Genomic DNA, 108451 nt, shown 5'->3' on the forward strand with positions numbered 1-108451 from the left:
AAACATGCTTAAAGAAAGTTTAGATAGAAGTCCGTGATTAAGTCCTGTGAAAAGAATTATAAAATAAAGCAGTCTTGAAGCGTGAATTTATATTAAGTCGTCTTTGTCTTGAATAAAGAAAGAAATTACTAGCATTTGAAAACTTGGAATAATAGTAATTCGTTTTGTATTGTCAAAAAAGACCGAATTGCTTAAACAAATTTTTGTATTAAAGGAATTTAGGTATACGAAAGAAGTATCCAAAATCAAAATGTCCTTCTCTATACGAAGCAACTTCCTCATATCAGAATTTCCCCCTCTGATATTTTAGCCGGATTTTTCATTTACGCAACAAATACTTCAGTTTTTTCCTTAAAGTGCATGAAATAAATACACGAGTATTTTTAAACCATATGCTGGCCGAAAGAATTTACAATTCAATTGCGGCCTTAACCATATGCGGTGTCAAACCGCCGCTGACCAACAGTAGGCGTTCGAAAATTATGCGTTGGTTAACGGCTGGGTGGGCGTGGGCAGCAACATTGAACCGCATCCGCAATCACTAAAAATTAATTTCAATTTTATTGCATAAACGGCTAGGGCAACGCCCAGCAACAGAACGCTTCCAAAATGGAGCATGGGCCATGCACTGCAAACGGCTGTGGCAGGTGGAAAGTGGCAAGCAGCAGGAGGCAAGTGGCAAGCGGCAAGCGGCATGGGGTAGTCCACAGCCACGGCTGTGTATGAAATAAAACTCAAGGCATGGGTCGAGTGCAACAGAGGCTAAATTATGCAGTTGGTTATGCTCAGACAAAATGGTAGCGTAGGGCTTGCGGGTTTGCGGTGTGCGGGAGTCGATTTCAGTGGGTAAAGCCGAAAAATTTATGAAAATGCAAAAGCGTTTTTCAGGTTTACCCCAGGTAAGCTGATGCAACCCGCAGCTGCTGTTGCAACCAGCCACCACCAATTTTAATATGAATAGCAGCAAGCGGCAAAGACCAAAACTGGCAGCAAGCAACCAAACAGAAAAAAAAGACGAACATGAATTGTGGTTTAAACATTGAATTATGAATATTTGCCCCCAGCCTTGCGTATGGTCCAGACGTGGGTGCCAAAACATTTATCATCGTGGCGCTGAGATTTTGATTAAAAGCATAAAATATTATGGTATAATCACGCTCAGCTAAATAGGTAAATAAAGTGTGAATCAAAACAGGGAATAATGTGTGGTAGAGAGAAAGGAATCTCCAACTGGAATACATCCATTTTTACGAAATATTAGTAAGCCATCTTTGACTGTGAGTATGTTTTGTACATATAACATATGTTTTGTACATGTGACAAGATTTTTTAAGGATTGTGGTATGGGTTGGAAAAGTAGATGAATTAAAAAATCTGGAAATTATCACAAAAACAATGCGTATATAAATATATATATATATATATATATATATATATATATATATATATATATATATATATGTGCGCATGCAACATATTGTAGAACTTTATTTACTATAGAACTTAATTTTACATGGTATGCAAATATACAGCTTAATAGACAAATAAGGAACGAATCAAACAGAATCCAATATGGTGCAGGAAGAGTGTGCTTGAACTAGTAGATATCCTCTAAAAGAAACAAAAATTTTAAAAATGTCGGTAAACAGCTTTTACTGCTCTTCGGAAAAGTGTGCTCAAGAGAAGGATATTACACAAAGCATACAAGAAATTACTTGTCAAGAAATCCAACACTCAAAAATATTCCAATAAAAATGGATAAAACGTTCCATAGATATGACTAGTAAGAATCTGAATATAACAAACATTTTTAAATAGCTACCCTTTCACACATTTACAGGTCATACAAAAGCGGAAATTCCCCCCTTCCTCGCCCGTTTTACAATGTAAGCCACAATATTTGCAAAATGCCAAAAATCAAATGAAAATTCTGTCGGCCGACGGCATTTTATGCTGAATGCAAATTATTAAATTTATAAATGCCATTTTCATAGACAAAAAGCCATAGACTACAGCAATTACCGACATGAAAGAAAGTTCATTTCAATAGGCTTCAAAATACACTGAAATGTCTCTGACAATGCCGTAGAACTCCACTCAGCAGCAATGCAGCTGAGTGCTCCCCTAATTGAAGCAGATTTCTTGCACGCAAACATTTTCATTTTGGCGCAATTCATTCACTCACAAATACGCCATAGTTTGTGGCTGGCCCAGATCTGGGCTAACAAAGACCGGATCATAGCAATTAGCTTGGCCAACTGATTGGATAAACTGTGGCAGAGGCAAACCTTCGTATAATATGATTGCACGGGCTGATGGTTACGGTTAATTACTAACCATTTTACTTAGTACGTGTACTAGCTTCCTTAATATATCTTAGCATTCTGTACCTAATCCAAATATATTTATAACATTTTTATACTAAAAACATTCAAGCTCGATTATTTCTAAATTGTAATTCAAAATAGATCGAAAAAGAATATTTTAAAATAGTATTTATTAAATATAAAGCAACAAAATAAATTAAAAATTCATCTCACATTTTAAGAAAGTTTAAACTAAGAAAGAAAATCGAAACAAGTATAACCAAATTATGCTAAAGAAAAGTGTGGGCATATTTTCCAATTACAAAAATGTTTTAATAATATGTAATATCAGAAAACTGGTTAACATTAAATATTGTGAACATTTTTGGTGTACATTCTAAAATGGAAATATGTAAATTTATTGATTTTTGTCTTCTATTTTTTGTAACAAATTCCCTTTGCTGACAAAACTCATTTAAGTCACAAATTAGAACCCGGTCATTAATTCTGTTTATGGCAACGCAATAGCTGAAAATGCCACAAAGTTTTTTTTTTTGTTTTTTGGTTTTTGTTTTGTTGCCTTTGTTTTGGCTTAAATTTTGGTGTGTTTTGTCATTTAATTAAGGAAGCAGACTGGATAATAATTTTAGCAATTTATGCGCGACACTAATTTGCATAATGCAGCACAACAAATCAGAGAGAACAAAATGTTTATTAATGTTTACTCTAATGAAAATCTATAACAAAATATCACACACACACAGCAAAAACAAAGTGCTTCACTGGACTGAAATTGCGGTCATAAATTATGTGCAACAACTCAATCAAAATTCAAAATACATATGCAAATGGCGCTGTCTGGTCAAGAGCGAGACAGCAAATGTAAAAGAGAGAGTGAAAGAGATAGAGAGAGAACGGCGGCACCAACAGGAAACAGCAAAACAAATGAATTAGCCATATCTATGCTCATGAGTGAGTGAACTACGGTGTGATAACGGATTATTATACTATAAAAATCATTAATATTGCCGCTCTAATGCCGCAAATATGTAAATTCCAGCTGTAGTCATGCTTATGACAATACACTGGGTAAAAAAAGTTTAAGAATTTGCCACATAAATCAGTTACAAAGCTCAAAGTTCCTTCGCCTGAGCATGAAATTCTTATGTCAAGTACTTTTGTTTACTTTGTATAGCTAAGTATTTTTCGTTACATTTAATTACGAGATTTGTTTATCTAAGCAAGTTCTTTACTTATTCTTAGTATTTTTTACTTTAATTTAAAGTATTCACATTCTTTTTTCCAAGACTCAATTATAGTATTTCTAAGATACGTGGAACTTCCATGAAAGCACGAAATTCTTAAGGCAGCTACATTTACTTGCGAGATTTGTTTATCTTAGAAAATTCGTTACTTATTCTATGTATATTTTTCCAATTATTTAAAGTAGCACAGTCTTTTTTCCAATACTCAATCGTATCGTACTTCATCTAAGATATATATATATTTCTTGTTATATGTATTTTGAACTAAAATCAAGTGTTTTTCGTTCAATACTTAAGAACTTTAAATCAAACAATATATTCTGCTGAAATAAAAATCAAAAATCATATTTTGAATTGCGCGAACTGCGAATCGTATTCAAGTATAAAACATTTTACCCTAAGCATTTTGTTCTTCAGTCAAGTATGTTTTTCTGTTAAACTTATCAGAAATCAAGCTTGATCTCAAAAATAAATTATATTATTTATATTTTAAAAGAGTGTGTGAGCTTTGGCTCGTAATACAATTAAAGGCGGCATTTTTTCTCTGAGTGTAGGCATATAGACACACTCATCATGCACATACTCACACACAAACTCACGCGTTTGTATGGGCATTAGGCTGAGTGTGTGTCACGCAAACCGCGTATAAAGCGCGAAATTGCGGCATTATACCCAGCTGGCAGCTGGCAAGTTAAGTTTTGAAGGAGTCCTATGACAACGCCTACGATTTGGATGGTTGGAGAGAGGAGGGCGGCACATTACTGAACACTTTTGCGCGCAGCACATTCGCGGGGCAACCGACATGTCTGGCAGGCAGGCAGTCAGGCAGTCAGGCAACAAATTCTATTAGTTTGTCAAGCCTTCACACAGACATTTTCGTAAATTTGATATGCGCAATTTGTTGTGAAACGACGTCAAGCACGATCTATAAATGTGGCCCCGGCAACAGGTTGCCCATCCACGCACAATTCCTGCTGTTTGGCCCTCTGTCATGACAACGCTTGGAAAATGATGGCGCTTCATAAAAGCTAATACCTGAGAGTTCACCTGACAACTGCGTTACCCTTAAGACACTCGCTTATATTATATAATGGGCAGGTAATGCATACCATTCATATTTCAACTAACTAGCGAAATCGCAATGCAAAGGCATATATAGACATATTCACTCATATTAACTTGTACATGCATACACATCTAAAGTTTAAGCAAAAAGGGTTGCCTATCGCAGGGCGTAGGATTTCTTGTGCTATTATAACGACCTGAAACCAATGAAAAAGAATAAAAAAGTTCGTTATTCGTTTAGCAAAGGAATGTGAGGTGCACATGGAAGCAGGACTCAAAGTATATATAGTGAAAACTCTGCTAACGGATACTTCTATGAGGCGGACAGCCTTCTTGGTTAGACATTTTCTGTCAAGCCATTATGAACCCCTTTTTTTAGACTGTTTTCACTGTATAGTTATGAGCAGGTCAGCGAGCTGAGTCGTCTCTCTATAAAAGCTACAGCTCTCTATAAAAGCGACAGATTGTAAATTTTCTTATACCATACGCACAACAAGCTTATAATCTTTTCCGATATCACTCGTTATCAGCCTTTTTTTAATACCTACTTTTTTTAGAGAATGAATTAAACTTTAATTGACAGATGAACTGAGAACTAGGCCCAGATAGGCACAAAATATACCTCTCGCAAAGAATATCGTGCCTGTTCCTGTCACGATGGCCAGCGCCAATTTGCATGTGCTGGTTAGAGTTTGGTGGCATTGACTTCAGCCAAGGAAGCCGAAACTGATAGCGCAACTCGTTGCAGCACACAATCTCGGCGTAAGACAAAAGAACCAACTCAACTTTGAAGCTAAACTTTCTTGGCATTTTCCCGATTTTTCGCCTAAGTTTGTTTTTTTCTGCTGCTTTCTAGACCATTGCACTGGCGCATTAAGCCAACAACAATAGCAAGAACAACAAGAGCCACAGGAGCAATTGAATTTTATAACAAACAATTTTACGCTTTAAGCACGCAACTGCCGCAAGACTTGACTTTTGTTGTGATTGTTGTTGCTGCTGTTGTTGTTGTTGTTACTGCTGTTGTTGTTGCCACTACTGCAGTGAAGTGGCCCAAACATCATTGACTTTGCCTTTGGCCAAGCAATTTTCAGACCAACTTTTTCCTATTTATCGTTATTTACCATTTGCCGACCCGTTCGCCCTGGCCTGCAACGTCCCGACCCGGTAACGACCACGGCGTTAGCTCCGCCATAAGCATTTGAACCCACCAGCGCTGATTTTTTCTTGTTTGGCTACCTTCTGGTCGCATTAAGTGCAACGCTTGAAAGCAGCAAAAAAAAGAGGGTCAAAATCAATTTACCTACCCCAAACAATTGCAATTGAGTTGGTTGCATAAGCCGCAACTTTTCAAGCCGCATAGTTCTTAATTAAGTTGAAAGTTTGGCAAGAGCTTTTCACTTTGAGAGCCATTTGACTAAACTGCTGGATGTTGACTTCAATCATTTTTGTAGCCCATCAAGTCGAGTCACCTCTAGCCAACAATAGTTGTGATTGGTGACTTAATCAACCATTAATTGGCAATCAAAAATCTATGAGCATAATGATAAGACAAGTTTTGATGATCTTGCTAAAATTGATTGATGGATTGGTGATTGATCAATAAATGGCTTAAGGGTTTCTTGCAATTATAAGTTGATCAAAAGATGATGTGTGATTGATGCATCAATGAATTAATAGATTGATGTGTTAGTGTTGGATAGACAGAATGTAAAGCCACTTTTATTATAGATAGAAATATTAATATAAATCTCTTCCATTTCTTACTTCATTTATTCCTGATACACAACCTTTGTAGGACGTTACTCAAACATTTTTAACCAATCTGATAGCACACGCATTACAGGATTAAAAGTTAGATAAAGAGCTATCATATATGAATATGACGTCCAAAGTAGTCCATAAGACCCTCTTATGTCTAACAAAACCTTCAGCAGAGATAATCCTACGCCCGTTTATATTTTATTAATAGTTAAATTATTCTCATACCATACTTGAAACTCATTTGGCCTTGTTCAGTGCAATCTTTTGTGGCAAGTACAAAGTTATTATGCGCCCCAACCCTCCCAAGGGTGTAATTATTCAATCTGTCGCTTATGCATACTCATAAGCCACAACAGTTATGCACTTTCCCAGCATGTACCTTATGAATTCATATGCCGATGCCGGAGCTCATCTCCAACATCGACTGGTTGCTTCATTAGCAACTTTGTGCGTATTCATTAAGCAAGGAATACAGCAAACTCCAGGGGAGCACCAGCTGCGGCTGGTAGATAAAAGATTTATGCCACCGCTGATAACCCGAGAAACGCCCCCTCCATATGCGAACACCACACATAGATACAGATACAACAGCAACATAACAAAAATGCAGAGTATGAAAAGCCCAGAGCCACCATCACGATGAGTTGAGGTTCGAATATGCACCCAAAAAAAAAAAAATTAAAATACAGTAAGGCAAAAAAAATGGCAAGAAAAGACTTTGTGGCCGGGTTTAACTGACTGCGTTATACCCTTTCACAATTCAACAAATGTTTCAAATGGGCTACCAAATTTCTGCTTACATATGGATCTTTACAGGAGCTCCTTTGTAGGTCTTAATCTCTGTGGAAACTGTGGAAGAAATCGATTTTTGCGGTTGGGGGGTCTGCGATGTGCGTACCAAACAAAATTGTGCTTAAATCCTGAGAGGAAGTCCTCGAAGAAAGGAGCCGAGTAAGCTTGGCCTTGTCTGGGTCGGATATTTACAAGTGCATATACCAAGCTTGGAGATCTTGGCCACAAAAAGAGTGGAAAAAAGTTGGGAATCATACACAACCAATATATTCTTTTGACATTCTCTGAACGAGTATAAAAAAAGACGAGGCAGCTGCTTGATTTGGCATTCAGGACAAAAGCAACTCCGACAGCTGCGACTCAAGCAGTGGTGGGTGGTTGGATTTGGTACGGTGTTGTATGTGCGTGTGTGTGTGTGTGTGTGTGTGTGTTACAGGATATGTTTGGCAGCTTGACGTGGCGTCTCCTTAGCCAAACAGTTCATAAATTAAAATGCCGCAAATCAAATTCGCATTCAGCTTTAAAACACTCGCATCCTCTTGGCCAAAAACTTAAGCATTGTCTAAATTGTAGGACCGTATATTCAAATCCAGAGCCAAGCGGCAGCATGTTAAATTATGTTCACACTTTTGGGCCGCAGCCGGACCAGAGCAGAGTGAGCACCACCATGTGTTTGGCCGGTTGGGGTGGAGCACAAGTGTGCGGGTAGTTGCGAGGGCGAAGTAGCGGCGTTTCCATGTGCGGTTTTATGCTGTGGGTAGCACTTAATCTCTTACGGCTTGTGCCGCTGCCGCCTTTCTTCGTTTTTCAGCTTAAATTTATTATATTTTAATCACTCCCCAGGGCGTTATTGTTATTATTGCTGCAGGCAGGCGGGCAGGCAGGCGGGCAGTTAAAGCGTATTTTTAAGATGCGCACCAAAAAATCTGCTTACACACACACACACACCCTGAGCCAATCACACACACACACACATACGCACACTTGTTCACTTTAAATTGTTTTAAGCGACGCAACGGTCATATTTCTTAGCCGGCCGCGTCCAGCATTTTGTGTGTTTATTGCCCTAAGCCGCACCATTCTCTCTCATTCTTATACCCTAGCAAAGGGTAGTATAAATTTGTCATGGAATATAAATCTAATTGAATACATTTTATATACATTTATCTATATATTTATGCATTTCTTTTATTTAATTTTGTTTGTAGATAAGCAGGTAGTTTTCTATTCTGAATGATATATATATATTCTGTACATAGCTCGAAGATGGATCCGACTATTATATCATATATCGATCGAACATAAATCCTTCATCGAAATTGATATTAACGAGCTTTGTTATAATTCTCAACATCTAACTAAAATATGATATGTCATAGAAACTATTTCTCACAAACTTTGTTCATATTTACAAGAGATTCTTCCTAACCTCATTTTCAATATAAATAGGCTATATCTTCTTTACAATAGACCAGTACATCAAATAGCTGTTGGAGGAATTTTACTTTGTACTATATCATAATAACTTAAAAAAATAAAAAATCGTATGCAAAATCCTTGACTTTTTGCTTGCAAGTGTATTAAAGCTTCGGCACTTTGAAAATCCAGCTCTACCTTGTTTTATTTATTTTTATTTTTTGTGCTTTTTTTTGTTGCTTCCTATCATAGGTACTTAATCATTTTGATTGTCGCAAATGGTGTTTTTTTAGTGCGTTTCACTGTTTCAGCTCATTAATTTTGCTAAATATATAATTAAGTCAAAATATTGTTAAGCTCATTTGTTATGCGAGTACATTAAAAAAAAATGTTCAAGCCCAGCTGCTCAAACTTTTTTTTAAGCTACCTTTAAAAATTTTAGCAAAAGTTTGGATAAAGCGAGCAACACTTGACTTTGGCACGTCCAAAAGGCAAGAGCTCGAGTGTCAAGTGTTTGAACATCGATTGACTTGGACATCTATTAGACATAATCATGACTTTCCACACACATGTGTGAGTAAGTGTATGTCTATGTGTGTATGTGTGTGTGAGCTGCATTGCATGCCTAAGCAAGCAGACAGTCTACTTCCGTTAGTCGCCTGCTACCAAAGTCTGGATGGCAAGGCGTAGCTAGGAGAGATGTATTGATTTCGTTGTCCCACCCTGACCACGTCAAGGACGACAATGAAGCGCAGGAGACCAACAAAATCTGAGGCACATGCAAAACGCATTCACTTAAGTTTTTTTGCCCACATCAGTATGCTTTTTCTGTTTTCATTTCTTTTTTAGGTCTTCGCTAACGAGCAAAAGAAATGCGCAAGGGGACAAAAAGAGAAACGGCAGCATTTTCACTTTGCATGGCTTTTCGTCGGCTGTTGACCACAATTGGGCTCCGGCCGAACGCAACGTTTTAAATTATTGCCAAAATATTTTGCGCTGACTCCAATGTGGACCAACCAACGTGCCCATACATCAACGACACTTGTTGGCAACGCGTTTTTCCATTTTCGAATGCCCTGTAAGTTGCAATTGGCTACAGGGTATCATAGCCGTGGCTGCAAGCACACAAATACAAATTTGCGGCGGTTCGGCTCACAATTCCAACCAATGGAGCACTTTGAGGTTGGATTCGTGAACACCGAAACAAATTTTACCAAGTTCACATTCATTTTTGAAGCTTCTAAAGTACATTTTTGTATATATTATGAATTTACTTGTATTTGTTGAAATATGTTTAAAGCAAATTTTCAAATATTAAATAAAAATTGTTTTGAGCCTAGCCATTTTTTTATTAATAAATATGTTTGGGTTCAGCATATGGTTTAGCTTTTGTTTATTAATCCAAAAAACGAAGAAAGTCGAATCGGTTCGATTATTTACCGGTTTACAACCATGATCGTATGAAGAAGCCTTTAAGTGAGTAAAATGTAATTAATTAAATTAATTAAAACTCATAATTTTCAACATATTTTTTCAAAAGCCAAGTCCAATTTAAAAAGATCTAGCCCGAATATGTGGAATAAGCATATTATTTAAAAATATCTTTGAACTCAAAAACATGGTTAACATAACAATAACATAAATATTGATAGTAAGTATCTAAGAATTCGAATCTTAGCCCTATTACAGGGCACTTGCTAGTCTGACTCTTTCAAAGAAAGCACTCTTGTTTTTTGTAAAAGCTTTTTTTCGTTGAGACATGCAAATGTTACCACGGCAAAGCGCAGTCACAAAGCGAAAAATAACATTGCGGCACTTTAGGCGCACGCCACGTGATGCACGTTAACTTTGACGTTGCACGTGGCCACGCCCTCGCACCGCACCGCCTACAATAAGCCCACGCACACACAAACACATTTGCCACATGCCTATGCCACGCCTCCCGCACAGGCCACTCGCACACACGCAGCGCAAAAAACCACACAATTCTATTGATTGACAGTTTGGCAAAACGCATAAAACAGCAGCATGGGGCATGCGGCGCAGGCAGCGCGGCAGTGTCACAGGAAGAGGAACATCAGCAGACAGCAGCTCAGCCGTGTAGAGCTGCAGGCGTTACTGTTGCGGATGTGCGCTTCAGCACAAAAGAAAATAAAAACAGTTTTGTGCAAAGGCAAAAAAAAAGGCACATCTAAAAAATAGCTACCGCAAAGGGCACAGAAAACGTGGCGCAGCGCTAAGCGTAAGAAAAAAATGTTTGCAACGTTCATTTGTAATGCAGAAAGGTGCAAGCGTTGCCTGCGGTGATGACGGCTGGGGCAAGGGCTGTGGCTGGGGATAGACTACGGCATAGCGGCTTGACACCGGGGCATCCGAATCCGATTCCTGAGCAGTTTGGCAGCTGCGGCTGATAGCGTTGCCTCATACCGTCGCATGTTCGAGGCACAAAACTAATTGACTTGATTGGCGCTACGTGATTTTTAAACACTGTCAGCTATCCACAGAAAGTAGAGAAAACTCAGGTAAATTGGTTTATAATATGCAGTTCGCTTGAAAACTGAAACCTTCTGAGATGATTATACAGTAATGCAGCCAGGGACAAGTTTACGAACAGCAAACAAAGAAGAATAGCACGCGTGAGAACCAATGCCATTGAGAGAGAGAGAGAGAGAGAGAGAGAGAGAGAGAGAGGGGGCAAAAAAGAGGGAAGAGAAGAAGAGCGATTTATAGAGAACGAAATAGAATAAAAAAGAAAGAGTTAGAGAAAGAAAATAAAAAAGAAATGCGAAAGCAAAATAGAAACATATATAAAGATAAAGATATAGTATAAGAAAAAAAGAGAGAGAAATCTGTTTTCATTGTGTCAGTAAAACACTTACGAAAACAAACACCAAGAAGAAACAGAAAAATTGAAAAAGGCAGCAGTAAAACAACTACAAATGTGCTACAAGACAGAATTGACCTCAATCACATGGCCAGTGAACTAGCAAACCCTTTGGATAAAACATATGCCTATCATTTCCATATGTGTATTGTCTGCCATACCTACTTGTACATTGTATCAACATTGTCATTGTATCAACTGGCCTTCAATTCATCTCAATTAATCATGGCCAGCCTGACAGCTTATAAGCCACTCAGCATGAGAAATGGCAACCATTAGAATACGATGACTGTATCACAATGCTGAATGTAAGGAAAGCAACTACAAGTACTTACAACTAATTCATTTTTTATTATGTAAATTAATTTCAACAATTTGTAACAAGTGGCAAAAGCAAACACATGTCCTCAAACACACACACAGGCACACAGAGACATGCTTATAAAAGTAGCCGTCCCAATTGGCTGCGGGGGGTTGTGGGTGTAAATGTGCACCACCAAGCACCACAAAATTATCTATGTCGCCCAGTTGTGGCTCTGTGAAAAATAAGTGCGTTTGAACAATAACTTATGTTAGTCAAGCGTAAATTGCTTTATTAAATAAAACGCAGACAAAGTAAGCATGGAATATGTCCCAAAAGGACGCACGGAATGAAGCAGTCCCCAGGCGGGGGGCCAAATAAAAACAAAAAAATATAGAAAATACCAAAATAAAATAATAAAAAAAAAAAAGAAGGCGAATCACAGTCGAAGTAAATTGTACAATGTGTACGATGTCACTATGGTCAGAGGCATTCAGTCCAAATCATTGCGCACACACACATACACATACACACACTCCACTTGGGGGTGCCCGGGCAAACAGAACGGAACTGGGACGAACACACACGAGGAAACAAGGGCTGCCAGCTTTAGTTTAGGGTGCACAGCACACATATGCCGCACACACATTACGCACACAGTGCAAGCTCAAGGACTAAAAGTATTTTTAGCTAATATCAATTTTTCATAGTTCAAAGATTTTTAGCTGGAACACAAAACATACAGCGGCAGACAAAGAAACGTAGAAAGAGCCAGAGAGGAAAAGAGAAATGTGGGGTAATGTGTTGGATTGGGTGTGAGATATACGTATAGCCGTGGCCACTTTTTTTCTTTTTCGTTGGCCAGCCAACTACATGAAATTTTCTGGTTTTCTGATTATAAACGATTGCCTGCAGTGTCCTGGCACACACATATGCTCGCACACACACAACTGTACACACACTGGATGAAATTTATGTTGGCATTTAAAATGTAGCCCCGACAGGCAATGCTCCTTTTGGTTCTTAACCCTTTAGCCTTTGCCTTTACCATTTTATTTGTACACACACACACACATGCATATACATACACATGTTTTTATATACACACATATATGCGCATATTATGTATACGTCGAGTGAGCCGGTGCATTGACAATGCCGAAGATTTCGCAGCCGTTTCGCTGCAATTGTAAGTGAAAATTTATAGTCAATACAAGAAGCCGGCTGCAGGCAGCAGTCGGCAGTTCGCATTCGGTAGCATTTTCCCCTTCCCCTCCCTCCCCCAGTCACATACACGCTGTTGCAATTGGATGAGCTGCAGCCAGGTGCAGGCAACTCCTTGTCAATGTGCGGCAATTTTATTATGTGTGCGCCCATTGTAAATTCTCGTTACTCGTGTTACACTTTGCCAACGGCTTGTATGTCACTCAGTGCTAACTTGGCCAACTGGCAGCTGCATTGTTTATGTTACGCCTCACGAAAATGGCGTCAACATTTTCCAACTCCACTAATGGAAAATATATTTGGCCTCCGACAATCCAGCAAGCACACACAAATTTTGTGTGGAGGCTCAGCTTCGATTAGGGGTTTTGGTTTTCATTTGGGAATTTGCCAACATTTCGTTCAATACAAGGCCCAGTTGCGGCTGCGAGCATATTTTGCATTGTTATTGCATCAGTAAGAAAGAGCTGTTGGCTCTTGGTATGTGTGTCTACCAGGCTCTGGCCAAGATACTCCGAGCACTGAATTCAATTTGACCATTTACCAATTTACCAAATTACCATTTAGCCACTGAACCAATTGAGTCTAAGCTAATAACACTGCTTAACAAGTTTTTCTTGGAATTTTAAGTTTTAGCTTGGAGCTTACAAAAGTCTGTTGTCTTTTTAACATCATTCAGAAAATCTTAAAAATAATTTCTGACTAGAAATAAAGAATGCATTAAATATCCTTTCTTGCTTATGGCATTTTTAAAAAGTTTTCATACCACTTCTGAAATGCATACAAAAATTTAGCTTTTATTAAATATTTAACTGATATATTTCGAGTAGCTTTCTCTGGTGGACCTGTCATTATCTAGAAAGTCTATTGCGGCTTAAAAAGATTATTCCTTTGGATGTGACGGACTTAAAGATAGCCTGAGCCTTGCCGCCTAATAGTAGAGGAGTGGATGTTGCCTGATTCTTAGTGATTCGACAGAAAAAGAACACCCAAAGGTAGGTTCGCCTAGCAAAAGTTCACGGTATTAGAGTTTTTACTGTATATACAAAAGCTCACAACTCTACCTTTGAGAATAAAGTTTTATATATTTTTGGAGCGGAAGATACCCCAAAAGTGAAATATTTGTTATCTGTATATACTATACGAGGACCTACAAAAAAAGCTTGATATTTTTAGCTCATTCTTTAAGTTGTGACTAAAAATAAAGCTTCACGAATTTCGAACCACAATCTTTATTAACTAATCGAACCTTGAACCAAAGCAGTAACCAAAAACAGTTCAGACAGAAACCTTTTTATGGTGTTTATATATTATTTGATTAAGATCTTGCTTGAAATTTGAAAAAAGACAACTACTATTATTGCTACTACTACAATTTATATTACAAAATTTACAGCTAAAGCTAAGACATTACAACAGGCATGGAGCTGCCTGGAGATGGAGCCCGAATTCTTGTTGTTTAGTTTTCTGTGCTGCTCACATGCGGTTAAATAGTCAATAGATGATAACTACACACAATGTTTGTGTGTTGATCAGTGTAATGAAGCTTGCTGCGAAGCCAAAAATACTCACAGTTTTCACATTGACTAACTAACTAAGCAGCTAGAGACTAACTGTCTCTGTCACGCCCAAACTATCTCGCTCTTGAGCACTGCAACACTCTGTTGTTGGCTGCTTTTGTTTTCTGTAATGTGTGTGTGTGAGTGTGTGTGTGTGTTTTTGTGTATGTTTTAAGTGAATGTTGTTGTTGCTGGTTAGCCGCTGCCTTGATACGGTTTTTGGTTTATTAAATTTGTGTGCGCTTCTTGTTTTCTGTATAATTGCGCACAGCCATAACGTATACGCTCTGTGGAGCATTTTGCAGTGCTTACAAATGAAATTGTAAACTGGCTGCGCAAAGAGCCAAAGAACTGAAAAATAAGGGCAACAACAAAATTAATTTTTCTCTTTAGCCGCAAAATTGAAACCGAGCGCCAGGCAGCAAGCGCGGGGCAAATTTACACACCATTAAGTAGTTTACACACACGAACAGAGAGAGGCAGAGGAGGGGTGTAAGAAGAAGGGCGAGCGAGACAGACAAGGTGTGGCGCAGCAAGTGGAGCAATAAAAGTGTGCCAAAAACACACACACGCCCACGCACAACCGACGTAATTTGATATTTCGCTGTTGCAAATGGCAGCATGTGTTGCCTGATGGCGCGCCTAACAATGGCATAAAATGCAAAAGGAAGCTCTAATATAATAATACACAAGTGTGTGTGTGTGTGTGTGTCTGCAAGTGTGTGTGTGTATTGAGCCTGTAAAGGCAAACTATTCAATCCGCTCATTTCATTAAGTTACGCACAGCTCTTGAGGCTGGCGTGCAGCATGGCGTGTGCGCAATGTGTCGCTCGATGCGCAGCATAATGAAGTGACACTCGCGTGGGTGTGCCTGTGCGCGTGTGTGCGTTTCTATGTGTGTGTGTATTTGTATTGATATGCTAATCGAGCAACGTGTTGGCCAGACCATGTCCAACAGCCGTGGCAACACGTGACTTGCCTGTGCTGCTGCTGCTGACTTTTCGCTTAATGGCCAAGACAAAGCACAGCAAATGGCAAAAACGCGCTGGAAATGTTGTTGTCACTGCTATCGTTGTTGTTGTTGGTGTTGTTGTTGAAGGTGGGCTGCACTATTAAGCGCATTATTTAGTTTCGCCCCGAACAACGACAACAGCAACAACAACACGTGAATCGCACAGATAAGCACGTTATACAGTGTAATGGGCCGCCCGAACTGACCAAGGCCTGTCTATGCCAGCGCCTGCCTCTGCCTGGGTGTGTGCAGCTAGTGTGTGTGTGTGTGTGTGTGTTTAGCACACGTCTAAAGTGCCCTTAAGTGCCTGGGGATCTGTGCGGCATTACATGCTGCGGCGTCAGTGGCATTGACAAAGCCACATAAACGCCAACACCTACCAAACACGCAAACAAAAACAGTTCAAGAGACGGGGCGCAGCTGGCATTGTTGTTGACCCCGCTGTTTGTACCCTGTACTCATTGAAAATTGGTTAAAAAGAAAGGGTACATTGGAAATGTGCACATGTTAAATTCCTTATAAGAATCTACGACAACCCTCAGAGTCAGAGACGGCATAAATCGACTTGAGCAAAAATCGATTGCGTCCCACGATTACAACAAAATCAATAAATATCGATTTCCAGTCCCAGATACTTAATCACTTAACGTAGTTTAAGTCAAATTGTAATTTCGCCTATACCATGAAAAGGCTAACCTTTATTACTATTTATCGATAGCTCTCCCCAATTTATTGAATGCCTTTACTGACACTTTAAGTCCCTGATTTAGATTAAATTGATTATCGATATCCATAAAGATTTGCGTCTAAGTGAATATTGGAGCTCAAAAGTGAGGTCAATTTTATTGCAAATTAAAGATAATCTTTCGTTATTTTCATAACATCGATTAGTATCGATTTCTAGCCACAATTTTTTAGCCATATATTAAAGCATACATGGGAGATTGTAAACCCAAGAGACACCGAAACTGAAAGTTTTTAAGCATACACAAGGTACTTACTGCGCCTAACAAGATCGAGAAATATCGTCTGCTGCAAAGGTGACACCAAATTTTCACGCAATGTATATGCAGAATGAGAAAATTTTATTTTATGCATATCTACCCCTGGCTTATAGGTGCAGGGCATGTCCTAGTCGAGCGTGTAATGGTCGCAGTTTTCCTATTTAAATTAAACCGCGTAAGCGATCCTAACAGCTTGCGTTTGTGTAACGACGCTATAGCGATCAGCTTTTGTCTGTCATGGTCAGCTGCGAATGAGTCAGCCGCTGCTATAAACCGCCTGCGTGCACGTTGGCAGCGCAGCTATCTTCCCTCTAATCCGGGAAAGAAAAAAGCTCTGAGACCCTATATAAGCCTGCAGGTCCCGGATATAACCCTTTTTTTTTTCAAAAGTTACTTTACCATCGAAGGTCTGGCTACGGCGGTGCGGACATAGCCCCACCAAAATATTAATCTAAAAGCAACAAGTTCGGGCATCAGTCGTTTAATTCGTTTAATTTAAATTCCAACTAAATTGAACCAAAAACAACAAAAAAAATAAAAAGAAAAACCCTAAAAGTAACCGATTGGCGAAATAAATTTTTTTGTTCATTTGATGATAACCTTTCGCTCCGCCACCCGGCCACCAGCACCTCACCGGCATATATTTCTTTGTGCCAAGATCTGGTCACAGTTTTAACCAGTTCTTGCTTGCCTGCCGAAAGTAATTTTTGGAGGAATAAATCTTGCCGCCGCCGTCTCTGACAGAAAAACCCACTTATTTTGAGGCAGCCGCCACGTGTGCCAATTGGACGGCACTGTAATTTCTTGGGACGGCAATGACATTTCTGCCCCCATTAAATAGACGTCAGCCTCAACGGCGGATCAGCTGCCATACCCTTGCTCATGCCAGCAAGGGCAGGCGCCGTTTCCACAGTTTGGAATCCGGAAGAGGCAGTAGCCTTCTGGGCCCCATTGACGCGCCGCTGATCAGAAGCCCAGATGACATCGCCAATTAAGTTGGCCGGAGCGTGCAGATGCATGAAAATTGCTGTTAAATGTTTTTAGTAAAAAAATTGTTAACTAAATCTTGTGAGAGACTTCCAAAAGTTTGTGAAAAGTGCATTTATTAGGCCCTCAAAAAACCGCGTGCAAGTGCAGTGAAAAAGCAAAATTGACATCTATATACATAGCTTTATATATATAGAAAGGAATACTAGTATAAATCTATCCCCCTTCTTGTAGAGTCCAAAGTCATTTCAGAATTTTTTTTATATTTTTTTTTCCCACTTATTTTCGGAGAGTATCTTCTTAGTACTCACAATTTAAAAACCCTCCTGTGCCATAATAATATAATCAAAACAATTTAAAGCCCCACAGAAGACAAAAGAAAACAAATGAAAAAAAAAATAAATAAAATTTGCTGCAAACTCTCCGCTGGAAGGCCTTTCATCGAGGAATACATGTAAGTTTTTAACCTTTTGTTTTGAGTATATTTTCTTATTTTGGCACAGATAAGCACAGCCAAACTGACATGCGCACCTGCTGAGTTTTTTTACTTTCTGTTTCACATTACGCTTTAGCTCCGATCAATATGTTTATGACCGTGTCAGTCTGGTGAATGCTTATCATCTTTGATTCTACCTACACCCCGCTCAATTACTAGCTGAAACAGAAGCCACCTAAAAGAAAAGATTTTTAACAGAATCAAATATATGTACACAAAGATGTATCATCGTATTCACCGATCAGCTGGTGGCGCTGCGCTCCGATTTGCCCATGCGCTTTGAGCTTAACCTTCTGTTGCCCATATTTTTTTCGACCATACAATTAACCATCAACTACAATTGTATTGACTCTATTATAATAACTTTTTTTTTTTTTGCTTTTGCCGAATACACTTTAGTTCAATTTACGAATGTCATTTTTTTCTTACCTAGCTATATTCTATAATTATTAAAATGCACTTTAGCGAAATTTGGAGAGTTTCTTTTTGATCAATAAGAAAAAAAATATTAACTGAATAGTTTATAAAATGAATTATTTTTGAAGAATCTTTGAGACATTGTAAAAATATTAACGGACTAGTTTTAGTTACTGAATTATTGTTGAATCATTAATGCCACTTGTAATAAGATGCAGATTATCTAACGGAAGGATTCAGTTTCATTGAATAATGCTTTTGTTTATAATAAATATTAATTACGGATTTTGATTATGAATTGCTAAGTTTTCTTTCCTGGTGACATGGTGATATAATGTAGTAGAAGAATGTTTTTTTTGGGATCTTCAAAACCTTAAACGCTGAAGATCATGGTTGGGAGGGTATCGAACGCGAGAGTCAGCTTACATCCAAGACTTCGCCTCTTCGGAATATATATGCCCTAATGAAAGCTATCACCATTGTATTGGCACTTTAAGTGCTCGTTAAGTTATGCCTGTTTGAGATTTTGTTTCTGCGGAGTATCGGTCTCCAATTTAGATTCTGTAGGGATCCTAAAATAAAATTGTGTATGCAGGTCGAGACATGGCAAAAAGAACCCCCCCACCCGAAAGAGCTAGGGAACAAGAGGATCCCGCCCTGCCATGCTAACTCAACCACGAGGGGCCTCGGTGACTACTTCCCGAATTATTTTGTGAAGATTGGCTGCCAACCGCCGTCACCGTTGCTACCCGATATGTATTGCTAGAGTAGCTTCACCACAGTACATGCTACATAAATTTTTGGCGCCCAACGTGGGGCCCGAGGTTGTCTATAAAAAAAAAAAAAAAAAAAAAAAAAAAAAAAAAAAAAAAAAAATGAGTCTTTATATTATTGTCCACGCACGCTGACGTCGATGTGACTGGTTTAGTCTATCTTCCGCATGCGCAGATACTGGTAGTATACAAGATAGTAATTAGGACTACGATGCTTACAATTCAGAGCTTGAATTATGCCGAGAATCTGACCTTACTATATTGTTGAGTGCCTATATATAAACACGACTATAGTTATTAACACCAGCTATACAATCGGTCCCATACATTTGCTCGTTTTCTTTCTTATAATTTTGGAGAAACAACAGATTAGGTTTGCTTAGGTAGAAATACTTTCAAATGCAATTTTAGAATACTGCATATTTTGCTAAGATATCAGTACTGATTGCTACTTGATAGCTTGTTGATGGTTAAGTAAATCTCAGTCTTCGTGGAGCCAAAAGTTATAAAGTTAGATTGAATGGTTTTGTATTAACGATACTATCAAAGATAGTTAGAATGTTGCCCGGAACTTGGCCATATGCTGCTTTGCATATCCTTGCCGAACATTTCTGATTAGATTAAAATGTTGAATATTACAAACCGCTTTCTATAGTAGTTTCAATAAACCAGATAAATTACCTACTTTCATTGAGGCGATTATATTTCGTAATTAAAAAAAAAAAAAAAAAAAAAAAAAAAAAAAAACAAATAACTTCTACTTTATTATATTACCAAACCAATGTCACGAATCAGGAAAATATGAATGAAGCATGTTGCCTTTACGCAGCCCACAAAATGTACAGCCGTCGTCAGAGACCGCTGATAACCACTGTGTTCTATGCCAGTTAGTAATGGACAATACACAGTCTTGCTATTGCACCCCTTGTAGGCATGTTTTCCACAAACTTTGCTTGGAAGGTTGGTTGGTAAACCATGCTAAATGTCCCAGTTGTAGTGCTGTGATTGATCCAGCCTCAATTAAATTAGTTGTTGGAGATTGCTCGCCGAGAGGAAAACAATCTGCCCCACCTCCACCTACTAACATAGGGAGAACGGTAACGCGCAGTCTAGCAAAATCTCTTAATCCTGGTCCGACCCAGAGTGGCGAGAATCCAACAGCAAGGTTATTAGATGTTAGTGATGTACCACAATCAGGACTCGACGCTAGCAATAGCACGAATCCACCTGAAATCGCTCCTGCACGACCAGCTCCTGGTGTAAGAAGAAGAGGAAGACCCACTCAGTCCAATTATACCCGCCAAAATCTGGGAGTGGACTATAGGATAATTCAGGAGATGATCGAACAATCAATTACTCGCGTTATGTCATCACTGCAAATACAAGCACCACCCTTTCCAAGAGTGTTGCCAACCCCGATCCAGGTGTCGCCTAGTAGTTCGTCATTCCGAAATGGGAAAATTGCTGACACCATGCAAAAATGGAATCTTCATTTTGATGGGTCTACCGAAGGATTAGGGGTAGAAGAATTTCTGTATAGAGTCAAAACATTGACTGATGAAACTTTGGACAGCGACTTTATGGGTCTCTGTAAGCACTTACATGTGCTATTTTTAGGCAAAGCCCGTGACTGGTACTGGCGGTACCACAAGCAGGTAGACCACATAGTCTGGACTGAATTTTGTACTGCACTTCGCCATCAGTACAAAGATTATCGGTCCGATTTTATGAGCAAAGAACTGGTAAGAGCTAGAAAGCAAAACCCTGGGGAATCATTTGTGTCGTTCCATGACGCTGTAGCGTCACTGATCGATAAATTTGCAATTAAAATTGACGAGGAGGAGTTAATCGAAATTTTAAAAAATAATTTATTACCCGAAACCCGACATAAACTGCTATACCAGCCAATAAGTTCAGTTGGCCATCTACGTAGATTGGTCCAAATGAACGAGAATTTAGTTCATGAGCTCAGTTGTCGCACTGATGGTATGAATAAATCCAGAACTATTGGCCGTCGCCAAGTATATGGACTAGAAGAGTCTTTTAATGAACCGGAGGTAGAAAATTCAGAAGATACAAACTTTGACATCGCAGCAATTCGTAGATGTCATACCAACTTTAAATGTTGGAACTGCGAAGAGCAAGGGCATCTGTGGGAAAATTGCCTTGCTGACCGCCGTATATTTTGTTACGGATGCGGGGCACCCAACATTTATAAGCCCCAGTGCCAAAACTGTATCCGTAAAGCTTCGGAAAACCAACAGAAGGGTGCATCCAGCAGCAGTCGGATGCCCCCAAAAATCTAATTAATTCCCATACGAACTTTGTAACTGTGGACCGAAGCAAAAGCTTGGTCCCTACACCGACTTTAAAGTCACATTCCAACAATTTAGAAATAGCTAAAACTATTAAATTACGATTTTTACCGTATCATGAACGGTTAGCTAATTATTTGCATGTCCGAAATAAGATTTTTTATGAAGAAAAACCCCGTGTTTCTCAGCGTACGCAGCGCTTGAAAAATTATTATTCAAAAATCAAGCAACATAGCAAGCTTTTAGTTTCGACCGTTTTTTGCAATCCCACCGATATGCGCAGCTATGCCGAAGTGTCGTTTCTAACCTTTACCGAGCTTGGTCTATTGGATACAGGCGCGAATATTAGCTGCATAGGTTCTACGCTTGCGCAACAAGATTTTACCGTAATGCCGGAATTTAAGCCTATTAAATCGCATGTCAGAACAGCAGATGGCCATAGTCAGAAAGTCATCGGAGTGCTTGAAGTTAAAATGCAGTATAAATCGGCTACCAAGTCCTTGAAACTGTATGTGATTCCTTCTATAAACCAAAATCTAATTTTGGGTCATGATTTTTGGAGAGCCTTTGAGCTCGCACCAAGCATTATAAATTCTGTAGAACTAAAATCAATGGAAAAAGAGCAGGAAACAGAGTCGATTGCATACCCTTTAGATAGCCAGCAAACGCAACAGCTGCACGTAGTAAAGCAGTTGTTCCCCAACGCTGTTGATAGATTAGGCCGCACAACATTGATCCAACACCGTATAGATATAGGAGACGCACGTCCAGTGAAACAAAGATTCTATCCTGTAAGTCCGGCCGTAGAAAAGTTGTTATATGCAGAAATTGATCGCATGTTGCAGCTTGGAGTTATTGAGCCGTCGGTAAGCGCCTGGAGCTCGCCTATGCGACTCGTCCTTAAGCCCAACAAGGTTCGCCTTTGTCTGGATGCTCGAAGACTGAATGACGCCACAAAAAAAGATGCTTATCCTTTGCCGAGCATCGATGGCATTTTTTCGCGGCTACCTAAGGCGAATATAATTTCCAAACTAGATTTGAAAGACGCCTATTGGCAAATAGAACTTTCCGAGGATTCAAAGCCTCTCACTGCTTTTACGGTCCCCGGAAGACCGCTATATCAGTTTAAGGTCATGCCCTTTGGCCTTTGTAACGCGCCTTCTACCATGTGTCGGTTAATGGACGAGATAATTCCTTCTGACCTGCGCTATTGCGTGTTTGGATATTTAGATGATCTGTGTATTGTGTCCGAAGATTTCAGTTCACATCTGGCGGTATTGGTTCGCATCGCTGAGCAGTTTAGAAAAGCCAACTTGACTTTAAATATTTCGAAAAGTCAATTCTGTGTAACAAGTATCAATTATCTTGGTTACGTGATTGGTAGCGGAGGTATTTGCACAGATCCGGAAAAAGTAGCTTGTATTGTAAATTGGCCGCCGCCAAAAAACTTGAAGCAATTTCGAGGATTTCTAGGAGTTTGCGGTTGGTATCGTCGGTTTATATGCAACTTTTCCGATCTCACTTGCCCCATAACGGACGTATTATCGACAAAGAAAAAGTTTGAGTGGACCCCTGAAGCACAGACCGCAATGGACAACTTAAAAACAGTGCTAACATCCTCGCCGGTTTTAAAAAATGCTGACTTTAAGAAGAAATTTTTCTTACATTGTGACGCTAGTGATTTTGGCATTGGCGCCGTTTTAGTACAGATGTCTGAAGATAATGAAGAACAACCGATAGCTTTCATGTCAAAAAAATTAAACCGTGCGCAGCGAAACTATAGTGTTACCGAGCGTGAATGCCTAGCAGTCATATTAGCCATCGAAAAGTTCCGATGTTATTTGGAACTCCAGGAATTTGAAGTGGTTACCGACCATTCTAGTTTGCTATGGCTTATGCGCCAGCAAAATATATCGGGTAGACTGGCACGATGGGTTTTTAGACTGCAACAATTTAAATTTTCCGTCTCCCATCGGAAAGGCAAAGACCACATTGTTCCCGACGCTTTGTCTCGGTTGCCTGAGAAGGAAATCGCTCAATTAGACATGGGTCCTGTAATAGATCTTGAGTCCGATACATTTATGGACGCCAGCTATGTACAAATTAAAGACAAATTTTCCCAAAATTTTACTCAGTTTCCGGACATAAAAATAGTTGATAAGTTTTTGTATGTACGCACCGAACATTCGAGGGGAGACTCGTCACAAGAAAGTCCTTCGTGGAAACTATGGGTGCCTGATCGACTTAAAGTCGATGTGCTCAAACAAGCCCATGACAGCATAACGTCGTCTCACGCCGGCATGCAAAAAAACCATTGAGAGAATCCGCAGACATTTGTTCTGGCCAGGATTAGTTAAAGATGTACGTGAATACATACGAAATTGCGAGATATGTAAAGAAACTAAGGCTCCAAATTATACCCTTCGGCCACCTATGGGTGCTCACATCCCAACTTGCAGACCATTTCAAAGGCTTTATATTGACCTGCTTGGGCCATACCCTAGAAGCAAAAGCGGTCATGTGGGATTGTTAATAGTCTTAGATCACTTTAGCAAGTATCATTGGTTGCAGCCCCTGAAGAAATTCACCTCAGCTGTGATACAAAAATTTCTTCTTGAACAAATTTTCCATTGTTTTGGTGTGCCACAAACTATAATAAGTGACAACGGCACCCAGTTCAAAGCTCGTGAGTTCAATGCCTTCTTAGCCGAGCTTGGCATTAAACATCTGTATACAGCTCTATATTCACCGCAGAGCAATGCTGCAGAACGAGTTAACCGCTCAATACTCGCCGCCATTCGCTCGTATTTAAAACAGGATCAGACCCATTGGGATGAACATATTACAGGGATTTCATGCTCCTTAAGGTCTGCTCTGCACCAATCGATTGGGTGTTCTCCATACCGTGCCCTATTCGGGGTGGATATGATCACTCATGGTACCGATTACAAATTATTGAAGGAGTTGTCCTTATTGGAAGAACCGCAGGCCCCCCTGTTGCGGTCTGACCATTTGGCATTGCTAAGGACAGATATTCAGAAAAACATCAGGAAAGCCTATGAGCGCAATGCGGCTCAATATAATTTACGCAGCAAGCCTGTTTCTTTTCGTGAAGGACAGGAGGTGTTCTGTCGAAATTTTGCGCTTAGTAAATTCTCACACAATTTTAATGCTAAACTGGCTCCCCAGTTTATTAAATGCCGTGTCAAAAAGAAACTCGGAAATTGTTTTTATTCCCTTGAAAATCAGCAAGGAAAAGAAATTGGTACTTTTCATGCCAAGGACATTAGAGTCTAATTCCCGCTAATATACCCGTCTAACGGTAGGATATTATCGGGTGGTGTAATGGTCGCAGTTTTCCTATTTAAATTAAACCGCGTAAGCGATCCTAACAGCTTGCGTTTGTGTAACGACGCTATAGCGATCAGCTTTTGTCTGTCATGGTCAGCTGCGAATGAGTCAGCCGCTGCTATAAACCGCCTGCGTGCACGTTGGCAGCGCAGCTATCTTCCCTCTAATCCGGGAAAGAAAAAAGCTCTGAGACCCTATATAAGCCTGCAGGTCCCGGATATAACCCTTTTTTTTTTCAAAAGTTACTTTACCATCGAAGGTCTGGCTACGGCGGTGCGGACATAGCCCCACCAAAATATTAATCTAAAAGCAACAAGTTCGGGCATCAGTCGTTTAATTCGTTTAATTTAAATTCCAACTAAATTGAACCAAAAACAACAAAAAAAATAAAAAGAAAAACCCTAAAAGTAACCGATTGGCGAAATAAATTTTTTTGTTCATTTGATGATAACCTTTCGCTCCGCCACCCGGCCACCAGCACCTCACCGGCATATATTTCTTTGTGCCAAGATCTGGTCACAGTTTTAACCAGTTCTTGCTTGCCTGCCGAAAGTAATTTTTGGAGGAATAAATCTTGCCGCCGCCGTCTCTGACAGAAAAACCCACTTATTTTGAGGCAGCCGCCACGTGTGCCAATTGGACGGCACTGTAATTTCTTGGGACGGCAATGACATTTCTGCCCCCATTAAATAGACGTCAGCCTCAACGGCGGATCAGCTGCCATACCCTTGCTCATGCCAGCAAGGGCAGGCGCCGTTTCCACAGTTTGGAATCCGGAAGAGGCAGTAGCCTTCTGGGCCCCATTGACGCGCCGCTGATCAGAAGCCCAGATGACATCGCCAATTAAGTTGGCCGGAGCGTGCAGATGCATGAAAATTGCTGTTAAATGTTTTTAGTAAAAAAATTGTTAACTAAATCTTGTGAGAGACTTCCAAAAGTTTGTGAAAAGTGCATTTATTAGGCCCTCAAAAAACCGCGTGCAAGTGCAGTGAAAAAGCAAAATTGACATCTATATACATAGCTTTATATATATAGAAAGGAATACTAGTATAAATCTATCCCCCTTCTTGTAGAGTCCAAAGTCATTTCAGAATTTTTTTTATATTTTTTTTTCCCACTTATTTTCGGAGAGTATCTTCTTAGTACTCACAATTTAAAAACCCTCCTGTGCCATAATAATATAATCAAAACAATTTAAAGCCCCACAGAAGACAAAAGAAAACAAATGAAAAAAAAAATAAATAAAATTTGCTGCAAACTCTCCGCTGGAAGGCCTTTCATCGAGGAATACATGTAAGTTTTTAACCTTTTGTTTTGAGTATATTTTCTTATTTTGGCACAGATAAGCACAGCCAAACTGACATGCGCACCTGCTGAGTTTTTTTACTTTCTGTTTCACATTACGCTTTAGCTCCGATCAATATGTTTATGACCGTGTCAGTCTGGTGAATGCTTATCATCTTTGATTCTACCTACACCCCGCTCAATTACTAGCTGAAACAGAAGCCACCTAAAAGAAAAGATTTTTAACAGAATCAAATATATGTACACAAAGATGTATCATCGTATTCACCGATCAGCTGGTGGCGCTGCGCTCCGATTTGCCCATGCGCTTTGAGCTTAACCTTCTGTTGCCCATATTTTTTTCGACCATACAATTAACCATCAACTACAATTGTATTGACTCTATTATAATAACTTTTTTTTTTTTTGCTTTTGCCGAATACACTTTAGTTCAATTTACGAATGTCATTTTTTTCTTACCTAGCTATATTCTATAATTATTAAAATGCACTTTAGCGAAATTTGGAGAGTTTCTTTTTGATCAATAAGAAAAAAAATATTAACTGAATAGTTTATAAAATGAATTATTTTTGAAGAATCTTTGAGACATTGTAAAAATATTAACGGACTAGTTTTAGTTACTGAATTATTGTTGAATCATTAATGCCACTTGTAATAAGATGCAGATTATCTAACGGAAGGATTCAGTTTCATTGAATAATGCTTTTGTTTATAATAAATATTAATTACGGATTTTGATTATGAATTGCTAAGTTTTCTTTCCTGGTGACATGGTGATATAATGTAGTAGAAGAATGTTTTTTTTGGGATCTTCAAAACCTTAAACGCTGAAGATCATGGTTGGGAGGGTATCGAACGCGAGAGTCAGCTTACATCCAAGACTTCGCCTCTTCGGAATATATATGCCCTAATGAAAGCTATCACCATTGTATTGGCACTTTAAGTGCTCGTTAAGTTATGCCTGTTTGAGATTTTGTTTCTGCGGAGTATCGGTCTCCAATTTAGATTCTGTAGGGATCCTAAAATAAAATTGTGTATGCAGGTCGAGACATGGCAAAAAGAACCCCCCCACCCGAAAGAGCTAGGGAACAAGAGGATCCCGCCCTGCCATGCTAACTCAACCACGAGGGGCCTCGGTGACTACTTCCCGAATTATTTTGTGAAGATTGGCTGCCAACCGCCGTCACCGTTGCTACCCGATATGTATTGCTAGAGTAGCTTCACCACAGTACATGCTACAAGCGCCCTCTATTGGAGTCGTCGTACTTTTTGTTGCAGCTGCTGTAGTTACCTGTACGAGCAGGACATTAGCGTGCGCTTTCATTCATTCGATTAAAGGACAAACGTTTGCGCAGTTTAGCCGCAACCCGCAACACCCTTGCGCTAACCATTTTGCTCGTCTATTTTGCGGCTTGTTTGTTAATGCTTCAAACAAGGCACCCAAAACAGAAAACATTTGTTCGCATGCTCGATTGATAACAGGATATCTTTTTATGAATTCAGGCGCATAAAATTGTATGTATATATACACATCTGTTTGTGTATATAGTCTCTGCATATCCTAACATCTAATTAATTTGTGGGCCCGCAGCAAGTTATGGCTTTTAATAAACATAGCTGCTAAGCCGGGTTGGTTAGCGGGGAGACCTTGACGAGGGATGTGGGCATAAAAATAAAAGCAAACGACGAAGCGAATGCAATTTCGTCTTTTCTCTGGCAAGGACACGCGTATTACTCAAAAAGGAATTAACTGCGGTCCAGTCCCTATACCGACAAAAACAAGCTTCAGTCAAATCAAAAAGTAGCCAGGACTTATGGCATTTGTTGTTGTTGTTGTCGTTGCCGCTCGTTATTGGGCCGTGCACGTTAATCCTTAAATCTGCCCAAGTGCTAGCGAGTGCTGCCAATGGGAAAAAAAACAGATTGTTTGCCTGAGACGAGGACAAGGACTCAACGTACCATACGCACACACGCACCCACACACACATAGGCAACACATTGAATGGCATTGCGTATACGCCGCATTGTACGTAGTTGGTACATTGTGCCATGGCGTATACGCAATATGGCTCCACTTTCGTTTTAATATGAATGCTAATAGGCTAAGTCTGGATTTCAGCACAACTTGCCCCGCACCCAACCTCGCCCCCTCGCAGTCCTTAAGCCTAGGCACATAACTCGAAATGTAATTTCCCACAATTTTTCCTCACTTTGCGTACAGCCAGACAAAAGGACCAGTTGGTGCACGAGAGGAGCCTGGCGGGGCACACAGGATGCGACTCTGGACAATATGGCACTGAAGGCTACAACGCACAATGCCCGGGACCATTTTTATCGCTTTTCATGAATGCTGCTGTGACCGGCTTATGTTTTGCAGTTAACCAAAATTTGGAGTCAAGGCAGGCGGCGTGAAGTGCCTGCTGCTCCTCATGGCGCCTCCGCCCAGGATGATGCACGTTTTTCGGCAGCAGGAGTATTCCCATTGCCATTACTTGTATCGCTTGGTCTTCTTGTTGTGTGTTCGCCATTTAATATGGCTTAACTTGCCCACCCTAATATAGAGATGGACAAGTATCGAAATTAGTCGCCATGACACTACACGAACACGCATACAAATTGTGGACACGACACGGCGTTTTTACAGTGTATGGTTTTTGTTTTCAAATTTATACAAATTGAAAATTTACATATTTTATAAATGTAATCGTGATTATTTACAACACATTAAATTATTTTATTTCATGTTTTATCACGTTCTAAGTCGTGTCGTGTCCGTTTAAGTCTAACTAGGTTAAGCTTAGTTTTGTTTAGTCGCGAGTATCGTTAGTAGAACTAAGTCCTAGTTTGTCGTAAGATGATTTCTGAAGTTATCATTAATCTTTGTCTTATGTCCTGCTTTATCGAGTTTGAGGTTGTGAAAACTAAATCTGAATGTGCTAATGCGTGTCGCATTAGGTCTTGGTTAATTTTATTTAGTCTTGTAAAGTTCAGCAACTTAGCTGTGATAAATCATTATAAGCCTTCCTTAATTAAGTCATGTATTCTTAATTTGTCTTAAATTGTGTCATATTGGTTGACTTTTTTAATAGATCAGATGAAAGAGTGGATTGTAAGTCCTAGAACGATACGTGTTAAGCTTCTGTGTGCCTTAGTCACGATTTAACACGGCAGGGCACGCAGACAGCTCCAAGTCTACACAACTCACCTACACAGCATCCACTAGAATGCTTTTGTTACATTATGCAAGCGAGACTGACCCACATATATATAAGTACATACACAAACTGATTGGACGCAGTGTAGCACATTTGAATGCCTGCAGATCTTTGTGTATGAACAATCTTTGGCCGTTAACAAGCTTGCACTCTAATATAACACATTGTTGTTGCAGATATATATATATATATATTTATACAGTGATGTTTATCAGTAAATTTACGCCGTGTCGAATCGACTGCTGTAATTGGCTCTCGCAGTGCGTTTTGAGATTGTTTTGTACCTCAATTTCAATTTGAGATAAGTGACATTTCGTTGCATTTTAATGAGGCTCATTTCATTAATGTTACAGCTGCTAGCTAGCTGGCCTGCCTGGCTTTTGGCCTTGGCCCCGGCTCCGACTTATCGCCGGAGTCGTAATTGAGTGCTAAATTTTGTGCTGTGTCTGCAGGAAAATCCGAGAGCATGGGTAAGACAAAGGACATCAATGTCCCGGCCAAACATTTTTTGTCTAAACAGCGTATTTTACGAATGCATGGAATAATTCGGCAAAAATACGAAAACCTACTTAAATAATTCCGAGCGCTGCCTCGCACAGGTCATCAGCCAAAGGGGCGTAAAACTTTTAGCATTAAAAGCAGCCGCAACAGCAGCAACAACAACAAGAATAACATAGTAAAAGACCGCATAAATGCTACATGGCATTTTTTTTTTTTTTTTTTTGTTATTTATTTATTTCTTTTTTTTTTTTTTGGTTGTTCACAAACAACTTTAAATAAAAATCTCTTTTCAGGGTAATGAAACTGCAAAAGGCAAGCCAGGACAACAGACAGCCCAAACAGGATAGCAGGCGAGCAGGAAGGGGAGAAGGAGGCCAAGCGTGGGCTGGGTGCTGAGCAGGAAAGCAGCCCTGCCACCTGCATGGGCTACACCTGCTGACAAAGACATTTACTCAAAAAGTTTTGTCGGCGCAAAATAGAAGGCAACAGTGGCAACGACAACGAAAACAGCAATAACAACAATGAAAGTTAAGCGCACTCTAGCAAAAACGCTCGACTAGCAGATACCCTCGAAGCAAGGCCTACATATATATATTTATGTTTATTGAATTAATCAATATAACAAAATCAGGAATAATAAGGAATAGAGCATTTAAATTAAGGCATGTTTAAATTAGAATTGTATTTTGTTATCTAAAGCTGTGTATTGCTTTAGTATTTCTAGCAAAGTTCGCTTAGTTCAAAGTAGTGTGAATCTGTAACTCCTTTAACTTCTATTATAAGACAAACCTTGACCCAAGGGTTTAACTAATAAATAAACTAATTTTTATAACAATATCTGGAGTGTGAGCATCAAGTTCACATGCAAAGGTACTTATTTATGCCGTGAGAGAATAAACTAATCTTCGAATGTATACCTATTCTAACTGAAAGTTTGAACCACTAACTTTACCACATACCCAAACTGTAAGCATTTTATTTGGGTTTTTAGTCATGATTTACCTGTTTTTATCAGACATATTAGGAAAGAGAAACATTTTAACCACATGTCGACTATCGCAGCCGTTACATTCACAAGCAAAAGTTTAGAATGGCCTATTAGATAACTTGAAGGCTACAGGGTAGAATAATAATAACAACAACAACGGTTTACGATGGCATGACAAACATTTCTGGCACAACGCCCGCGCGCTTTCTCCATTAAAGGGAGGTGCATAAAAGGACGCGTGTTTTCATTACCATCTTGGGCGACGGAGGGTAGCTCACAGAGTCTTTAAAACGTCAAGTAGGAAAGTAAGGAAAGTCAAGGGTACCGCCAAAAGACGCCTGGTACCACTTTCTTTCACTTTTCATTTCACTTTTTGTTTTTGGTGTTTCTTTTTTTTCCACCTGCTTTTTATGTCTGCTTCATGCCACATAATTTGGTTGCAGGTGGAGCGAAAGTGTTGCCAGTTTTGTTTGTTGGCCTTTGTGGGCCATGTTTTTTGATTTTCTGGTTGCTGCTCAACTATATCATCAAATATTTATTGTCGGCGTGTGTGAACCATGAAATATGTATGCGAAATACTAACTAGTTGCCCATTTAATTTATTGAAATTAATAAAACTCATTTCGAATGCTTTCAATTATTTAACCCAAGCAAATAAACAACTCTGCTGCCAAATAAAATTATAAATACATCTGGCAATCAAATGTGAAAAATGAAACTCAATTTCTTCAATTGCTCAACATAAATGAAATATACTCGAACATAGAGAGCCAAACAGTTTGTTGAATAATTCATGCGCAAATTCCAATAAAATTATTCATGATTTTCTCTCTATGCGGAAAAGTAGAAAACTAATTTTGTATTTAGTTTTCAGTAAAAGCATGTAGCTGTTGTTATTAAATGGATAAGCCTAATTAGCAGATAATATGAGTGAAAATTAAAGATAGATTTTATTGAAAAATTATGCTTAACACCAACGAGTATGCCCCAACCTTGTCAACATTATTGCATCAAATTAAAGTTATCAAATTTTATATAAATATTTATATAGGTATTTATAATGATGGGATATTGACAATGAAGGCGATTAACGAAATGGCCTAATATTGCAGGGTGCTTAGATGATTCGCCTCGATAGGTCACAGTGGTGCAAAATTTAGAGGCGCCTCGCCGTAATGGGGTCAGCCAAGCACCTGGCGACCGTGTTCGTATCGGCGCAGCTGCTGCTGAAGAAGTTCACCTGATCTCCGACTTTTGTTAGGCAGAGATCGCGTTCGATGACATCGAACTTGCATGCTGCCTTGGCTGGGACTGCTCTTATTCGATGCAGTCGGCGCTCAATTTTATCTACAGTAGATATTTGTCTGTCTGTTTTTATGAAATTTCTTCTAGTTGAGCTGCTGTCGACTTGTTTAAATAACGCAGAAATTGATTAATATCGGACTATATAATCATATCATATAGCATACCTATATCATATAGCTCTTGAAGCAACATTTCAATAAAATTATAATTTAATATTTTTTTGCCTATTTATATCTTGATATCTTGACCCAACTAGTCAATTCCTTTTAACACCTAGTTATATTATAAAGCTCTTATTGACACAATGTGTGAAAAACTAAAAATAAAATTTCTTTATTATTTTAATCACAACCTAATAGACAAACAAAAGGAATAGAAATATCCACTTAAATTTACACACACTTTATATTTTGTTTGGACAAATATTTAATGTTTGCAAATATTTGGTTATTTAATTTGTCAGTATACTAAATAAAGGGGGAAGAAACTATTTCGAGGTAATAAAAAATATATTTAAATGAAATATGTCAGTGCACAGAACCAAATAATTCAGCATGTGAATCTTAGAAAAAATATTTGCATATTCACACAGATTTACGCACACCCACACATAGGGACAGCCATACATTTACACACGCGCGTGCGTTTGTGTATGCGCATGTTTATGTGTGTGCGGTCATTAGCCATGGACACCATCGTAATGAGACGAGTGAAATTCTATAACAGGGGCTTACAACTTAAGCTAATTACGTGGTACACGTGAGGCTATGATTTAGCGTTTAGCATTACAATTAAAAGGGCTCTGCATGCGTTGTAGATGCGGGCTGTCTGGGGGGAGGAACAAAAAAAAGGCTTATCATATCAAAAGCGGCACGCAACCATAAAGTGGAGTAAGCCATATTATAATGGCGACGAAAACGGCGACAGCTAAACTAAAAACAAAAGCCAAACACAAGTGCGAGGCAGTGTTAATGGGAGCATGCGCGTCTAAAAGATGCCCTTTAATTAAAGTTAAAAGACCACCTAGGTGTTTAAATAAAATGTTTAATTGAATGTAACATAAAAAATAATTGTACGCAACTTGCGCTTATTTTTCGACTTGTATTAATCAAAATAAGGGGGCAAATTTTTAATAATTTTTTGAACAAAACTTCGCAAATTTTTGAAGCTGGCAGAATGAAGAAGAAGCCGCATTGGCATAAAATGGCAAAAAGAAATTTCAGTAGAAAATTTAATTTCCAAGTTCTTACTTCAGTCAATCAGTCAGTAGAAGTCAATCACCAGCCAGACAATCAATCAGTCAGTCAATTCGTCAATCAGTAAGTCAGTCAATCAGTCAGTCAATCAATCAGTCAGTCAACCAGTATAATCCGTCAGTCAATCAGCCAGTTGCGTCAATCATCAATCAATCCGCCAATCATTAGGTCGATCAGTCAATCAATTATCCAATTAATCAGTCGATCATCAGTCAATCTTTTTCGATAAGCCAGTCAATCGCAAGGTAGATCATTATCAACAACATCTTGGTTATAAACTATTTTTAAGAGACTTCGATAAAAATTGATAAAAAAACAAAAATATAATTCGTTAAGATGAAGAGTCCTGCTGCCTGTTTAGCCACAGTCCCCATTGTTCATTTGCAGGGTATGCAAAGCACAAATGGTTGCACAGCAGAGCTTGCAAGGTTCTTGCGTGCAGGGGCGACATGCGGCAGGCGGCAGGCATGAGGCCATAGTGGGCAGGCTGAAGTTATAACGCCCCGGCCGCAGCCTAACGAGCCGCTGTGAGCTCGTGCTCCAAAAGTGCAACAATTAAATTTAATTACGAGTGTCATAAATATGCCAGACCATACCACAATAACACACACACGCACACATAGAGCGAGAATTACAACGACAAAATAATCAAATAACATGCAGCAAAAGGAGGCAAGGGGCGCGGCATTAAGAGGAGTTTGAGCAGCTGCAGCTGCCGTAGGCCCAATTGCAAGTGAAAGCCTCTCGGCCGAAATTCTAACCAAAAAGCCAGTGAACCAGCGTGTAAATTAGCAGGGCACAAATTAATTATTCAAAATGTGCGCCACTTGAATGACTAAACAGAGAGAGAGGGAGAAATAGCCAGAGAGAGAGAGAGAGAGAGAGAGAGAGGGAGCAAGAGTGCAGCACGTACGCATGCAGAAGGATGAGCTACTTTTGCAGTGGGTGTGCGTGTGCGCGAGTGTGCAGGTGTGTGTGGCTATGTGTGCGTGTGCAACTGCAACTGGTACGCCTAATTAGGCATAATTAAGCGGCTAAGCATAGATTTTGGCCCTGGCAATGTTGGTGGCTGGCCACACACACACACACGTACACACACACACACGTACACATGCACACAAAGCAGATTTGCATTTGCACTTTAGTATTTTACAACTGGGCCTGGTGGACAGCCATAGAATCAATAGACCAAATCGGCGCGAATTTAAGAAAAAGAGCGAGAAAATAGAATTTAAAATATATACACTAAATATTTATCTAAAATAAAGCTATTTACCTAGAACAATAAATGGTGAATGTCGAAACCCTTAAAATAAAAATATAAACAAAACCTTCTTAATAAAGTTTGCCCAGAAAATCAAATATAATTATATCAGACTTTGTCCTTGACAATGCCAACTGCATTCTTCAGTCAAGTCTAGAGGTTAAACACAATTTTATGCGAGTTGATATAGTTTATCATTAAATAAGCTAACACACAAAGGTACCATTGTTCAACAATTACTTCAAAGACGGATCAAAATACATGCCCATTTAAAATTACTATGCATATTCAGCTCATTCATAGAGCGCACACGTAGTTAAGAAAGCCAACGGGGCGCAAATCAAGATTTTCTTTGTTTATTCCTCTTTTTTTTCCTCTATTTTTCCGGCAGAGCCCTGGAGGAGGTTTTCATATTTGCACTACATAAGTATTTTCACGCTCATTATGCGCTAGCCTGCTCTCAATGGCGCTTAGCGCAATTACCTGGCAGTTACGAGAAGGTGGCGCCGGCCGGGTGGGTGGGGTGCGATGGGTTTTATTTGCACTACGATTTGAGAAACATTTATTTTACTTTCTGCTGAGGAGGAGGGTCTACTTTGCTTTTTCAGCTGGCCGCAAACAAAACGTTCGTGGCTCGGCGTCATAATGAGAGCAAATTTATTGGGTCATTTGAAAAATACGAGTAAAAATTTTCTTGAGCTCTGCGATTTTCTTTATATTCTGGCGCTCTCTCTCTCTCCTTCTCTCCATTATTTCTACGCTTTTCGTATGTTTTCCTTTTATATTTTTGTAAAAGAAGTAAACAGTAGCAAAAGAAAAACTGAAGCAGCAGCAGCAGCCGTTGCTTATTATGCCATCTAGCCCCGAGTTCTACTGGTTTTTTAATTAGTCAATAGCCGAAAAGGAAAGCTCCGATAAGAAACTGCCGAGTAGTTAGAAAAAGTCTAGAGGGAGAGGAGGAGAAAGAGAGATGGAGAGGGAGAGAGTGCGAGACTTTGAAATGAAAATGGGCTGTGGAAGTGAAAAGTGCACGCGTCCAAATGAATTGCTATGGCAATGTTTAACAGTTACTTATAAAAGTATTGTACACACACACACACACACGCTCAATTTAATAATGTACATCGATGGAAATGGCTTGAAAACTTTATGGAAAGCGCCAACTGGCCTTTACGCACATTTTCCAAGCGCACATTTCTGATGAATTAGTTATAATTAACGCCGAATTTTAAATTGCAATCAACCATTGCGTCCATTTGCTTTTGTTATGCCAAACGCTTATTAATTGCCTGGCAACGCGCATAATGCACAAATTTTGACAATTGCCAATGGCCAAAATGTTCACAATATTTCTACAAATCGCAGTAAGATTCAAATACCTTAAATACCCTGGAATCAGCTGGCGACAAATGCCAATTAACTGTAATTTTAAATTAAAGAAACCTAATTTAAAAATCGATTCCAGCCGATTTTTCGTAAATGAAAGAATAAACAAATCTGCTACAAGAATATTTTTTATTTTTGGTCCGACATGCTGCAAACTTAACTAAAATCTAAATAAGAAACAAATGCAAAAATAATAAATAAGTTAAAGGTTATAAGTGTAAGAGAGTTCTTACAGTTAACTTTCCCATAGAGCTAACTTTCAGGCCCTAAATAAACAAGATTGAAGCAAGATACAACTTACATGTGCAGCGTATAAGGAACATAAATGTTTTTTTATATGTAAAGTCAATTTTCGACCAAAATATCTCATGGCAGCTATATTTGCTATCTATCTAACATATATATGGACAGCTTCGATCTGCTTATTTTGCCAAATATTTGACATAAGACTGCATGCAAAGTTTAATGAAGATAGCTTAGAAACTGAAAGACTTACTTGCATGGAAAAAGACTTAGACGAATTTGACTATATCAACTGGGCTGTTCATCAAGAATATATTTATATATATATACATTATATATCTATATATATATATTTAAATTAGTATGCCTTAGACACTTGATCAATTTTTATTCTGTTTTTATAAAAGCATTGATTGAAATTTTTCTTAGATTTATTAAAACCTGGTAGCTTTTTTTCCCGCAATGTTATCCAGCTTGCGTTTTGCTCTTTTTCAGTATTTCTATTTAGTTTGTCTTTGGACTAAATACAGTAATATATCAATGGAAAGTATAAAAGGCAAAACTAGTTTGCTGTAAACCAAAATTTAATTAGAGGACAACTATGGGTCGATCATTTGGTTTGGACGTTCTATTGTTGCAGCAGTTATTATCGATTGCAATAAGCAAGGCAAATAGTTGGCTGTTGTGCGTGCGTGTGTGTGTGTGTGTGTATGCTTGCATGTTTGGTTGTGTGTGTCGGCCATTTGGACGTTGGCCGCAGTTGCCAGTTAGCTGCAATTATTTACATTTTGTCATTATTTTGCAGAAAATCATTTGCGGCCATGTTTAATTAGCAAAATTCATGTTTGAATGCTTTAAAACAATTAGCCACAGTCGCGTATACACACACACGCACACACAAACGCACAAACACGCTCACACAGACGGCTTCGAGTTGCATTTTAATAAAGTGAGTGCCATGAGTGCAATATGTGAATACACTCGCACGCATTTGAATGGTCATATTGACTTTAGGCAAACTAATGAAGGCTCTGCATGCTGAGCCCTATTTGACTCAATAAAATATAAATGATTGCAACTGTTATGCCATGTGATTGCTGCATATGCGGCATATGCGTGTGGCAAGTGCATATTATATAGATGCATTTCTCTTAGCCAGCTCTGCCACGCCCCCTTAATCAGCGTTGGGCGCTGCAATGTTTATTTATCGACGTGACTTTCCTTTTGGAAAAGCGGACGACCGCAGCATTTAAGCGCAAATTAAAGGCTGCAATGTGTGTCACCATTTATAATGCAACTGCCACAGCAAAATGCTGTGAGAGAGAGAGAGAGAGAGAGAGAGAGAGAGAGAGAGAGAGAGAGAGACAGCTACAAATAATCATCTGGTCTCGTTGTTTGGACTGCGCATTTGGCTTGATTTATTTTATTTACTCGACCCACAAACAGATTTATTCCCGCCTATTTATAATTTTACGCGCTGATAGCTAACTAATTATAAACTATTAAGACTTCTTTTATATGTTGGCAGGCAATCCGATTTGAGCCAGAAACTTCTTTTTAAGAACATGGCTCAAATTTAAACAGAATCGAATTGTTTCATTTTAGCTTGGGAAAGATGAGGCTTTGTCTCAAAGAAAATCAAAATTTTGCTAATAAATATTTTACCAATTAATAAAAAATGTTCGAGTCAGAGGGACAGGGTTAGATCGACTAGGCTATTGTTAGGTCGGAGATGCTTTCTTCTGCCTGTTGCATACGTTTCCACAAAACCATTTTAGTTCTTTTACCCATTTTTAATTGGTTTAGGGTATAAATAGTTATGATCCAAGGCTTGAGCTGTTGATTCATTTAAGTGGAAAAGCACAAGAATCGAATCGAAAAAAATTTAATTTTAAAAAATAATATTGTTTTTCATTTTAATTGCTTTTCCTGTGTCATTGCCTACATTTTTCACTTAAAATTCGTCTTTTCTACATATTGGGCATGTGCATGATAATACAAGACTAAGTAGGGATTCGAGAATAATTATTGTGTTCTCACACACTGTTAACAGAAAGAAAAATGGAAACAAAGCATTTATATTCAATTGAATTGCATATTTTCCCAAGCAGTAATTGAGTACTTAACAGACTTGACAAGTCGGAGGTTCGACCCATAAGTTTTGCTACTGCGGCACCATTTCAATTAGTGAATTTATCGTGAATGTGCGATTATATGCTTGGGACAGTATTATTGTCGTAAGTGTAGTCAATTATTATAAACAGTTGCTCAAAGTAAATTGGACTCATTAAGAACGCCATAAAAAGATGCCAATTGCAATGTGACTTTCTGTTTGCATTCCGCAAAGTGAATATAAAACCCCACAGCTCGACAAATGTCTTAATAGAATTGAATTAAGTGCAGAAACAAGTTGAGAGAAACTGAGAAGAACCTTTGGAAAAGTCTACAAAATATTTAGTTACAATTCAAGAACGTTTTTAAAACTTCAAATGAGTTAAATGAGTTGCATGAGCTTCATAATTTATAAATAGAAATCAGGAACAGATTTTCTTTAGGGTATATAGCCGTCAAACATGCCAGCTTAGTGTAGAACCCCCTCATAATTTTATATAGGCTTATATGCAAAAGTATGTAACAGGCAGAAGGAAGCACCTCCGACCCCATAAAGTATATACCTATATACTTGATCAGAGATCTAGCCATGTCCGTCTGTCCGTCCGTCCCTCCGTCCGTCCGTCCCTTCGTCCGTACGTCCCTCTGTCCGTCCGTCCCTCCGTCCGTCCGTCCGTCCCTCCGTCCGTCCGTCCCTCCGTCCGTCCCTCCGTCCGTCCGTCCCTCCGTCCGTCCCTTCGTCCGTCCGTCCGTCCGTCTGTCCGTCCGTCCGTCCGTATAATGAACTTGAGACTTGAATTTTTGAAAGTAGTTCCTCCTAGTGCCCGCGCAGTAAGATTTTGCTCCCGAGAATAAATAACTTGAGCTGTGCTCAAGCTGTTGATAAAAATCAATATCGGAGTCCTGTTTATTAAGCAAACCTCTTTGGTTTTATTGCCTAGAATCACCAAATTTGACACCTAGCTAACGTCTCCCGCTACCCCTTCCCGCGGAGCTGCATTTTGTATTGGTAGAAAAAAGTTCAGGGTAACCCCTAGTCGAGCACACCCGACTGGAGCACTCTTGTTGTTCGTGATTGATTGTTAAATAAAAACTAATGAATCATTTACAAAAAAAAAAACATTTCAAATGTAAACTCAAATGAATTTTTAATATTGATATTCTCCTAACATTGAATATTGCGTTGAGGAGGTTTCAAATTTATGAAATCGGCAATTTATTCAAATACAATGTCCTTTCTGAGGAATTCTAGGCTTATAACTTTTTTGTGCTAACATGTATATAACCAGTTTTAAATATATATATACATATATATATAAATATAACAATTTATTCAGAAATAATTTTTGCGCAGCGTCGCTTTTCAATTTACCGGAAAAGCTGCTCGAGCAAAACTTTATTGGCAACAAAAAATAAAATGACAAAATAATGCGGAAAATGCATATCTATTTTTAATTAATTGTTGAGACAAAAAATAAATACAAAAAAAATGTGTATAAAAACAATCCGTAAAACAAGTTAAAGTGATTGTGCAAATCTCAGAGTTTTATTTCATATTAATTATGCAGCTGAATGATTGCAATTCATGCATTTAATGTGCACAAAAAAAAAAAACAATAAAAAACACACACAATAAAAGTGCGAAAAACTTCATGAAATGGCGAAAAACAATCAAGTGTTTAATGCACCGAAAATTGTACACCCTACTTATTATTATTATGATTAATCAAGTGTTGCTAAAAGGGTCAATTTTAAACACAATTTATTTGTTAATATTTAAGCCATATGAATATATAAAACTCAGTCTTAGTTTTTGTTTTATAATATGAGATACACATGGGAAAATATTTCGAATATATGCAGGATATTTATTTTCTAATAAGAGAGTAAAAAATAATGCTTATTAACTCAAAATATTTGTATCATATATATTTTTGAATAGTTAATATATTTATCGATAAGCTTGGTCTTTAATATTTGAAATATTTTTGTTCCAAAAACAAAATCATTTAAGGTAGAATGGAATTTAATCGAACTAAACGACGCGTCTTTAATTTGGTAGTTTACATATGAAAACTTGTTTCGACAAATAATTAAATGTCAGCTCTTAGATTGGATACATTCATTCCTTATATGGGTCACATGAGTTTGAACATTCCATTTAAATTGAGTTCATCTAGAAGCCTGTCAGCCCATTGTCCTGGCAGGAATGTTTGGGCTTGGCATTTTGTATGTTAATTAATTTTATGCGGAAATAATAATTATAACAAATAAGAGGTTCTAGTCGCGAGCTCCCGACTAGGGGATACCCTGAACCCTCTTCTTCCACCATCAAATGCATAAATATATCCTATTTTAGAAGCTATATGTCAAGTTTGGTGACTCTAGCTCTTATTTTTTACCAAAATTGCCCAAAAACAGGATATCGATATCGATTTTTATCGATTGCTTGAAAACGGAATAAGTTATCGATTATCGGAAACAAACTCGATCTGCGCGGGATCTAGGAGCATCTACATCTAAAATTTCAAGTCTCTAACTCTTATAGGTTCTGAGATCCTTGCGTTCATACATACGGACGGACGGACGGACGGACAGACAGACGGACATGGCTAGATCGACTCGGCTATTGATGCTGATCAAGAATATATATGCTTTATGGGGTCGGAGATGCTTTTGGCTTTCGCACAAATACAATATACCCTTATACCCATTTTTAATGGGTTCGTATAATAACTTGACCCCTAAAGAGATTCTATTTTTATTTGTTAGCCAATTTATTTGGGCTTTGAATCATTTTTAAATATTTTTGGCTCAATAAACAAGAAATATTGCAAACTGAACCTGTTTCGAACCGTGAACCGCATTAACTATATACATTTTATGATTTTCCAACACACACACATTTCATAATATCAATTACACAACACTTTCAGCTGTTACAAGCCGCACTGCAAACTCAACGTAACTCAGCGCACGAAAGTGTGGCATTCTTTAAATGTTCACAAATATATATATAAATATATGTATATTCAATGGACAGGCCATCAACAGGTGAGAGACGGGCGCACTTACCTATTGTATAGCATACGCAGGTTGTTGCTATTGTTATTTGCTCGGCGTGTTGCTAGCGTAGCTGTTGTTTTTTGGCCAAGTTTTGAGCTGTTGACAGGGCCCAACTTGTGAGCCGAAATGCAGTTTCAGTTTCTGCTGTTGGCTTTGCCAATATTTATGGAAATTTTCGCTTTGGCGCCGCCACGCACTACAAGTTAGCCAAGTACTAATACGTATATGTATACACACACACACACACACAGCGGCAAGCGCAGCACGCACAAGTACACGCACACACACGCAACGCGGCACACACGCACTCGCACACACACGCGATTACAATTCGCCTTTAAGTTTGGAGTATGTAGCACAGTTTGTTGTGTAAATCTCTTTATTTCAATTTTATTTTTGTTTTATCAATTTCGTGTTATTTGTTAAGAATTGTTTTATTTTTGCGACAATTTGAAGCTGCGTACCAAATCCGCGTCTGGCGCCAACGTTAGTGAACTGTTGTGCCCCAGTGCGTGTGGAGCTTGTGACATGGGCCAAATACAAGTTACACGATTTTCACAAAATTTCTATGTCACTAAAACTGGCCGCAAATTGAGAGCGCGCTGGAGCCGGAGCGGCAACTGGAGCCGAGAGCCGTTGTGAGAGGCGAATTTTGAATCAGCAGCTGCGTTGCCCGAAATCAACGAAACGCATTTGGCACCTCCAAGTGGAGCAAGCGGCTAGGTTTTAATTAATTACAAACTTAATATCTTTGACACACTTTAAAACTAGACACCGTTTAGTTTTGGGCCGCTGCACAAAATCCTCTCTGTACGTTAAATTGTTGCTTGCTTATTCTTCAAAATTAACTGTAAAAGTCCCGTTGCGTACAATTTGAACTGGCGTTGCAGAGTACCGTCTCGTTACGCGTTTGGTTGAAGACTGCGTTGCGTCCTCGTTGCGAACGAATGGGCCAGTGTCTTCGGCAACCACTCGTTGATTCAACAGTTATCACGACAAGCGACAAGCACACGAAGCAGACTGCATTGGCTAGGTTGCTGTGCGTGTGCGGGGGGTAGGTGGGTTGGTTGGTTTGTTAACACGAGCCGCGAACTCTGTGAGACTAACCCAATGTAATTGCCATTACGATGCTGCCATTTCGTTTGCTCTTTTCGTTTGGCATACCGTTAGAAACAAATGCGTACCACAAAGAGAGAATTTCCCACGTGGTAGGGGATGTTTTTGTGTGGATATTGTGGAACCCAAAAGGGGTTATGAACGCAACAGCTGCTAAAGTAAAATTTATGCTAGAAATAATTGAATTATAATATTTTTGTAAGGAAAATTAATTATGATAGTTATAATAATATAAATAAAAATGATGGAGCACCAATGCATGAAACTATTGACCTAGAAACCTATTTTATTTATTAAAATATGATATAAAATATAAAAAATAAACAAAATAATAATAATAATAATAATAATAATAAAAATAATCCTAGCAAATAACTTAAGCAAAATGTATGCTAATAAATTATTAAAAAAGCAACAAAATATCAAAGCGAACAACAAAAATTAATATGAAATCAATATTAAAGCTCCCCTTTCAACAACAACAATATTAATAAAATAAATTATGAAATAATATAATATAATAAAGACCTCTTATTTTAAAAAACCGTTAATAAGAAATAATATTAACCTTTATTTATCCATTAATTCAATAATCCCATCGAATACCTTCTGCAGCATATCCTAAATATTAATTGGTTTATTAATAAGTCTCATATATTAAAACACAACAAAATATATTAATAAGCAAATATAGAACTTAAAAAGGACTTTCTGAAATATATACAAATATTTTAAATATATTTATAATGGTAAAAATGCAGGCCCAACTTACGCTAAGCTAAGTATTAAATGTCCCCTGCATGAAAAGTCCCACTATTGCTTGCTTAAAATTCCCATTTTAAGAGCGACCGCTTGCCCAGTTAAATTTCCCCTCAACTTAAGGGAAATTTACTCAGCGCAGATCATTGAACAACGTGACAGCCGCAGCAACTTCAAGGCCGTTGGACACTTCCGTTTCCGGCCCAACCCAGCTCACACTCAAAATAAATATTTCTATTCTATTTTCATTTTCTTTTCATGTTACGCTTTGTTGGTGTGGTTGTTGCTTTTGTTATTCTTGCGGGCCACTTTATTGTTATTTTGTTTTGCTGGCAACTTCATGTAGAGAGCCATCTGTAAATTAAATTTAGCGACTGTCCACACACACACACACACACACACACACACACACAGAGAGAGGGAAAAATCCACCAGCCTGGCCACAGTCCAATGGTCACAATTGAAGCAATGGAATATTCGCAGCTGCCCTCAAACTATTTGCCTCTCATAATGAATATTTATGAAGATTTAAAAAACATTTTCTTCGCCTCTGTTGTTTTATGATTTGCAAGTGTGCCCTTCTAAATCTCTCACCCCCTCGCAGTTTCTCCACATTTCTCCAGCGCCTTCAATTCAATGGTGTGCAAAGTTTCACTGATGGACAATGTCCTGAAGTGGACGACGCTTTGTCGAGGCAAAGCATTTTAAATATATGTGAGTGTATCTGTGTGTATATGTGTGTGTGTGTTGTTGTTGTTGTTGTTGCCGCTTCTTGTTGGTGTTTTCATTTTGCAAATGATTTCATTATGTGCTGCAGACGCCGCCCGGTCGTGACGGGCGCACGGTTCGTATACTTGATATTGCTTGTTCCCGCCGCCAAACGACAAATTTGCGTCCGTGCGGACAGTTCTTGAGCGGAGGAGTGTTGGTTGGATGGGTGGTGGTGGTCAGGGGAAATTGTTTTTCTACGCTTTCGAAAGTGCTCCACTGTTGTCTTCGTGTAAATTTATTGATAATTTAATTTGACATTTGCGGTTACTGATTGTCATGATTGTTTTCATGTTAATCTTATTGTTCGACTTTTTTCGTTTTGTTTTTATTATTCTTGCCTTTTTTTTTGTTGCTCTGTTTGGTCTCTTTGCGTTGTGTATTTTTTTAATACACTTGCCTTGGGTCTTTTAAATATGCTCCAATTTGTGTAACGTGCGGTAGGTGGAATCCGCAAACAATTATGATTTTCTAGTAATGTTGTAGATCTTAAAATTTTAAGTTAATTACCTTAAATAAAACAATCTCAACTTGAAAACTGATTGCATTTATAAAGTACTTATACTCAATACGATAATTATCAGGACTGAGGGTTATTCTTAAAAAAAAATACCTTTTTTAATTTCTTAAAATGAGAACTTCATTCTCAGCAAAAGAAATGGCAAAGTGACAGAGGTAGATACCAAAACTGTGAGTGAAAGGGAGAGAAATAATAAGGGAGAAATAGAGGAAGATACTTATAATAAAGGAGAGGGAGAGAGGGGGTATGTGAAGGAGATATAGAGAGATATAATGAAAGAGATAGCAAGAGAGATAGAGAGAGGGTGGATATAAAAAGAGAGAGAGAAAGAGAGAGAGAGAGAGCGAACAAAAATACAAGAGATAGGAGAGGTAGACAGAGACATATAACGAGAAAGGGAGAGAGAGATGTTGATTTTAAAGCCGATCGGGTGGTAATTAACTTTTAACTTTTATAGAATCGATTACTGCCAATTTACTATAATCTCTTATGGACATTCTTCAATCGCTTAAACACGTATTTATTAAGTTCGTTTTTAGGGCTTTGAATGCAAGATTGAGGCTGATCGGACAAAACTTAAAGCTCCCCCAAAAAAAATTCTGAGCCGTATTTTCCACCGAGGAAGCTTTGATTTTTCTAGAAATGTGAAAAACTTCTCTAATGATTTTTCGTATAGATCCTTGAAAATTAATTTGCGCACAAAAAGGATTTTTCGCACAGTGGAAAACTCACCTCCAATGAGTTTTTTCTAAATATGGAATTTGTAGGAACTCCGTCTTAACGTGCACCTTCATCAAATAATGTAACTACAGTGAAAATTTCAACTTCCGAGTTCTTACGGCATGGACTGTGCGTTGATCACGAATCAGTCAGATTCAATGAGTCATAGAATCAGGACAAAAAGTTTTATACATAGAGGTATATATAATGAGAGAGAGACAGAGATAGAGAGGATTATACACGTACTCAGATAGAAAGTAGAAAATAAGTTCTTTCACATTAAAACAAAAACTAAATGATAGAAAATATAATAATAATAAAAAACCAAAAGCTTACAAATTATGTGATGTGTTTTGTTGTTAAATCAATTTAAATTTAATACCTATAAACCTAATGAATACATTTTCTGAGGAATTGAACAACTTATGCAGATACTGTCGAAGAGCTTACTATTTATAGTATGGCAGAAACTCAGATGGTGATATTGTCGAAGATCTCACTAGTATATTATATACTATTATATATACTATTATATACTATATTATATACCATATCTATCTGACGTTTATATATTAGAAATTCCAAAGAGTATATTTAAGCTTCTTCTAAGTCAAATGTTATTTCTTGTCTCATATTTGGCATAGCGAACGGCTATTTGCATTTACTTTTTATGTGCTTGTTGTTATATTCTTTTTTTTGTTTTGTTTTGTTTTGTTTTTTTTTTTATTTGGTTAAGGACCGACACTTAACAACATCATCCATGGGGCGTGTTGTGAAATTTGCATGTCTTATATGCCAATGCGGTCCATGTTGTTGTTGTTGGTCTTTTGTGGCGTGGCCTCGATTTAAAGGCTCTTCGCTGGTCGCTCTTTAACTTTTGCTGTTGCTTTTGCCATTTGTGGACTTCATTTCATTTTTTTTAATGCGCGTCTATTGTTTGGCTTTGGCTCAAGCACAAAATTTGCATGGGAAAACAATGAAAATGGTCAGCAACGGCAACCCAATGAAACAACCGTTGTGAATACCTTTACGAAAATGTAATGTTCTTAATGACTATGCTAAGGTATTTTAATTAAACTATTTCCTGGCTGGACGACATGCCATCATGCCAGAACCAGAGCCAGAGTCATGGCCCATGGGCGCTCCTAAGCAGCTTCAAATGTGCACAAATATTGAAGTATTTATGCCGCACACACCCACACACACATACACACACACACACACGCACACGGTTAGACTGCAGATCCGTCTCCGCCTCGTTTCGTAATGCAATTTTAATTTCTTCGGCACAGCAGGCGACAACTGAACAGCAGCCTTTTGCCATCAGCCGGTTGCCTCCAACGCTTCGTTTCCGCCTGCTGCGCCATCATTTCCGCTGCTCATTTTTTGACTGACTCTGCGTGTGCCTGTGTGTGCGTCTAACTGTGTATGTGTGTGTGTGTGTGTGTGTGTGTGTGTGTGTGTGTGTGTGTGCTTGTGTTGTGCTCTCTTTATGTTTATGTGTGTCGCTTTGTTTGCCCATTTGATTGTCGTCTCGAGCATTTCGATTGTCAGCCGCCTTTGAAGTTGATCAGATCCAATCAGCTCTCAGCGGAAATTTCAAGTAGATGCACCTTAAATCCACAGCAGTAGCAGCAGTAGCAGTAGCAGTAGCAGTAGTAGTAGCAGCAGTAGCAGTGACAGCAGCAGCAGAATTTGGAGCTCGTTGTTGGTTTACCCCGTGCCCATTAAGTTAGGCTTCAGGCAGGGGTATTATGTACTTGTGCAGTCATTTGTAAAAGTCATAAATCGAATAAACATATATAAAATTACAAATTTTCTTAATCAGCAACTAGAGTCGATATCCATCCGTTTATTATGCATAGTTGAACTTAATTACAAATTATCGATAACTATCGATTATCAGCTGCGTTTTTTGAGCTTACTTGAAAAATTGTAGAAGCCAGCGAATGTACTTTTTCTTAAAGCATACGCTAATCATGTTTACTTCAAATCGATAAATATCGATTTTAAACTCCGATTGCTCTAGCATATTCGAAATATAGATTAGTTATATGCTAATTTTAACTTTGACATCGATAAATATCGTTTATGAGCTTGCTTTATTTGACATTTTTTTGATAATTATAAGAGCTTGAGAAAAAAATGTATTAGAATTATATTCTTGTTCAGCGCTAGTCAATTTTATTTTAAACTGAAAGCAACTCATGTCTTGTCCTTGATTTCCTTAGTATATTAAAAAGTTTATAGCCAGGCGCCGAATTCTATGCGTAGACTATCGTAAATCGCAAAAATGAATTAATGCCTTATACCGCACAACACATATCTGACTGTCTATTTTGAGTCAAAAATCTTTCGTAGCGTACGCACAATAAACACAAAAGTTATTTTAGAATGGAACATTCACAGTTTGGGACTCCTTTTTATGCTATCAATCAACTGAACTTGGGCGAAATCCTTTTATTGGCATTAAACAAATGTATGTAACAGCCAAAAGGGAACATCTGGGAGCCCATGAGGTACAAATATATTAACCCTATTGAAATTGTGTGAAAAGGGTATAATGGTTGTGTCCAAATGTATGTAACAGTGAGAAGAGTGAGCATCTCCGACCCCATGAAGTATATATATTCTTGATCAGCATCAATAGCCGAGTCGAGCTAATCATGTCCATTTGCATGTACGTATGTATGAAGGATCTCAGAGCCTGTTGCCGACAATAATAATAATCAATAACTTTCACCGTTTCCAAGCAATCGATAAGAATCAATATCGAAATCCTGTTTTTTATTTGACATGTACCTTTTAAAATAGTATATACAGAATAAATATATATGTATATATCTTTCATTTTATGAAAGCTGAACAAAGAAGTTGATATTGAAAGCTTCTTCCAAATTGTGGGACTTTAAGAAGAAGGCCATGCATTCTTTTCTTTATTTATGTATACAAAAAAGATGCTTATCTGCGCCCAGCTCCACGCTGAGCTCGGGGTATTTCCCAGTCGGGCACAACCAACTCTTACTTGTTAACAAAGAAAAAGCACAGCTTGCGGCGTGTGTCTTTTTGAGTGCAACTACGTTGTGTTAACTTACAGGGTAACTGCTAGTTGGGCACTTCCAATTACTTGCTGTTGTTGTTGTTATAGTTGTATTTGCTTGCCACAAGCAACATAAATTGTGGTTAGCTACGTGGAACAACGCCTCAAGTTTTTGCAACTGGCGCAAAACTTTGCATCAATATAGCATGCAGCAGCAGCCCGAACCCAAACCCAAACCCATGGCCAAGCCCAAACCCAAGCCCGAGCCCGAGCCCGACTTAGCCACGGATCGTAGGGAACCCATATATGAAGTTGAAAATGCAGCCATAAGGAAATTTCATTATTACCGCGCTTACACGCTAATGAAGCATGTAAAATGTCAATGTAGTTGTATGTAGCACTTCTCACTCTCTGCATGTGTGGGTGAATATGTGTGTGTGCATGTGTGTGTGGGTGTGTGTATTGAGTCGAGTTGGGCTCCTAGTTTTATTGCAAATGTGTGTAATGAATGTAAATTAGTAAAAACTTTTCATGTAGCTCTCGTTCGCATGTAGAAAGGAAGCGCGGCAGAACCTAACCTGCGGCTGGCAAGGATAGCGCTGTGTGCGCCTTTCTGTGTGTATGTGCGTGTGTGTGTGAGTGTACGGATATGAATAGCGTTCGAATTAGAGTACCAGGTACATGCATACCTGCACACACACACACACACACACACATATACACAGCCTATACCTATGCTGTATTTTGCCTGTATGTGCGGGATAATTATGAACAATCTCGAAAGCTGCTGCTGCCACCGCCAATTCTCTTTGAGCAATGACCGACTAAGAAAATTCTTTAATATGCAAATGAGTCCAAGATATTATGCAAGTTTTAAGTACTACACAATATTGCGCTTTTCCTAACTAATAACATTTAATAGTCAACACAATTCGCCACTTTAGCCAAGTCCAAAAGCAACTTTCAAAAATTTCAACAACTACGGACAGCTCCACTATAATGCCATGTTTTAGAGTAAATCTGGTATACTCTTTCATATATCCATATGACTGACGGGCTGAATTATATATATGTATATAAATATATAATTTACTATCGTGTTGTAAGGATAATCTGGTGTACTTGAATACTTAAAGCTTCATATACATACAAATGTTTTCCCTGACTGACCGACTGATTGAAGCTGAAATTTGACTATATTTAGCTTATGTGAAATAAGTGCAGGTTAAGACATAGTTTTGGTAAATTCCACCCGCAAGTGTGAAATACCCGTGGAAAACGTTTATATGAAACTATTTTAAGTTCGATCAGCATCAAAATCAGTTTCAAAGACCTTTACCAGTTCATTTTTATGGATGTGTCACACTTTGCGTAAAATCTATTAAAATATATTTTTTAATTTTAGTGATGGATAAAAGTTTTTTATCTATACAACATGCCAACCCTCGGATACTAGATAGAGGCTCGCCTCGGTAACTCCCCTTTTCAGTCTTATATTTAAGAGATTAAGAATAGATTGAAACTAGGATCGAGTAAGCTTAGCGGAACTAAAAATTATTGAAAAAGATCTCTCTCGATTAGACGAGACAGGCTTGAGATTAGAGCTTGGTTCGAGAAAGTAAGAACTTGAAATAAGTAAAAATAAAGAACGTTATTAGTTATAAGGGGATTGAGGCTTATATACACTATAAGGTAATTAAACAGTAAGCGAAATACTTATACCCTTAAATCTCTCCTGCTCACGTATCTAACTATCTCTGGGCAGACACAACAACAGCTGCAGCTTGTAAGATACAGTAAACCAAGCGATGTATGCAAAATCCAAAAGCAGCAATGCCCAAGTCGACAGACAGACAGCCAGACAGACGGAAAGACGGAGGGACGGAGCGACAAAGAGCAACTGGACCACATCAGATGCCACGATGCAGCACCGAGAATGGCTGTGTGGATGCCACAGCGTGGAGCCGTGCACCCTTAGCATTAAAATAAGCAAAAGTAAACTAACAAAATTCGTTTATCAACGCCAGCGTAAGGAAAGTTCAGCCAAGGTGCAAAATAATTTGTTGCAATCAGCTTAGCTGAAGGCTGGGGCAACTGTACGGCAAAACTGTTGGACGATAGCTGCTGCCACTGCCAATGCCACAGCCACAGCCACAGCCAGTGGCATAGCCAGTGCAGGTGTGGGACGTTGCACACCCTCAAGCTGACACACAGGCATTGCCGGGGCAAGTTTTCAATTTAGGTTGAATTATTATGACCTTAATTAACACGTCGTTTCATCATCAAATGCTGCACTTCGTCTTATGCTTTTGTTGTACATTTTTGGCATAGAAGATTGCTGCCAGCTACCTTTTGCTTGAAATCTGCTCCATCTTTCCGTAACCCCCTCTCATGCTCCAACCTCTGCACACAAGTTGGCCCTGGCCCAGGCTGAGCGGCTGATTCGATTTTCTGCAGACATGCACATTTCTCCCGTTGCCCAGCTCTAATCCCCAGCCATGTAACTGTTGCTCGGGCTCTGGGTTTTCACTAATTTTCGTTTTAATTAAATTCAAACTATGTTGACGCGCTGACGATGTCATATTACTTATGCACCTGCTAATTGAGTGCCCCGAAAATGTTAATTGAAAATCAGGCCCAAACTGGGGCGCAGCTTTAAAAAGCCAGGCTTTAAGTACATTCTCTCATTGCGACCGGTCATCATCCATTCATGTCAACGTCAACAGCTTTTTATACCCTTCTATAGGGTATTGTAATTTGCCGATAGAGTGCGTTACACAAAGAGACGGACTAGGCCGACGCCGAAGCCATAAAGCTGATAATTATCCTTTAACCAGGTTCGTCTGGCGCTCTCTCTGTATTTATTGGAAACATTAGTCTGTAATAAATAAATACAAATAATATTATTTTGGGTAAGCGCGATCTTATTTTTGGGTAACACTTTTCCTACATTTTAGGTAATCGTAGCCTATTTGCAAGTCGTATATATGTGGGAAATAATGTTCCGAATTTTTAAGTCGACTAATAAAGTCGAATAATAGAAAGCATTTACACGTTAAAGCTCAATTAGAGACATTTTAGGTTTTAATACATTTTCTTGTAGTCTCTCAGTTTAAAAGCTATAATAACCCAAACAGCAAAGAGGGTTTGAACCGCTTTGCTTCTTTTGGTTCCATGAACCGAACCTCAAATAAAACGAGCTTCCCAAAAACAAGAAAGCCTTAAGCGGAAACAAACCGTTTTTTTCAAAAGTGTTTTGTTTCTAAATAAAAGACTCCTTGGATTTATCGGGCCATATTTGATAGATTTGCATTATTCAAAAAAATATTGATCTTACAGCTCTGACAATTAAAAACAATATTATTTCACCATTTTACGATCTTTTGAAATATTTTTTATTTATTAAGATATATTGAGCAAAATCTTATCAACAATGGACTAATGTATTATATGCCTCTATAGGAAGACTCGGTCAAAAAGTATTCTTTTAACCCAAGACAGCCGAGCTCATGATCTCTTTCATTTGAGTTTGCAGCCCCAATAGTAAGAAATTATTACAATATCCCTTAACCACCTTGAGAAGGATCGATCGACAATTAACGTTTGTCTAAAGTTTTTATATATATCAGAATGTCTTCAGCAAGCTCGGGGTTTATTTCTAGCACTGTGCACGTAGGACTTATAGCGTGCGGCTCTCCAGAAAGAATCAGTCGCAAGCCGTTTTGATAGAAAAACTATTTTGTATTTCTAGATTTCCCAACTTACATCATGAGCTTAACCCTTACATATCTGCCAAGCCCAGGGGCCATTTGTCGGCTAGAGTATTTAAGCTTCGGCGTGCCAAAGATAGTCGTGCTTACTTGTTGTATTTGCTTTATGATTTCTTTTTTAATTTCCCCAAGGTATTTAGAAAAAATTTAATAATATCAAATGTGACGAACTCATGACGCTGTCCGCAGTGTCCGCTGGGCTGGTTCCGACCGCGCCCAGGCGCCGGACATGCGTACATGTTATTCCATATGTATTTGTTAGCAAACACACACACACACACACACACACACGGTCAGTGTGTGTGTCTGCCTCGGTTTCCGCTTGGCCAAATTTGTTTACACTTTTTGTGTCCAGTGCGCTGCCCACTCATAATTTCATTTTGAAATGTTTGTATACGCGACGAAGCGGCGGTTCCACAACTTTTCCCTGGCCCTGGCATATGGCGCTAAGCCTGTCACATTATTAAACTTGCCTCATGAGGCAGCTGCCAACTGTGGCAGCTGGCTGCCTTCTACTGTGCGGCTCATTTAACAAACTCGTAAATGGAACCAGCTTTCAGAACCCTTGAACAACACCAGCACGTGATTTGCATACAAGAAAATCCATCCCCCCCTCCCATCGAATGGTCGCCTCCAAAAGCAAGACAAGCCGGGCCGCAGGCAGTTAATTGCATGCCAAATGAAAAGTTTAAAAAACCAAAAATTAAATGTGCGTTAAATTGCCAATAAACATGGCCAGCATTTTAATAGGCGCTAAAATATACGCCGAAAAAAAGGGGAACCTCTGAGTAAGAAACAACAAAAAAAAAGTTTAAGAAATACAGAGCATGGTAAAGGGTTTCTTTAATGCATTCAAGGCGTGCTTAAATACTTTTCATGAACATATACAATGCAAAAACAAATTATAGTGGGAAAACACTTTCAAAGTCCACTTATTCTTGAACTTAAGAATTCTTAAACTAAAGAATATAAGTAAAAAAATATTTATATAGAGAAAATAACAGAATCTTAGATGTTCTAAGATAAAGTGTTCCATGACATTGAAGTGAATCTATATATCAGATATGAAAGCTTTATTACTCTAGTAAGCTATTTAGTCTCGATATATGATTATTGTACTCGATATTATAGGCTAAGTCTGGTATCTCAAGAATTATCTGCGAAATAGGCTGAAAAGGCGGGCACTAATCATCGATACTTATCGATTTTGTTTAAATTCGGCCAGATATCGATAAGTTGAAACGAATTTCAGCATCGTATGTTACACACATGCTGTCTACTTTTGTCTTCTATATATCCATATTTATCGATATCAATTGAAAGTAACGTACATCGATTTAACGTAATCTTCATTTGGTATACCTACATGCCCAGATCTCTTAGTCTCTTGGATTGATGCAGCAATACATATATAAAGATATGGGTGCTCGACTCGACTGTTGATGCTCCCATTTTTTCCGATATCGATATTTATCGATATGGATTTAACGTAATCTACATGTCCAGCATTTACATATATAGCATCTATATAACTAATGAAGTCGGCAGTGCCTATTCTTGAATAATATACATATGTTAAATAGTGCAAATAATAGGCACAGAAATATCATTGTTTTGATTTCAGAAAATGTTAATAATACACCAAAATATAATTTAAGTTGTAAACTAAACGAAACATGTTCAGTGAGCGATGATTTTTGTGTCAACTTGGTTGTCAGAACTTTGAGGACACATTATAAAATCATTTGTGCTACAACAGCTCACAATACATTCCCGTCAGATATAGAATATTGTAAAAATTTTTAATAATAAACGAAAATTCGTGCCAACATTTATTTGATAAACATCTAAACAAATTACTTAGACTAATATGGAACCACTACGCTCCCGTAATACCACCAAGCTAAAGGTCAATGTGCCGCAGCAGATCGTTAAAACTGAAAAGAATGTGAGACAATTTGCAGAGGCTGGCTGATATTCAACTGGGAGCATAACATATGATAATGTTTGGCTATTTTCAGGAATTTACAGAGGATGAAAAGAAAATTATTGGTGAACTAAAGCAGCTATATCTGGATACCATCAATCTGGATGTCAAGATGCAGCGTGAAATTTACAATATGGAAAAAATTTACGAGCAAAAACATAACGAGATATTTGACAAGCGCAAAAAGATACTCGAGTAAGCATTAATCTATACATAGGAAATTCTACGGCTGAAAACCAAAACAAATATTCCGCGTAGCGGTTCGAACCAATATTTAGTCCTACCTAAAGGTTCAGTTTGATCTTTGGTTCATCGCGAGATGGCTAACTATTTTTATTAAATGAATTGGTTCAAGTATAAATTAAATTATTTTGAAATAAATCGGTTCTATTTGGTTTGGTTTTGATCGAACCGGTTCGCCCAAAAGCCATTTTGCTGCCTTGATAATAACTACATTTTTAATTTCTCAGTGAGTTCAAGAAACAAAATCATGGCGATGCCACTTCCAGTGAGAATGTGGCCAACTTTTGGCTAAAGGTGCTTAAAGCCTCCTACACCGAATTCATTGGCAAGGAGGATGAGAAAATATTATCGGTAAGTTTATCAAAATCCAATACACAGACATGGCTCTATTAAAGATTTCTCTACTTCGCAGCACCTGTGCGATATACGAACCAAGCATTATAACGATGACACCGTCAAGTTTGTAATTGAATTTACTTTTGAGAAAAACGATTACTTCAAGAATCGTGTACTCACGAAGACCTATATATTAAACTGTGTGCCCGATACGGAGGATCCTTTGTCCTATGACGGCGCCGAGATTGTGAAATGCGAGGGTTGTCACATCGATTGGAAACAGTCCTTGGAGCGTGAGAAAAATGGTTAGTTTTATTGGTAATATATTTCTAGCTATAATTTCTGACTGAATCGGAATATTAGTATCATATAGCTGCTTTTTCAAAATATCTTGACCATAGTTAATACGAGTTTAATCAACATCGCAATACTAGTTTACCCTATATAGCCCCCTCTCTCTGAAACAGTCAAGATATCTTGATAAAGCTCGGCAATTAAGGCCCTTACTAGCTCCGAAATATATCCATTTGCTATGAGTCTGCAATATAACTATTCCATCTTGTTTTTACTGCAGATCAACCGTCATTCTTTGACTTCTTTACGCCACCCACTCTGCCGGATGATCCCGAAGATCCCAACTTTTGTGACATAAACGTAAGCCGCATTTGCTCTAATTATAAGTTAAGATATGCACTAAGTATTAAATATCATATCGACAGGCTATACTTCAGAACGACTTTGAGCTGGGCTTCTATTTAAAGGAGCGCGTTATACCCAAAGCCGTGATATTCTTTACTGGTGAAATAGCCGATTGCCAGAGCACAGATGCTTCGGACACCGAGACTGAGGATAGCGAGGACGACTCGGATGTTGAGGAGGAGGAGGAGTCTTCCAACAATGAAAACGACAAGTAAACCAACGCCCCCACCCACCAAAAAAAAAAGAGAAATTTTTAAACACTAGTTAACTGAGAATTGAGTTTCCACAAATTTTCCACCGACGTTTTCAAACAAGTTTCCTAATTGCGTTTCAGAAAGCGAAACTGAACAATTGTTTTTTCCACTTTCACGGCTACCAAATAAACATTTCATCAGTTTGTCAATTCCAAAATGGTTTATCGTTTAATTGCTTAACAAGTAGGTTTATACATTCGGTTAAGCGGCCATATATATATAAATATATACGTTCCAAACATAATACTAAATAACTCAGCGCCAGAGCAGCAGGTGCCACAGACACATATAGCTACCCAAATGGCGATGCCGTTGGCTGATCAAGGCGCCATCAAGCATGGAACATTCAAAAAGGATTACAGGAATAAGGGTGGGTCTTTATCATGCATAGATAAAAAAAAATCTAAGACTCGTCGGGTTGGGCGTGTGGTTGGGGCTGATGTTCGGGTTCAAGCTGATTCGGCTGCTGTTCATCATTGTCAATGCTGAGATTCACGTCGGCTGCTCGTTCTTCCGTTTCTGGCTCCGATATAACGACCTCTTCAGTCTCTGTCTGTTCCGGCTGCTCATCCATTGTTAAATGCGTTGCAATCACCTCACAGTTTGGCTTCAGCTTCTTAAAGTTGCGCAAGCCCAGGAGCGTTATGCTCGTGCCACTCACATCGATATAGACCAGATTTGGTGAGCACTGCAGCAGATGCTCCAGCGTATAGTTTGTGATGTGCGGATAATTGCGTAGCTGAATGCGTTCGAGCCGATTGTTTGGCGAACGATTCGAGTTGCGTATCCAAACGACTTCTGGCTGTACGGGATTGGCGGCACGACCAAAACTATAAATGGCCCGATCCGAGACATATCCCTGCGGCGGTAGTGGACTAACCGGTTGGCATCTGCGCTGCCGACGTGCATAGTCCCTGTCCAGCGGATCCAGCATGTTCCAGAACATCGGATGATGCACAACCTGCTCAAAGTTTCCGCGTGGATGCGTGCGATGACGTCGCGATTGCATGACCAGCAATGGCTCGGCCATGGCCTGCGGATTCATATAGATGACCTGATCGCGACGCGGCAAAAAACGACTGTGCGCCGGCTGATTGCCACGAAGTGTATGTATCTGATCCACCATCTGCTGCAAAAAAGAAGCCATTGCTGGTCGCTGGGCATCAGCAGGTGCACCTTCCTGTACATAGATGTAGGCTCGCGGAGTTCCTGCTTCTGTTGCAGCTGCATGCTCGGCCGGCTCAGGATTTTCGGCGTTCTCTGCGGGCGCTGGCGACTGCTCGCGTGCCACACTAGGAAGCGCGATAACCACAAGCGGTGACTGTATACCCCCATTGCCATCCGCATCGGAGCTATGCTCATTGCTGTGCGCTGCCGCACTATCCGATTTATCGGAGGAGGACGCAGATGTCGATGATGTGTCCTCGTCATCGGACCCTGACGAAGCACAGCCGCCACTGCGCTTTGGTGTGCTGTTGGAACGCTTGGCATCGTCCGCTTCCCTTCTAAGGTTGCAATTATCCGAGGTAAATGTATCGCTAGCTGGCTTTGGAGCATCGGTTGTCGACTCTTGACTCTGGGCTATTTTGCAGGCACGTAAATGCTCCATGGCCGCGCGCGATGTCGATGGCTCATCATCGTTTAGCATTTTCAGTGAATCTGGGACTGGAGAATTGGGTTCCTCGCTGCCAGGATTGACATTTCCATTGGTTGCTCTTGCTGGCAAACTTGGCTCCGGTGGCAGAAACGGTGGCGATTCCAGCAGCAGTTCCCTGAGTCCCTCAATGGCGCTAAAGCACTGCAGATCTGAGTTGTTAATAGGCGTCAGACGCAAATCGAGCACCTGTTTAAGGTAATAGGTAAGGTTTTAGGACTTTATATAAACACTATATATAGCTCATAGCAAACCTCCAACTTTTGAAAGCCAAAGCGTGCCGCCATGCTGCCGTAGGGCACAAATTTGCACATCATTTGGCAGCCCTTTAGGCTGAGTCGGCGCAGCGAGGGCAGCTTCGAGAGAGCCATGATGTAGTATGGCTCAAACCAATTGTTATCCTCGATACTCAGGTCCTATTAGATATAAAAAGGCATATTAATAAAGCCTGATTCCAATTGGTCGCCCACAACTACCTCCAAGTCAACCAATTGCTTTTCTATTGTATGAAATATGCTCTTGATATGATCTCCAACTTTTACGCTGCAATCCTTAAGCGTTAAACGCTTCAGTGAGGATGGGAATTCCGATATATGTATCTGTATAAACCACAGGTCAAATATTATATATAATATGAACAATTTACACAGCAACGCACATATTCAAAGTCCAGGCTGACGCCCTGCAGCTCCAGGACCTTCAACTGTGTGGCCACCTTGGGAAACACCGAGGTCAGGGTGCATGTGAACTGCTTAAACTCGCCAGCAACATGCTGCGATGAGGGTGGCCCACAGATTTTAATGGTGTGCGTCTTTTCTGTAGCACGTCCCAGTATCTCCTCCAATATACCCAACGGCAGCGGCGCATTACTGAGATCAATATTGTGCCAGAAGCGATGATCCAAAAGCAAAGTCTCAAAGCGCGGCGAGCAGCTAGCAGAGACAAAGAAAATTAAGTTCAATTGTTGTTGTTTTGTATAAGAGGCACCCCACTTACTGCATCACCGCCATTATGGAGGCCGAGTCCAGATACTTAAATATCTCATAGAGCAGCTCATTGCAGAAGCTCAGCAGATGATTCTTATGTGGCTGCTTCTCCTCCTGCTGCTGCCGCTGCTCCTGCAGCTCTGTTCTGCGCTGCTTCGGCTCCGGTTGCTCCTGCAGCGGTAGGGGCGCGTCCGTTTGCTTTACCTCGCATTCGGACAAGCGTCGCTTTTGCGCCGCAACAAAAGCGTTATGTACACTATTCATATTGCTTAATGCGCGGCAAGCCAAATTTTTTTTCTTGGAAAAAAACTCAACTTTTTGCCGAAATAAAAAAAAAACGGCAGCTAAAAAAAACGCCAAACCTGCCAAAAGTATTTTTCATTTGCTATTCCCAGGGACACACAAACAGCTGTTGTTACGCCGCACGATGGTGGAATTTATCGATAGTTGACAGTGCTGCATAGTGGCGTTGCTGTGACGCTTTACAGTACTGCAAGCAGCGCAAATTATTCGCTCGTTTTGGCCTTGGTTGTTTGCAGGTTTATTTAAATACAAATTTTAATTTTGAGGCAACTACGCAAACTGAATGCCCAGCAAAGAGGCCAGGTCAAAAGCATGCCAGTTTCCAATACGATGCAGACCCCCCCACCGCGGTTCACAGATGACGAAACGCAGCACCTGTTTTTAGTCCATGACCCAACTGCAGCTGGAGATGGTTTTCCGGAAGCGCACCGACCCGGACAACAGTACACAGTCGAAATTCATGACTACAGCACAACTTGCAAGTAGTTTGTTCAGACCATTGAAAAGGCAAAGATATTACTACAAATGCCGCCGGTTGTTCAGATCAAGCAGGACACCGAGCACATTATATCCAAGGAACCGGCGCTGAAGGACTTTGCCAACATCAAATACGTTTTCACAGACATCACCTTTGGTCTGCGCAATTCGAAATGCAAAATTGCTGTGCGAGATGCGAACCGTACTTTTGCATCATTGGACACAGCAACGGAGGCGAATCCAGCAGCAGTTCCCTGAGTCCCTTTATGGCTCTAAGGCACTGCAGATCTGAGTTGTTAATGGGCGTCAGACGCAAATCGAGCACCTGTTCAAGGTAATAGGTGACTGTAGATAAACGCTACTATATATAGCTCAAAGCAAACCTCCAACTTTTGAAAGCCAAAGCGTACCGCCATGCTGCCATAGGGCAATAATTTGCACATCATTTGGCAGCCCTTTAGGCTGAGTCGGCGCAGCGAGGGCAGCTTCGAGAGCGCCATAATGTAGGATGGCTCAAACCAATTGTTATCCTCGATACTCAGGTCCTATTAGATATAAAAAGGCATATTAATAAAGGCTGATTCCAATTGGTCGCCCACAACTACCTCCAACACAACCAATTGCTTTTCTATTGTATGAAATATGCTCTTCTCATGATCTCCAATCTTTACGCTGCAATCCTTGAGCGTTAAACGCTTCAGCGAGGATGGGAATTCCGATATATGTATCTGTATTAGGTAGCAGGTTAAATAATATATGTAATTTGAACAATGCACAGAGCTACGCACACATTCAAAGTCCAGGCTGACGCCCTGCAGCTCCAGGACCTTCAACTGTGTGGCCACCTTGGGAAACACCGAGGTCAGGGTGCATGTGAACTGCTTAAACTCGCCAGCAACATGCTGCGATGAGGGTGGCCCACAGATTTTAATGGTGTGCGTCTTTTCTGTAGCACGTCCCAGTATCTCCTCCAATATACCCAACGGCAGCGGCGCATTACTGAGATCAATATTGTGCCAGAAGCGATGATCCAAAAGCAAAGTCTCAAAGCGCGGCGAGCAGCTAGCAGAGACAAAGAAAATTAAGTTCAATTGTTGTTGTTTTGTATAAGAGGCACCCCACTTACTGCATCACCGCCATTATGGAGGCCGAGTCCAGATACTTAAATATCTCATAGAGCAGCTCATTGCAGAAGCTCAGCAGATGATTCTTATGTGGCTGCTTCTCCTCCTGCTGCTGCCGCTGCTCCTGCAGCTCTGTTCTGCGCTGCTTCGGCTCCGGTTGCTCCTGCAGCGGTAGGGGCGCGTCCGTTTGCTTTACCTCGCATTCGGACAAGCGTCGCTTTTGCGCCGCAGCAAAAGCGTTATGTACACTATTCATATTGCTTAATGCGCGGCAAGCCAAATTTTTCTTGGAAAAAAACTCAACTGCCGAAATAAAAAAATTGCGTTATACTTGCCGAAAGTATTTTCCTTTGCCAATCCCAGGGACACACCAACAGCTGTTGTTACGCCGCACGATAGTTGAACTCGTCGATAGTTGACAGTGCTGCATAGTGGCGTTGCTATGACACTTTACAGCACTGCTAGCAGCGCAGGTTATTTGCTCGTGTGTTTTGGCTTTGATTCTTTGCAGGTTTATTGAAATAAAAATGTTAATTTTGAGGCAACTACGCAAACTGAATGCCCAGCAAAGACTCCAGCTGGGTGTAGAGCAAACGCGACGCTCCTTGGCTGATGCCGCTGAAAAGAATGCCAGCTTCCAATACGATAAAGATCCCCAACCGCTGTTCACAGATGCCGAAACGCAGCGCCTGCTTCAGTCCATGACGCAACTGCAGCTGGAGAAGGTTTTCCGGAAGCGCACCGTCCCGGACAATAGCACAGAGACGAAATTCATGACCACCGCACAACTGGAAAAGGAGTTTTTGCAAACCATTGAAAAGGCAAAGAAATTACTACAAATGCCGCCGGTTGTTCAGATCAAACAGGACACTGAGCACATTATATCCAAGGATCCGGCGCTGAAGGATTTCGCCGACACCAAATACGTTTTCACAGACATCACGTTTGGTCTGCGCAATTTGGAACGCAAAATTGTGGTGCGAGATGTGGACGGAACCTTGGCCTATGCCCCATTGGAAACTCGGAAACGCATGAATCAATTGTATTTTCCATTGGAGGGCCGCCGATCCTATACCCCGCGCATGTTCACCCACGATGAGCTGCTGCAGCGTTGCTTGGATGATCACAAATATGAGTTCGTGCTGGATCGCCTGACAGTGCAATATGAGCCTTATGAGGCAGAGTTCCATAACTTTTCGGCCAAAGTCTTTGCACATCTAAATGAGTCGAAAGAATTCGATTTGCTGCGCTCCACCCGCCACTTTGGACCGATGGCGTTCTTCTACGCCTGGCATCGCTGCATTGACGATCTGCTCTACGACATGATACGCCGGGATTATCTTCACAATGCTGTTGAGCTAATTGCGCTCAGCTACAAGATACATCAAGTGCCCGTGGACTATAAGCCAATTCTCAGCCAGTTGGAGGCACTGAAGCCAACTCCCGCTCAACGGGCGCTTGCCGAGCTGCTCAGCTGCTTGAAAAAGCCAGCGGAAAATGCCATTGAGCACGAAATCCAAACGGCCATTGGCAAAACGGAGCAGGATTTCGCCGCCGATGAGCTCAGCCTGAAGTTCATCGAACAGTATATTGGCAGCAAGCATGCGCTGAAGAAGGTGCAACTGGAGCTGGCCGTGCAGACGCTCAAGGAGGTAAACCTGGAGAAGCTGCAGCTGTATCAGGGCTTAAAGAAGGCGCACGGCGTGCAAGCGTCATAAGAGCGCATATATATACATATATTTTTGATTAATGTTGTTATGCACTAAAAATAAAATACAATTTAGGCAAATTCCTTGGTTAATCATTGCGTTAGGAGCCAGCGTATACGCTTCTGATGCTGCAGGATGCAGCGGCGCTTGTGGAGGACACAGCGAAACGCATTACTGAAACGCTTCAGGCAAATAGTGCAACGATGTATCTGGGCTTTGACATGCGCCTGTCGCGTCCTCTGGCCTAGATATATGTGTTTGGCTCTGCTGCAGGCGGAGACCAGCATGCGATGCACCAGAAATTGTGTGGACGAGCTAAAGCTTTTGCGGCACTGCAGGCAGTAATGGGCTTTAACGTTCAGATGCTTTTTCAGATGCCGCCGCAGCTGTTGCTTTGAGGCGACCGTAAAGCTGCAATGCAGATGCGGGCACTGCATATGGATCGGTGGTCGGCTGCGGGCATGGGGACGCGCCGTGCAACTGTAGCCATGCTGACCGATCAAATGCTGATGTTTGATCAGCTTGCCGCAGCTGAAGCACAGGGCACGCGGTCCATAGTGCATCGCCATGTGCCGCTGATGCTCCAGCAGATAGTTGGCCACCTCGCCGCAGATCAGGCACTCGAGCATGCCATTGGGAAACATGCTGGTGTGTTGACTCACATAAGATAGAAATTTGCTCTCCTGCTCCATGCTTTGTTCATCCGGATCTGTCGACGGCTGCGGCTCAATCCACGCTTCGTCTTCGTCATCGTCTCGCTTGCATTGTATGCCCACATCTGCTGTGGATATCCTCTCCGTTTGTATTTCTCGCATGCGACAGGGCACGCTGTTGTCCTGCTTAACGCTCTCTGTTGTGGGCATGGTTCGTTGCTCTTTCGGTGACGGTTTATAATTATCAAACGTCCACAGGGCCGCAATATTTTTGCTAATTTTTGAAATTCCACTAATATTGTGTTCCTTGGCAAACTGCTGAGTGATGCAGCAGGTTTCAACGCAGACGTACTCGGGCAACTCGTAAACGGGCACAACTATGGGCGTTACCTACGCGATCAATATATACATGCAACAGTAAGCAAATTTTATTTAAAAATCAGTTGTATATGAAAATAAACACCTTTGCTTGGATATGTTGCATCTTGCCGCTGAAATTATTGATAGCTGTCGATAACGAAATCGATAAACGGCATTCAGAGCCTGCTGTAACGATTATTACCCAGCCCTGGTCATAACCAGCAATCGGTACAAAAAAAAAAAACAGAAAAGAGCTAAATGAATTTGGCGCATTTTTAAAAAGTTGTTCAATCAATATGTAATTTTAGTTGTTTATTAAAACGTTACAATTTAATTCTAGTACACTTTTGCTTATAAACGAAAGAAACAAATCATCGTCAATTGGTACAATCATCATCATATTTTATACACCATTATCATAATCCGAACTTCTTATCAAACAACAAACGCAAACACAAAAAATATTACAACTTATAAATTGAGGGTGTACAAGGTAAAAATAAAAAAAGACTGCAAAATATATGCGTGGACAGAATATAATGAATATAAAATCAGTTAATGTCTCTCATTTGGGGCATAAAATCGCCGTATTTTATGTACAAAACGAAATGTCTTATATGTATACGAATAGTTTGTCGTTGAACGTGCGCGAATGTTTATTGGTGGGCCGTAAAGGTAAAGCCTGGATATTGCGGAAGTCCCTTTTGAATTTATCAATAAGTCAAGTTTATTATCTCATATTTTTTTCTGTTTATGTGTTGTTGTGCTGTTCTCCTCCTGTTGTTCCATTTTATGGTAATTCTAACTAAATGTTCTCATTAAGAGTTAATCGCAATAAAAGTCAAGTTTTTGTTTGTTTACTTTTCAGCGAATTTCTAGACGCTCTACCACTTCTTCTTGTGCTCATCCATAGATACACCACCGGGGCCCAAGGATACAATCATGAGCAAGCCACCGATGACCGAAAGTGTCTGTAATACGTATACACATAAACACACAAAAAGTTTGTATCTAATCTAAAGAGACTTACCTGGAAAAAGTCATATTTCAAGAAATCCCTGAGCGGTTTGTACGACGGAATAGTCCACCAGGCATTGTGATACAAATTGAGGGCAGTAAGCAGCGCAACAAGAATTAACGCTGACAGCTTTGTCTTGTAGCCCAGCACAACGAGTACCATCAGGGTGGATCCAATTATATCCTGAATAATATTCCACACGCTTAACTCGAAACGGATGAGCGTGATGAACATGAATGCCAACAGTATGCGGCCGGCCAACTGCATAAAGTTCTTGGGTTTGTTGTCGCCCAAAGATGGCACGCCCGCAAATAAGCTGCGTCCCTCGATCCGGGCCTCGGCAAGCACCAGCAGCAGAGCTCCGATCAGAGCAAAGTTTCGTAGCAAGAACTGAAAGTCCCACAGTATGGAGTAGGCTATTGTCTACAAAAAAAAGAGACAGAGTGTGATCATATACAAGCCACAAATAATATATAATCGATTGCTCTCACCTGTAGCACCACAATGAAAAAGAGCAGACCGACCGCAATGTCCACCTTGAATCTAGCCATTACCATACCACAGCCGCCCAGTTGGCCAAACAGATTGGTGAGCACAAAAACGGTGGCCAGAAACTTGCCGCAGCCCCAGCTCATGTCCATGTATTCACGCTGTTCGTTCCATTGGAAATACATGCGCAGGCCATCCTCGAAGAAAGTGGCAATGAGACATAGCCGTGCAACAGTTGGTAGCACATATTTGCCGCGCTTGATAACCTAGAAGTTGAATACAAATAATACAAACAAAATTAATTGATAACAGATTTTCGAGAGCATAATCTATTTACGTGAGTATCTGTGTGTGTGTGTGTGTGTGTGCTTACGATAGTGCTGTAAAATGAGGTTCGAACAGGAAAATAAATTATGCTGAGCAATAGATTTGCCCATCCATTTTTCGCTGATCAATACACTGAGAAAAATTACGGCATTATTAGCCATAGAAAACGATTTGTTAAAATGCAGTTTAAAAAAACGGTCTAATTTTAAAGAAAAATACACTTCATTCTAATGTAAAAGTTTTTTACAACACTATTATTGAATAAATTCAGACCTTGAATTATTTTTTTTTTAGATATTCAAGAATTTTGCATTTGACATTATAATTTTACGCAAATAAGAATTGACTCGGAGCACCATGTGTTTGTAAACTGGTTTTCTATGAATAAATATTCATTTCTATTTTTTTCTCTTTAACACCCCAAGCACATCTCTACATTTAATCTTTCATGTACAATTATGTATACTTTTCTTTTAGTGTATTTTTCAGAGATGTATAAAATATTTGCGTACGCCGGCAAAAGCATTTGATAAGTGAATGGGAGTGGGAGTTTAAATGTTATTGAAACATCGATAGGGAAGCGTCCACTTAAGTTGATTGTGATAAGGGCCCAGAAATTTACAACATGCTGGAGCGTGGCTTTTTTTGACAAGACACTGTTGATTTGGCAAGACAGTGGCGGGGTATGACGTGTCGCTCAGCTGCTCTTCCGCGTTATATTTTATACGAGGCGCTATCTCTGAATCTCTTTTGGCGTGTAACGGGTTTTTATGCCTAGCTCGAGCGATCGCTCAATGCATAATTTGAATATTGAAGCATGCGCTCACACACACTCACTTATTATATCGTATGTATGTAAGCTTTGAGCGGGTTGCCAGATTTTCTTTTCCTAAACTTATTACGGAACTCGCCTAGTTCGAGATGGACGACGCAACATTTATGCCGCTCACTCTCACCACTTTCACTAGTATGGACTAAGCAGTCACGCACACACACAGAAGCTCGCACACATGCACATCCAGAGCGTAAACGCATATGGCGTATTCTCAGCAATTGCCAATTAGATATGAATTCCTAGCTGCCAGCTGCATTTCACCTATGTAGCTACCGAAATTGATAGTGGACAAACCTCAGCCAGCAGAAACCCATTTTGGAGCACTCTTTGCCAGAAACTGGTGCTGCAATTGAGCTTCGAACTTTGCCGCGTTTGGATGACGTTGGCAGTTTTCTATTGCTTTTACTTTAAGTGACACCGGGCATTTTCCAGTTGGACAGCCAAAAATGTTGATTAGACCAATTGCAAATGGTCTCCAAATGGCTGCAGCAACATAATTTACAACTTTCACAGCTTATGATCCTAAGAGAATTACCTGTTCGGCCACATCTTCCGTTTTTGCAATATATTCGTTGGGTATGCTCATATTGGCGACTGCTGCTGCTCCTGCTGTGCTGTTTATGCGTTATTCCAGGACGACCTCGAAGCTTGCAGCATTCACGTTTAGTTTAAAGACACTCGTAACGTTAATCGTCACTTCGTTCACGGAATTAAAATTAACAAAAACCAGAAAAATCAAAAAACACACAACACGGGCACACAAGGCTGGCAGAGAGAGCCAGATGGGGAAATCGTTATCGATAACAATATGTTTGCGATTACCTGAGACTGGCGATTAATTGACATTGTTATCGTGCAGTACAGCACAGCGTGCCAGATTTTTTTTTTTGTTTCAGAAAAAACAAAATAAATGAAGATATACAGTATAAATAAATATTCAGTTTATTAAAGATTAAGTTAAGCACACTGACAAATGGCTACAGCAGTTAAACGACAAAAGGTAGAAGATGAAATACCCAGCACCTCAAAACAATGTCGCATAAAAATGAGTAAACCGAAAAAAAACGCGCAAAGCGCAGAATTTTCAACCGACTGGGATGTGGAATCTTATAGAACGGAGTACGAGAGCGAGGAGCACTGGGAGTTGCGCCGTGACTTTATGCTTGCGCACAAAGATCGCTTTGATGAGGATCGACTGGTGTGTCTGGCACAAACGTTCATCAACATGGAATTCATGGGCTGTAAATATCCAGCGGAAACCATGCAGTTAGTGGCGGAGCTGTCCAGAGATATTGCGGAGGAGTTTCGCAAAAATCGTGCGCAACGCCTGAAGCGCACATTTGTCTCCGCATCGGATGCAGCCGAACAGCGGGCCAAAGGTAGAAGGAACAATAAATAATAGCATTAAATATGTACAGTACAATTAAGGACGGATGAAAATGTGTTATATTACTCGTAAATATATATGAGCCTGAAACCACAAGAGCTGATTACATATTCCAAACAACTAGGGCGTGCCGCTGCCAACAGACCACCGCATTCACTGCAGGAGCGCCAATTCCAAACATCCAGCGCCAGCCAAAATCGCCTGTGCTTCGGCGGCGGCGAGCCCCTGAATCTTTTTGAAGGCCTGCGCTTTGGAAATCTTATTATATATCTGGCCGGCGGACGCAGTTGTTTGCGCAACGCGTGCAACATAGCCAAAATGAAATACGATGAGCGCCTAAGCGAAACCCAAACGGACGATATGTCCAAGACAGCAGATATACTAATAAACGACGAGATCATAGCCAGCGGCAGGGGCGAAAATCCAAAGGCGGCCAAACTGGCTGCATATAAGCAGGCAGTGCTGCTGCTGCAAACGCACTGCTATAGCATAAAGGTAGGCAATGCCCGAAGGATTAGCGTGTCGTAGCTTAACAGTTTACAATTTTTCTCAGTTGAATGCAGCGCGCGAGACCATCAAGGTCGAGAAAAGCAAAAATGGCGTGAATATAAATGTCACCAAGGAGTCTGCTGACAATCTGTGCGACGCCAAGCTGGATGCAAGCAATAAGGGCTATCATATGATGCGATTAATGGGCTGGACTGGCGGTGGCTTGGGGCGCCAAAAGCAGGGACGCGAGGAGCCCGTGGGGTAGATGTTGCCTGCCTTAACCTAGCTGTCTTCATTTAAACATCTGAATCATTTTTAGTTACCTGTTAAAAAACAATCGCATGGGCTTGGGCTCCGACGATCCACGTGGCAATCTAGCCGATTATCGCAAGCTTATAGAGAACTATGTCAATTCGGAGGATATGCGCGACATGCAATTTGAGCCCACCTTCTCCAAGGAGGAACGCGCAACGTTTCATCAGTAAGCGAAATCCTTAAACTTCTTGCAACTGGAAGCTTATTATATTTTGTATGTTTAGGATTGCCGGCAAATTTGGACTGCGCTCCAACAGCTACGGTACTGGTGAATCTCGACGCTTGCTTATAACTAAGAAAATCAGCTATAATATAATACTCAGCGAAGTGCTCACCCGACGCAACCCCAAGTTCTGCGAACGTTATTTTGTACAGGTGCCCATGCAGAAGGCGCATCTGTTTCCAGGCAATGTGGCCGCGCTGGATTTGGAAAATATAATGGAATAGTTTGACAATTTGTGTTCAGTTCGGTTTCAAGTTCATGTATATTGGTATATAAAGCATTTTCAGCCCATAGTATTTAAGTTGAAAAAGAGAAAAATACATTTTAAGTATTTTATAACATTGAATTCCAAATGAGTTCCATTTAGTTGTTTACGTGTCGCAGTGAATACAAGTGCGGCGTAGCTGTTTGAATGGCAACAAAGAAGAAGCATAATGCAACAAGAGGTGCATTTGTGAAAGCGCATCTTTGTTTTATTTCTATTAAAGATACACTTTGCTTGTTAGCTGAGAGAATGAGCAAGTGTCCTCGCTGCAACTGCGTAGCATCTGGACAGAATCGTCTGGTCACTGACAGCTGCGGCCACAGCAAATGCCGTTTGTGTTTGCTGGCAGATGTATCCGATTGTTCCGAGTGCAAAATAACAAGGGATATACCAGAGCCAGATGCAGATCCTCCGGAGCAGCCAGTGACCGTAGTGAAAGCGATAGCACACACCACAGCTAACCATATAACCAGCACTACACAGGGCTATCATTGCACCGTATGCAACAAGTACTTTCGCAGTCGCACCCAACAATATTATCATCGTGCCTGCGGCAATGAGCAGCTCAAGAAGTTCCACTGTACGCAATGTCCACGCGTAAGTTGCAGATCTTAAAAGCTATTTAATCTCTGATAATATTTTCTGTAACTACAGCGCTTTGCCACACGTTCGCATCTAAAGTACCACCAGAACAGCCATGGCAACAATTTCAGCTACAGCTGCTCCATTTGCAACAAATCCTTTAAGCAGCAGCTTCTTTTGCAGCGCCACATGCGCGCCCACAATTTACCTGCGTTTAGCTGCCAAAACTGCCCCAGATTATTCCGCAGCCAAAGTGCGCTGACGGTGCACGCAGCGCTGCACAGTGGGGACAGCTTGCCCCACAAATGTGTTACCTGCTGTAAGCAGTATCTAACCAAGGCCAACCTAAAGCAGCACCAGCTAAAACATGATCAGAACAGCGCACGGCACAGCTGTAGCGTGTGTAATAAATCTTTCCTGCGCTCGTCCACGCTCCGACTGCATCAGAAACGCCACAGCAAGCGTCCACGCCATGCCTGCTCCCAGTGCAACAAGACTTTCAATGATGCGGATGCATTGACGCGGCATATCAAACAGCATACGGCCATGCAGCATTACCGTTGCATGCAATGCGAGGTCACAGTCAATCGGCGGGACAATATGCTGCGGCATTTGCGCTCCATGCATCCGGGCGTACAGTTTGAGGCAGGTGTTCACGTTATAGAGGCTGAGCCAAGCAATCCGGCCACGCCAACTCCAGCAGAGACATCTGTGCAAAATCAGCGCTACAATAGCGTCATCAAGAGTGTGGGAAATGTGGAACCAGTTATGGTGCCCATAGCTCAGCCCGAGCTGGAGCCTGAAAAGCCACCGCCTGCAGCAGCGCCGATGCCAGACAAAACGCAAAAAGAGAATGTGAAACTTTATCGCAAAATCATATTAGATTTGGACAACGAGGAGTACTCCAATGAGCTGGACATGGACGAGCCGGAGACAGTGGCTAATGCGCAGCAAGTCACGCTTCACACCAAGCCGCAACATCAACGTGTGCCTGGCCAGGGCAGCTCCAACTTTAGGCATTGGCGCAAGAATTTTAAGTACTCGTACGAAAACGAGCATACCAATTAAATAGTATTAGTAAACAGTTTAAGGCCCATTTAGACCCCAAACAAGATGTCAAATGCCCCATTGACATAAAGCATGCGAAAAGCATTTTACAACGAGATCGGCTCGACACACTTATTTATATTTAGCTAAATGAAACGCTGGCCGCTTGCCATATGATGCCCTATCGAAGGGTATTATAAATTTGTAACAAAATGTTTAGCGCATAAGCACCATATAGTCAAGTTCGTTGGTCTAGTTTCTATGTTATATTTGTGAAATTTTAAAAAGGGTCGTTCTTTTGTTGTAGGCACCATATAAGACAGCTTTCAAAGGAACAGTGGGACAATAAGTGAGTTCTTTTATGACAAACACTTCAAGACACCATTATCAAGCCTATAAAATTCCATCGAAATGAGACTAATATACCATGTAGCTCCTATCAGAACAAAATGTTTGCCAGAGTATTCAATCGTCGGTACTACAGAGTTAAGTGTTCGGACTACGTCAATGCCAAGGGTCTGCGCGCCCCATGATGAGCAAAAAATATAACATTATCCAAGCAGTATTCAATATGTGGAACGATCAAACGGAACTCGAGGCGCTGCGTGCGATCTATTGCCTAACCAAAGCAGCTGCAGCCAAGCCCAACTGGCGCAAATTACTTGATCTGGGAAACACCCTGGAACGGGAGCTAAAGCGTAAGCTACTCTGGATATGGCCCACGGCACTGGACCTCAAGAACTTCAATCAAATACTAAAGAAACTAGCCATACGCAATGTGCTGAGCATAGGCTGCGGCAGTGGGTTGCTCGAGTGGCTGGTAGGCGCTGTTGCCGAGCAAGGATTACGCATTTATGGACTTGAAAGGGATCCAAACTGGTGGCGCAGCAAGTATGCGGTGCGCAGCTTTATTCCACTCAACTACATTGAGGAGGCGTGCTCCAAATTGACTACCCATTTCTTAAGCGAATGTTGCTCGGGCGTTGCGCCTTGTGCTCTGCTCTTCTGTTACTTTAACAATCGCAGCGCATTTTTAGAGTACCTTAGTGTGTTTGAGGGCAAGTGGCTAATATTAATAGGCCCACAGCCCGCAGTGGGCATACACACAGAGCCTAATCCTCTGCAGCCGCAACTACCCGACGATCAGTGGGCGCTACATCAGGTTATCAACTGGACTGAAAAGAATTTGGTGGCTGTCTACGAGAAACTGTCATAATTAAGCTGAACATATGGATTTTGTTTATAAATGTATATATATATTTATTTATAATGCTATGAATAATATATCTAACTTCTATTGACCTCTATATGAAACCTGCAGGCGGGTATTGTCTGCACCTCCGCGGTAACAGTGCTATTGATGCCCAGATTGCTGAGCGCACCGCGCACCAATCCACAGGTGAAGGCCACAAATTTGGGCGCCTGCTCCAGCTGCTTGGCCCCCGGTGAGATGCGTGTAAGAAAACGGAATGCCTTGTCTTGCACCACGTACATGCCGTGGTTATTGGTGCGTAAATTGTCCACTTGCTTCTTGTAAATCAGTGTCCAAAAGTCGGTGCAAATAAATTTCATGGTCTCCAGTTCGTCCTTAAAGCGCGTGACGTCGCGTGTGAGTCGCTCAATCAGGCGATAGCCGGTTGTGAAGCCAATATACTCCAAGGTGGCCAGATCGTGTTGATCCTGCAAAACGACAATGTTTAATAAGAAGGCAATAAAATTGTTATTGAATTTAAGCCCACCTTACTGTTATTTAGGCAGTAGTTGACTATTTCTGCATGCAGGCAATCAAAAACTATTTCCTCCGACATAATGCACACAAAGTTGTTTATTTTCAATGAATCTAGTCGCACTCAACAGCTGACTGCGACGTTGACATGTGAATGGCAAGTTGCGCTTTGCTTGCCGCTGTCAGTGGGTACACACCCCCACTCGAAAAAATTAAATAAAGAACAAATATACTCCAAGGTGGCCAGATCGTGCTGCTTCTGCAGAAGGGCAATGTTTAACAATGATGCAAGAGAGGCGAATTGTATTAAAGTACACCTTACTGTTATTTAGGAGTAGTTGACTATTTCTGCATGCAGGCAATCAAAACCTATTTCCTCCGACATAATGCACACAAAGTTGTTTATTTTCAATGAAATCTAGTCGCACTCAACAGCTGACTGCGACGTTGACATGTGAATGGCAAAGTTGCGCTTTACTTGCCGCTAACAGTGGGTAGACACTCTCGCTTTACAAATTGATGTACACAAACTGTATGGCTATTAGAAAAAAATTTAATTAATTAAGAGAAAACGAGGCGTGCGGTGCATTAGTTTGTAACATGGTTAGCCTGGATCTGCGGCAAAGCTCAACACTGCACAGCTTGGTGTGCCAAGCGATTCTAGTGCTGTTGTGCCTAATCTGTTACGGCTACGGCGGCCTTAGCGGCGCTAAGTTTGTGTTTGATGACACTGTGGCCATAGTTAAAAACAAAAATGTCAACACGCTGCCCACCAATTGGACGGCCATCTTTAGCCACGACTTTTGGGGTGCGCCGCTGTTAAGCGCCGATTCGCACAAATCCTTTCGGCCGCTAACAACGCTGATGTTTCATTACGAATACGCCTTGCTGGGCTTAAATGCTGCTCACATGAAGTTTTTGAACCTGCTGCTGCACTGCGTGAACACGTTGCTCATATGGCGCTTGGTGCGGTCACTGTATGTGGAGGATATAGACATCGAACGCTGGGCTACCATTTCAGCGGCACTGTTTGCCGTACATCCAGTGCACACGGAGGCAGTATCCGGCGTGGTGGGCAGAGCGGAGCTCATGTTCGGCCTGATACACCTGCTCTGTCTGCTCCTGACAGTGGCCAGCGCGGACAAGCAACAGGGCGTGAGCAGCGTTAGCCTCATCCTGCTGCTCACGGCTATGGGCATGCTTTTCAAGGAGACGGCAGTGACTATACCGATATCCTGCGTCATGTTGGATTACTTTCAGAATGGCACCTACGTGCTGCCGCTGAAGCTACAGCAGCGGGTTATCACCAGTCGATTGCGCTACGTGTGTTACCTCTGTGGCACGCTGCTACTGCTGTTGTTGCGTCTCTGGTGGCAAAACTTTGAGACGCCCGAGTTTAAAGCCGTCGACAATCCCATTGCACATAACGAGCAGCTACTCACGCGCGGTCTGTCCCAGCAGTACTTGTATGTGGTCAACTTTTGGCTGATGTTATGCCCACAATGGCTGTGCTTCGACTGGGCGCTGGGCTGCGTTAATCTGGTTACCAGCATTTGGGATATGCGTCTACAGGCAGTTATTGCATTCTACTCCTTTATAATCGTCTCCTTGATGAACTTTCGACGCTTGGCAGGACTTATGCTGGGCCTGGCGCTGATGATCATTCCCTTTTTGCCCGCCTCGGGCATTATACGCGTTGGATTTGTGATCGCCGAACGTACACTGTATGTGCCTTCGATGGGCTTCTGCTTGATGTCCGTATACGGCTTCCTCTACTGTTACCAGAACTATGCAAACAACAGCTATTGGCGCGCGGCGCTTCAGGCGCTTCTCATGCTGCTCTTTACCGTGTTTATGCTGCGGACGCGGCAGCGCGCTGCACAGTGGCTAAACGAGGAGCAGCTGTTCAGCTCGGCGCTGCAGGTGTGCCCCAACAATGCCAAGGTGCATTATAACATAGCACGCCTAGCCACGGACACAGGCAACATCAGCAGGGCCTTCCACCATTACCACAAGGCTGTCGAGCTATATCCGGAGTACGAATCGGCGCTCATGAATCTTGGCAATCTGTACCGCGAGAATGGACAGCTGCAGACAGCTGAGAAGTATATACGCGCCGCATTGACCGCTTATCCAGCATTTCCGGTGGCCTGGATGAATCTGGGCATAGTGCAATCGGCGCAAAAGAAGTACGACCAGGCGCTGGACAGCTATAGGCAGGCCTTAAAATATCGCTCCGACTATGCCGTCTGCTACTATAACATGGGCAATCTGTTTCTGGAGCAGCACCAATATGCCGAGGCACTGCATCATTGGCAGCATGCGGTCGCCGTGAACCCACGGCAGCCCAAGGCCTGGGCTAATATTCTAACCATGCTCGATAATCGCGCCATGTACGAGGATGCTTTGCGCATTTCGGAGCAGGCTCTTGCCCAGTTACCCAACGAACCGAGTATCATGTTTATACGCGCCAATGTCCTGGGCAAGATGAGGCACTACCTAGAGGCGGAGACGCTCTACAAGCTCGTCATTGAGCTCGATCCAAAGAATATGCTGTATCACACGAATCTCGGTGTGCTCTACCATCGCTGGGACAAAGTGCAGGAAGCCATCGAATGCTATCAGACTGCCATTAGCATCAATTCCTTGCGTGCGACAACGGCGCGGGATAATCTTGGTAAGCTCTTAAAGCGCTTAAACCGCGAAGCATACAAGGAGTCACAGTAAGCAAGGCTTTGGTGCCTTTTAAAGTTGCCTAATCTAAGTGTAGACATCTGGTCATAGGCGTAAGTTTCATCCAAATTCAAAACATTCCTCTAAGACCAAAGTGAAAAAAAAGTATAAAAAGAAAACGTAAAGGAAAGTGCAAGCGTGATATAATATCCTAACTTTCGCTTTAACTCGAATAATGTCCCTAATATTACAGGCAATCGCTGATAATTATATTCTATGTTTTTGCTTCTCAAAGTTTACGAATGCCGTGAAAAAAGAATACCCACCTCTCTTTCAAAAAAAGACACAAACAATAACTGAGCATACCGAAAATCTTTTTGTAATTGTCAGCAAAGCGTTTACGAATGCGTCATAAAATAGAACAATTAAATACTCTATCAAGCCAGTCAAGCCGGAAATGTTTTTATAAACCTATCAATCATATATTTCGAATTGTTTGTATGACATCAGGCTGCCTTATCAACAAGCCACAACTTGGGCATAAAACGATTCTTTGCTCTTTAAACTAAACAAAAAAATGGTTTAAAGTTTCTATTAATGTTTGCGATTGTTTGGCGTCCGTCCATACATGTTCTCCATATCATATCTCATAGATAATACCGATCTCTCTGACGACTTCGATCAATAGATCAATACTGTCCTATGAATCTTAACTCTTTGATATTTAATTAGAATTAATTGGAAGTAGCTAAGTAAAATTTGTATCTAAATATTAAGCTATGTATTTATTATTTGATTTTGTATTTAAGGGTATTTACAATTAATATTAAAACTAAATAATGATCGAACAACTAGATGAAAAACATAATTTAATTACAATCTAAGACATAAGGACTACACATAAATACTTTCGAGAGCAGGCAAAAAAGTTGCTGAATCAATTCCATTCGCATTACAAAATAATAATACCGAGAATTACATAAACTATTTATAGGAATAATGTTGACAAACACACACAATCAGAGCGAAACAGAGACAAACTGTAGGCACCAAATAAAAATGATTTAAAATCGAATGAAATCAATTTGAACAAAGGTCGCAAATTGTAAGCTAATCACATTGCATAAAAAAATATGCATGTGTATGTGTGTTTGTAACTGTATAATAACAAAGTCTTTGTTGTTGAGATGCACGTCTGATGTTTAGTTTTAGGCGAGCTGGCCAGCGAGCAACGGCGAGACAACTTACTTAGCAATTAGCACAAATTATAATAATTACAAATAATCATAAAGAAATGAAAATAATATAACACAGTTTGCACAGTAACCAAGGCTGTGAATGAGGGGTATATGTTAGAGAGGGCATTGAGTTGTTGGGCAATCAAGACTTGTAGCTATATATACATAACATATATATAGTATATGCAGGCCACTTTAGAGCAGCACAAACTCCTCGCTTTCGCTATCATCCGGATCATTCTCATAACTATGCAGCTGCGCTGAAGCAGCGCCATCCTCCAGCTCCTGGGTCAATGCCGCCACCTGTCTGATGAGTGGCTTGTATAGCGAATCGCTCATTTCATCGCGCGCATGATCCAAGCAGCGACCACGCGAAAATGTAAACAGCGGATAATTCATCTCAATTTGCTCCGTTTGTGGCAGTTGCTGCTGCTGGGATTGTGAAGCTGTTTTGTCCAAGGTAGCGCCAGAGGCGCAGCGCATTGGATGCAAATACTGTGGCAGAAATGACTTATATTATAATTGCCCTAGTCTTTGGATAAATCTTGCTCCACTCACCAATTGCACGCTTTCCACAAAGCTATCGAAATCCGTTTTGGTGGCACAATAGAAACCAATGCAGCAGCTGGGATCCATTTTGCTGGATTTCAATTTGCGTGGTGATTTGCAGTGAAATGAATGCATAGAGAATGTCTCCTGATTAACATCAACCATCTCCTGGCAGTAATGCGGATCCAGGTGTATCAGCTTGTCCTCCTGAAAACCCACAAAGTATAGCGAATGCTTGGGCTTGCCACCAATAATGCCCAGGCAGTGCTCTGTGCTGAGCAGCAGCTTTAGGCAGTGCGCATAAACAGGATTTAACTTGTCTGTGCCTAGACGCAACGGTATTAACACAATCAATGATTTCCAATGCTGCTGTGGCTGATCAAGTTTCGGCGCATCGCTAGCCGATCTCTTGGTCGTCATCTGCCAAGGCACGTGCGGCTTAGGAGCCGGCTCGGGTATGCTGCACTGCTCCTCAATATCTTGCATGTAAACTGTAAAGGCAGGAGTGAAAGTGCGTGTAGGGTATATACAAAATCAAATATAGCTCACTGGTGCAATCCTTGGCCACGTATACGCTTATATTGTCAAAATCGGCATTTTCTTGAGCGGCATGCTCTAAGGCGTGTCTGTGGACAAGAGGTACTTAATGAGTGAAACACATCACAGCATAAAACTGGCACTCACTTTAATAAATAGGAGACCGAAGCGGGGCCATACCAGTCGCCTGGCTTCTTGCCTAGTTGCTCGCCCAGGCGTACCAGCGCGTGTATGGAAAAGGGGCTATTTTTAGAGGAACTATCGCCAAACCACTTGATTATCTTCTTATGCATATTATCTTCATAGGTGGAGTGGAGTTGTGATTCCGCATCATATCGCCAGCCTGGATGAAAAAAATCTGCATGAGGAGGGGATCAATGGCCAGTTGGGAGTCTACTTACTGCGACCCAGAAAGTGACAGATTAGGCCCTGCGCAAGCAGCATTTGGCCGCTGCGCAGCATGCAGCCCCAGCCGCAATCCGAGGTATAGTTGGAGCCATTCATAATGGGAAATTCACGGCGATAGGTCATCCAGATGCGGCTGTAAAAGTCACGACGAAAACCCTCAATGCCCTCTTCCCAAGGACTTTCGGCCATTTGATTCTCAGCCGCATCCATGCCCAGCTCTTGGGGCACCACAATCTCATCAATTTGCTGCGGATTTAATGTGGGATATATGGAGGAGGATGTGGCCATCGTTGGTATGCTATCAAACGCCGAAGTGGCATTATCTGGCGTGGTGTCAGCACCGCTGAGCAGCTCCGTGGTGGAGTTTTCCATGCTGACGGGCGGCGTATACCGTCGATGATAGCAGCGTCCCAGCAGCCAGACGGGCTGCTCCTTTGAGAAGCTGGTCTGGCGCATCTTGCCCGTCCAACCATACTTGACATTGTGCCACATAGCCACCAGCTTTGACTCCATGCCCTTGGTAGGTGTGCGATTCGCCGCCAGCTCCGGATCATCGTTATGCAGCTCCGGGTGACCGCCACCGTAGTTGTTGCTATTGCTGTTGCCATTGCTATTGCTATTGCTGTTACCGCCATAAAGCTGACTAAAGGCATTCATGAAACGTGATGACGTCGATATTTTGCGCTGTGGTGTCGCTGTCGCAGCATTTTCCAATTTCGGGTTTAGGTTTGCACTTGTCGCAGGTGCTGAAGTTGCTGACGCAGCAGCAACGGCAGTGGCTGCAGTAGCGGCAGCTACGGCTGTATGGGGTATTGTTTGTATTGGGGCTGCCTGCTCCTCCTCGATGGCGCCATCCTCAACGTCGCCCTCGACCAGGGCGGCGGCACCTTGATCACTGGTCTCGTAGATTACCAGCTTTTCATCGGTCAACTTGGAGAGCAGTCCATCATAGTTCATCTGTTTGGATTTGAAAGCCGATGAGCGACGGCGCTTTGTACGTATTTTAGATAATTTAAAAAACAAGGGCATGGCACAGACAATTCAGTGTGAGCCACTTGCTGGCTCTGATACCACTGAATCATAAGCATTCTGCTGCCGTGTGGTGCTGATTACCGATATTTACTCACCATTTATTTGTTTAAATATGAGAATGATAAAGTTAAGCTTTAGTTTTCTGCGTGTTGGTACTCGTATTCATACGTTTATGCGCACCACAAGCACGATAAGTAGTTACACGTAAACAGTTACGTTTATGTTATGCACACGAAATCACGACCAGTGAAAAGTTAACTGATTGCGTTTATTAGTTTTTCGATTTAATTAGTTGGTGGTATTTTGATATTTCATCTTAACCAATATTAATATAATAATAGACATCAGACTATAATGCTTAAAAAAACCCATAACAAACAAATATATATTCGCAGAAGACATTGTAATAAGATTTATCCCAAGCTGTATCATGGCATAAACTTTTTATATGCGTTTTGCATTGTTCTATACAGGTGCAGAGTTGCCACCTGGCGCATATTAGATGCAACTCTATACTAATCTGTTTATCCACATGATGCGTTCTATTTAATGCTGCAACTGGTATAAATACAGCGCATTTGTAATTACTCTGCGTTTGCATAACTACGAAATACAATTTGCTTTAAATAAAATTTTAAAAAAGAACTCCATTTTTCCTGTACTTTATTCGCTGCGTACGGCAACACTGTATAAATCGACTGTTTTGTTATTGCGCAACTCGCTGTGCGGAGGGGTAAAAATAAAATAAAAAGGAAATTCAAAATGGTAAATAATGCAAATGAACACATAATTAAATTTCCAATTAGATGCTAACTTAACGCGCAACAGCAAAATCCAATTCAAAGGTTAGCCTACACGTTCGGTCAGCGTGCCTATTCCCAATTGCCACTGCTCTGCGCTGCCGGTGCAAGAACAACAGAAATAACAATTAAAATGCCGATGGCAAATTCCACGCGCCTCTCCTCATCCTCCGTGCTGGCCACGGAATCATCCAACAAGGGCATGATCATTATAAACAGGCCACAGGCCTTGAATGCCATCAATCTTGAGATGGTGCGCAAGATATACAAGCATCTGAAAAAATGTGAAAAGTCGAAATCGCTGATGATTATAAAAGGTACTGGTGATAAAGCCTTCTGTGCGGGCGGCGATGTGCGTGCGCTGGTTGATGCCGGCCCCACGGATGAGTCAAAGAGCTTCTTCCGAGAGGAGTATACAGCCAATGCATTGATAGGCAACTACAAGATACCCTACATTGCCCTTATCGATGGCATTACCATGGGCGGCGGCGTTGGACTCAGCGTCCATGGAAAATATCGTGTGGCTACCGATCGTACGTTGTTCGCCATGCCCGAGACGGCCATTGGACTATTTCCGGATGTGGGCGGTTCATACTTCTTGCCACGCCTACAGGGAAAACTTGGCTTGTATTTGGGCCTGACAGGTCATCGATTGCGTGGCGCCGATGTCTATTATGCGGGCATTGCCACACATTACTGTGAGAGCAGCAAAATAGCCGAACTGGAACAAGCACTGCTCAACTGCCCGGACGCCGATGATGTGCCTGACATACTGAAAAAGTTCCACTGCCAGCCGGAGAAACCATTCTCCTTACAGCCCGTGCTGGAGCAGATTAACAAGCACTTTTCGGCCAGCTCCGTAGAGGGAATACTTGAGAGTCTGCAGAACGATGACAGCGATTGGGCGAAGAAACAGTTGGAGGTCAGTATTCAGCTCATAAATAGGTGATAAGCGGCGGGCGGTTCAACTGCTAATTGGCTGCGGCAATCAAAATACCACGCGCTCAAAGCGCAAAAGCGCATAAATATTTAAACAGTATTATATAAAGAGTATAAATCTTTGTTAATTAGCGCCTCGTTGTTAAAGCCACGTTTTCACACAACAAGCACATAAATTAGCAGCCGCGGCTAAAATACCACTTTTATTTATTTACATACCATGTGTAGATCCTTTGCAAAGTGTCGCCCACATCCCTGAAGGTAACCTTTCGCCAGCTGGAGCTTGGCGCACAGATGTCGCTGGCCCAATGCTTGATCATGGAATATCGCCTAGCTGTGCGCCATTTGGAACCGCGCGCTGACTTCAAGGAGGGTGTTCGCGCACTGCTCATCGACAAGGATCAGCAGCCCAAATGGCAACCAGCCACGCTGGCCGAGGTCACCGAGGAGCATTTGCAATGGTTCTTCAACAAACTGCCCGACACCGAGGAGCTCAAATTGTAATGTAGCTGCAGCTTGCGTAGTTTATAGCCCGCAAATTCGTTTCTGCTTCAGTTATCCTTCGTCTTCCTGTTATCCTGCACCATTCTACAAAGCCAATGCTTAAACATTTCCAATTTTTATCACCATTCAGTTGAGCATGCATTTTTTATCTGCCTGATATCTTTTGCAAGATGTTTACAGCGAATCCTGCTAAAACTCTGAAATCTCTTTTATCTTTATTCCAAACAGCGACTAAATCATGGCCAACATGTATTTACCCTTCTAACGAGCGTGAAATTTGATGCATTTATATTTTATATATATATATATATATTTTATATACAGCTTATGTAAACTTTTAAATAACAAACACTTTTTGTGCCTAAAGAATCAGTAGCAATCGATTAACAGTAAATAAATTGTAGAATGTATATATATTTAGAAATACATTTTGTTTAACTGTATGCCGCCTACGATGCGCCCTCTTTTGGTTTTATGCTGTCCTCCACCATGCTGGACAGGTCAAGCAGCTTGTCAATTTGTGTGGGCTTAAAGTTAAGTTTACTTAGCTCCAGCGTCCAGGCGGCAACATCAACGCGCAGCTGCAGGCGTATCTTATCATCATCCGATACGGAAGCTGTGCTGCCACTGGCAGGCGCATTAGACGAGGCGCCGCTTTTAAGATTGCGCAGACGACGCAAAGATTCCTCGGTTTTCTGCACGGAGGTAAGCACATCGCTGACCACATTAAAGTAGCTGTTAGGAAAGAGAGCCAAATGAATAATAGCTACTTTTCAATCTTGCGTACGTTACTTACGCCTTGGTTATGTTGCTGCACACCTCTGCCAGTATCTGCTCCACTACCAGCGTGCCAAGCTGGGCCTCGTGCTGTGCTGCAAACGCCTTCAGCGGCCGCAGCATTTGTTCCACGTAGCTGGAGCAACGCGTGGGCACGTCGCGATTGGTCTTGCGGTACAGACGTGGCAAATCGTTGACCTGACGCACATTCTCCGTGCCGCATTCCGTGATTAACAGTTGCTTTAAGGTCTCCTGTATGCTGATCAAATGCATGCCCAGTGTATCGGCCAAGTCAGCTATGGACTTGCCCAAAACATTCTTGAATAGAGACATATTCTTCGTTTTGGGCGCCGCATGCGTGATAAGCTGCTGCAGCTCCGGCAAGTAGGCTTCCAGCTTACGCGTGTCGGCATGCAAAGCAATTAGCAATTGATTCCTGGTGTAAGCTTTTGTGAAGCTGCTGCTCTTGGCGGCATTAATGGCATCCGTGGTCCAGCGCGAGAGGCGTAAAATAATTTGCACGTTAAGCTTGTAGAATTTCGGAAACACCTCAGGCAAATAGACGCCCTCGGCCCAGCAGCGTGTTAGGGCCTGTTTGGCGGCGTTAAACGGCTTCAATTGATACGCATCCAACTCCGGCTGGGGCTGCAACGTGTCATCGTTAAGCAAGGGCTCCAATTGCGACTCAAGGCGACCGGCAATTTCCTGTAATTAAAAAATAGAAAATTAACTCATTTATGGCTAAGCCTTCGCAACTTACCTGAAAGCATATTTGAAAGTAAACGGGCAGATTCCAGCGCGCCTCAAAGCTCTTGGTTTGCTTGTGCTGGCGATAGGAGGCAACAGCCTGTTCGCCGCTGCTCGTAAGCAACTCCTCAATCTTGGCCAGGAAGTCGCGTGTACATTTGTATTTGACATAGAACACCTCCGAATTGCCTGGCGCGAATATCGAATTCATGTGTAGCTCCAGACGCATCTCAACGTCTGCCCAGAAGCTGTTGACCACAAAATTAAAGCCGCACAGTTTGTCCGAGTAAAGCGTTAGCCGCAGCAAATCTGCCATGTGCAGTGATATGAAGTTTAATATCTTGCTATAAATGCCAGCTAGACCCTGTGGTGAATTCTGCAGCTGCTGCTCGCCAATGATGCTGCTCATATAGGGCGCAACAACATCTTCGCGGAAGGCACGCTCCGCACGGCTGCATGCATCCAGCGTGATGTAGATGCGCAGACAGCGCTCCAAGTGCTCTGGGGCCGCGTTGCGCGCCTGCTGCAGTGAATCGTTAAAGAAACGACGTAATTGCTGATGCACTTGCTCCTCAACCTGCTGGATTGTGGACATCTGCTCATTGCCCAGCTGAGCGCCGCAGTGCTTTTCGTGAAACTTCAACTGTATCAAGTCGAGGGCGGCACGCTCCAAGTCTACAACCTGGGTGGGTTCTTCACCGCTCAGCTTGTTGGAAATCAACTCCTGCAGCTTTGCAATGATCTCATACACCTTTTTTAGGCTCTGCAAACTGCGATGAAATTCACGCAGTTGGCGCTTCTCCTCCAGCTGCGCGCGCAGCTCAACCACATTATCCTCGATCAGGCTGTGTATGCCAGCAATTTCACTGCGGACTTGCTCCAGCGGGCGTTGTATGGTATTAATGGAGTTATCCAAACCCACCAGATTGGCACTCAAATTTACAAAATCTGCATAGTCCTCATTGATCAGATCAATCATGGCAGCGCGCAGTCCTTTCAAATAGAGGCCCAGGTTATCGCGCAGCTGCTCCAAGCTAGGTGCATTTCGATTCTTGTGCAAAAACTCGTCCACGGAGAAATTTTCCTACAAAAAATAAGCTAAAGCAAACATTTTTGCCAGCCATTTTATTTTACCGCATACCTTCATAAACTCATTTTTGTCAAAGCAAAGCTTTTCGGCAGTGCTTGTGCCGCCGGATACGGACGGCCTCCTTGCAGGCTCATGCATTGCGTGCTCCACCTTTATGAATAGTTTAAGACAATTTTAAAATAATTGCCACGAACGAACAACAGCAGGCAGCTTCATCAGGCATGACAATCGATAGTCGATAAACAAAAAACCGATTTAGTTTAACAGCTGTTGTGCTTACTGCTGCCAACTGTGTACTCTTGTACCCAAATCTGTACTAGGAAACGGACTATTTTATTATTTTTTTTTAATTTCAATTTTAACTTAAGACATTATTTACTTTTAATACAATGCGTTACCGTTAAACCTTAAAATGGTAAATTTTTGTGTGGCAACCGTGGCAGTAGTCAATTACAAACAGGTGGCAACTCTGCATTACAAATTGGCTTGTCATAAACTCTTGCCGGTTTTATTTACAAACAAGTTGAAAAATGCCGAAAAATCCAGGCTATCGCAACAAAAATAATGCGCCACGCAAACGCCAGGTGCAGCTGGACGAACAGAATCCAGTTGTGCTGGCATTCCGCAGCTATGCCAGCGAATTGGACAGCAAACACGATCGTCATGAGCGCATATTGAAGTTGAGCCGCGACATTACAATCGAATCAAAGCGCATTATATTTTTTTTGCATTCCATTGATGCGCGCAAGGAGAATAAGGCCAAAGTACTGGAGGAAGCTCAGCAGCGTTTGACCAAACTTATCGAGGTTAACTTTCGCGCCATTGCTTTGGAGCTGAGGGATCAGGATGTCTATCAATTTCGGGCAGCCTACTCGCCCGGACTGCAGGAGTTCATAGAGGCATACACCTATATGGAGTACTTGTGCAACGAGGACAACGCCGAGCACTCTAAGCCGGTGTCCGACTGGTCTGCCCTGCAGTCGGTTATGCAGTATGAAATTGAGGCTAACAAAGAGCCCGTGAAGGAGGAAAGTATGCCCATATCCGGGGATCAAACGGAAGTCAAGGCCATACAAAAGTTTCAGTTTTTTGTTGATCCGACAGAGTATATTTTAGGCGTTTCGGATTTAACGGGCGAACTGATGCGCCGCTGCATCAACTCGTTGGGCAGCGGTGACACGGACACCTGCATGGAGACTTGCAAGGCATTGCAGCAATTTTACACAGGGTATGTCGACTGCGTGTCAAGTTGCTTGTGAATATTCTTATATATTTTTGTCTCCACTTGCAGCTACATCAGTCTGAACTGTCAACGTGCCCGGGAATTGTGGCGCAAAATTACCACCATGCGGCAGAGTATGCTGAAGGCGGAGAATGTGTGCTACAATGTAAAGGTGCGCGGTGGCGAGGCGGCAAAATGCGCTAATTTTGATCAGAAGCCGGCTGACGATACTGATGAGGGATTTTATTAAAATACTGTATCCGCATATAATCAGCAAAAATATGTAATAATTCATTAATATATAGAGAAAAAAAAAAAATATAAATGCATTTATAATATGTAAAAGTGCATGCTCTTTTAAAAGAAATGGCTTACATTTGCATATGTATAAATATGTCCACTATATTGATGTCTTGTATCAGATTTGTAGATTTAAAAGGTGTGGCAACTGTGACTCTGCCGTTAAGTACTCGGCTAAAGTAACGAGTACGCGACTTTTGCCGATCTCCAGTGAAATGCGTTAGGTCTGGCAACTCCAGTAATGTTGATTGCGCTTCCAATTGGGATTTTACCAGTGCAACAAGTTATTCTACTAAAATAATTTCACTTGCCGCCCAACTACATATGCATATGTATGTAAGTGTCGTCAAGACTTGCATGAATCAGCAAAGTCTTTGCCAAATACGGCCGTTGTTGCAAGATGAACGTGGCAGCAGAAGACAGGGCTAGCGACAGTCCTTCAAGATCGGGTCGCGAAGACAACTCCACGCCCATAAGACTATTGCCAGAGACTGTGCGGCAGCACCTGTGCGAGCACTTGGACTCACTGGACGTGTGGCAGCAGTTGGCGGCGTTTGTGAAACTCTATCCCAACGATGTGCAGCACATACAAAACTTGAGTACACGCGGACGTTCCCCTTCGAATGAATTCCTGAACATCTGGGGAGGCCAATATAATCACACGGTCTACAGCCTGTTTGCGCTTTTCCACAAGTGAGTTACTGCTGCAACATTTAGTGGCAGGTTTTCTCTAATCTCTCTTACGCATTGCAGAATGAAGCTGCACAATGCTATGCGGATTATTAAAGATTACGTTGACGAAAAATTCCACAAGTATATTCCGCGAAGTACGCCCAATATTAGCGAGCTGCGTGCGCCGGCCAATAGCAGCTCTAAAATAAATAATGGACCACCGTATGCCTCCTCATCGGGTATTACGGAAGATAGCAATAGCAATAGTCTGGAATCTCCGGGTGATATACGAGTGAGTAGCGTACAACGCGCCGCCCAATCCCTGCTAGAAATCGACTACGAGGAACTGGTGATTGCTACACAAAACTGGCGCCCAGAGAACAAATTAGGCAACGGTGGCTTTGGTGAAGTCTTTAAAGGCGAATGGAAGCAGCTTGCCGTGGCCATTAAGGCAATGAATTATATTCACAAACACAACGACAAGACTCAAGTGCATCTGCAGCAAAGCTACAATGAGTTGAAGTACTTGAATACCATAAGACATGACAATATTCTGGCGCTCTATGGCTACAGCATCAACGGGGAGAAACCTTGCCTGGTGTATCAGTTGATGAAAGGCGGCTCGCTGGACTCCAGACTCAGAGCGCACAAATCAAAGCAGCCGCTGCCGCCGTTGACCTGGCAGGAGCGCCTCTGCATAGCCCTGGGCACAGCCAAGTAGGTAGAAACTTTACCATTGACATATTTCTATAATCTCATATATAAATTACTCCACAGGGGCATCTACTTTCTGCACACGGCGCGCAGCAAGCCACTTATACACGGCGACATCAAGCCCGCCAATATACTGCTGGACCAGTGCCTGCAGCCCAAGATCGGTGACTTTGGTTTGGCGCGTGAGGGTCCCAAATCAATAGATGCAGTTATGGAAGTGAGACAAGTCTTTGGCACCAGAATTTATCTGCCGCCAGAGTTTCTCAGCTCCAAGAAGCTCAGCACTGGCGTGGACATCTATAGCTTTGGCGTTGTGCTGCTCGAGGTGTTCACAGGCCGCCTAATGGCAGAATGCACGCTCCAAAATGATCAACAAAATCTGCTTAAGTATGTTAAAGCCAACTGCCTGCAATCGCATCAGAATCGCTTGGAGATCTTTGACAAGCATCTGGTCACGCCCATGGGCGATGAGCTAGATAAATGCTTATGTGCCATAGAAGTGGGTCTCAAGTGTGCGGCTTCAAATCCACAGGACAGACCCTCTATGGATGAGGTTGTCAAAAGGTTCAAGACATTCAGCAGCGACTCTTAATATATGGTTGGCGCAAAAAGCATTCCAATATATTTTATTTTTTATACGTATGACGTGACTTTTGTTATTGTAATATTATATACCTACACTCCAAATAATATATAAAACCAAAACCTTTAAATACCCTATACATCTGGACTATATATATCAAACACAGATTCCTGTTCCCAAAAACGACTAACTCCGATTTCCATGTGTCGGAAATTATAACAGATACAGACAAGAATCAAAAGTTTTCCACTTTTTAGATACATCCTCTCGATACAGCCTTCGATGATATATTTATTCGCTGATCGGAGTAAATTTAACATTTTCGTTACAAAAAAATAAAAATTCCTCCAAATATAACATGCCGTGCCTGCCTTATAAGTCAAGTGGTTCCTGCAGCCCCATTCGAAATCCCACTCGGAAATGTGACGAAACGTTTTGAATCTAGCGTCAATCCAGTTACTTGTGCTTGCGTCAGAATAAGAAAAACAGATGTACATATTTTGTTAATAATTTTCGTTTTAAGTAGAACACAGGATAGCTCAATTTGTTTTTCCGACTGATAAACAATGAATTTAAAAAATTCCAAGTTTTACAAAAGAATTCAGGAGCTGCGAAACTTCTCAAAAGAGAAACTACGTAAAGATCGAGAGCAACGGGGCTTACGCACTCCAGTCATACGTGGCGTGGAAATGGCCCTATCCGAGTCCAAATGCAGCAATCGAGTTGTCGAACTGGAATGGTCCCAGCTGGCATCACCAGCCAAAGAGTTGTCTTCACCGCGCCGCCGAAAATTGGCCAGTAAGAACAAGCCAGGCAAGAAGAGGACACTCATGGCGGGAGATGGACGCTCAAAAGGCGGACATGGCTTCCGGCCCGTCAAGACCGTGGGCTCGGATATCGAGGCACCGGTTACAGAAGGTTTCATAGAACTAAATAATTTGCGCTATCGCGTGGCCTGTTCGGGACGTCCAGGGAGCTCTCCGCGACACGACGAAAGACCAAAAATTAGGTGAGTTTATGGCACAGTTTTAGCCGTGCTTAACCACACCCAATCCCCAGCGATTCCAAGAGCGCAATTTGCGTGTCCAATTCGCGCTACGCTATGATTGGCCGTATATCCAAGTCGTTGGGTTTTAAGCTGGTCAAAGAGTGTAAAATGTGGAACATACTGTGGTCCGACTCGTTTCCCGGTGTGGAGCTCTTTAAGAATATGAAACGCTTTCAGCAGATAAATCATTTTCCCGGCATGATCGAAATTTGCCGCAAGGACCTGCTCTCACGTAATTTAAATCGTATGCTCAAATTGTATCCCCACGATTACAAAATCTTTCCCAAAACCTGGATGCTACCAGCTGAGTAAGTCATATGTCTTTAAACGCAAGGCTGCAAACCGGTTTTGAATCCAAACGACTCGAACCTTTAACCAAACCAAACAAAGAAACCCGGAACGGAACTGAACCATTTTTGGTAGATGTTCATTTTGGATAAAGGTTAAGTTTGGCTTGCAGTATTTTAAGTAGAACGGGTCATAATAAATTAAAATTGCAATCGCTTAAAAACTGTAAAAAGCAAGGCTTGAACCAAAAACCTGTATTTTAGTGTCGACAACGAGGTACCTAAATTTTTGTTGCGTTTGCAGTCCCGGTTAAATGCTTTGTTGACCTTCCAGATATTGAAGATCTATCTATTCCTTAGTTATGGCGATGCTATGCACTATGCTCAGAACCATAAGCGCACATTCATCTTAAAGCCGGACTCGGGCGCTCAGGGGCGTGGCATTTGGCTGACAAACGATCTGAAGACTATTGGACCCAACGAACGTCTCATCTGTCAGACTTATATCCATAGAGTAAGGGATTTGTACTTTAATTTCCACCAATATTCCGCTTGTTACATTCTCTCGTTTTTTGTCCAGCCGCTTCTCATAGACGGCTATAAATTTGATTTACGGGTTTATACATTGATAACCTCCGTGGATCCGCTGCGGCTGTATGTTTATAATGAGGGCCTTGCCCGTTTCGCCACAAACAAGTATGTGGAGCCCACTCCGGGCAATGCCCACGATCTTTACATGCATCTCACCAACTATTCGGTGAACAAACGTAATTCCCAGTACGATCTGTGCGACAACGATGACTGCGGCAGCAAACGGAAGCTGAGCGCCATCAACAATTGGATGACCAGGCATAACTATGATGTTAGTGAGTTCTGGTCCAATGTGGATGATGTCATCATTAAAACCGTGCTGAGCGCGTGGCCAGTGCTGAAGCATAATTATAATGCCTGCTTTCCGGGTCATGATACGATACAGGCCTGCTTTGAGATACTGGGCTTTGACATACTGGTGGACTGGAAGCTAAAGCCTTATATATTGGAAGTGAATCATTCGCCCAGCTTTCATACCAACGAGCAGGTGGATCGTGAGGTCAAGCGGCCGCTCATCAGGGATACCCTGACTCTGGTCAGCACCGTCTTGGCGGATAAGAAGCAAATCCTGCGCGAGGATCGGAAACGTGTCAAGCAGCGTCTGCTCAAATCCAAGGGTGACACGTGAGTAATCTATCCGTGAAAAAAAAACTCAAGCAATCAGCTTCGCAATTGCAGTGTACAACGCTCACGTGTCGTAGCTGGCGTCTCAAAGTTAACGCCCAAAAAGGAAGGCAGTCCGACAAACAAGGAGCAATCACCGGAGCCGGAGATCGGTTCGCTGGCGCAGCAAATCGCCTGGGAGGAAAGCCATATGGGCAATTTTAGACGCATTATGCCGCCACCAGATGCCAGCCGCATCAACTACTATTGCAAGTTCTTCGGGCAGACCAATCAGGTGTCCATTTTTCAGGAGACGGCTGCCAGCAAGAAACGCGAGGATCTGGCGCGAAAGATGCGCCTACAGATCGAGGAAAAGAAGGCCAAACAGGAGCAAATGCTGCTCTCTCGCAGCAAGCGCAAACGTTTGATCCAGCCACGTTTGGCGCGCGAGAAGCATCGTCTGAACCTCTTTCGACTCAAGGAGAACTGGGCGCCCGGTTTCGTATCGGAGGCGGAGGAGCGCTTGCGTAATACCTGGCAGCAGATGCGTACAGAGGCCATTAGGAATCTAAAAATCACAGAGAACGTAAGAGTGGCTCTTCATCTATATTTATTTCCTTGCCGAGGGTATTCGCGTGCTTAACCATAAAGTATATATATTCCTGATCAGTGTTATGGCCAACAACCAACAGATATATTGTGGTTCCGTGTTTTGTTGTAGGCATTATATATGTATTATATAAGAAAACAGCCAACGAGCTTAACCCTCCTTAATATAAGTTTATAGTTTTATTAGAATCGGACTGCTTTATGCTTTAACATATATAGGAACAATCAGGTCAATTGTTTTTTTTAGTATGAAATAGTGTTTTGAATCACATAGCTAATCCTAATCGGTCTATTATCCCTCTAACATCTTACATACTCCGAAAGGAAAAATCGGTGGAAAAAAATCATTTTATTATAAGAGGTATTTTAACCCAACTAAGAAGTTAGAACCTCATCAACATGGAACCTTCATGTCATATAGATCGCAGCCTAGGATATATCTATGACATTATATTATAATCTGCGGCACTCCGAGCATAGCTGTTAAATAATTGCAACAAATTCCATATTTTATCTTCCATAGATCTATGCACTTCTGTTCGAGCATGGCCATTTGAGCAACACAGATATCACGGCCTTCCCAAACTTGTATCACTATCTGCAATGTGGCTATGATATAAAGGGCGCCACATGAGCTCGTGGGCCGAGGAGAGGGTTGGCTGAATTGTTAGGATGTAAGCGATCACAGGTGATAGGTGATATATCGAATGGAAAACAAGAGAAAATAAAAATATAGAGAAGATGGAAATGTGATCGATCCCAATTTCGTAATTGCGGAAGGTGGCACTGGTCTGAAACATTAAACAGTTGTCCAACAAAATATTTATGTATGTATGTATATATATATATATGTATTTGTATATGTATATGTATGTATACGTACGTAAAGTATTTGGTTATGAATTTGTTATATTTTATAAATTTTAATTAACTGCATCGAGACAAGAGCCAAACAACGAGAAATATATGTATGCAGTAATTAGTATGAATCTTGAAAAGTACGTTCGATTTAAAAAAAAAAAAAAAAAAAAACAAATTATTATTAAAAAACTAATGCTTTATGTGGTACTGTCTGTGAATACTACTTGCGATCCCAATACTTTGATCAAGTGAAAAATCCTACCTCAAAAAACTTTGTTGTTCGTCGAACATTTAAAACGAAATTTGTAGATCTTAAAGATGGGCTTAAGGCATTCGTAAAAATATAAATTCTGGACAATATCTTAAACAAAAATTTAAAAAGCGAGCAACTTATTCGAAAGTCAAGTTCTGGAATAGCTTTTGCTAGGCAAGAATCTATATGCTTAATTTTGTTTTTCCTGCTGCAAATCGATATTTATCGATTTTGGGAAGATGGGCCAAAGTCCTAACGAAATTACAAAGTTAAAGCGCTTCCCCAGATTTGAACAGATTTTAACAAAATATTTTAGGGTATAAAATGCCGCCTATCGGTTGTCCTTATATAACATGATTAGCCATAATTAAATTTTTAATTTAGAAAAATGTATTTATGTAATAAATTGATATAAAATTTAGAGCGAATTAATTTCAATCAAATAAGTCAAATTAAAATTGATAATAAATTAATTTTAAATATAAACTCTACAAATTTTCCGCACAAGCATTAACCCAACTGCGCATAAAATAAATAAACTGTATTTCTATATAGTCGGCTATATACTTGGGTTCTTTCGCTTGGCAATATGCCATCGGATCCATTCAACAAACAAACGAAGAAACATCATAAACATTTGCATTTTGGCGCGTGTTTCTATTGCTGCTGCGGCCACATATATGTCCGCGAGTAAATGGAAAATATTGAGTATTTCTCAAGAGCATTTTCGAGTGTGTATTGAAGAATACGAGAGACAGACAGAGAGAAAGGGGGAGAGCAGAGCAGCAGAGCAGCAGAGCCTCAGTCTGGTCAAGGAACAGGCACGGCATAGACATCGCCACGTCACATACCGCTCGTAAATCCAAAATAGTTTTCCGAGCGCACAAAAATTTACAGAAATTATTTAAAAATCCATTTAGACGATTAGTCCAGGTCGCCAACTTGTAAATCGCTTCGAGTGCTTGGCGGCATGTTTAAAGTGTCGCAGGAGATTCGCTTGAATACGAGCGCCGCGGGCGCACTGGGGCAGGGGCAGGGGCTGGGCGATGCCAGCGACGGCAGCAGTCCGGAGAGCGTTTGTGTTTTTGGGCGATACCAGCGCACGCCCGATGCGGGTGAGTGTTGCCTATGCGGAAGTAAACATTTGATGAGTCTATTTATAAATCCTCCGCAGATGCGTATCCCACAGAGCCGCCGCGGGTCTACATAGCGCCCGAGCTGACCGATGCGAGCAAGGTGCAGCTGCTGCATTTGCCCAGCGGCGCGGTGCGCATCAATTCCACGGTGAGCTTCATCATCAAGCGCAATGGGGTGAAGGGCAATTTTGATGTGCGTCTCGAGAGTCCCAGTGGGCAGCATGGAGCGCCATTGCAGCTGACCCAATTGGACCCGGAACGCTTTCAGGTGCAATGTCAGCTGCCGCAGGCGGGTCTCTATAAGGTGCACATCAAATGCAATTCCGTGCCGTTGCCCAAGTCGCCCTACATTATAGTCACCATAGCAGGCGTGCCTCCAACTGAGGATGGCACTGATCCAGCCACATGCAGTCCGTCAAGTGAGTAGCTAATGAATGTTTGTATTCTTCCAGTTTTTCAAGCATTTCACTTATGTATAGCAGTGCCCGTTTTCGAGTCGGATGCCAGCAAGGTCCATAGTCGTGGCCTGGGGCTAACCCATGTCAATCTTCTCGAGCGGAACGAGTTCACTGTGGATGGCAGCGCTGCCGGCAGTAATATGCTCTTTGTGGGCATACTGGGAGCCCAAGGACCTTGCGATGAGGTGCTGGTTAAGCACTTGGGTCGCCACGTTTACCGTGTCATGTACCAGGTTCGAGAGCCGGGCGAGTACATTCTGGTGGCCAAGTGGGGTGAGCAACACATTCCAGGATCACCTTTTAGCCTCACCGCCGACTAGTCGTCGGTTTGGAGCCCAGAACTACAAATTTTTAAGTCAAAGCAATTTCGTAAAAAAAAGGCGGGGGCAGCCCCATGTTTATTTATAAAATTCTTTCGGTTCGAGAAACTTGGTATATTTTCTAAATAAAAAAAATGTATGTATATCAAGGTTAAATCGGCGCTTAGTTTATATTAAAAGAAGTAGAGCCTGACTTTAGAGACAGTCTTATTAAAAGTTTTGTAGAAGATATACTTTTCCCCAATTAAATATGTAATAAAAAAAAGTATTATTTATTAAAAAAGAACAAATCATTTTATGTGCCAATTTTCGAACCTCACTCTGAGGTTTATTGAACCCGAAAAAAAAAACGGTTTCACGAGACGAACCTACTGTTTCGAATCTTAAGCCGCATCCCTAGGCAACTACCAGTTGCCTGTTGCGGGAGGCGTAGTCTAGAGCAAAGTTCATTCTATGTGCAATCTAATGATGATTACCAACACTGATGACGACGACAACAACAAACGAAACAGCAACATTATCATTTTTTGTTATTTAGCCGACGCTAATGACGTTCGCATTTAGGTTATGTGCTAGGGTGCAGCGGGGAGGAGGTATTGCTCCAACCTAATGATGATGACCACCGTACGCCGCATGAGAATGTGTGTGTGTGTGTGAGCGCAACAACAAAAGCAGTTGCGCATCATTGTGTTGGTGCCGGTGAGGGAGGGGGAGCACACAAAAGGTTGCCACAGTCGCAGTTGATGATGATGATAATGCGTTTACGTTGCTTGCTTTAACGAGCTGCTGGTGCCGACTGGCGCGCTTAAGATAAATTACATGGTCATGCTCATGACTGAAATCAAGCTAGACGCATCGCTAAAACCATTACTCATTTAAGCTTGCAGTGGGCGTGGTCGCGCCATATGTTTGATAAAAGCATACAAGTCTGATTGGCATATTGTGTCAGTCTTGAACAGAAACTTGACGCATTTTAGCATGTGCACAAATGTTATTTTAAATTTGGTGCACAATGTACAACCAGATTGGCAGCACCGAAAACACGAAACACACTGGTTGCACCTCTCACACCATGTTGCGCGCGCTGTTGCTGTCTCGCTTGTACAACATCATTATGGCCGTGCCGTGTTCTGCCATCATTAGTGTTGGTAAATATCTCGGGCTGAGCTGCTAACTACGTTTTTCGTGTGTGTGCTTAAACATAATTAAAATTTAATTATTTAACTTATTATTAAGTTTTGCGTTCGCTTGTGTTGAGCTTGTTATTGTAACTGTGTTTGCGCGCCCGCTATTGCTCATGCTCGCCTCATGAGCATCGAAATTGCGTTTGCCACAATCGAAGGAAAAGTATGTACCTGTGCATGTGTGTATGTGTGTGTGTATCTTCATTTCTCGCAAAGGGAAAAAATATTGTTGTAGTTGTACGCGTGTGTGTATTCAAGAAAAGTTACCATCTCTTGTCCCCACGGGCAACAACAAAATGTAGTTGCTGTTGTTGTTTTTGCTGCTGGCCCCATCAACTGCGGACCAGCAAGTGCCAATGTTGCGGCGACGTCGACGCCAGTTTAGCTGTCGACGTCGTCGTCGTCGTCGTCGTTCTTGTTGTTGTAGCATCTTCATTTGCCCTGGCCGCAGCTTTTGTATACTTGAAATACCGCTTCAGTACAACTTGAGTCGTCGTCGCGTTAGTTTCTTCGTGTTTGTTGTCTCGTGCCCGCTGCGCGTGCAATTTACACCTTGCATTTTGTCTTTTGTTTACCAGCATTGAACATAGCATGTGAGTGTGTTTATGTACCGGTGTATTTACAGCTTAATGATAATCTAAAACTGTTAATTACGTGCATGTTTACCGTGAGCATATATGCGTGTGTGTGTGTGTGCAAATTCAGAGCGCTGCCAGATTATTTGTGTTCTAATGTGCAACATTTCCAGATGAAAATATGTATATAAAAACATCATTTGAATCATTATTAATCAAACAGGTGCTGCGAGTTATTCCCTATAAATCAAATGAATCCATCGGCTAGCTTCATGGTTACATTAACATGTAAAATACTTGAAACCTTTCTTTATAATTTATGTGGAAAAGTGAAGGGGGGGGGGGGGGGGGGTGTGTGTGTTTGGACTCCGCCAGGTGTGCGCGCTTAAAGTAAGCATATGTTACCATAAGAAAGTGCGCAATTGCTTCAAACTGACAGTTTGCCCATAAAGAACCAAATGAAATAATACCCTATACCTTAAATATCCTCGCATTGTGATTTCCACAGTGAAATAAATTTTGGAAACCCTATTTCCTAATTTATGACAATTTTTAGGGATATTAATTGTTTCCCTCAAGTGTATGGAGACTCGAGTGTTTTGTTGTGGTATACCCCTTACCTATCTAACCTTTAATATAGGGTATATAGCATAATTTTCCTAACTAGAATTCATCATATCGGATAATTATTAGTTGTGAACATAAATGTATATTGCAACTAGATCACATCCTCCAAACACCATAGCCCATAATATCTTAAGATTGCGATGTGCGATTTTGGTATTCTTTTGAATATTGTGGGGATTGAAGGAAGGTAAACGAAGGTATTTGTATCTGAAGCTTAATATAGTTATATTTCTCTTGGGTTCCCGAATCTTTATATTACTATCTCTACTGAATATGAACCTTATTTAGATATACTTTAGATACATTTTCACAGCCCATATATATTCACGAATCGCTTCTGTATGCCTCTTTATCGATGGCTTCGGTCTGTAAATAAAAGTTTAATTATTAATCGATCTTAATATTTTAGGTGCGGCTCTGAGGTGCAATTATGTTTCCATATTAATTAGCGCGCTCCATGTCTAGCTCCAATTGTCAGCCGAATTTTGTTGGGCAACTGTTTGTGGCGAGTGAGACCCATGTGAAATGCCTGTAAGTATGCAGCGCGAATCAGTTCATATAAGCAATATTTCTAATCCCGACATTCCCCTGCCCCATGGACAGTATGAAAAATTCAACAAAAAGCGCCGACAATGGGAGGATAGTGGAGTATTAGAGCTAATTAAACTATGGAAAGTTTGCGCCTATGAATTGCGCACAATCAAACGAAATGGACACCTTTATGTGGCTATGGCAAAACAAGTAAGTTTACATACATATATTTAAGATACCTTTAAAGGAACATCATTATAGCATTATATTCTTAAAACATGCAATTATCAATTGTTTTTCTTTGATATACTCTGGAAATGGCCGTATCTACTATTAGATCAAGTTGAAAAGTTTCTTTGATAATCCCTAATTATTCGTTTTGTTTTTTAGTTGACGGGTCTTGGCGTACCCGTTACCGCGCTGGAAGTACACTTTAAGGTAAATAATCTAACACAGCGTTATAGACAAGAGCAAAAGACATTCGAGACAACGGGCATCATTAGCACGTGGAAATTCTACAGCCAGGTGGATGATGTGTTTAAGAGTTTGGCTGCACACACGGGTTACAAGTGAGTACCGCAAACTATAACAGCCTAAATATCCCAGCCTAATTCGAATTTATACACAGAGATAAACGCATGACGAGCACCTCGAATGCCAGCAGCTTACCATCTACATCCGAGTCACCAGTTTGGAAAAATCCAATGTCTCAACAAGAGTTTAACAGCAACAACACGGAGGGGTTCTACAAGTACAAATTATAATTATGGTTTACACAAATGCTTGCAAAGATTAATCGGCTATCCTTGCAGATCGGAGTACGGCATGCATCGCCACTTTATGGACCACTCCCAGCCGCCACCCAATGCCGGCAATGTGGACAATTTTATGGCCTCATCGGCGGCAGTGGCGGCTGTTGCGGCTGCTGCGTCGGCTCGCCTCGCCGACAGCAACATGGAGCAACAAATGCAGAATGCGGCTGGCGCCAGTGGTGCCGGTCCCGGCGGCAATACCAATGGCGGTGTGCCCAACTACAATAAAATCAAAAAATCCCACGAAGATTATGACAAATTTGTGGACATTGTGAAAAACATTGTTGACACACACAAAAGCACGCCCGACAAGGTGGACGCGTTCGCTGACTTTATTAAATCCTATATGAGACGCTGGCCGGAGCGGCTACAGGACGAGGCCATCAATCACATGACAAACTATGTTGTTGTCAAGAATATGGAGCACAGCATGGGCAGTGTACCCAGCGGTAGCCTGCACAATCCCGATGGCGTCAATAATCGGCAATAACAATACAAGCAGGAGCCCAACAACTAAACGCAGGCCGCTTAGAAATGGAGCGCAGCCGGCGGGAGTTGTTGGACGGCCGCCGTGGCGGTCGTAGTTGGCAGCTCCACGATACCAAGACCAGGGCGGGGGCGACGCAATCAAAACGGCGGCCAGAATTTACTTAAACAAATGTGGCGCGCAGTTACTTAAAACAAAATAAAACAGGAATTATATATCTGCAAACTGAGAGATCGGTCAGTTTTGCTTAGATCATATTGTAAACGATTTCATGCAGTATTTTTTGTATAGTTAAAATATACAATAAAGTTTTTAGTTTTATGTCAGAGTATTTCGGTACGTTTCGAATTGAGTTCGATATGGTGAAATACATAGACACCCACACATGATTTGTAGAGTATAGAGAGTACAATACGATTATATGTAATACGTTTAGAAATCATTTCCTACTTTTAGCTGTAAACGACAAAAACCTAAATGAATAAACGCTTTAAAAAAACAACAAATACAAAATAGGCAGAGTACGATATATTTGATGATCTTTGCCACACTTTATGTGGCATAAAATGTATCTTTCTATTAGCTGTAATCGTAGTACAAATTTGATCTTTTTTCCGAAAAACCTACAAGCCATATGATATAGTAGTTCAATGTTCAGATTTTACTGTGTGCTATATGATATAGTGATTCGACAAAGTACTACGACGGACCACAATTTCATCTTACAATCTGAGGCACATAATCCTGGACTTGTATATATACATATATATATATATGAATCAAAATTGGTTCGTTTATTAACTTAAATACGTTGAACTTGACAGACGACACTATTAAACATGTTGGGCTTTGACGAGGTTGTGGGCGCTGTGGGCGTGACCAGAAAGCGTGCAAAGGTGCCGCCTTTGTTGTCCGACAAGCGACCCGGATTGATAACCAGACAATCGTTGACCAGGCGTATAAAGTGCCGCTGATCGCTGGGCAGGATGAGCACATTGGGCAGCTGTTTGAGCTGTGCATATTTCTGGGCCAGCTGCGAGTCGTAGGACATGTTCTCATCCGCCGGCGGACACATCGGATAGAAGGAGCCCTGATTGAATAGATGATTGATGGCGCGATGCATGCGCTCGCCCGCGTTTGCCGCAAATTCATGGCTCAGCAAATGGTCCAGCACATCCGTTGAAGTGACGCCCAGCGTGACTCCATCCAGATCAACCAGCGAGGGATCCGGCAGCATATGCAGATTTGGATATGTTTTCCGCAGTGCTAGAGATGGCGTGGGATAAACCGCTGGGGCCATTGCATCCTTTTGACAGCTGACCAGCAGCACTGTGGTGCTGCTGCCCACCACGTCCATGATGCCAGAAATCATCTTTTCGAAGAAGGAATCAAAGGTCTCGGCCAGATCTCCGACAAGCTTGTGCTCGGCGTCGACAAAAGGACCTGTCAGCAGCAGCACATCGGGTCTGTGCTCCTTAAGGTATTTGAGCAGTTCGTGTAGTGGATCATAGAAAAGATCTGTATTGTGGGTGTACGGTCCAGCTGCGACCACAAACTGCACATCGCGATCAACTTTCAGTGGCGGCGGCAGCGTCAGCTTGCGATCTGTGTAAATCTCCTCCACCACAAAAGTGTCTCCACGGGGTATGAAACCTTTAGCCAGCACAACCTGACCCGGAAATATGCTGGCCGACTTGATCTGCGAGAAGTTTAGCGCCAGGCACTTTTCGTCAGTATTTAGCACTGCCAGCAGCGCGGAGTGAGCATCCAGTGGGCCGTCATCATCGGAATGTATCATGCCCACGGCATGCAGTACGTGCAGTGCGTCCAGCGTGTGTCTATCCTGTGGATACCAGCTGCATTCAGCGGCACCCTTAGCGCCCAGCTTCTTGTCTACAAGAGCCTGGCCAATATCTACTATGCGATCATGCAAGTCATCACATCTGTCATAGAGCAAGTCGTTCATGTACCTTAGATTGGCGACTGTCAAAGGTGCATCATTGTGGAGCAACTTCTGGACTACGGGCAAGGGTTGCTCCACCTGGGATTGCCATGTGCAGCCAGCTAACAGCTTGGGATGACCAAATGTGTCGACTATGTCACCGGGCTTACCAGTAGTGGTTGTTGTAGTCGCAGCCGGAGTCCTCCTTGCCGACTGTGGCGTGTAGCTGGCGGGACTGAAGACCATGCCACTCTTCATTATTGAAGTTCGAGCACGTTCATTGCGGGCTTTGGGCGTGTGCGGCTGTGTGGACGTAGAGTCGCCTACATAATCATCCATCATAGGATCATCTTCAATCAGGCCGTAAGTAGCCAGAGAACTCGTTTCTAATGCAGACGGTTGGGATTTGGTGTGATGTGTTAACTTTGTTGTACCAACTTTTTCACGCTTCACTTGTAGCACCTTGCGCTCGAATTCGCCAAGGTTTGCGGCCGTTGGATCCTCACCGTGCAGATGCGACAAACTGAAAGCCATCCATTGCTCCACAAATTCGGTGGCATCGTGAATGCTGTATGTGAGAGCCAGTTCTATGCATTTCTCCAAAACGTCATCGCTGGGCTCCACGCCCATCTCATCAAATTGGTGTTTTAGTTCAGAATCCATTTTGTTAGCCCGTGTATAAGTTATAAACTATTATTTTTTAGTTGCGTTTAGTAAACAACTTTTCGCTTAAAGATTATTGGCGGGAATCCGATAATCTGCTTCTTCTAGCCATTGCAATTGCCATTCACAACTACTTCGATAATAAACGGCGCAAAACTAGGTGGCATCACTAAGCCCTGTGGTTTTTAGTGCGCTTTACAACACATATAAATAGTCAATGCAACAGAACAGACCTTTTCTCGGGCGTAAAACTAAATTAGCAATTATTAAATTTGTAGTAATATATTTAAAATCGAAATGTGTGCAATATGTTAATTAAGCTGATTGTTGCGCTTACGCAGCACCAGAGGATGATTCACAACAGTAACTAACAGCCGCAGAAGCAACAACAACACTTACCAGTAGCTCTGCAGCAACAATACAAAAACAACACTAAAAACATAATTTGGTCAATTTGCATATTCGTAAAATAAACGAAACGGAAAGCGCGTTAGGTAATTCACGCACAGCAAACACAAAATGAGCAAACTGGAAACGGACTCGGACAGTTCTGAGGAATTTTTCGACGCCGAAGACACAACACCCAATCGCGCCGCAACGCTTTGGTAGGTGGTGCCGAGCAGCCCCCGACCGCCCTCCCCCCGACCTAACACAGTGACTCACCCTAATGACACGCACATTGTTTTCTTTTGCAGTCGTAAATTGCCGCCGGAATGCGCACAGGAATTCATCTTTCCGGAGCCAGCGGTGCATGTAAATGCGGCAGCATCCTCGGACAGCGATGCAACACCCATTGGCGCCAACACGCCCGCCACCCGCAGTCCCACAAACAGTCTAGGCGCGCGCCTTAAGCAACAGGATGCGGCTGCTGCCGCTGCTGCTGCAGCCGCGGGCATTTTCGTGGAGCCCAAGCCATTAAAGGGCGTGGTAAGAAGGCGTGGCTCTGTGTGTGTGTGCGCGAGTGTGTGCGTTAAAGTTTTAGCTTTGATTTGACTGCATGCCTTAAAATACAAATGTTTTGTTGTGTTTTTTTCAGTTAACATACGAATTCCTCTCAAGAGTTGCTCCCATTGCATTGCCAGCAATCCGAAATTCTTAGCACGTTTCGCGTTTTCCCTTTTCTGCTCGGGTTGCCCACTGTGCGCAAAAATAAAAAATCAATGCAAATTTCAATGCGCCGATTTCACTGCGATTCCCCAAAAACACAAAAATAAAATCCAAGCTAAACAGCAAATTAATTTGCCTTTCCGTCTGCTCAGCCCCCCGCCTGTCACCCATATGGTCTGCCTGGTCATATGGTTTTCTCTATTACTCAAGCACCGCATTTGGTTTTATTTGTTTTTATAATTCATGTATGCACCCCACTGAAGCGCGTCGCTTTGTTTAAGGTTTGCCGCAGAATGTCATCAGCGGTCGGTCAGGTATATATAGATAAAGCGAGGGCTGCTCGAAAAGTTTGCCATTTATAATATAATGATTTGACCTATGTCATAATCAGCAAAACTTGTATCAGTTAAGGTAAACATGGAAAACTCTGGATAGTTCAGTGCCAGTATTTATGCTACTTAGGAATCCGTTCGGATGTTCCAAACCATTATTTTTCCACTCATGCAAGTGGATTTTCACAAAATATCCGCTGTCAACTCTTATGCTTTGGGCCATTCATCAATCAGTTAGCACAAATAGTTTTATACACATATACATAGCTATTTTTGTAGCTTACCTCGTTTCTATATACATAAACATAAAACATTTATTAAGGCATTTTGTTGATTTCACAAATATTTTCATTTCAACTTGTTGACTTCCTGCTTTGTCTACCAATTTGTATTATTACCCGCCTAACAACATGTAAATGAATTTAATTTATGCCCTGACAATCGTAAAGTACTTATATAATAATTATAATTAAATAGCTTGCATTATTCATTTTATTGAATAATTTTTATTGTTGCCCAGCGCTGTTAAGCGCCATAATTATCAAAGGTTTGCCGTCGCCATCGCAATAATTGCTGATAATAACTGTTGCTTTGGCCTTTTATCAGGCTTACTATTTGTTTATTAATTTTTTATTATAGATATTTCTTTCTCTGATAATTGACTTGACCCATAAAATATCTGTAACGCGCGGCAGCACGTTTTCATTCATATTTCATTTAATTGTCACGGCTAGAGGATAAGGGGGCAGAATACTATCTCTTATCTGACAGCGTCGAGTGCTCTGCAAATGTTTATAATAAATACACGTAATTTGTGGCCCATTTGTAGCTGCATTATGCGGCTAGCCTAAATAAGGCACCTTGCCTAGCTGAGCTCGCTCAAAAATAAAACAATATTTATTTATTTACATATTTGTTAATTTCTCGTAAACATATTTGCTCTTTAATTTCATATTTTGTGCGCATTTCGTATATAAACAACATAACAAAAACATTTATATATATATAATTGTTAAATACACATGGAATATATGAACACAAACTTGAATTCAAATATGTATACATTTACAATGTATATATAAATAAAAATCAATTAAATATATGTATATCGTGCCGTATAGTCTGGTAGACAACGCTTTCAAGAACTACGTAAATGCATGAACCATGATGAAGATGATAATCCAGGAAATACCCTCACACCTGATTCTCAGGTACTAAAACTCTTTATCACATTTAGTTGTAGCATTATTATCTATATTATCAATGGGAAAAGCGCAGCTTAAGCGAGTTTTCTGTGGTTTTTGTTGTGTCTCCCAATTACATTTTGGCTAATTTAAATATTGTTTATCTGAACACAGAACAGCTCCATGGACGGCGTTTTTACCAATCGACCCACGCATCCGTTTAAGGTCATTGAGAGCGATACAATGAGTATACAGAGCATGACATCATTGGGCCGCGTGGGTCGCATCTTGGCGGGGAGTATTGATCCGTCAGGTGAGTTTCAAAACGCACTTAGCAAGCATTCTGAATACACTCACTTCACAACATTTATTCGTAATCACACAGCGATCAGCGTTGATCGTGAATCGCTGGCCTCAATGAACGCGCAGCAGCAGCAGCTGCAACAGCAGCAACAACAACAGCAACAACAACATCAGCAGCAGCAGCAGCAGCAGCAGCAGCTACAGCAACAACAACAACAGCGCCAGACGCCGCCACCCGTAACCACGACCATGGCCATGTCCACAGCCACAACAGTTGCCGCGGCAATAACAGCAACAGCAGCAAAGCAGAGCACGGCCATTGCCGTTGCCACCGCAACAGCAACTCCTCAGATTCTGCAGGAGCCGGATGTAATAGCCAGTACAAAGTTGGCGCACTCCAAAACCACAGACTCAATTACATCCAGCGGGCCGATAGCTCCGCCACGACGCAAGAAAAAATCACGCAAATTCTCCAGCAGCAGCTCGGAGCAGTTCAACATGAACGAGGGTATGCGACTGCCAGCAGCCGACACGGAGGATACAGACAGTGATACACGCTCCGTGCAGAGCGTGCGGGATGTGCAGCAGCAGCTGCGCGACGACATTGTCAAACAGTTCGAGAGCTCGCTAAACGATGTCAGCGCCCGGGCGTCTAATAATACGCTGACCTGCTCCTCAACCAATACAATTGTGTCCGCTTCGGCGTCAACGGCGACCACGACCCCCTCATCGTTGGCGCAAATAGCCGCCACGAGTCATGCGTGTCATGTGCGACCCGTGTCCACTGCGAGCATTATGATGAAGCCTTCGCATTCGTTGGGCAACAGCGTCACGTCAGTCTACTCGAAACCCAGTCCGTCGAACTCGGCCAAGAGCAACTCTGCGCCGGGTCGCGTCAGGTAAGGTGCCACAACTTATTTAGATAGTTTTTGGGCTAATGCTCTTTTTTCTTGCAGTTCAATTGATCCCAATCAGGGTCTCAATCTGTTCAAGGCCATACAAGGCGGCTATGTGGTTAAGCCGCGCGATGAGGCGAGCAATAAAGCGCAAGGACCATCGCAGGATGAAATTGAGCGCATCGAGAAAATGCTCATGGAGAGTGCTAGTCGACCCAAGCTGGCGGGCAGCGGCTCTAATAGCTTGGGCAGTGCCACACGGTACGTAAGGTTGTATATATGAATATGTGTATTAAGTGAGGGAATGGGCGAGAATTGGTTTATGTAAGACTCTGAAAATTTAGCGAAGATAATGGAGGAATTTGTAAATGCATCGAAATTACTTTTTATTAATAACTTTTTGGAATATGTTTAGAAATTGTAAATTGTATACATATATATCTACCACCAGATAAATAGAGTAGACATTACAGAAAAAGAAAATTATATTAAACTAAAGGACAAATATTCAGAATATTATTTTTAAAGAACAAACTCAATATATTAGGTACATTAGATATTAGATAATATAATAGACAACAAGATTTTAAGCTCGCCCATTCCTTAGCAGTAGCAAGGCGTTGAAAATGAACTTTAGTCTAAGTTAAGTGAAAGCTATTAAATATATTTAAAAATTTTTTCGCAGCAATCCTTATGATCTGTTCATAATGTACAAGACTTCGAGAATGTGCCTAAAGTTAGTTAAATATTTTCCTTTTTTATATTATAAATTATTGCTAGTCACTTATCGCTAAAGTTCATTCAGACAGCTGCCTAAAACGTTTTGTTAAGAGCCTCTACTTATGTCTATGTCTCAACCCACAGCTATACGGCCTTATATAGGGGCACCAATGAGAAGGAGCGCCGTAAGTCCGCTGGGGATGAGGATGTCCTGAGGCAGATGAACATTTATGTGCGCACACGCACCAATTCGGGCAAGCAGCTGACTGACTTCGAGATACTCGAGCAAGTTCCTGTCAAGAATTTGGATACGGGCGAGAATATGCCGTTATCCGAAGTGCGTTCACCGCCAGTGCCTGAGGGCTGGAATCCGCTCTCGCTGCATATACTGAAGTTAACTTCGCATCTGGAGGTTATACAAAAGGAGTCGGATGAGGAGAGTGTGATTGGCATACCACCTAGTATTGAGGGCCAGCAGCCGGATGAGGAGGAGCTCGAAACGGAGGATGGCAGTCGCCTGAAAAAGAAAACGGCACGCATTAAACGGTTCTTTGGTAGCACCATGCGCAAAACGGTGGACAAGGCGAAGTCCATTGCGTCTGAGGTGTCGCATGCGCGCCATAAGGAAGACGTGGCTGATATTGTGGATGCCATGAATCCCGAGCAGAATATTAAAATCAAGGCATCTTCCTCCAACAAGGGCCCCTATGAGTTCACCAAACTGCAACATGTACAGGATCTGAGCGGCGAGGACACTAGCGCCGTGTGGTGCATGAAATTCAGCTCCTGTGGACGCTTGTTGGCCACCGCAGGACAGGACAAGGTGTTGCGGATTTGGGTGCTAAAAGATGCCTATCCCTACTTTCAGGTAAGTCGAAGCACATATTCAAATCGCATACTTCGGGCTACTATCTGAGTAATTCCTTTTGCAGGACATGCGCAACAAATACAATGCGGATCAAAAGTCCTCGCCAACGCCATCGCAGGAGTCGCTGGTGTCGCAGCATTCCGCTGAGGAGGCCATTGCCATGGCCACCGCCGCCGAGAAGTGCACGGGTCCATTTATGCCGAAGCCCTTTTGCACATATAATGGCCACACCTCTGATCTGCTCGATGTCAGCTGGTCGAAGAACTATTTCATTTTATCCAGCAGCATGGATAAGACCGTGCGCCTCTGGCATATCTCACGAAAGGAATGCCTTTGCTGCTTCCAGCATATTGATTTCGTCACTGCAATTGCGTTTCATCCGCGCGATGATCGCTACTTTTTGAGCGGCAGCTTGGACGGAAAGCTGCGTCTGTGGAATATACCCGACAAGAAGGTGGCGCTCTGGAACGAGGTCGATGGCCAGACAAAGCTCATCACAGCGGCCAATTTCTGTCAGAACGGACAATTCGCTGTGGTGGGCAGCTACGATGGACGCTGCATCTTCTACAACACGGATCAGCTGAAGTATCACACGCAAATCCATGTGCGCTCTACGCGCGGCAAGAATCGCATTGGTCGCAAGATTAGCGGCATTGAGCCCATGCCGGGTGAGGATAAAATTCTGGTCACCTCTAACGATAGTCGTGTGCGCCTGTACGATCTACGCGATCTGAACTTGTCGTGCAAGTATAAGGGCTACCTAAACGTATCCTCGCAGATAAAGGGCTCGTTCAGCCATGATGGCAAATACATTATAGCCGGTTCTGAGAACCAATGCATCTATATTTGGAAAACAAATCACGACTACTCCAAGCTGAGCTCGGTAAGCTAAGCATGTGCTTGGTGTTCTATTGGATTTGCTATAACTAGTTCTCTTTTGTTTCTTTAACTAGGTTCGTCGTGATCGCAGCGATTTTTGGGAGGGCATCAAAGCGCATAATGCCACTGTCACCTGTGCCATATTTGCGCCCCATCCGGAGGCCATTATCAAACCGGATCCGGATGAAATTTCGAATGATAAGGTAAATATTGGAAAATCAGCGATATTCATTGTACGTATGTGCTTTAGAGTACTTTTAGATATGGATCTATCCTTTTGCTTGGTTTACAATGTAAACTGTTTTTATACCCCAACTGCTTATGTCCTTATCAGAATAATTGGCTATGATCTTAGCTAATCTTTTTTTATGAAATCCTGCAATTGTTAACAAATATGGCATAAATCTTTTTATAATAGCTAATTATTCAGTTCGTATATAATAATTTAAAAATGCCAGAAGAATCTGTTAATTTGTTCATTATATAAGTTCTTATAAGAACGAATAATTCCTGCCCAATAGAGCAAATACCTAAGGCATATATGCTTTAATGATTAGACAAAACTTTATATATAATTATATTTGAGCAGAAAGATATTTACCTTAGTCCATTATTGTAAAATATATAACGAATAATTCCTGCCCAATAGAGCAAATACCTAAGGCATATATGCTTTAATGATTAGACAAAACTTTATATATAATTATATTTGAGCAGAAAGATATTTACCTTAGTCCATTATTGTAAAATATATTCCGAAAGATTCAATGCAGCTAGCCCACCCAGTATCGATTCCTTATCCTCGCTCCGGGCTTGAAGCACCCTGTAGAAAACTATTATGCAGGTTGACTTTTCCTATTGTGATTGCCTAATCACTCGTCTCGTTTTCTCTTTCCTTTGCACAGATGGCTAACAATCAGCCGGATCCGTTGGTGGAGCAGCATAAGAAGGGCTGTGGCTATGTGCTGGTCAGTGCCGATTTCAATGGCGCCATCAAGGTGTTTATCAATAAAACGAAGCCCAAGCACAGCAGTTTGCCCTACACGGCCATTGCGGATTAATGGAATGTCGTCGATATGTCAATTAGTCGATTGGGGCAAATGGTTGGGGGTGTACGGAAAACGTTAACGGGTTCGGGTCGGCCGGGGTAAGGGGTAAATGCAAAAAGGCGAAAAGCGTTGAAAACTCTTGTTTTATTTTGTGTACTTGTTTTATTCTGCTTGTATTGTACTGTATTTATGACAAATGTGTATGTATTTTGTACCGATTAATTGAATAGCATTAACGCTTATTTATGTATATTTAAACTAAAACGCTAACTAAGAACGTCAGATCGTCATGTCTTATATATACCTATATATACTATATAATTACTATGATTAGTGAATTGTTAATGGATATATGAGCAGTGTGTGTGTTTTAAAAATCTTATGCAAAACAAATGTGTTTTCTAATGTTAATTATTTTCTAATGCCAATTCTGTGTGAACTGTATGTGCGTGTGCCTGTGTGTGCGTGTGTATACAGGTGTGTGTAGCTGTGTGTAAACTAGTTGATATTTTATAGCTTGTTAGATTTAAAGAAAAAAACCAACTTAAAGCCAATTGTATATTTTTCTTATTATTATGCAGTGTTTATTTTAAAAGCCACACGCACACACACATACGCGCACACCTGCACACACACACACACACACGCTGATATGACTAATAATGATAATTAGCTTGTGGTAATTATTTAATATAATATTTTGTGTAAAGTAAAGAAATGTGCAACCCCTTGGGGTGTGCCAATGTGCACTTTAATCTATATTCTCGCTTGAATTTTTGTTATGGCCTCGCAAAGGGTATTTGTAATTCTAAGTGTGTAACGCATTGAAGAAATCGTCGTAGAACCCATTATTCATATACATTCTTGATCAGTAGGAATAGCCTAAACGATATAGCCAAGGTCTGTCGGTCTGCCTATTTCATAGGAACAAAGGAAGGATTGCTCGAAATACCAGTTACTTTTAAAAAACTTGATTTATTATCAAGATATCTTAACCTAGGGTATTTAAGCTTCGGCCTTACTGAGAAAAGTGAGCTTTCTTCTTGTTATTGATTTTGCACGTTCCCCAGCATGCGGTATTAGAAGCGGTTGTTGAAGTGCTTCGCCAGCCTAAAGGAGAAGGATTAGAAGTGGCTGTTGGGAGTGTGGCTGGCGACGACAGCTATTTAGCGTAAGTTTAACCTTCATTGTTGGGGCTTCCTAATGGCCGAAGGGTGCGTTCGAAAGCATTCAAGTGTGTGCGTGTGTGTGTGTGTGTGTAAGGGATAATCCTTTGTGTGTGATTTAAAAAATGAAATGTTTTTAGTCAATTGTGTTATGCATGCTTGGTAACTGTAATTGCAGCTGGTGCTTTGCCAATTCCCGACTGCGACAAATACTCCAGACTAGCCCGAACAATGCTGACAATATAAACATACATATATATAGATATGTACATATATATATATATATATATATATATATATATATGAATTTATATGCGCTGCGCCAAATGAGCGAAACAAAAAGAAAATCGACAAAAAGTGTCGGCAAACGAGCAAATGAAAATGGGAAGGCCTCGGGTTCCCTACATTTCGATTTTCATTTTTTT

The 108451-nt window shown here is 41.4% G+C and overlaps 21 protein-coding genes across 26 annotated transcripts; 13 read left to right on the forward strand and 8 right to left on the reverse strand.

The window, feature by feature from the left end:
- The first annotated feature begins 54014 nt into the window (after positions 1 to 54014).
- LOC115765057 (nucleosome assembly protein 1-like 1) lies at positions 54015 to 55908 on the forward strand. The gene is made up of 6 exons (XM_030708430.1): positions 54015 to 54210; positions 54284 to 54444; positions 54720 to 54843; positions 54905 to 55133; positions 55403 to 55482; positions 55548 to 55908. The coding sequence occupies exons 1-6, from the start codon at positions 54133 to 54135 to the stop codon at positions 55740 to 55742; spliced, it is 867 nt and encodes a 288-aa protein (XP_030564290.1). The 5' UTR covers positions 54015 to 54132; the 3' UTR covers positions 55743 to 55908.
- Positions 55909 to 55997: 89 nt separating this feature from the next.
- On the reverse strand, positions 55998 to 58765 carry LOC115765052. Its single transcript, XM_030708426.1, has 5 exons — positions 58432 to 58765; positions 58094 to 58367; positions 57912 to 58034; positions 57690 to 57851; positions 55998 to 57624 (listed from the first exon to the last, which is right to left on the reverse strand). Exons 1-5 carry the CDS (start codon positions 58683 to 58685, stop codon positions 56185 to 56187), a joined length of 2253 nt encoding a protein of 750 aa, XP_030564286.1. The 5' UTR covers positions 58686 to 58765; the 3' UTR covers positions 55998 to 56184.
- A 179-nt stretch (positions 58766 to 58944) lies between these two features.
- LOC115765054 (F-box/LRR-repeat protein 12-like) lies at positions 58945 to 60699 on the reverse strand. Its single transcript, XM_030708428.1, has 5 exons — positions 60328 to 60699; positions 59990 to 60263; positions 59807 to 59929; positions 59585 to 59746; positions 58945 to 59526 (listed from the first exon to the last, which is right to left on the reverse strand). Exons 1-5 carry the CDS (start codon positions 60579 to 60581, stop codon positions 59350 to 59352), a joined length of 990 nt encoding a protein of 329 aa, XP_030564288.1. The 5' UTR covers positions 60582 to 60699; the 3' UTR covers positions 58945 to 59349.
- An 84-nt stretch (positions 60700 to 60783) lies between these two features.
- Positions 60784 to 62103, forward strand: LOC115765053 (28S ribosomal protein S22, mitochondrial). Its single transcript, XM_030708427.1, has one exon. The coding sequence runs from the start codon at positions 60853 to 60855 to the stop codon at positions 62041 to 62043; it is 1191 nt and encodes a 396-aa protein (XP_030564287.1). The 5' UTR covers positions 60784 to 60852; the 3' UTR covers positions 62044 to 62103.
- Positions 62059 to 63215, reverse strand: LOC115765056 (zinc finger protein 3 homolog). Its single transcript, XM_030708429.1, has 2 exons — positions 63151 to 63215; positions 62059 to 63077 (listed from the first exon to the last, which is right to left on the reverse strand). The coding sequence occupies exons 1-2, from the start codon at positions 63169 to 63171 to the stop codon at positions 62127 to 62129; spliced, it is 972 nt and encodes a 323-aa protein (XP_030564289.1). The 5' UTR covers positions 63172 to 63215; the 3' UTR covers positions 62059 to 62126.
- A 534-nt stretch (positions 63216 to 63749) lies between these two features.
- LOC115765045 (surfeit locus protein 4 homolog) lies at positions 63750 to 66302 on the reverse strand. The gene is made up of 5 exons (XM_030708418.1): positions 66252 to 66302; positions 64557 to 64820; positions 64078 to 64488; positions 63909 to 64018; positions 63750 to 63852 (listed from the first exon to the last, which is right to left on the reverse strand). The coding sequence occupies exons 1-4, from the start codon at positions 66300 to 66302 to the stop codon at positions 63932 to 63934; spliced, it is 813 nt and encodes a 270-aa protein (XP_030564278.1). The 3' UTR covers positions 63750 to 63852; positions 63909 to 63931.
- Positions 66299 to 68431, forward strand: LOC115765048 (NF-kappa-B-repressing factor). The gene is made up of 5 exons (XM_030708422.1): positions 66299 to 67095; positions 67228 to 67598; positions 67657 to 67853; positions 67912 to 68073; positions 68132 to 68431. The coding sequence occupies exons 1-5, from the start codon at positions 66690 to 66692 to the stop codon at positions 68352 to 68354; spliced, it is 1359 nt and encodes a 452-aa protein (XP_030564282.1). The 5' UTR covers positions 66299 to 66689; the 3' UTR covers positions 68355 to 68431.
- Positions 68432 to 68483: 52 nt separating this feature from the next.
- On the forward strand, positions 68484 to 70064 carry LOC115765043 (zinc finger protein 25). 2 transcript variants are annotated; one of them, XM_030708417.1, is made up of 3 exons: positions 68484 to 68576; positions 68637 to 68992; positions 69050 to 70064. In XM_030708417.1, the coding sequence occupies exons 1-3, from the start codon at positions 68543 to 68545 to the stop codon at positions 70043 to 70045; spliced, it is 1386 nt and encodes a 461-aa protein (XP_030564277.1). In that variant the 5' UTR covers positions 68484 to 68542; the 3' UTR covers positions 70046 to 70064. The 2 variants fall into 2 exon arrangements, with proteins under 2 accessions (XP_030564277.1, XP_030564276.1); XM_030708416.1 differs by having other exon boundaries at positions 68484 to 68992.
- Positions 70065 to 70539: 475 nt separating this feature from the next.
- On the forward strand, positions 70540 to 71310 carry LOC115765046. The gene has a single exon (XM_030708419.1). It carries the CDS (start codon positions 70554 to 70556, stop codon positions 71238 to 71240), a length of 687 nt encoding a protein of 228 aa, XP_030564279.1. The 5' UTR covers positions 70540 to 70553; the 3' UTR covers positions 71241 to 71310.
- LOC115765047 (trafficking protein particle complex subunit 6b) lies at positions 71275 to 71973 on the reverse strand. Its single transcript, XM_030708420.1, has 2 exons — positions 71764 to 71973; positions 71275 to 71704 (listed from the first exon to the last, which is right to left on the reverse strand). Exons 1-2 carry the CDS (start codon positions 71830 to 71832, stop codon positions 71312 to 71314), a joined length of 462 nt encoding a protein of 153 aa, XP_030564280.1. The 5' UTR covers positions 71833 to 71973; the 3' UTR covers positions 71275 to 71311.
- Positions 71974 to 72289: 316 nt separating this feature from the next.
- On the forward strand, positions 72290 to 74484 carry LOC115764959 (protein O-mannosyl-transferase TMTC4). The gene has a single exon (XM_030708281.1). It carries the CDS (start codon positions 72351 to 72353, stop codon positions 74475 to 74477), a length of 2127 nt encoding a protein of 708 aa, XP_030564141.1. The 5' UTR covers positions 72290 to 72350; the 3' UTR covers positions 74478 to 74484.
- A 4-nt stretch (positions 74485 to 74488) lies between these two features.
- Positions 74489 to 78357, reverse strand: LOC115764960 (cysteine protease ATG4D). Of its 2 annotated transcripts, XM_030708283.1 has the most exons (6): positions 78283 to 78357; positions 77149 to 78112; positions 76895 to 77090; positions 76760 to 76836; positions 76220 to 76701; positions 74490 to 76156 (listed from the first exon to the last, which is right to left on the reverse strand). In XM_030708283.1, exons 1-6 carry the CDS (start codon positions 78283 to 78285, stop codon positions 75857 to 75859), a joined length of 2022 nt encoding a protein of 673 aa, XP_030564143.1. In that variant the 5' UTR covers positions 78286 to 78357; the 3' UTR covers positions 74490 to 75856. The 2 variants fall into 2 exon arrangements, with proteins under 2 accessions (XP_030564142.1, XP_030564143.1); XM_030708282.1 differs by lacking the exon at positions 78283 to 78357 and having other exon boundaries at positions 74489 to 76156; positions 77149 to 78165.
- A 446-nt stretch (positions 78358 to 78803) lies between these two features.
- Positions 78804 to 80847, forward strand: LOC115765021 (3-hydroxyisobutyryl-CoA hydrolase, mitochondrial). 2 transcript variants are annotated; one of them, XM_030708375.1, is made up of 4 exons: positions 78804 to 78952; positions 79016 to 79909; positions 80155 to 80426; positions 80659 to 80847. In XM_030708375.1, exons 1-4 carry the CDS (start codon positions 78950 to 78952, stop codon positions 80663 to 80665), a joined length of 1176 nt encoding a protein of 391 aa, XP_030564235.1. In that variant the 5' UTR covers positions 78804 to 78949; the 3' UTR covers positions 80666 to 80847. The 2 variants fall into 2 exon arrangements, with proteins under 2 accessions (XP_030564235.1, XP_030564236.1); XM_030708376.1 differs by having other exon boundaries at positions 78805 to 78952; positions 80155 to 80847.
- Positions 80848 to 80861: 14 nt separating this feature from the next.
- Positions 80862 to 83275, reverse strand: LOC115765019 (conserved oligomeric Golgi complex subunit 2). The gene is made up of 4 exons (XM_030708372.1): positions 83096 to 83275; positions 81968 to 83038; positions 81227 to 81912; positions 80862 to 81165 (listed from the first exon to the last, which is right to left on the reverse strand). Exons 1-4 carry the CDS (start codon positions 83180 to 83182, stop codon positions 80880 to 80882), a joined length of 2130 nt encoding a protein of 709 aa, XP_030564232.1. The 5' UTR covers positions 83183 to 83275; the 3' UTR covers positions 80862 to 80879.
- A 210-nt stretch (positions 83276 to 83485) lies between these two features.
- Positions 83486 to 84579, forward strand: LOC115765022 (translin-associated protein X). Its single transcript, XM_030708377.1, has 2 exons — positions 83486 to 84272; positions 84336 to 84579. Exons 1-2 carry the CDS (start codon positions 83575 to 83577, stop codon positions 84514 to 84516), a joined length of 879 nt encoding a protein of 292 aa, XP_030564237.1. The 5' UTR covers positions 83486 to 83574; the 3' UTR covers positions 84517 to 84579.
- Positions 84580 to 84755: 176 nt separating this feature from the next.
- Positions 84756 to 86640, forward strand: LOC115765020 (serine/threonine-protein kinase pelle). The gene is made up of 3 exons (XM_030708373.1): positions 84756 to 85259; positions 85320 to 85955; positions 86016 to 86640. The coding sequence occupies exons 1-3, from the start codon at positions 84967 to 84969 to the stop codon at positions 86542 to 86544; spliced, it is 1458 nt and encodes a 485-aa protein (XP_030564233.1). The 5' UTR covers positions 84756 to 84966; the 3' UTR covers positions 86545 to 86640.
- A 360-nt stretch (positions 86641 to 87000) lies between these two features.
- On the forward strand, positions 87001 to 90671 carry LOC115765018 (tubulin polyglutamylase TTLL13P). Its single transcript, XM_030708371.1, has 6 exons — positions 87001 to 87544; positions 87595 to 87891; positions 88231 to 88384; positions 88451 to 89085; positions 89140 to 89650; positions 90197 to 90671. The coding sequence occupies exons 1-6, from the start codon at positions 87102 to 87104 to the stop codon at positions 90305 to 90307; spliced, it is 2151 nt and encodes a 716-aa protein (XP_030564231.1). The 5' UTR covers positions 87001 to 87101; the 3' UTR covers positions 90308 to 90671.
- Positions 90672 to 91607: 936 nt separating this feature from the next.
- LOC115764934 (filamin-A) lies at positions 91608 to 92949 on the forward strand. Of its 2 annotated transcripts, none has more exons than XM_030708244.1 (3): positions 91608 to 91902; positions 91962 to 92342; positions 92403 to 92949. In XM_030708244.1, exons 1-3 carry the CDS (start codon positions 91758 to 91760, stop codon positions 92699 to 92701), a joined length of 825 nt encoding a protein of 274 aa, XP_030564104.1. In that variant the 5' UTR covers positions 91608 to 91757; the 3' UTR covers positions 92702 to 92949. The 2 variants fall into 2 exon arrangements, with proteins under 2 accessions (XP_030564104.1, XP_030564105.1); XM_030708245.1 differs by having other exon boundaries at positions 92406 to 92947.
- Positions 92950 to 93856: 907 nt separating this feature from the next.
- Positions 93857 to 97411, forward strand: LOC115764892. The gene is made up of 6 exons (XM_030708179.1): positions 93857 to 94048; positions 95497 to 95618; positions 95691 to 95828; positions 96009 to 96187; positions 96247 to 96369; positions 96431 to 97411. Exons 2-6 carry the CDS (start codon positions 95613 to 95615, stop codon positions 96918 to 96920), a joined length of 936 nt encoding a protein of 311 aa, XP_030564039.1. The 5' UTR covers positions 93857 to 94048; positions 95497 to 95612; the 3' UTR covers positions 96921 to 97411.
- A 197-nt stretch (positions 97412 to 97608) lies between these two features.
- LOC115764956 (DNA polymerase alpha subunit B) lies at positions 97609 to 99534 on the reverse strand. The gene has a single exon (XM_030708278.1). It carries the CDS (start codon positions 99520 to 99522, stop codon positions 97720 to 97722), a length of 1803 nt encoding a protein of 600 aa, XP_030564138.1. The 5' UTR covers positions 99523 to 99534; the 3' UTR covers positions 97609 to 97719.
- Positions 99535 to 99750: 216 nt separating this feature from the next.
- Positions 99751 to 107450, forward strand: LOC115764893 (WD repeat-containing protein 44). Of its 2 annotated transcripts, none has more exons than XM_030708180.1 (10): positions 99751 to 100127; positions 100218 to 100449; positions 102083 to 102172; positions 102320 to 102458; positions 102531 to 103347; positions 103405 to 103614; positions 104209 to 104932; positions 104997 to 105815; positions 105886 to 106014; positions 106717 to 107450. In XM_030708180.1, the coding sequence occupies exons 1-10, from the start codon at positions 100042 to 100044 to the stop codon at positions 106870 to 106872; spliced, it is 3402 nt and encodes a 1133-aa protein (XP_030564040.1). In that variant the 5' UTR covers positions 99751 to 100041; the 3' UTR covers positions 106873 to 107450. The 2 variants fall into 2 exon arrangements, with proteins under 2 accessions (XP_030564040.1, XP_030564041.1); XM_030708181.1 differs by having other exon boundaries at positions 103405 to 103605.
- The last annotated feature ends 1001 nt before the right edge of the window (positions 107451 to 108451 follow it).

This window comes from Drosophila novamexicana, unplaced genomic scaffold (genome assembly GCF_003285875.2).
Source record: "Drosophila novamexicana strain 15010-1031.04,08,12 unplaced genomic scaffold, DnovRS2.1 tig00000877-arrow-arrow-pilon, whole genome shotgun sequence".
NCBI classification, from domain to species: domain Eukaryota; kingdom Metazoa; phylum Arthropoda; class Insecta; order Diptera; family Drosophilidae; genus Drosophila; species Drosophila novamexicana.

What these genes read in the sequence shown, in the direction of transcription:
- LOC115765022 (XM_030708377.1), top strand. Translation starts at nt 83,575, where the DNA reads ATGCCGAAAAATCCAGGCTATCGCAACAAAAATAATGCGCCACGCAAA. An exon ending in TTGCAGCAATTTTACACAGG is followed by an intron (nt 84,273 to 84,335) that starts GTATGTCGACTG and finishes CTCCACTTGCAG; the next exon opens with CTACATCAGTCTGAACTGTC.
- LOC115765019 (XM_030708372.1), bottom strand. Translation starts at nt 83,182, where the DNA reads ATGCATGAGCCTGCAAGGAGGCCGTCCGTATCCGGCGGCACAAGCACT. An exon ending in ACAAAAATGAGTTTATGAAG is followed by an intron (nt 83,039 to 83,095) that starts GTATGCGGTAAA and finishes TATTTTTTGTAG; the next exon opens with GAAAATTTCTCCGTGGACGA. An exon ending in ACTTTCAAATATGCTTTCAG is followed by an intron (nt 81,913 to 81,967) that starts GTAAGTTGCGAA and finishes TTTTAATTACAG; the next exon opens with GAAATTGCCGGTCGCCTTGA.
- LOC115764934 (XM_030708244.1), top strand. Translation starts at nt 91,758, where the DNA reads ATGTTTAAAGTGTCGCAGGAGATTCGCTTGAATACGAGCGCCGCGGGC. An exon ending in CCAGCGCACGCCCGATGCGG is followed by an intron (nt 91,903 to 91,961) that starts GTGAGTGTTGCC and finishes AATCCTCCGCAG; the next exon opens with ATGCGTATCCCACAGAGCCG. An exon ending in AGCCACATGCAGTCCGTCAA is followed by an intron (nt 92,343 to 92,402) that starts GTGAGTAGCTAA and finishes ACTTATGTATAG; the next exon opens with CAGTGCCCGTTTTCGAGTCG.
- LOC115764960 (XM_030708283.1), bottom strand. An exon ending in TCGGTCTCCTATTTATTAAA is followed by an intron (nt 76,837 to 76,894) that starts GTGAGTGCCAGT and finishes TCTTGTCCACAG; the next exon opens with ACACGCCTTAGAGCATGCCG. An exon ending in CGTGGCCAAGGATTGCACCA is followed by an intron (nt 76,702 to 76,759) that starts GTGAGCTATATT and finishes CTGCCTTTACAG; the next exon opens with TTTACATGCAAGATATTGAG.
- LOC115765048 (XM_030708422.1), top strand. Translation starts at nt 66,690, where the DNA reads ATGGCTACAGCAGTTAAACGACAAAAGGTAGAAGATGAAATACCCAGC. An exon ending in AGCCGAACAGCGGGCCAAAG is followed by an intron (nt 67,096 to 67,227) that starts GTAGAAGGAACA and finishes CCAAACAACTAG; the next exon opens with GGCGTGCCGCTGCCAACAGA. An exon ending in GAACGCGCAACGTTTCATCA is followed by an intron (nt 68,074 to 68,131) that starts GTAAGCGAAATC and finishes TTGTATGTTTAG; the next exon opens with GATTGCCGGCAAATTTGGAC.
- LOC115765045 (XM_030708418.1), bottom strand. Translation starts at nt 66,302, where the DNA reads ATGAGCATACCCAACGAATATATTGCAAAAACGGAAGATGTGGCCGAA. An exon ending in CGGAAGATGTGGCCGAACAG is followed by an intron (nt 64,821 to 66,251) that starts GTAATTCTCTTA and finishes TTCAACTTCTAG; the next exon opens with GTTATCAAGCGCGGCAAATA. An exon ending in TGAAATATGACTTTTTCCAG is followed by an intron (nt 64,019 to 64,077) that starts GTAAGTCTCTTT and finishes TACGTATTACAG; the next exon opens with ACACTTTCGGTCATCGGTGG.
- LOC115765052 (XM_030708426.1), bottom strand. Translation starts at nt 58,685, where the DNA reads ATGAATAGTGTACATAACGCTTTTGTTGCGGCGCAAAAGCGACGCTTG. An exon ending in TCCATAATGGCGGTGATGCA is followed by an intron (nt 58,368 to 58,431) that starts GTAAGTGGGGTG and finishes TGTCTCTGCTAG; the next exon opens with CTGCTCGCCGCGCTTTGAGA. An exon ending in TTGGCTTTCAAAAGTTGGAG is followed by an intron (nt 57,625 to 57,689) that starts GTTTGCTATGAG and finishes TACCTTAAACAG; the next exon opens with GTGCTCGATTTGCGTCTGAC.
- LOC115765021 (XM_030708375.1), top strand. An exon ending in GGGCGAAGAAACAGTTGGAG is followed by an intron (nt 79,910 to 80,154) that starts GTCAGTATTCAG and finishes TACCATGTGTAG; the next exon opens with ATCCTTTGCAAAGTGTCGCC.
- LOC115765047 (XM_030708420.1), bottom strand. Translation starts at nt 71,832, where the DNA reads ATGTCGGAGGAAATAGTTTTTGATTGCCTGCATGCAGAAATAGTCAAC. An exon ending in ACTGCCTAAATAACAGTAAG is followed by an intron (nt 71,705 to 71,763) that starts GTGGGCTTAAAT and finishes GTCGTTTTGCAG; the next exon opens with GATCAACACGATCTGGCCAC.
- LOC115764893 (XM_030708180.1), top strand. Translation starts at nt 100,042, where the DNA reads ATGAGCAAACTGGAAACGGACTCGGACAGTTCTGAGGAATTTTTCGAC. An exon ending in CCAAGCCATTAAAGGGCGTG is followed by an intron (nt 100,450 to 102,082) that starts GTAAGAAGGCGT and finishes CGTGCCGTATAG; the next exon opens with TCTGGTAGACAACGCTTTCA. An exon ending in ATGCCTATCCCTACTTTCAG is followed by an intron (nt 104,933 to 104,996) that starts GTAAGTCGAAGC and finishes TTCCTTTTGCAG; the next exon opens with GACATGCGCAACAAATACAA.
- LOC115765054 (XM_030708428.1), bottom strand. Translation starts at nt 60,581, where the DNA reads ATGAATAGTGTACATAACGCTTTTGCTGCGGCGCAAAAGCGACGCTTG. An exon ending in TCCATAATGGCGGTGATGCA is followed by an intron (nt 60,264 to 60,327) that starts GTAAGTGGGGTG and finishes TGTCTCTGCTAG; the next exon opens with CTGCTCGCCGCGCTTTGAGA. An exon ending in AGCAATTGGTTGTGTTGGAG is followed by an intron (nt 59,747 to 59,806) that starts GTAGTTGTGGGC and finishes TATATCTAATAG; the next exon opens with GACCTGAGTATCGAGGATAA.
- LOC115765018 (XM_030708371.1), top strand. Translation starts at nt 87,102, where the DNA reads ATGAATTTAAAAAATTCCAAGTTTTACAAAAGAATTCAGGAGCTGCGA. An exon ending in GTCAGACTTATATCCATAGA is followed by an intron (nt 88,385 to 88,450) that starts GTAAGGGATTTG and finishes TTTTTTGTCCAG; the next exon opens with CCGCTTCTCATAGACGGCTA. An exon ending in CTCAAATCCAAGGGTGACAC is followed by an intron (nt 89,086 to 89,139) that starts GTGAGTAATCTA and finishes TCGCAATTGCAG; the next exon opens with TGTACAACGCTCACGTGTCG.
- LOC115764956 (XM_030708278.1), bottom strand. Translation starts at nt 99,522, where the DNA reads ATGGATTCTGAACTAAAACACCAATTTGATGAGATGGGCGTGGAGCCC.
- LOC115765043 (XM_030708416.1), top strand. Translation starts at nt 68,543, where the DNA reads ATGGCAACAAAGAAGAAGCATAATGCAACAAGAGGTGCATTTGTGAAA. An exon ending in ACTGTACGCAATGTCCACGC is followed by an intron (nt 68,993 to 69,049) that starts GTAAGTTGCAGA and finishes CTGTAACTACAG; the next exon opens with CGCTTTGCCACACGTTCGCA.
- LOC115765056 (XM_030708429.1), bottom strand. Translation starts at nt 63,171, where the DNA reads ATGCAACATATCCAAGCAAAG. An exon ending in TGCAACATATCCAAGCAAAG is followed by an intron (nt 63,078 to 63,150) that starts GTGTTTATTTTC and finishes TTGATCGCGTAG; the next exon opens with GTAACGCCCATAGTTGTGCC.
- LOC115764959 (XM_030708281.1), top strand. Translation starts at nt 72,351, where the DNA reads ATGGTTAGCCTGGATCTGCGGCAAAGCTCAACACTGCACAGCTTGGTG.
- LOC115765053 (XM_030708427.1), top strand. Translation starts at nt 60,853, where the DNA reads ATGTTAATTTTGAGGCAACTACGCAAACTGAATGCCCAGCAAAGACTC.
- LOC115765046 (XM_030708419.1), top strand. Translation starts at nt 70,554, where the DNA reads ATGATGAGCAAAAAATATAACATTATCCAAGCAGTATTCAATATGTGG.
- LOC115764892 (XM_030708179.1), top strand. An exon ending in ATGTGGCTATGGCAAAACAA is followed by an intron (nt 95,829 to 96,008) that starts GTAAGTTTACAT and finishes TTTGTTTTTTAG; the next exon opens with TTGACGGGTCTTGGCGTACC. An exon ending in GCTGCACACACGGGTTACAA is followed by an intron (nt 96,188 to 96,246) that starts GTGAGTACCGCA and finishes ATTTATACACAG; the next exon opens with AGATAAACGCATGACGAGCA.
- LOC115765020 (XM_030708373.1), top strand. Translation starts at nt 84,967, where the DNA reads ATGAACGTGGCAGCAGAAGACAGGGCTAGCGACAGTCCTTCAAGATCG. An exon ending in CTGTTTGCGCTTTTCCACAA is followed by an intron (nt 85,260 to 85,319) that starts GTGAGTTACTGC and finishes TACGCATTGCAG; the next exon opens with AATGAAGCTGCACAATGCTA. An exon ending in ATAGCCCTGGGCACAGCCAA is followed by an intron (nt 85,956 to 86,015) that starts GTAGGTAGAAAC and finishes ATTACTCCACAG; the next exon opens with GGGCATCTACTTTCTGCACA.
- LOC115765057 (XM_030708430.1), top strand. Translation starts at nt 54,133, where the DNA reads ATGGAACCACTACGCTCCCGTAATACCACCAAGCTAAAGGTCAATGTG. An exon ending in AGGATGAGAAAATATTATCG is followed by an intron (nt 54,844 to 54,904) that starts GTAAGTTTATCA and finishes TCTACTTCGCAG; the next exon opens with CACCTGTGCGATATACGAAC. An exon ending in CTTGGAGCGTGAGAAAAATG is followed by an intron (nt 55,134 to 55,402) that starts GTTAGTTTTATT and finishes TTTTTACTGCAG; the next exon opens with ATCAACCGTCATTCTTTGAC.